The 143,739-nt window shown below is 42.1% G+C and overlaps 1 protein-coding gene and 1 non-coding gene across 2 annotated transcripts; one reads left to right on the top strand and one right to left on the bottom strand.

The window, feature by feature from the left end:
• Window positions 1-16,409: 16,409 nt before the first annotated feature.
• On the top strand, window positions 16,410-102,920 carry PPP2R2A (protein phosphatase 2 regulatory subunit Balpha). Its single transcript, XM_004619142.2, has 10 exons — window positions 16,410-16,697; window positions 18,577-18,651; window positions 69,605-69,702; window positions 86,634-86,799; window positions 94,649-94,761; window positions 95,353-95,530; window positions 97,865-98,029; window positions 98,886-99,055; window positions 99,411-99,502; window positions 101,313-102,920. Exons 1-10 carry the CDS (start codon window positions 16,691-16,693, stop codon window positions 101,590-101,592), a joined length of 1,344 nt encoding a protein of 447 aa, XP_004619199.1. The 5' UTR covers window positions 16,410-16,690; the 3' UTR covers window positions 101,593-102,920.
• Window positions 56,322-56,453, bottom strand: LOC129406656 (small nucleolar RNA SNORA68). The gene has a single exon (XR_008631135.1). It is a non-coding gene; the product is annotated as a small nucleolar RNA SNORA68 (small nucleolar RNA).
• Window positions 102,921-143,739: the final 40,819 nt, after the last annotated feature.

A 143,739-nucleotide genomic window follows, 5' to 3' on the forward strand; every position in this document is an offset into this window, starting at 1 on the left:
GCCCCACCAGGCCCTCTCTGTGTGTTTTTATTTTTATTTTATTTTGGTTTATGGGTCATACTTGGTGGTACTCAGGGCTGACTCCTGGCTCTACATTCAGGAATCACTCCTGGCAGGCTGGAAGGACAATATGGGGTGCCAGGAATCAAATCTGGGTTGACCACCTGCAAATCAAATGCCCTACCCTCTCCAGATACAAAGTGATATCTTCCTCTGGTTGACTTACCTGGGCCATGAAGTTGATATTAATAAAGCGGTAAGACTGTAGAAGTGGGTATTAATTAAAAAGAGGGAGGGGTTTGTAGATTGTGCTGGTTATACCTGAACTGAAATCTTAGTTTGAAGGAACTCTGGCAGGCAACATAGGTAGGACATCCAAGCACATCCTTGCATGACCTTCAAAGGAATCACACATTTTTCCCTTCACATCTTGGTGGGACTGTGAACTTTACCAGGTGGGAGTTGATTGTGGAGGTGGGTGCTTCAAATAGCGTTTGCAGAGTGGTGCCTCATCTAATTTCTCTTGCTGAAAACAATTTTGAAGTTTAACTTTTGTTGTAGCTTTGTCTTCCAAATTAAGGAGTTACAAAATTAAAATTGTTATTGCAAAGCTACCACCATACAATGTCAGAGAGGTTTTTGTAGGTCTACTAAGTGTAAGCCAGATTTGACTCATTAAGCTTTCAATTTTCTCTGCAGTTATCTCCAAGTGTTTAGGGAAACTTTCATAACCTGGTTGTTGTTTTGTTGTGGGACTCTTTTTATCTTTTTATTTGATGGGGCCTTTTTTTTTTTTTGAGTGGGTGGGAGTGGGCAAGGAATCTGGTCTTACCTGGCCATATCTTGGTGCCTCATACATGAGTTTACATGTATTAACCCTAAGGAATTTTCACTCCGTTGTTGTTTGATTTAGTTTTCATTGTTGTTGAAGTTGTTTAGTTTCGTTCATGTGTGTATGTTGGGAGAAGGCCCACACTGGGCAGTGTTCTGGCTTACTCCCAACTTTGTATTCAGGGATCAAACCAAGTGGGGGGGGCCACATGTAAGGTACGTGCCTTAACCTTTATATTATCTTTTCACCAAATGACTTTTCTTTGCTTAGTTTTTTGTTTGGGGGCCAGTCCTGGTATGGTGCAGGGGGAACCTGTGATATGGGCACTAATCCCCCATGGTTCCTCCATGTGAAGTCATGTGCTCCAGTCCTTAGAGCTATTTGTCTATCAACTCCTTTGATTGTTTTTAAAAGATATGTGTATGGAGGACCTGTCTTCAATAGCTGCTCTGGATCAAAACATTTTGCCAAGATAAACAGCTGGAAAAGATCTTCATGGTGGGGTGATGGAGCGTCCATTTAGAGTTAAAAGCTGGCTCTGAGCTCCCAGCTACTAGGTGACCTCAAACAATATTCTAGCATTGAATAGCAAATCCTGTAATCTTCTAGAATCTTAGTGTTCTTGTTTATCTCCTTTTTTTTTCCCTTTGGGTCACACCCAGTGATGTTCAGGGGTTACTCCTGGCTCGACACTCAGGAATTACTCCTAGCAGTGCTCGGGGGACCATATGGGATGCCGGGGATTGAACTCGGGTCAGCTGCATGCAAGGCAAATGCTTTTCCCACTCTACCCTCTTGTTTATCTTATAAACGACTTTGACATAGCATACAAGTCATACACTAGCTAAATATCATTTAGATGCAGAATATTGCTGTTGATTTATTATTATTATTATTATTATTATTATTATTATTATTTTGCTTTTTGGGTCACACCTGGCAATGCACAAGAGTTACCTCCTGGCTTTGCACTCAGGAGTTACTCCTGGCAGTGCTCAGGGGACCATATGGGATGCTGAGAACTGAACCCGGGTCGGCCACGTGCAAAGCAAACGCCCTACCCACTGTGCTATTGCTCCAGCCCCAATATTGCTGTTGATTTTGTTGTAATCAGTTATAATGGGAAATTTAAATCACAGGGGCAGGGAGATGGGTCAAGGCACATGATTTATGTCCAGAGCCCTGAATTCGATCCTTGACCACCAGTGCTGCAGGGAAAGGCTCCAGGTCCCAGTCCTAAGCACCATGATGTAAAGCAGTGAAATAAAATTTGAAATCTGAAATCCTGCAAATACTAAAGTCAGGGAGAGTAACTTTTTCAAACATTTGGAAGTTAGGTACTAGGCAGTAAATAAAAGATTATGCAGTACATTTGATTCCTAAAACTTATCCACCCTATAGGGCTGGAGTGACAGTATAGTGGGTAGGGCGTTTGCGTTGCTCGTGGCTGACCCGGGTTTGATTCCCGCATCCCATATGGTCCCCTGAGCACTGTCAGAGATAACCCCCTGTGTATCGCTGGGTGTGACCCAAAAAGAAAAAAAAATAAAAACAAAAAACCAACCTTATCCATTCTACAAACGGAAGCTCTGTACCCTTTGACTAATATCTCTCCATTTCCTCTTCCCCATCGTCACCTGGAACCTCCATTTTAATCTCTTCTTCCATGACCTCAGCTTTCTCAGAGCTAAATATATGTGAAATGATGTAGTGTTTTCTTTCTCCCTAGAGTTCATTTCCCTTAGCACAATGTCCCAGGGGCTCATTCACTTCACTGCAAACGGTGAGATCTCCTCCCCTTTCCACCCCCAGTTTTCCCCTTCCTTTTTCCCTTTTTGTTGCTGACATGAACAGAGGTCGCATATGTAGTTGAAAAATATATGTGGCTGCAAAACCCAAAACCTTTGGATATATCTATATCTATAAATATCAGATGTCATAGACTTAGGCGTGGAGATTTGGAGACTGCTTCCAATAGGGTTTCACTCCTCAAATTGTTCACTTAGTATATGTACTCTTTTGCCTTTTATAAAAATAACTAAATTAATTAGATGTATGCCAAAAACATGGTCTGGAGCGATAGCACAGCGGATAGGGCGTTTGCCTTGCACGCGGCCGACCCAGGTTTGATTCCTCCGTCCCTTTTGGAGAGCCCAGTAAAAGCTACCAAGAGTATCCCGCCCACACGGCAGAGCCTGGCAAGCCACCCATGGCGTATTCGATATGCCAAACACAGTAACAACAAGTCTCACAATGGAAACGTTACTGGTGCCCGCTTGAGCAAATCGATGAACAACGGGAAAACAGTGCTACAGTGCTATGCCAAAAACAAAAGAGAGCCAGCGATCGCACACTTTGCTGAGGCAGGAGGAGTCCCAAAAGGCAGTGCTGCCTGGATAGCACTGGACCTGCAGGGCGGTGCCAGGAGCCAAACTTGTGGCCTCATGCCCTCAAAGCAGGGCTGTACCACTGAGCTATCTCTCTCTGTGCCTCCCTGAAACTCCCCCACCCCTCACACACTTTTTGTTTTCAGGTGCCAGGACTGAGCGCAGAGTCTTACACATACAAAGCTCTACGCTACATCCCAAGCTGCTGAATCCTCCTTTTTTGAGGCTAAATCAATACTCTTGTGCGTACCACATCTCCTTTATCCTTTTATTCATGGACAGACACTAAGGTGGTTTTCATGTCTTGGCTATTGTGAATAAGGATGCAATGTCAACAGGAGCTTTCATTTCCTTGAAGTATAAATAAAAGATGAGATTGCTGGATTATGATTAGTTGGAGTCTTGAAATATCTATTTTTGAGGAGGGGGGATGAGGGAGGCACACCTGGCTGTGCTTCTGCCTTAATCCTGACTCCAAACTCACCATCACTCCTGGTGGTGCTCAGGGGTACCATATGCCATGTCAGGAATTGAATAGGGGTCAGCCCGTTCCTAGGCAAGCTCCTTAACCCCTGAATTAAGCTCCTTAACTTAAAAAAAAAAAAAACCCTTGGTCAGACATGTGAGCCATATGAAACATCTTTAAGTGGGGGGGGGGGGCAAAGAGATAGTCAGCGAATTCAGGCTCTTGCCTTCCACATGGCTGACCCCAGAGCTACGTACAGTCCCCTGAGCATTACTTGGTGTGATCCCTGAGGGAAAAGCCAGGAATAGGTTCTGAGCACTGCCATTTGTAGCCCACTCCATCTCCCTAACAAACAAATAAATGAAACTCTTGCTTGTGAAGTCCCCTTTTGTTTCGGTGGGGAGAAGGTCTACACTCAGCGGGGCTCAGGAACACCATTCAGTGCTGGGGAAAAAACTGGGGCCTCCACATGTTTTGTATATGCTTCAGTCTTTTGCGTTATCTCCCAGACCCAATCGTCAATGTTTTGCTAATAAGTTAATGTGCCATATATATATATGCATATATATATACACATACACTTTTGAGCATGTATATGATCGGTAGTAAATTATGATTGCAGGGAAATTTTGATGTGGCAACTTAAATATTATAAGATATTTGAAATCCTCTTTTATAAAACATTTTGCTGGGGTCAGCAGTATAGTACAGCGGGTAAGGTACTTGCCTTGCACGTAGCTTACCTGGACTAGATCTCCCGCACCCCAGGTGGGTCTCCAAGCCCACCAGGAGTGATTTCTGAGTGCCTGAGTGCAGAGTCAGAAGTAAGTCCTGAGCACCCCTGGGTGAATGTGACCCAAAACCCAAAAATTAATAAATAAAACATTTTGCGGAGCTGTGGCATGGGACTCAATGGTAGAGAAGGACCTGGGACCAAAAAGTAAATACCATCTTGCTATCACATTAAGAACATGTAGTTATGTCATTAACTTATATTTTACTTATTTTGTGGCGCTAGGGGTTCGATTCCCCCATCCCTCTCAGAGAGTCTGGCAAGCTACTAAGAATATCCCTCCTGCGCAGCAGAGCCTGGCAAGCTACCCGTGGCATATTCGATATGCCAAACACAGTAACAAGAAGTCTCACAATGGAGACGTCATTGGTGCCCGCTCGAGCAAATTGATGAACAATGGGATGACAGTGCTACAGTGCAGTGTTACAGGGATTGAACCCAGAGACTCACACTTGCAAGACAAGTACTCTACCATTAAGCCACGTCCCTAGGTACCTAAGACTAAGCTTCTCTTCACCTCTCTGTGTCTGTGCTCAGGGCTTGGTCCTGGTGGTGCCCAGGGAAACATATGTGGTGCTGAGCCATATGCGATCAAGCCAGGGACTGTGCAAGCTAGGCAAATGCTTCCAGTCCTGTTCCATCTCTTTGACCCAGTTGTTGTCTTGTAGTTTTGGGGCCACACCCAGCTGTGCTCACAGTTGCAGGCCAAGTACCTAACCTAGGACCTTCTGCCACCTAGTTTATGTTTTTGGGGGGAGGGGTGGGGGCTCATTGGGAGCCTATCCAGCTATACCCAGGGCTTACTCTTGACTTTGTGTTTAGGGATAACTCCTGGCAGGACTCACTTCTCTCAGGGCTCGGAGACTGCAGGTGGTGCCTGGGAATGAACCTAGGTCAGATTATGTAAAGCAAGTACCCTACCTGCTGTACTCTCTCTCCAGTTCCTACTGGCACTGGCACTGTCATCCCATTGTTAATTGATTTGCTTGAGCGGGCACCAGTAACGTCTCCATTGTGAGACTTGTTGTTATTGTTTTTGGCATATTGAATACACCACGGGGAGCTTGCCAGGCTCTGCCGTGAGGGAGGGATACTCTTGGTAGCTTGCTGGGCTCTCCAAGAGGGACGGAGGAATCGAACCCAGGTCGGCTGTGTGCAAGGCAAATGCCCTATCTGCTGTGACCTGTTTCTACTACCAAATTTTAATCTCAAATTTTACTAAAGTAATTTCCTATAAAGAATTTTTATACATATCTACTTAGAATTTTCTGTACAATTTGATCATAATTTCTTTATTAATAACTTGTAATTCAATAATCATTGTATCACTGTCAACCCGTTGCTTATTGATTTGCTCAAGCGGGCGCCAGTAATGTCTCCATTTGTCCTTGTGAATTTCAGGTCAGGGGAATGAGGTCCATTATTGTTACTGTTTTTGGCATATCAAATACACCATGGGTAGCTTGCCAGGCTCTGCTGTGCGAGATTCTGTATCGCTCTCTTCCAGGAGTTTTGTTTTATAGTAACTGGATCTTGGCTGTTGATGAAATTAATTCAATAATATATAATACAATTTTAACTAATAGAGAATTAGATAAAAATTTATTCAAATATTTATCAAGTTCCTACTGTGTTTCTGATACTGTACTGATATGAAAAATGAATCAGTGGGAAACAGATTATGAAACTATATTAATATGTATGCATGGAAATGGGCCCAGATTATAATATATGATTATCCAGTTCAAAGAATTCTTGGCTACATTAGTAGAAATGGGGTTTGTAGAAGAAACCAGATAATAGTTTATTCAGGTGTGTAAGCTCTTACATTTAGTTCTGGATATTACTACTTGAGGGGCTTGTATAACAACTATAGTCTGTGTTGAAGACATTGAATTGATACATAGATCAAAGCGCGATGAAGGACAGCTGCTGGGGCTGTACCCTCAATAGTACCAAGGGTAGGGAGCTCGCCTTGCATGCAGCCTACCTGGGTTTGATCCCCGGCACCCCATATGGTCCCCCTGGGCCTTCCGGGAATAAATCCTGGTGGTACTCTGGGTACCATATGCCAAAAAACTACAGCATGATAGTACAGTGAGTGGGTAGGGCACTTGCTGGCATGCAGCTGATCAAGGTTCAGTCCTTGGCATCCCATTTGGTCCGCTGAGCCTTCCAGGAGTCATTCCTGAGTGCAGAGCCAGGAGCGAGCCATATAAAACATCTTTAAGGGTGGGTCAGCCCTGAGCACGGCCTGGTGTGGCCCCAAACAAAAACCAACCAAACAAAAGAAGGATGGATTTCATGGGTGTGAGGTGGATTGGTGGGTGGGTGGGGAGGAAGGCAGGACCTGGCAGGGAGTAGAGAAGTAGTACAGGGAGCAGTAAAGCCACTTAACATGCCTTGCAGGAGGCCAACCCTGTTTCAACTCCCAACACTACATATGGTGAATCTGCCAGTAATGATCTTTGAGCTGGGAATAAACCCTAGGCATTGCTGTGTACGGCCAGCCTTTTCCACAAAAACTAAGAAAGCTTTCAGGGCTGGAGAGAGAATACAGGAGTTAAGGAGCTTGACCTAGATGTGGGGTTCCCTGGTTTGCTCCCTAATATCTCAGATGGACTCCTGAGCACCGCCAGGAGTCATCCATCAGTACAGAGCTAGGAGGAAGTCTTGAACCCCCTGAGGTGTGATCTAATACCTCCCTCCCAGATAGATTTCAGAGAATGTTTAGTTTCTTAATATTGGCATGCTCTCTCCCCTTTCCCTGTGTTGTCACGGTCAGTGTTTGTCGTGGGCATAGTCCACGCTGCGGGTCGCCCCATCCTTTGGGATGCTCAGGGACCACAGACCATAGTGCTGCCAGTGTCCTGCCCAGTGTGTGGGGCGGTGTCAGGATGGAATTCTCAGTCTCACACCTGGGAGGGAAGTATACTACCACTGAGTGCTCCCAGCACCCACGAAATTTGCAGTTTATACTAAAGAGATATTAAGATTATGTATTCATGGACTATACAGCCCTGCAAAACAAAAGATTTTTTGCTTGCAATTTATAAATACAAGGTAATGGTGTATTCATTTTTTCTTCTTCTTTTTTTTTTTTCATCCAGTTTTTGGGCCATACCTGGCATTGCTCAGAGATTACTCTTTGCTCTGCACTCAGGAATTACTCCTGGCACTCCTCAGGGGGCCATATGGGATGTCAGGAATTAAGCCTGGATTGGCTGTGTGCAAGGCAAGTGCCCTAGCCACTGTACTCTCTCACTGGTCCCAATCTTTCCTTATCTATCTATCTATCTATCTATCTATCTATCTATCTATCTATCTATTTTGCTTTTTGGGTCACACCAGGCAATGCACAGGACTTACTCCTGACTCTGCACTCAGGAATTACCCTTCGAGGTGCTCAGGGGACCATATGGGATGCTGGGAATCGAACCTGGTTTGGCCGCGTGCAAGGCAAATGCCCTACCCACTGTGCTATTGCTCCAGCCCCTTTCCTTCATCTTTAAATAGGCACATTGCTAAAAGTCCCAAACAATTTTTTTCTGTTTTATGGCCAAACCATGCATTAAATCACATCTATGCATACAGTTATAATGGACTGCTTTAATGTGGAAAATATTATCATTTAATACCAGCATTCTAATGAACTTTTAAAATTAGACTTTTCTCCACTTAATGTTTGCTAGCTATAGAATATTTGGAGAAACACCCAAGTGAGGGAGCAAAACCTTCACAGTGAAACTTCATTGTGTCCCTGTGGGGCGCCTTCTGTGAACACCTTGGGGCATTTCCTTCCTGTCTTTTTTAGCTCTACATTCTTTGTGTTTGCTGTACATATTTGTAATCTCATTGTATCTGCTGAATGAATGCTGCAGTGTTCAAAACGCAGACGGTTGTATCCTGTTCCTGAGCACAAGCAAGGTCTTCTAGCTTCTGATAAAAACTTGACTCCATAAGAATCCTGGTAGATTCAGTATAGATTCTTTTCACACCTCTGTGGCTTGTGTTGGCTAAATTATTACGGAGTTCCAGAGCTTGATCTTAGGGGTACGAATTTTTGCTCGAGTGTAGGCTTTGCTGAGTTTTGCGAAACTGCCTTCTGGACCAAATTTGTGATATGAAGAAAATATGCAAAAATTCCTATTATCTGCTTGCAATTTTTCATGTAACGCCCTTCAGCCTGATCATATCTCAAAACAGTGTTGCAGTAGGTTTGCCAAAAACTTACATGGCATCATTTTCTAGTCAGCAGCTTCCTCTTCTACCCTTGAGTTCTTTGTCTTTCTTTTTTTCGGTTCTTTTTTTTTTTTTTTTTTTTGGCCACACCTAGAGATCCTCAAAGGCCACAGCCGGCTCTGGCTCAGGTGTCACTCCTAGCAAAGCTCAGGGAACCCATCAGTGCTGGCCTTCAGTCTAGGTGTCCTGCACACTGTCCATGCACTCAGCCCGTTTTATTTATTTATTTTTCTTTTTGGGTAACTTCCAGCAATGCTCAGGGGTTACTCCTGGCTCTGTACTCAGGAATTACTCCTGGTGGTGCTTTGCTTGGGGGGCCATATAGGATGTTGGGGATTGAATCCGGGTCTGCCCTGTGCAAGGCAAACGCCCTGCCCACTGTACTATCGCTTGGGCCCCACACTCAGCCCTTTGAGCCATTTGCCTGGCCCCGAGTTCATGTTCTTTCTCAAATTCCTGCTCTTCGAGAAATGTCCAGTGAAGCTTCTTCTTCTTTTTTTTTTTTTTTTTTTTGCTTTTTTGGTTCACACCCAGCGTTGCTGAGGGGTTACTCCTGACTCTGCATTCAGGAATTACTCCTGGCAGTGCTCGGGGGACCATATGGGATGCTGGGAATCGAACCCGGGTTGGTCTCATGCAAGGCAAACGCCCTAACCACTGTGCTATCACGCCAGCCCCCCAGTGAAGCTTCTTATTCCCCATGGAGAGTGTGTATTCAAAGAAAAAGAACTCAAAGAAAAAGAACTTTCAGATGATTCTTCTCTTCGTTTAGTGTATCTAGTTATTGATTTGGCAGAGCCTGGCAAGCTACCCGTGACGTATTTGATATGCCAAGAACAGTAACAATAAGAACAATGTGCTCTCCGTGTTCCCAGAGTGAGCAGATGCCATTGGGCTACACTAGCATGTGACAAGGATGAATGAAGACGATACTGGTGCCCGCTCAAGCAATCGATGAACACTGGGATGACAGTGACAGTTATTGATTTGTGTATTATGGGTTTTTTTAACCACAGATTTATTTTTTATTCTCCTCCTTCTGTTTCCTCTGCTGGTGTTATTATGGTCACTGGGAGCCTTCCGCATGCTTGCTTGTGGGACGACTCTGTCTGGGGAGCATGTGACTGGGGATAGAACAGGGACTGCCTGCATGCAAGGCGACCCCTTCTCCCCTGTCTCACCAGCCTGGGGCTACCCTCTTTGTTATGGTGCATGTGTGCATACTAACAGAGGTCAAGCTCTTGAGTTGTGGCTTTCACAATTTTATTATTTATGGTGCTCTCGAAGGGTTGCACCCTTTGGTCTCGGCATTCACCTACGCTTGGCTGTGGTGTAGCTGTGGTATTGTGAAAATTGGGATGAGAGAAAACAAAGCTGCCAAGAATTTTGCTGGGTGCATGCAGGAAGCACCAGGGATTGAACTCATGACCTCATGCTAGCAAGGTAGACACTCTAGTCATTGAGCCATCTCCAGGCCTGTCATTTAATGCACTTCCAAAACCAGACTCCAGGGGCCAGAGTAGATAGTACAGCTGATAGGCGTTTGCCTCGCATGTGGCCTACGCTCGTTAGATCCCAGGGCATTCCCTGTGGTTTCTGAGCACTGCCAGGAGTAATCCCTGAGTAATTCCAGGTGTGGCTCCAAACAAACAAACAAAACCTCACAAATCAAAAGCAGTCTTAGGGTTTAAGAGGTAGTATAGTGGGTGCTCACCTTGCATTCAACAGGCAATAGGCCAAGCCCTGACTCCCCACCAGGAGTAACCCTTGAACAGAGTCAGAAGTAACCCCTGAGCACAGCTGGGTATCAGTGTCATTGTCACTGTCACTGTCATCCCATTGCTCATTGATTTACTCGAGTGGGCACCAGTAACGTCTCCACTGTAAGACTTGTTGTTACTGTTTTTGGCATATTGAATACACCATGGGTAGCTTACCAGGCTTTGCCATGTGGGCGAGATACTTTCAGTAGCTTGCCGGGCTCTCCGAGAGGGGCGGAGGAATTGAATCCAGGTTGGCCCCGTGCAAGGCAAATGCCCTACCAGCCGTGCTATCGCTCCAGCCCACAGCTGGGTATAGGCCAAACAAACAAGCAAACAAACAAATAATAAAATAAAAAGCAGTTTGGGGGCCAGAGATCTAGTACAGCAGGCAGGGTGCTCTGCATTCAGGTGACCTGGGTCTATTCCCAGCACCCCCTGCCCCAAGCCTCACCAGCAATAATCCCTGAGTCAGAGAACCAGGAGCAAACTCTGAGCACAGCCAGGTGTGGTCCCCAAACAAAATAAACAACAAAAGTAAATCTCCTTTCCCTTCCCCCAAATAGCAATTTTGGTTCGAGAAAAATAGCCCGGTAGGCCAGAGTGCATACTTTGTATGCAGGAGATCCAGTTTTAATGCCTGGCATCATAGGGTTCCTCAAGCATAGCCAGGAGTAATCCCCGAGCACTGAGCTGTGAATAGACTCTGAGTATTGATATAGCCTCCCAACCGAAATAAATAAAAGAGGGACCAGAGAGGTAGCAGAGGAGTTAAGATTCTTGCCTTGCACGTGACTGACTCCCGTTCAACTCTCTGGCATCATGTATGCTCCATTAAGCCTGACCAGAAGTGACTCCTGAGCTCTACTATATGGCCCCATTCTCTGCACACACACACACACACACACCTCCACCCACAAAAAAGGTGGGGCAGAAGATAGTACAGAGGCTAAGGCACTTATCTTGCCTGCAGCTGACCAAGCTTTAACCTGACAGAATATATGGTCCCCCAGCACTGTAAGGTGTGATCCCTGACACAGCCAGGATTAAGCCCTGAGCACCATCGGGTGTGGCCCCAAACCCCAAATAAAGTATTAAAAAAAAATTTTTTTTTTTAAAAAAGAAAGAAAAAATAAGAGAAGGAAAGAAATGAAAAAGCAATCTTGCAAAAGCCCATGGATGAGTCCACTGGCTCCATGCTGCTGGTGAGATTATAGGTTGTGTCATTTAGTGCCTATTGGCTCAGATTAGAGGCACAGTAATTCCAGGATTTATAGACTCTTCAGGATCTCTCCAGGAAAATCCAGGTGGAGTTTTCTTCCAGACATGCCTAAACTGAGCTAAATTTGGCAAGGAACTATCACTTTGTACATTTGGGGAGGGTGGTGGGGTTTGTTTGTTTTTGGACCACACCCAGTGCTGTTTAGGACTTACTCCTGGTTTTGAACTCCGGAATCACAGCCGGAGGAAATCAGGGGACCTTTATGAGTGTCAAGGATTGAACCCGGGTCACCTGCATTCAAGGCAAGTGTCCTGCCCGCTGTACTAGCTCTCTGGTTCTCATTTTGAATATCTTTTATATGGTCAGGTGTTTAAATTCTAGCTAAGAGATCACATAAATTGCTTATATGACAATGTGGGTGAGGAAATAGTGTTTTGAGGACTCTTGGGTAAAATGTATTCAGAGACAAAAAGACCAGTTAGAAGTAGTAGGGGTAAATTTATACATAAGCAACTTACATACAGATTTGACCAAGTATTACATCATACATGTAAATCAGAACAACTAAAAATAATTTGGAAAACACCCTTTATCCAGTATTTTGAGGGAAAATGAAAACATTTATAATATGACGAATTTCAAAAAGGCAACATTCCAGTGGTTTTCTGCTCAAGACAGAGAGATTGATTCATTCATCCATTAATCCAATGAATTATGTATCTGGTCATATTGTGATGAGTAAGACATACTACCTACACTCAAAGTACACAGCCTAATAATAATCACTGCATATTTAGATAATTTTAAAAAGTTATTTTGGTCTTTGCATCACACCGGCGGCAGCCAGGGGCAACTCCTAGTTCCGGATTTGAGGATAGCTTCCGGCAGTAATCAGGGACCCACGGTGCCAGGGCCTGAATCTGAGCCTCCCCCACACAAAGTGTGTGGTCCAGGCCTTTGAAGTATCTTCCGGGCCACTATTTAGATCATTTTAATTAAATTGAATTCAGAAAGAGAAGAAATGCACTGGATTTTATGAGAATATTTAGAAAAGATAGCCATGCCAGTTTTTCTTCTTTCTTTTACTGCGGCCCCCCAGTGACTGAGTCCAGGGATTACACACATGCAGAGTGAGAGTTCTGCTGTCAGGCCATACCTGTGGCCACCAAACCCAACCCAACCCAACCCAACCCAGCTTAATGTGGTCAGAGAATGGGAGAAACAGAGAATGGGAGTTCTTCTAGAGCTGGCTACATTTTTTAAAAATTAGTTTTATTTAGAAAATATGAGCAAAGAGAGAGAGAGAGAATCCCATAAAATACAGAAGAGAAATTCTGTACCACAAGCTGGCATGTAGGCAAATCTACCACAATGGAGTGTGACTGATTTGGTTTTTTTTAATTATTTTTTTATAGTTTTGGTTCTGGGCCACGCCTGGCTTTGGGCTAGTGTGCATTCTGGTTTCTCTGCAAGAGCCAGTCAGAAGGGAGGTAGTTTGTAGGTCATTGAAAGGAAGAAGGAACAAGGCAAGTGTCAGATCACACTTCTGGTTTCAGGATGTTCTGATCCTTGATTATTAGACCCATCGCAGTTTATCTCCTAAGTATGGAGTGCCCTGAAGAATTACACAATGTACTTACAGGAGTGCCTAGCGCAGACTGCTATGTCAATGTTTGCGATATTGTCCAAGTTTCCAGGTAATTTACATGGACGTCTAAGAAACCATTCACTTAAGATCAAACCATTAAGTGAAGGTAAACATCTTGCATATGAGAAAATCTGAACCATAAATAGATTGCCCCATCCTTCACCCGCCCTTGCTCTGAGTTCTGGTTAAGAGAGAGAGTCCTCACTAGAGAGAGTAGGATTGAATTACCAAACAAGGCAGAAAGAGTGAAAAGGAAAATGAACAGTAAAGGCATATCCCGAGGACTACAGTTGATCCATGATGAGGGTTAAAGGGTGGTGAATTTTACTTGTGTTTTGTTCATTCTGTATTTATTTGTGTATGCTTCTGGCTCACGGCTCAGGATTTGGTGCTGGGGGGTTCTCAGGAAACCCTGTGGGGTTACTTGGATAAAACCTAGGGTTCCAGCTTGCCAAGCAAGTATTTACTCTCTCCAACATTTTTTTTTTCCTTTCCCTTCTCCTACTTCTTCTATGTTGGTTTTGGGTGACACCCATCAGTGCTCAGGGGGCTCTAGGGGCCAGGTGGTGCTGAATCAGGGACAACCACATGCTGGGCATATGTACCCCTGGACTAGGAAGTAACCTCTGTACTGTCTCTTGGGACCCTGATTTGTTCATTTTTAGTTTTTATTTATTTATTTATTTATTATTACTTTTTGCTTTTTTTTGGGTCACACTCAGCGATGCACAGGGGTTACTCCTGGCTCTGCACTCAGGAATTACTCCTGGTCGTGCTCAGGGAACCATATGGGATGCTGGGAATTGAATCCGGGTCGGCCGCGTGCAAGGCAAACGCCCTACCCTCTGTGCTATTGCTCCAGCCCCTTAGTTTTTATTTTTTTGGGTCATGCATGGTGGTGTTTAGGGCTTACTCCTAGATCTGTGCATAGGGATCACTTCTGGAGTTGCTCAAGAGACTTAATGGGGTGCCAGAGATTGAACTCTGGTTGGCTACCATGCAGGTAGCCAAACATCCTGACCGCTGTACTATTTCTCCTGCCCAGGTTTGTTCTTGTTTATTTTTTTTTTTCCTCTTTTTGGGTTATTCCTGGCGAGGCACAGGGTTACTCCTGGCTCTGCACTCAGGAATTACTCCTGGCGGTGCTCAGGGGACCATATGGGATGCTGAGAATTGAACCTGGGTCAGCCACATGCAAGGCAAATGCCCTACCCGCTGTGCTATTGCTCCAACCATGGTTTGTTCATTTTTTAAAGTGAGAAAAGTTATTAGAACAATCAAGGAAATATAATCCAATGTTGCACGGTTCCTGTGGAGGGATTTTGAAACTTGTTTCATATGATCTGTTCTGAAGATCAAAAAAAAGAGAGGCCCTGAATGCAGCTTAGCGATAAAGCACATGCCTTGCACTATCCTACTCCCCTTTCCAGAAGGAGAAAAAAAAATGAAAAATAATTGAAAAATGAATGATATAAACTGCCAGGGAGATAGCCCAAAGGCATGCTGGAGTCTGGGATTAGATCCTTAGCACCCTATGGTCCTCAGAGCACTGAACTGGGAGTAGCCTGTGAGAACTGCAGAGTGTGGATTAAAGCATCAAAATTAAACTGCTGGTGGCAGAGAGCTTGCCATGTAAGTGTGGGTTCCATAGGACCAGTAAATCATAAACTTCTTGGTCTACACCTCTGATGTTTTGCTGTTTTTTTTTTCCCCACATGGAAAATGTAGCTATCATTGCACTATTGTTTGTGGAGACTGAAATTTGCAAAGTACACTAGTACTGCATCAGTACAGCTTTCAATGAAAGGTTCAACTCTATGTTGATGTTGACCATCCTTTCCTGCTTTCTTTTTTTCTTGGCGGGGAGGTGACACGAAGCGGTCAGGACTTACTCCTGACTTTGCATTCAGGGATCACTCCTGGCAGGCATGGTGAGAATTGAACCTGGGTCAGCCACATGCAAGGCAAATGCCCTACCCGCTGTGCTATTGCTCCAACCATGGGGGATACCAGGGATCAAATTCAGCTCAGCCCCCCACAAGAAAGGTGGCCTCCTACTTTTTCCTGATACCTCAACCCTAATGAAAATGCTTTCAAGGCTCAAGGAGATAGCTAAAAGGCAGGCACACTTGCTTTGCATGCAGAAGGCCCTATTTCATCCCTGGCATGGTCCCCTAGCATCACTCGGAGCGACCCTGGAGCAAGGTACTTGGGAGAGGCCCTGAGTACCATTGAATGTAGCCCCAAAGCAAAAAATGCTTTCAATACACATCCAGTAAAAACAACTAGCATTTATTCGTACTCATTTTATACACTCTTAAAAGGTAGGATTGTTAACCTTATTTCACGAGTGGGAGTCAGCACCTGGTAGTCTGGCTTCAGAGTCCTGCTTTTAACTCGTTTTTACAACTTTCTGCTGGACAGACCTGGGTCACTTTTCCGTCCAGATTCTGGTACTAGCCAAAACTCATTCACCTTTCTCTTGAGAAACGCTTTCAGCTGCTCTGTCGCCAACTACTCTCACCTCTGTGACCAAGCAAAAGGTGATTTATTTCACCCAGATGGAAGGAGCCCAGTTCTTTCTTTCAGATCGGCGAACTTTCACCTTGGCCAAACAAGTGAGGCTGCACCAGAGTCTCTCTATATTACTGGCTGCTGGGGGAACCCAGTCTTTCGAGGAGCGAGCAGCAGAGTGGGGTCTAAAATCACAGGACCCCCCCACGAATTCCTGCGAGCGAGCACGTTCGCGGGATAGCTGATACCCTGCTGGAAGCAAACGATTGGTGTGAGAGCCCTGGACGTGGAGAGTCGTGCCACGGGATCCGGGGGCGGGGGCCCGGCTGAGCAAGCCCGCAGGAGACCAGAAGGAACAGCAGGCGTGCCAACGAACCGCGCAGGCGCAGCCGGCGGGACGCAGAGGGCGGGGCGGTGCAGGAAGGGGCGGGGCCCGAAGCCGGCCCGGCCGCTCCTCGCCCCTCCCCCTCTGCGCTCCGGCCCGGCCTTCGCCCCGCCCCTCCGGCCCAGCCCGGCGGCTCCGCCCCTGGGTGACGTCACTGGCCAGGCCAGCCGGCGCCATTTTGAAAGTGGAGTCGCCTGCCCCTGCCGTCGCCGTCGCTGCCGGAGAAAAGAGCCGGAGCGGGGAAGCCCCAGAGTGAAATCTACCATCCTGCCGGCTGGTCTGCTCGCCCCTCCTTCCTTCTCCCCGCGCCCCCGCCCCCTCCCCCCGTGGTGCCATCCGCCGCCATCCGCCCTCTCTACCCCCCCATCCCCAGGTGAGGGGGGTGAGTTCAGGAAGCAGAGACCCCGAGGAAGGCAGCAGGGTCACCATTTGCAGCGCAACATGGCAGGTAAGGGAGAAATCCGCCTCGCCGCCTGACAAGGCATCGCTTCCTCCCTCCCTCCCTCCATCACCCCCTAGCGACCGCCTGTCGGTCTCGTGGAGCCGCGGGGCGCCCCCCCGGGGTTTCTGGGAATTGGTCAAGTGGGGTGGGGTGGGGGCGGGGAGGGTCCTGGGGGGGCGCGGGGGCGCGGGGAGAGCGGACTGGCTTTCCAGAGGAGGGCCCGGACCTTGGCACGGGTGGGGGTGGGGTGTGTGCCGGCGTGGGTGGGGCGGGGTGGGGGCGAGTGCAGATTTGTCTCCAGCCTTGGGCCCACTGTAACCTCCGCGCCCCCACCCTCCCGGCCTTTTTTTTTTTTTTGATCTCTTTATTTAATTCCTTTTTTTTCCCCCTTCTTGCTGCAACCTTTTTTTTTGGCGGGGGGGGGGGATGTTTTAATGCATATTCTGCATGGAGAAGGAAGAGAGTGCTTTCCAAGTTAAAATAATATTTTAAGTTAAAATACAATGGGCACGTCTGTGTATTCCTTCCCTCCCCCCCACCCCCGCGCCCGCGATGGGTACATAGAATTTGAAGACTAGAAGCCAACATTTTTTTTTTTTTTTAATTCGGAACCATCCCTCTTTGGCTCCCAGCGGTGCAAGGCCTTACAATACAGCAAGTTGCATGAAAAATGTGATTTAAACTTTGCGTTTCGCATGTTCGCTTAGTGCAGATGTCCTTTTCCCAAAAGGGTTTCATAGAGTTAGTTAAAATAGTTGTGGAGTTCAGAGATATAAATAGCCAAGGGGAGCAGGCAGGACTTAGGTAAGAGCTGGTGGGGGAAGAGGATGCACCGGGAAATCCAGGTTGTATCTTTGAGCGAGAAGTGGGGATGGAGAGCGAAAGCTGTTTAGTGGCTGTCGGGATTATTTTGGTACGTTTTGCGTGTGCTGGTGGTCTTATTCCCCTTCACCCAAGAGTTCTAGATCCAAATTCAGACTCTTTATCTACAGATCCAGAGCATTTGCTCCTCCGTGTCTGGAAGACGAGAAGCAATGCTCAGAGAGGGAACCAGTTTTCTGTGCTTTTACCCCCCAGTGCTTAGGCTCAGCCCTTGGAAGTTAAGATGCTGGATTGACTTAGTACTGTTTGCTGTCAACAAGTTGCTCTTTGGCACTGTCGGATGAATAATTGAAATGGTTTTGTACATGCTAGGTCAAATTAGCAAAACTTTTTGCCCAAGTCCTTTGGTTTCTGTGGGATCAGGTGAAGGGGGAAGGCAGAACTAGCCTCATTTGACAGCCTGCGTGAGCTTTCCTTTTGATTTCTTTCTCTCTGCCTGGAGCCAGTGATTTAATGGCATTTCTTAACGAAATGCAAAGAAGTGGACAAGAAATGGATGGTGTTAGCGATAGGATTTATATGAATCATCACCCCTTGCGCAGGCAGTAATACTTCTGAAGTTTGCTCTCCATTCTGTGGTTTATGGTGGTTTCACTTACAGGCTTTCTGTACACTTAAAGCACAACTCCTTAATTTTGCTATTTTCTTTTCTGTAGGTCTTGAAGGTAGGGCTTTACTCTAATGTAAGGCTTTCAATATAAGGCTTTACTGTATTTGAGGGAAAGGGAAAAATGGAAGAAAAGTTTCTAGACACAAGTACAATGTTGATGACAGTGCATGCCCTCAAGATTTCAATATCTTGAATGTCCTTTTCTCTTCATTAGAAAAAAATGCAATACTCTATGGGGGACTACCTTTTCCAAATTGCTGCTCTGGGGTGGTGGTTGTATGTGTGGGCAGTACTAGGCTATTAGTACCATGCCAACCATGGATACCATCTCGCTGTTTACGAGAGTCAACATGAATAGAACTCAGTTTTAATTGGTATGTTTTCTTTTTCCAGGAGCTGGAGGAGGGAATGATATTCAGTGGTGTTTTTCTCAGGTGAAAGGAGCAGTAGATGATGATGTAGCAGAAGGTAAGAAAGCATGTAATGTAAAATTTGAATATAAGATTTTTTTCAAATTCTTGATTTATGAAGGATTTGCTTGCAGCTGAATTACTGTTTGAACATCGTGTGGTGGTGTCTAAGCAGTGGAAGAACAGTTTTTTAAAAGATCATCTTTCTGGAAAATAGTCTTAAAACTTTTTTATTATTTGTACTTGTTTTACTATTTTTCCTTGAGTTGAAAGAACATTGGATGATGAGAAAAGTGCATCTATGTAAAACCATTAGAAGAAAAATCTAAGATCTATGCGATAGTTTCCTTGCTATGTGAGTTCCATGTACGAATGTGTTTTCAGGTGTGTACAGTTTTTATATGAATTGGAATAGGTGCAGGTAATGTATATCTCAGAGTGTTCTTTACAGCAGCTTTTTACTTCTGAGAGAAAATTTTTGGTGCTGCTTTTTTTTTTTGACTCGTTCACTTTTAGAATATTGTGTTGATTGACAATTTCTTTGAAGAAATGGCTTAGATAATGCAGTTTGTCAAACACTAATTAAGTGGCAAAGAAAATAATATGCTATGGCTATGTGAGTTGTCTTCTGGGTAGATTGTTTTGTTGTTAAAAATTAGATTTGATCAGTTGTCTTAATTTACTATTCTAAGATACATTAATATAGTTCAGAGTTAAACATTTGGACATTTTAAGGGTTTGCACTTTTGAACTTAGGTGTGTGTTATTTCCTATGGAGTAGTGCTATTTCACTGTTCAGAAATATTAAAGTTTATTACTATTTTGTGACGGGTTACAGTAGGAATTTTCCAACAAAAGATTAAAACAGATACTTTGTATTTAACAGCTTTGTCTAGTGAAAACCTACAAAAGTCTTTCTCTAGCTTGAATTGTCTTCACAGTAGGATTTTTGTTTCAGACTTTCTAGAGCAGTGTTTTGAGAGTTTTCCAGGTGATAGTAGGATGATGGCCTTGTAGAGCAAGTCAAATAGAGTATTTGGATTTGTTGTGTCAGACAAGTCCTTCTTAGTCAAATATCTAATCAGAATTTGGTGACACCAATGGAGTAACTGGCATCCATTATATTTGTTACTCTTTTTGTTTGTTTTTGGGCCACACCCAGTGGTGCTCAGGGCTTACTCCTGGCTCTGCTCTATGGTCACTCCTAGTAGGACTTATGGGACCATACAGGATGCTGGGGATTCAACCTGGGTCGGCTCCATACAAGGCAAGCATCCTACCTCCTGTATTATGGCGCTGGCCCTATATTTGAGTCTTTAATATTAATGTTTTTTCTGAGATTACAGAAGTTCAGAGACTTACTGTTGGTCATACATTGCAAATCAAGGTGTCTTGGTGACTCTTATGGTGTTTGACTTACAGAAATAAGCCGTGAATTCTAGGGAGGAGTTATGTGTTACTCATTTTGTAACTCCATTACCTGTTGAATAGTAGGCACTCAAGTATTGGATCACTGGTTCTGTGCTGTTGTGTAATACTTCACTAAATTATGAAAGTGCTGTATACTAGAAAAACATTCCTCGCTTGAATTCCACTTGCTCTCTTTGTTTTTTTTTGTGTTTTTTTTTTTTTTTTTTGCTTTTTTTTGGGGGTCACACTCTGCGATGCACAGGGGTTACTCCTGGCTTTGCACTCAGGAATTAACTCCTGGCGGTGCTCAGGGGACCATATGGGATGCTTGGAATTGAACCCGGGAAGTCTCTAACTTCTTTTGTTGTGGTTGCTTTGTGGCCACATGTGGTGGCTTCTATGCTCAGGTATCACTCCAGCTCTGGGCAGGTATAGGGGGCATATATGAGGCCCAACATGGAATATGGGTTAGTTGTGTGCAAGACACGTGCCTTACCCACTGTACTGTCTCACTATCTCTCTGGCCCCTCCCCTTACTCTCTTTATCAGAGTTCTCTTGGGTCCTCCTAAGTGCTCATCACTGAGGGAGGTGGGTATCAAGAACATACTGCTCTGGACCGTCTCACATCTTGTTCCGTGCTAGGCAGAGGATCACATGGTATTTACTTAAAAAGACATTGCCTACCAGAATCTAATGGTAGCATATGATACGATGGATCAGTTTTGAGTCTCTTCTGTTAATAATAGCTGCATCTTGCTACTTATCCATGAAATAATATTCTTTTGTGGTCTTTGGAATATTTTAGTATAGAGCATATTTCGAACATCTTAACCTGTGGAGGCCTATCTCTGGTTACTCCTGGCTGGACACTCAGGAATTACTTTTGGTGTATTTGTGCCACCATATGGGATGATGGGGACTGAACCCCAGATTGGCTGCATGTAAGCAAGCCCCCTTCCTGCTGTATTATACTGTCTTGGACCCCACAAATATTTTAATTAACAATGTGACTTGTTCTATCATCTAAACAAATATGTATAAGAAGTTTTCAATTTCCAAAACATCCTGCTTGTTTGGGGCCATACCTGGAGGTGCTCAGGCGTTTAGTCCTGGCTCTGCACTCAGGAATTATTTCTGGTGGGCCTAGGGCATCATACGGGCTCTGGGGATTGAATCTGGGTCAGTTGCATGCAAAGCAAATGCCCTACCCACTGTACTATCACTCTGGCCCCCAAAATACCCTTTTTTATTTTTTAATATGCTGTAATTTGCATATTAGTCTAGCTTTATTTTTTTTGTAAGGAAAGATTTGTATTTCTGAAGTGCCATAAGATTATTAACGCATCTTTTTCCCTTGGACTACAGTCTTGTTACCTCTAGGTCATCTTTTAGCTTAACTTGCCTATTTCTGTTAATTATACATCCCTGTTTCTTCCCCATCAAAGGCTTCACATTGTCTCTCCCCTCCTACGTACAGTCAGCTGTCATAGTACACCATTTTTGCTTCTGTGATGTTGGCTTTACTCTTTCTATATGTTCTTTCACCTTAATTCAGGTCATCAAGGCCTCATTAGGATTGTTTTTTAATCAAATATGTGCTTTTTGTCTTGTCCTAAGTTAAATGCAGTTTGTTTTATTTTTCTTAGAAATCTTCACTGGGTTTCAATATATTCACTGGATTATATGTTGAATCCATCAGTATTAATTCATTCAACTATTAATCAGTATTAGTTTATTTGCCAGTTCATTTGCTAGTATAGATTTTGACAAGTTCTGTACACACTTTTGGTGTTTGTTTTTGCTGTTCCCACTCTGGAATGCTTGATGTTTTCCCAGAGTTTCTATCAATTCAGAATCCTATTCATCCTTCAAGTCTCATCTTTAGTTTAGTTTTTTTTTTTTTACTTCTTTCCCTTTTTGGGAAAATACTTATTTTTAATATATTTCATTATACACTTTTATTGATAGCCTATTTAGTATGCCTAATCTGGCTGTTGCACTGCGAGCTTAGTGCAGGGCATCCCAAATATCCTGCTACGCTTAGAGGAGAGCCTGAAAGACAAAAGTATTTGCTGGATGAGTGAATGCATGTTACTATTACTAGGTTATGAAAGGGGAAAGAGGGCAGATGAACAAATGGTAGAATGAGTGAAATATACTTTCCAGCAATCATGCATTTATTTATTAATTTGGCAGGCTCTGCAACTAGATTAAAAATACACAGCTATCTCATAGAAAAAGAGAGACCCTGGGTTATTGTGTTAGTGGCCAACGTGTCGAGTAATACATCTTGATTTGGATACTCTTTTGGGTTAATGTGTGTTTAGCCACAAGAGGTGACAACTGCATTATTTCCTATATGATACTGATGTTCTCAAAAAGTTAATAAAGAGAAACATTCCAGTATTGCTGGTGCTACTAATGTAAATTGTTTGAGATGCTTGGCATCATATGGACTTTAAAAATGAGTCTTTAGGGACTCAGTGAGAGGAGAGCAGGAAGGGCATTTGCCTTGCATGTGGCTAACCTGGGTATGATCCCTGGCATCCCATATGTTTCCTGAGTGCAGAGTCAAGAGTCACCCTTGAGCATTGCCGGGTGTGAACAAAAAGCAAAAAGCAAAACAAAAAATAAAATTAATCTTTTTTGAACTTAGTCAAGGCTCAGGATTTTTCGTTAAGTAAGAGCATTGCAGAACTTAGAATTTTGCCTTTTGACCAAACATTGTCCTTTGGGCCATGTAGGCTCTTCCAAGACATGTACAGCCTATATTGGGATATTTATTTGTTTATTGGGATTAAAAAAAGTTTTAATATATATGGAGAAATCACTTGTATCACTTGTCATCCTGTTGATCTTTGATTTGCTCGAGCGGGCACCAGTAACGTTTCCATTTGTCTCTCGCGTGCTAGTGTATCCCAGTGAAGAGAGTAACAGCAATGGGCCTCATTTGCCTGACCTTTGGAGAAATCACTTTGCTGGAATAAATGCTAAAGTAACTGGAACTGTGCTAAAAGGGAAGGGGGCCACACATGATAAAGAAGGGCAATAAACCATGTCCTAGAGATCAAAGACTGATCTGGTCTTTTTTTTTTTTTTAATGCTTTCCCAAGCCTATAGAAGCTACCTAAAACTGTTTAAATACTATTTTAAAAATCAGATCCTCTGTTTTAGCTTAGTAATGTAGTGTCATGTAAGTTTCGGGTAGAAATTATTAACAGTCTGCTTCTGTATAATGAATGCTACGTTACATTCACACTAGAAGTCTAATCTTTGTATTCTTGGCTATTCTTCACACAGGTTTCTCCAGAACTCTAAGTGTCTACCTTTCTGTAGCTGCTTGTCTGGGAGAGACATTAAAGCACACGATTCTCTATTCACATATTCTTGCATCATGTAGTTTTTATTTTTAGTCTTGGTAATAGTAATAACATTTTATCATTCTGTCTTTCATTTTTTTCTTTATTGGTAGATTCTCTTGCCACTAAGACTAAGACTGCTGCTATATAGTTTAAATTTTGCTCAGCCCTTGCTGTCATTTTGGGGAAGTTAATCCACACATATCCCCTCCCCTAAATGGAGGATAACTATAAAATCTGGATTATAATGTTTTGATGGTTGAGTTAATAATATAATAATATACACAGAACAGAAACCCAGCATACAGTAAGAGCTTTAGGAGATTTTTATTATTAATTGAATGTATGTATGTGACAAGTAAGGCAGAGCTGAAGGATAAAGAAATTGGGTAAAAATAAAGAAAAAAGTATGAAATAGTTACTATAAAAGCTTGTATAGGGGCTGGAGTACTAGAACAGTGGGTAGGGCATTTGCCTTGCATCCCTGGCTTCCCACATGGTCCCCCTCACTGCCAGGAGTAACCTCTGAGCACCCTGGGTGTGTCCTCAAAAGAGAAAAAAGCTAGTACAATGGTTACATTCAAGCAGTGTGTGAAGGTGGTCTTGGCCTGATGGGTGACTATATAGATGTTTGTAGTAAATGATAACCCTGGGCATACTTGGAATTTTTTTCTGTATTTGTTAGATTTAATTAAAAGTTGTTTATTTTTCGGTCACCCTGGCCATGCTCAGGAGCCACTCTGGGTTTGGTGCGCAGCGATCACTCCTGGCAGTATTCTGGGAACCATGTGCTAGACATCAAACCTGGGCCTATCTCTTCGGCTCTAAATACTTGTTTTGTTCTTTCTTTATTTAAAAAAAAATTTGATACTGGTCTGAGGAGATAGGAATGGAGGTCAGGTTAGATCTTAAGCTTCATGTGATCGCCCAGTACTGCAGGGAGTGACTCCCTCCTCATCCCTCACCCAGTACTGTGCTGAAGGGTTTAAACGGAAAAGATTCGCTAATCCATACCCTAGAGGAAATTCCCCTGACTCTTCTAGCTGTCTTCTCAGGTGCTTCAGTATGTTTGTGTGGATAAATTCTATTTCTATTCAGTTTTAGACATTTAAATTATGTTGTTCACTTTTATCAGTTCCATTATCCTCCCCATTCTGTCCTAATGTCATGTATCATATCACAGGTTCTAGTTAAAGTAGAAGATTATTCTTATATTAAGACCAAGGAAATGCTCATTACTGAACCAATACTACTCTAGAAATTTGCTCATTTCTTTTGTATGCCTTTATATTTCTTGAAGCTCATAATTGCACATATTTAAATTTTCCTAGTTCTTTTCGCATCTTTTAAATTTCTTTTTATTCCCCCACCCTTCTTTTGTCATCATTACCATGACTAGGGATTGTGCCCTTGTCTGGTTGTGTCAGCTCAGGTCCCACCATCTTGTAGTTGTGGTGTTTGCCAGGCTTCACACGTCAGGCTGTGGTGCTCTCACCAGGTTTTGTACTCCTTTGGTTCTGGTGCTTGTCAGGGGTCACAGTCTTGGTTGAGCCACACAAATTATGGTTGTATTGCTGCCAGGGGCTTCTGTGGTACTCACACACTTGCTGTTCAGGGCTTGCACTTTCTGGCTGTCACTTGCACTTTTTCAGTGTGGTGTTCACTGGAGGTTGCATCCCTCTTTGAAAGAACTTAAATACACCTGACTTAGATGTGGTTGGAAATTGCCTGTGGTGATGCGATCACAGGCAGCTGGGCTGCCAATATTGTGCTTGGTGCATGTTGGAGCTTTACGAATTTCAACTTGACTGCTATGTGCTTTCAAGTCACCGCTATTCTTTTTTTTAATTTAATTTTATTTTATTAGTGAATCACCTTGAGATAAAGGTACAGACTTACAGGTTTTCATGCTTACGTTTCACTCATACAATGATCCAGTGCCCATCCCTCCACCAGTGCCCATTTTCCACTGCCAATGGTCCCAGCATCCCTCCCACCACCCCCACCCTGTCCCCTTCACCCCACCCTGCCTCTGTGCATCTGAAAGAGATCTTTATTATGCGAATTTTGAACATTACAATGAAATCATTCTATCTGGCAACACAGAACCCTCTCCCTGGAGTATCCCTGGGAGTGGACCCTGAGCCCTACCCCAGAGAAGCCTTGGTGTGGCTCCCCAGAACTCCTAGTTTTTGTCCTTCACAATACCTTTGTTGCCTTTGCTTTGGTTTATATAACCCCTTTTCTTCTGGTAACGACCAAATGGTCTTACCTGGTTTGTGTTTTCTGTTTAGTCTGTTTCCTCTACATCGTTCTACGTGTAAGTAAAATAATACAGTGCTTGTCTTTTGTTGACTTACGTCACTAAACACGATACTTTTTAAGTTCATCCATGAATGGTAGTCTATTATGTATATATACTACTGCTTCTTTGTCCATCAGTCTGTAGATGAACTTTCGCTTTTGTCGTGGGGTCACACCTGGCAGCGCTCAGGGCTTACTCCAGGCTCTGCTCAGGGCTCACTCCTAGTGGTCTCTGGAGACTGTGCTGATGAGTGGGGATGGGACCTAGGTGGGCTGTGTGCTATCACTCTGGTCCCTGTATGTTTCCTTTTGTCTTATTTTTTCCTTCAGTCACAACTTGTAGGGGTGGAGGTGGGGGTTGGGATGGCCACTCTGGACTCTGCTGGGACACAGTACAGTGCCAGGGTCACACCTGGGGCTCGCTCTTGCAAAGCATGCATTCCAGCCCTTGGAGCGGCTCCTGGCCTTTTATCTCCTTTATTTTGTGTGTAATGTCCTTGTCTTGTTTTGAGATCAGGTTAATACTGGCTTCAGAATCAGGGAAATGACTTTGAAAAATGTGTTTATAGCTCTCTTCTTTCCAATTTTAGGAATGATTTGAGACAGGTAACAATTTGCATGTTTGAGAACATTAAGTAGTGAAACTGTTTTTTGTTCTGAGGAGACTTGATTGATCACTGTTCTCATGATGGGTCCGTTCAGATTTAATGATTCGGTTTTGGATGGTGTTTCTAAGTATTTATCCCCCTCTTCTAGGTTGTTGATTTGTTATATAATTATTTACAGTGTACATTTTTGTTTGGGGGCCACACCTAGCAGTGTTCAGGGCCTTCTGGCTCTGTGCTCAGTGATCAGTCTGGCAGAACTCTTGAGGCCATTTGGGGTTCCAGGGATTGAACCCAGGTCACCTGGGTGCAAGGCAAGCATCCATCTCTCTATCCTATCTCTCTAGCTCCAATTTTCCTGTTGTGGGTGTAATTACTTTTGTGTGTGTGTGTGTTTGTGAACTTAGCTACTTGATATTTTTAGTGAACTAGATTTTTTTTTAGTGAACTAAATTTTAACATGTCCTTATCAGTAAAAAGATTACTATTTATAATGTATATGCATATCTCTATGTATTTAGTTCATTGAATTACAGGGAGAAAGGTAAACTATTTTAAGTCTTAAATATTTGTAAAGAAAATCGAAGGGTTGGAGGTTGATATTTCAATCAATATCCTCTACTTTAATCTCTTCCCTTCTCGGGTGATAATGAAAATTATCATTGATTTATTAGGGTACACAGACGTGCTTTATTTTACGAAGAAAGGAGAAAGCGTGCGTGCGTGCGTGCGTGCGTGCGTGCGTGTGTGTGTGTTTATAATGGCATGCAGTCTCATGCTCTGGCATTGTGTCAGTGGATCTCACACTTGTCTGTAGTGCAGAGAGGTTACACTTACGTGGCACTGTGCCAGGGATTGCAAGGCAGTTGCTGTATCAGAGCCACACCCCTAGTTCCTGGCTATAGCCGTCTTGATGAAGTACTGTGGCTAGTATTTCATACGTGCTTAGCTATGTGCTTGGCTAGGTGCTGGTGTAGGTGCTTTTTTACCATAGTTTCTTAACCTTTTTCCATCCATGGCCTCCTCCTGACCATTTTTCCTTCCTGTGGCTCCCCTGTTCTAATGGACTATGTGCTGTAAGACCCCCATTTACATAATTTTCATTTGAGGCCCTCTTTGAATATCCTGGGGGCTCCTAGGTTTCCATATGGCCCCTGGTTGAGAAACAGCTTTTTATGCATGTCTGATATGTTCGTGAAATTACATATACATAATTTTAATCCTCACAGAATCTCTGTAAAGTGCAGTTTTTCCTTATTACAAATGAGGAAACTATTAGGAAGATTCCTTTATCATCTATTATGATTAGGGGTAGAACAGGGATTTTCCCTTTTTTTCTGGCTCGTTCCCAGAGGTTCTCAGGGCTTACTCCAGACTCTGTGCAGGGATCACTCCTGGTGAGGCCCTGGAAACCACATAGGGTGCAGTAATTCAACCCAGGCAGGCCAAGTGCAAGGCAAGTGTCCTACTAGCTATCTCTGACCCAGAACAGGGATATTTTAGCATAAATCTTTTCGTTTCTCAGATGTAATTTTATGTAAAACTCATCTCCTTTTAGGTCTAGTGAAGATGCTTGAGGTTATTGCAGCATGACTTGTTTATAATACTTTATAAAGTGTCTAATGCTGATCAAGTATTGTTTGAAATCCTATTGGAGATGTACTGAAGTTTTTCCTTTTTTTTTTTTTTTTGAGCCAGACCTGGTGATGCTCAATGTTTGTTCTTGGCTCTGTGCAGGCTTGAGGATCACTCCTGGTGGGGCTCAAAGGATCATATGAGGTGTCAGGGACTGAGCCTTGTTCAACTTTGTGCAAAGCAAGTGCCCTGTCTGCTGTACTATCACTTGAGCGGCCCCTGTAAATTGTTTTTAAGTTGGGAAAGAAAAGTTGTTTGTATGTTTTTTTTTTTTTTTTAAGGCACTGTGATTTACAATACTGTTAATGATAGGGTTTCTTGACTACCAAGTTCCAACACAACACCCTCAACCAGAGTGTCTTATTTTCCTCTCCCATTGTTTATTGTTACCTCCTTCCACCCTTCCCACTTACTTTCCCCCTAACCTCTCCTCTTCTCATAAGCTCAGTTCTGTAGACGAGTTGAGGTCTTTGGTCATTTGTCTTTTTTAGTCATTTGTTATACTCTTGCTATGCTTTTTTGTATCCCACACAAGAGAGAAATTATTCTGTTCATCCAGTATAATTCTTATGCTGGAATGGGTAAAGATGAATGTTAGGGACTGGAGAGATAGTAAAGGGGGTGCATTCTTTCCTTAAACTTGGTGAACTGCAGTTCCAATCCTAGCACTGCTTGTGGTCCTCTTGAGCATAGAGCCAGGAGTAATCTGAGCAGTTTCCTCTTCCCCTAACCCCCAAATGCAGGAGCAGTAAGCCTTTGGGAATCTTCTTTAGTTATATGTAAACTTGTTTTGTGTTTGCTTGCACATATATGGGCATTTTTCTGATCAGAAAAGATTCAGAACCATCATCAGAGCAGTGGGTTTCAAAGTGTGATCTAGCAACCCCTCAGCTCTTGCAAAAGATCTACTAAGTCCTGTTTTCATGATTAATGCCAATTATATAAGGTGACACATTTCCCTTTGTTATTAGGTTGACATTTGCATGGATGGTGCAAAAGCTGTGTGGCTTTATCTGCTGACACATAAACGTGAATTAAGGCTTTGGCACCAGTGATACCTGTAATTCTGGTAATTTTCATTGCCATATACCGGCAGTTTTGATAGTGCCACTTTAACTTTAAGAATGCCCTTGATAAAAAAAGTAAAATTAAAAATTTCATGAAATTTCAACTCTTGGTTACATGTCTATTAAACGTTCTGTGAGACAAAGTAGGAGTCCATATAAAGAGCAGCTGCTGCAGATGGGTCTGGAGGGAAAGCAGGAGTGCAGTTGTGTGCATTTTGAACTGAATTTATTTTGAGATAATTTGCTGCCTTTTTTTTTTTCTTTTTGGGTCACACCCGGCAATGCACAGGGGTTTCTTCCTGGCTCTGCACTCAGGAATCACCCCTGGCAGTGCTATTGCTCCACCCCGCTGCCATTTTTTTTTAATGGTGCTTGGGATTGAACCCCAAGGCCTCACACATGCAAGGCAAGTGCTCGACTGCTGAGTTATATCCCCAGTTCTTGAATTATCTAGTATTTCTGGAACATTTTTTTGGGGGAGAGGGTAGGGGGGCACATCTTGGGGTGCTCATGGCTCTGTGCTCAGGGATCACTCTTGGTGGGATTCAGGGTACTGTATGGGGTGCCAGCCTTGGCGGGCCACATGCAAAACACGTCCCCTACCTGCTGTACCATCTTTCTAGCCTCCTATAACATTTTTACTTAATTACTGACAAATGAAGTTTATTCTGACTTGGATATTTGGCAGAGATTTTCTTGGAGAATGAATCTGTTGTTGTTTCAAAGGCCATATTTGTTACCCATTATAAAATTTGGGCTTCCTGGAGAAAATTATAATTTTGGAAAAATGTATCTGCCATTTTGAGCTCTTATAGTTTACCAGTACTTCAACATTTTTTGATGGATCAGTAGTAATGGTAATTCAGTAGTAATTATGACATTTTTTTGATTCAGTAATAAAATGTGCCAACACTTAAGATGTGTATAACTGAACCATTGATTGCAAGTGCATGTGCTGTTCAGATATTGATACCTTGCAAGTAAAAGTGGTAGATGTGGAGGCAGAGAGATACTACAGTGGGAGGGGCGCTTCCCTTGCATGCAACCAGCTCTGGTTCAATCCCTAGCACCCTGTGTGGCTTCCAGAGCCCAGAGGCCCTTGAATACCACAAGGTTTGACCTCAAAACCAAAACAGAACAAAAATAATGATGGATGGAACATGGAATCTTTTTGTTCGGGGGCTACACGTGATGATCCAGGGTTACTCCCAGGCCTCCTCCATGCACTCAGGTTAAGGTATCCAGCCCAGAGCATACTAGCAACATATCCATTACTTACAGTATGAAAAATCTCTTAAAATAGCCCTCCTCTTTCAAATACCTACTTGAGTGAAGCTGAATATCTTAAGCTGAGGCTGAATTTGTGTAATTTATATTATATCACTGTCATCCTATTGCTCATTGATTTGGTTTTTTGTTTTGTTTTTTGCTTTTTGGGTCACACCCAGCGATGCTCAGGGGTTACTCCTGGCTCTGCACTCAGGAATCACTCCTGGTGGTGCTCAGGGGACCATATGGGATGCTGGGAATCAAACCTGGGCCGGCCGCATGCAAGGCAAACGCCCTACCTGTTGTGCTATTGCTCCAGCCCAATTTATATGAGTTATTTAATAAAATATATTATAATAATTAATATGGGCTGGAGCAGCCGACCCGGGTTCGATTCCTCTGTCCCTCTCAGAGAGCCTGGCAAGCTACCGAGACTATCCCGTCCACATGGCAGAGCCTAGCAAGCTACCTGTGGCGTATTCGATATGCCAAAAACAGTAACAAGTCTTACAATGGAGATGTTACTGGTGCCCGCTCGAGCAAATCGATGAGCAATAGGATGACAGTGATAAAATTATTAATAGTTACTATAATATATTAAGAAGCCAAATGCTATGCTAGGGATCTAGTCTAGGTAGAATCAGGTCAGCAGCATGCGAGCGAGGAGGCATGCATGTCTTATTTACATATAGGTGCAATCTCTGTACTTTTTTCCTACATTTTACTGACAGCATTGTTGTGTGCTGAATTCCAAAGCAATTAAAAGGATCTAGAGCTCCTCTGTTAAACTAAGCATTAAAAAGATATGCCTCAATGTAAAAATCTTTTCCTGGAGTTTTTTTGGGGCATGTAGTAGTTTTTTTAAAATTTACTGTGTGGAATTATCACTATTCATGAATTAATGCTTAAACATGTAAGAAGTATTGAGAGTCCTCAGATTTTAATAGTATAAAGAAATCTCACTACCTGGTGCAATCTGACAACTGTTGCTTTTTAGGTTTCTTTGTACTTGAGTAGTATGTCTGTTAAAGACTGGATATAGTCTAACAAATTTCATTGTAAATGTCATCAAGTGTAATTACACAGAAGTCCGTGGTATAGTCTAGTGGTTTTCAACATCAGATTCAGTTACCCTGTGAGGTGTACTATGTACCTGGACTATATGATATTGCCTATTGGGAAGACCGTCATATGTGAGTCTGTCCTTGACTGAAACATCATTGTGGGATGTATGACTAATGCTTTTGAGAGTTTCATGAACCAGCACTCCCTAATTAGATACCAATCTGTCACAAGGTTTTTTCTCTGGTGATAGGATGGAAGAATGATACTTTCCAGATTTAAAAACATCTTTTTAAAGGAGTGATGGAAGGCTTGGACCACACCCAGAGATGTGCTGGCTCTGCTTGTGGGACTATATGCAGTACCAGGGATTGAAGTGGGGTTGACTGCATGCAAGGCACTTCTTAACCCTGTAGTTTCTCTGGGCCCCAGACATCTGGGTTTTTTGTTGTTTGATTTGGGGCTGTACTTGGCCATGCTCAGGGGTTACTCCTGAGACTGCACTCAGGACTCACTCCTGGCGGTGCTCAGGGATGCCGGTGATTAAGCCCAGGTCTGCAGCATGCAAGCCAGGTGCCTTAATATCACTCCCGTCCCCCAGTCCCCCGGTGTCTGTTTAAGGTTCTCTGGACTGTGGAGATACTCTAAAGGCTTGAGCACATGCCTTGTATGCATGAGACCCGACCCTAATATTGAATCCACCCTCCCCTCCAGTTCCCCTCCTCCTCCCCACTGCATGGCCCTTTGTTGAGCGTCACTGGTTGTGGTCCTATAGGCCATTTACAGCAACCTCCCCCCCCCCCCCCCCAAGGTTAAACACCAGTAACATACTTCAGACCCCAGGAGTGTTTTGTTTTTGGTCTTGTTTTGGTGCCATACTCATGAGGGCTTACTCCTGACTGCTCAGGTGACCAGCTTCAGGAGCGGTGCAGTGGGTCAAACCTGGATTGGCTGCATGCAAGGCAGGTGCCTTGTCTGCTGTATTATCTCTCCAGCTCTCTAAGGTAGTTTTTAGGGCTTTCCCACTCTTCTCTGCTCAGGCGCTACTCCCATTAATATTTACTGTAGGGTTGGTTTTTTGTTTGTTTTGTTTTTCAAGGGTCAAACCTGGCGATGCTCAGGGGTTACTCCTGGCTCTGCACTCAGGAATTACCCCTGGCGGTACACAGGGGACCAAATGGGATGCTGGGGGTCAAACCCAGGTCTGCTGCATGCAAGGCAAGCACCCTCCCCGCTCTGCCATCTCTCGGCCCCTGTTGTAGAATTGTTGAGTTCCTTGGTGCCTCAGTGCTGCCATTTTTGTGTTGATTTCCGGGTCATTAGAAATAGTCTGTGCCTTTAACACTGTTGTTTGGGTTCAGCATACAACAGTTTGATTTATTATTTTTTTTTCTTGTGAGGAAGGCATAAAATTAGTATACTTTGTTTTCCAAATCTTTTAACCACTATAAGGAGGAATGCTATTTTAATGCTATAATTTTTTTCTGTGTCAGGGATCAAACTGAAGACTTTACACATGTGGAAGCATGCTTTGCTCCACTGAAATTTATTCCCAGCCATCGTTCTATTTTAAGATAATTGCATAATTTTTTAATTCTAAGAATGTAGCATATAAAAAAGAATGTCGCATCAGCTGTTTATTACTTTTTTTGGTTTGTTTCTTTTTGGGTCACAACCGATAGTGCTCAGGTCTTCTGGCTCTAGCTCTGGGATCACTCAGTATTTACGGTATTTTTGTGGCTCTTTTTCTATGCCTTTGGAAAATTTCTCAAAGCGTATACAACTATTTATTCCTTCTCCTTTGTTAGTTTTGCTGCTGTGATATCTGGACAGTTTTTGCTTTGCTGGTTGTAGTGCACCGGAACTCTTCAGAGTTGTGGTGCCAGGAATCAATAAAGGATCAATAAACTAGTGTGGCATGCAGTTAGGTATCCCAGCCCCATGCTTGCAAGGCAGACACTTCACCTCTGAGTCGTATACCTGAGCCCAAATTGTGGTTTTTTTTTTTTCCTCATTTTCTTTTTGGGTCACACCTGATGATGCAGAGAAGTTACTCTGGTTCTGCACTCAGTAATCACTCCTGGCAGTGCTCATAGGGTCGTATGGGATGCTGGGGATCAGAACCTGGTCTGCCATGTGCAAGGCAAATGCCCCACTGGCTGTACTGTTGCTCCAACCCATGGTCCCAAAGTTTTTAAAACTTTTCAAAATTTCCTCTGGGTCTGGAGCATTAGTGCAGGGGCTGCCTTGCAAGTGTTTGGTGATGGGTCCATGTCCCCAGTGTCACACATGCAGTGAGCGTGATCGTGACCAATCCACTGTTTGGCTGGCATCCCATCGCCTGCCATCCCTGGCATTCTGTAGCCAGGTATGTATAATTATCAAAGAAAGGAGTGTCATCTGCAGTGAGTACCACCGCTAGAAAGATGTGCAAGTGCCATGACCAGGAACTGTGTCCCGTGGCAAGCTCTGGGATGCCAGGAATCAAACCTAGTTCTGCTGCATGCAAGGCAAGTGCCTTACTCTACTATCTCTCTGCACTCCTTCCCCACAAAAACAAAACAAAACAAAATAAAGCAAAACAAAAAACCTTAAGTCTCACAGGAGCCAGAGAGAGAATGAAGGAGCTTGCCTTGCGCATAGCCATAGCTTGTGTGACCCAAGTAAGAGTATGACCTAAATATGTGGGTGCTGCAGGCATGCCTGTGTGCAAACCCTGCCCCTTGCAACATCAGTACAACAAAGCTGTAAGGGAATTTCCTCCTCCCTTCCCCTCCCCTCCCCTCCCCTCCCCTCCCCTCCCCTCCCCTCCCCTCCCCTCCCCTCCTCTCCTCTCCTCTCTTGTACCTTGTGGGCCACAGGTCATGGAGGCTCTGAATTCAATCCTTAGCACCAAACTGCCCACTGAGCACCTTTTGGTATAGAACTGGTGTAGAACCCCAGGCCCTCCCCAGCAACAACACACACAACTCTCCAAAACTGCTATTTCTTATATGGGGTAAAAATATTAGAGGTCACTGTCACCTTGTTGCTCATCAATTTGCTTGAGCGGGCACCAGTAATGTCTCCATCTTGAGACTTGTTACTGTTTTTGGCATATCAAATACGTCACGGGTAGCTTGCCAGACTTCCCCGCGCGGGCAAGATGCTCTTGGTGGCTTGTTGGGCTCTCCGAGTGGGGCGAATCAACTCGGTTGGCTGCGTGCAAGGCAAATGCCCTACCACTGTGCTATCGCTCCAGCCCAATAGTAGAGGTATATATTGAATTTTAGACCACTTGCTCGTTATTTATTCAGAGGAAATCAAAATAATTCTTCAGTGGTCTCATGAGTAGAGAGACCAAAATACACGAAAGGGTAAATTTAAACCTTTTTCTCTGATCATGAACAAGGTTGGGTCTGTACCGGTTTTGTGAGGGAGGGCTTTGGGCCACATCTGGGAATATTTCAGGGCTTCTTCTAGTTCTGTGCTTGGAGGTTGCTTCTGGTGATTATGGTCTAGGGAACATGTGGTGCTTGGAATCTCACTGTGGCTGGCTGGTTGGCTGTGTACAAGGCAAGCTCCTTGATTTCTGTACTCTCTTTGGCTCCTGTGAAACTAAAATTTTTTGTGTGTTTGTTGGGGGGGGGTGCAGGGAGATTGTACCTCATTGCCTTGCATGTGGTCGATCTGGGTTTGATTCTTGGCACTCCAAAACTTTGATTTTCTTTTTTTAAAAAAATTCTCACATGCTGTGGGTTGTTCAGAATCTCAGTAGTACATTGCATGGCACCAGGGATTCAGCTTGGGACCTGGTTCTTGCCTGAAAGTTTTCTAAGCCACTGAACCATTTTCTGGACCCTTTCTTGTTGGGGATCTCTGATCATAGAACTGTCTGGATTGCATCTCCCAAGCCACACTGTTACTTTCAGAACTTATTTTGGAATTGCAGTGCTGTTTTATGTGAAAGTGGGTATGGAACCTTTTGGATATAACTAACTCTCTCTCCCTGGTGGTGCTTGGCACCATATGGGATGCCGGGGATTAAACCCCAGTCTACGGTGTGTAAGGCCTTACCCACTGTACTATCACTTTGACCCTTCCCTCTTCATTTTTAATTCTAGTATTCCACAAGATCTGGCATAGATGAATTTCTAACATAGCACTGAGGGAATCTTTAATATTGGCTAATAGATTGGAAAGACTAATTTAGGACAAACGGGCTATTGGAGGAACTAATTCTTACTAAATACCTTATCTCAAGGTGCAGAATGCAAAGAATAGAAATACTACCAGTAGAAATTGGTAGTAGAGAAGGAATGAATTTATCTTCCTTCCCTTGCTGTATTAAATGAACTCTCCTTATCTTTTTTTTTTTTTTTTTTAAGTCACAGTTGACAGTGCTTAGGGGTCACTCCTTGGCTCTGCACTCACGTATTACTTCTGGTGGGCTTGGAGACCATGTGGAATGCTGGGGATTGAACCTGGGTTGGCTGCATGCAGGGCAAATGCCCTGCCAGCTGTATTGTTGCTCTGGCCCACTCCTTATATTAAAATTTTTTTTTTCATTTCTTATATTCTTAGGTCTTTTTGGCAACTAATTTCATGTCCTCAAGGTTCACGAAACAGGATTTTCTTCCTCCCCTTTTAAAATGGTGAATAAAGGGTATATTTAGCCAGCAGGACTCGGTTTAGATGATTTCGGTTTTGTTGTCAACGTGGCACCCTAGTCAGTAGCCTGCTGAACACCCACTTGTCTCCATCAGGTCTGATTGGGGAGTTGACCGTGGCTACATCAGTGTCACAGTTTCTTCACAGGCTCTTTAATCTGGTGCTTGCTGACCTTGACATTTGTGATGAACATAAAAGAATGCTTTCAGCCTTCATAACTGACTCATGGGCAGAAGGAACTTGATGGCACAATGGTCAGGCTAGTTTCTCCAGGGTCGCTCCTCTTAGGCTGTTTGTTGGGCAGGGGGAAGGTGGACCAAGTGCGGGGTTTTCTCCCCCCCTGTGACGGTTCAGCACTGCATCTTTGCCCTTCAAATCTTTTGCATTGAGGGGCAGAGGGGAGTTGAGGGATTTGCAGCACTTGCTTTACATGTGGCCAATCCTGTTTCAAATTCCTGGCACCACATACAGTGCCCTGTGCTCCTCCCCACCCCCTTACTCCTACAAGGCAGAAGCCACTCCTGAGCACAGGGCCAGGAGTAGCTCCAGAGCACTGGCGAGGGTGGCTCCCACAACCACACACCCAGCAGCTTTTCATTTGGCTGCAGCTTTGAGAGGGGCAGGGGTTTTCTTCTGCTTTCTGAGCAATCTCAGTGGAAAGGGTTTCCAAAGTCGTTTAAAGGATGAATAGTATTTCATTGCATGTATATACACATTTTCTTCAGTGGCTCTATTTGTCAATGGACTTTGGAGTTGTTTCCTACTCTTAGTTATGGTACTGCTAGTTATTAAATATATATATATATAGTATATTTAACTTGAAGGTGATCTGTGAGAAGAAGCAGTTATTCTTTTTTTGTGGGGTGAGGGGGTGTTGTTTCGTATTTCTGGCCCAGTAATGCTCAGGAGCTACTTGTGGCTCTGTGCTCAGGAGTTAATCTCTCTAGGCCCACAAAATTTTTTTTGGAAGGGTAATTGGAAGTGAAGAGAAAGAACCCTGGGCATAATGTGAAAATGTGAGATATTATATTTTCAGATTTAATAGAAAATTAAATATTAATACAGACAAACTTCTTGGGAGTCCCAGGGGTTGAGTACTTGTTTTGCTACTGTGAGACTGCTGTGATTTTTGTCCTGGGAGCCCAAATGCCACAGTGTAGTTCCATTGATGCTAACTGGCTTCATAACATAGAATTTGATTTTTGATGCAACACAATGAAATGTGCAATTTGTAAAAAGCACTTCAGTACACTGCAGTGCATATGTTGCAGGAGATACTCAGCAAACTTACGCAAGCCCTGAAGTGTGTTGCTTGACTTCATGCTGATCTTGACACAGCAAGAAAGGGGGGGGGAGAAATTAAGAGACAGCAGAACAGATAGGTATGTCCATGGCAATGCTTGTGTTTCAGCCTTTGAGTATTTTCTCTGACTTAATGCTCTTCCAAGGAACACCCCCATCAAACATGGCTGTTATTACTAACTAGCAACTCACCCACCTACAGTGGTCAAACAGTATGAGACAACAGTGAAAGTTTGTCTCATTAAGTCTGCATAGTTTTATGTTCTCAGGGAGTGTGTTCCACATTTTTATGTATAACTCCAGAAATATTCCCCACCCCACCAAAAAAGGGGGTCATACTCATCACTGCTCAGAATTTACTCCTGACTCTTAGGTGTCACTCGTGGCAGTGTTCAGGCTGGTCACTGCTTGTGTGGTACTGGGGATTGAACTATGGTTAGCTATGTGTGAGGTAAGCACTGTAACACCTGTAGTCTCTATCCAGTTCCACATCCTGTTATTTCATATTTGCATTATTTTAATCTGAGTACATTCAACATTTTGTATTCCAAAAAGATCTGCAGGCTCTTCCTGGGGAGGCTCGGATGTCTAAATAGCCGTTTTTTTCTTTGAACTGGACTTATAATTGTATAGTTTCACTTGGGTATTGGTGAAGTAGTACACTGTTGGGATGTGCATCTTGATAGGCAACTAATGGACTCTAGAGCTAGTAAAATTTCCAATGATTAACATATAAGAAGACCAGATCTTTTCAGCAAGTATTTAATTAGGATTCTGATAATTAGATATAATAGAGTAGGCCAGATTCTATAGATGTAAAGTGGCATTTATTCCTAAGTATCCTCCCTCCCAGTAAATACATTACTACCATCGATGAGTCTAAATTCAATTTCTTGGAAATTTTATTAGCATTGTTTAAAATGCTAAAATGTTATGATTTGAATGACTTGATGAGAAACTGCTTTATTATAATACAATACTTTTTGTTCCTTAAAGTCTTAGTCTTTAGGGAAACAAATGTTCTGAATACAAACAGAATGTCAGTGTTTTTGAAAGTTAAGTGCTCAGGAAAGTTAAATAACTGTCTATAGTATAGATGATTTACAAACATTGTTTTATCATCTATAAAGACCTGAAGGTTAGTAGGTATTTTTATTTTATAGTAGAGGAAATCACAGATTAGATAAAGTTGACCAAGTTAGCAAATAGGTTCTGTGGGATTAAATTTTAGTTCATCTGACTTCAAAATAACAATCAAATCATGTTACACTCACTTTAATAGAACATGTTAGTGTTTTGGTATAGATCTTTTATATTAGGCTTCTCTTACAGTTGGCATCTGAAAAGATGACTTGGCTTATAACATAGTTTGGATATTTAGGTGATGGCTTTTATTATAATATAGGTCTGATGGACATTATTGTGAGAAATCTTAGTACTTTATTATTTTTTGGCTTGAGAGTCATACCTGGTGGTGTTCAGGGATCATTCTTGGGCAGTGCATGAGGGACCACATGTGATGTCAGATACCAGCCGACTGTGTATATGCAAGACAAGCCTTTCCTGTTGCAGTGCCTGCTGGCCCTAGAAATCTTACTTCTTTAGGATATGTGTCTGGAAGTGGAATTTCTGGTCAAAGATGTAGTCAGGGCCAGAGTGGCAATACAGTGGGTAGGGCAGCCGATCCAGGTTCAGTCCCTGGCAATCCCACATGGGCCCTTGAGCACCGCCAGGAGTAAATCCTGAGCACCACCCCCCCATCCTTTGCCCCCAATAAAAACATTTTATAGTTTATGGTATATATTACCAATTGCCTTAGAAAGTTGGTGTTGGTTTTCAATGGGAGTGCCCATTCCTGACCTCTTGTCACCATGCCTGCCACATCACCATCATAGACTCTGCCATTTATTTGTTTGAGCTTGTGTAGGTGTGTAGATTGTGCTTTTGCTAATCTCTTTTGACTTTTTGTTTTTTTTACGATACTTGTTTATTGTAGCAGGTTATCTTCAACCTGCTCCTCAAACCCCACCCCACCTCCAGTTATATTATAGTGAAGAGATTTGTATGGAAATACAAAAAAGTAGTAACTTGTATCTAGAGTAAATGTAATCAAGACTTCATGAATCAATGAGTTTTGTTTTTAACAGTCAAAAGAATGCAGAGTAATGAAACAAATATTTGAGATTTGCTGTGTAATAGTTTTCTTGGCTGTTAATGGGGGTAATTAATATTACTTGACCTTGCTATTTAGAGCAGTGTTTTCTTTTGGGGTGAGGGGCACACCTAGAGGTTCTCAGGGCTTATTCCTGGTTCTGCATTCAAGTATCACCCCTGATGGTGCTTAGGGGACCATATGGGATGCTGGGAATCCAACCTGGACCAGTCGCATTCAAGGCAAGCACCCTGCCTGCTGCATTATCTCTCTGGCCCCACAGATGGGTTTTTATAGTTATTTTTGTGTAGGGGTTACCCTAGGGAATGATCTGCCTAGTATTATGGGCCTGATCTGTTCAGTGCTTGGGTTTGCAGGGCCACACCTAGCAGCGTCCCAGTGAGTGTGGTGTGGGTGGTAGGGGGAGGGTATGCAGTGCCAAGCACGTGGCCCTTCTGCATACTATACATGTCTCTATCATTCAGGCTACCTTTCTGGCTCCTCATATTTTCCCTTTTCTTTCTCCCCCCTCCTATCTCCCTAACCCCATGTGGTTTGGAGGCCACAAGAGCAGTGCTTAGGAACTGGGCCTCCTGAAAGCAAATGATTCAGCCCAGATTGTTGAGCTATCTCTGTCTTTAATTTTTATTTTCTGCTGATAAAACTCATATCACCTTTGAAGAGTTTCTCCATCCCAACTTTGCTTCCTGTTTCATATACTCTTTTTCTCTGATAACCTTAGTTTAGTGTCCACTGGTTTGTATGTTTTATTTTTTAATTTTGTGTATGTTATTCTAACACATGGATGAGACCCTTTAATATTTGTATTTTTCTTCATAGTTCACTTTTTATAATCCCCCCAGCTCCTTTCATTTTGCTATAAATGCCAACATGTCACCCATTTTTTGGTGGCTGAATAATATTCTATTCAGTAAATAAATGTGTTATTATCCAGTCACCTGTTGATGACCACTCTGGATGCTTTTGTATTTTAATAATGACTGTAAATAACATTGCAGTGAGTACAGATTTTCTTGTTAATGGTTTTCTATTCACTTAGAACCTCAGAAGTGGGATTGTTGAATCATGGCACTTGATGCGTCTGTCTTTAGTTTCTATCTATAAAAAATTGGGATGACACCCATCAGTGTCGCCCATGTTCCTTATTTGGTTGGTGGCAGCATGTCCACCAGGGTTCACATCAGTGTCATCTTCTGTGTCTTTTTCTTCTTCCTCTGAAGGGCAAGCAAGACCAGGGGTTGAATCCGGGGCTCCTGCAGCAGAGCCTTCTCCTAGGCACTCTGAGCTCTCTCCCTGGCCTGTCCTTATCTTCTTGAGGAAGCTCAGTATCGTTTTCCTTTTTTAAATTCCCAGCGCTCTCACCATTCCCTTCTTTTCCAGTTTGGTGGTGGAGGAGGTGATGGAGGGTTCACATGCTGCAAGATGTGGGATTTAACAGGCACCTGGCTGTGACAGGGCTGAAAATTGCTTGTGTTGTCAGAGTGCACAGACAGCAGAGCTCTCAAGACTGTGCTAGGTGCATTGGGGATTAGAAGCTGAGACCATATGCTTGTAAGAGACATTCTAAGTTACTGTGCTACTCCTCTGCATCCTCCGCTCTGTTCTCCAAAATGGTTGAATCTGATTTACATTCCCACCAACAGTGTGAGGGTTTAAATTTGTTACACCCTCTCCAACACCCTCTCCAGTTAAAAGTTTTTAAAACATTCACTTACTTTAATTTTCAACAGGGTACAGGATTTCAACAAGACTGTTAATGACTTTTATAACTGAATCCATCACTAGGGTCCACGTCCCACTACTAGTGACCCTTGCTATGCATCTTGCTTCCCCCTCCCACCCCCCCACAGCCCCTTGGTAGACTCAGTTCTGTAGATGAATTGAATTGAAAAGAAGTGTTTTGGGGGCTGCAGCAGATGCTGCCAGGGGCTACTCTTAACACCTGAGGGTGACTCCCAGGGTGCCCAGGGGACCATGCAGTGCTGGGATTGAGCCTGGGCCTCCTCCGTGTAGTGTTGCAGGTATGGAGTAGGGGCCAAGGGGGTTGAAGAGGGCTTTTCTCTGGTAACCTACCTTGGTCACCAGGGGAAGTGCAAGGTGGGGTTAGGACTGATAAAGCCTGCTGTCAGCACCTGCGTGGCATGGGCATTAGTGTCCCACCAGCCCCGTGAGGCAGCTTTCAAGCTGCACCTGCTTCAGCTTGTTAGGCACGGTGCAGGAACTGGTTTAACCACCCAAGTTCTTGGGGAGCAAGGAATTGCTCTTTGCTCTTTGAGGGAAAAGGAAGGTCAGGCCTAATTCTACACAGGTTTGCTAGGAACGTTACCTTCCTGTGCATAAAAGAATTATAGGAGGAGACAAAATACTGACATAAAATAGATTTAAAGAAATTTACTTAGGAAAGATACGGGGGTGGGGGGGGATAAAGAAAGTGATAGGTGTTTGAGAGTACACAGATTTCTCCGAGGGGAAAAGTTGAGGGTTACAGTAATGATGTCTTTTAGTTTAGCCTCTATAAAAGCAGTATCTCTTTAAAAGATAGGGATGGAACCCCATGTGGTCTAGTAATACCACTTCTAGACATCTATCCCCCAAAACATTATTTTGAAAGGCTACATGCACATCTATGTTCATGAAGCACTTAGTACAATAGATAAGATATGGATGCAACCAGCTATGGATAAATGGATCAGATTGTGCTGTATGTGCACAAAGGATACTATGCAGCTCTAAGAAAGAATGAAATCCTACAATGTCAGTAAAGGGATGCAATTAGAGGCTAGGCTGAGTGAAGTTACCTAGAAGGAAAGGGATAGATAGAGAATGATGCCTCATGTAGGCTATACAATAAAGCATACTTAGAAGTAACAACACAGGGCTAAAGAAACACAGGGAGGGAACTGATCACTGAAGAGGGGGGCCTTGAAAGGGAGGGGCATTTGGAACCCAGGGAGAAGGAGGTCAGTACACTAGTGATGGGTGTGGCTTTGGAATTATGTACACAGGAAGCTATCGTCAGGCTGGGATGCAGGCTCTATGTCCAGCAGCGAGCTGTTCGCTTCTTTACAAAGTTTGTTTTTAGCTTCTTCGATACTGCCTTGGCATTCTCTGCATACAGAAAGGTTGGTCTGTTGTCATAATTGAAGGGCCTTGGACTCTTGATGGTCCTTTCATCGTCTTCTCACGACCTTTAGATTCTCTTCTAATGAAGAGACCACCATTCTCTCTAAGTAGTGCCTCAGTCATAGGTCATGACTCATTTTCTCCACCTCCAAGGAGACCCATGTTTGCATCTCATGGGGATGCAGGTCTTTATGTCTCCAGACTACTTCTGGGCCAGGTGAATTTTATTATTTCCTCTCAAAACTCACTACCAGGGATGGGCCAGTCTGCAATGTTGTACATGCTTATGCTGGCACCTCATTTAACAGATGCTAAGATTTCTGTTTTTATAATTTTTATTGGTTTATGCTTGTTTTTAATAGCCCAATCAAATTAAGATCCATGAGTTCTTGAATCTTAATTTAATATTGGATGTACAATATTAAATGTACAAAATGGATGTACAAAAATCAGTATGTACAATGTTTTCCCATTTAGTAGGTAGTCTTTTCTTTTGCTGTAGTCTCAGTTTGACATTAATTTTTTTTGCTGGTGAGGTGAATTGATGTTGTTTTAAGTCACCAAATTTATGTTCATTTGTGACGATATAAGTTCATTAGCCATAGAAATATACTAAAAAGACTGTTGATATTATATTCGTAATGTTTATTGTGCCAGGTGGTGAGTACTTCTAATGCTCCAAAAGTGTTTTTTAAAAGTTCCATCACTACAGTCTGCAACTTTCAGTTTAATTATCTGCTTCTGATTTTTGGACCACACTTGGCTGTAGTCTGGGGTTCCTCCTGACTGTACTCAGGGACCAGTCCTGGTAAGCTCAGGGTGCGGGGATCAAGCTGGTTGGCTGTGTGCAAGGCAGGCGCCCTACCCTTGCTACTGGCTCTTCTGCACTATCAGTTTTACTTTTACCTGGAGCTCTCTCCTTCCACTGTTTCAGTTTGACCTGAGAGATTTCTGATTCTTGTTTTTGGTGTGTGTGGGGGGGCTGGGGTACCCCTGGCAGTGCTCAGGGGTTTCTTCAGGCTCTGCACTGGGGAATTGAACCCAGGTTGGCCACTTGGAGGGCAAGCGTCCTACCCGCTGTATTATCGCTACTGCCCCAACCAAGAAACATTCCTGATTTTATTGTATAGCTATTATTTCAAATTCTTGGAATTTCTTGCCTGAGATCATTCTGTTATTCTTTGCTGTCTAGCCTGGGTTTTCTTGTTCTCTTCCAATCACCACCCCGTGAAGGCTCACTTGGCATTGCTCGGCTTAGGGATAACTCTTGGTAGGCTTAGGAACCATGAGGTACGCAGGGTCTAACCCAGGTCGACTATGTGCAAGGCAAGTGTCCTGCCTGCTGTACTATTGCTCCGGGCCCTTGAACAGACACTTGAACTTATCTTTACTCTTGGAGTATATTTGCAGATTTTTGTAGAATTTCTTACAATGTGAAAATAAGCTGATTTCTCCTCCAACTTTCAAATACACTGTTACCTGCTTTTCCTCTTTCAGATACTCTTACTGTCCAAAGTATATTTACTTGCTTATTATAGGCTCAGAAATTAAGTTCATTAAAGTTTCATTAAGCATAAGGGAGTATACTTTGTTTTATTACTTTATTCTCAACTCCTGGGGTAATTCCAGGTATATAACAGTATATGGCACTTAATTGGATTTTTGTAATTATTTGTTGAATCCATAAACTATGTTGTGGATTTTTGTGATTGTTTGTTGAATTGGTAAACTGTGTGAGGCATTTTCTTTTACATGCCATCCCGTTAAAGCATTTTTTGGAGGTGGGGTTCCCACTCCAGTTGGTACCAGGTGGTGCCAGGAACCAAAGTGTGTGCTCCAGCAGGTAAAGCATATGTTCACCCCGTTGAGCTATCTCCCCATCCCTGAACTTCAGTGCATTATTTTACTGTTTTTAAATTTTTACTTATTTTTGGGTTCTGGCTCATAGCCACCTGGTACTGCTGGGACAGCTCATTCTGGCCCTTTGTTTGCAGGTCACTCCTGGCAGTGCTTGTAGCAGTGACAGGTGGTGATGGGCAGGATGACAGTGACGGGACCATGTACTGCAGGGTTATTAAACCTGGGTCTTCTAGATGCAAAGCAAGCTCCATTATTACTGCTGAATTTTCCTCCCTGAGCTCCTGGATTTTTATTGTATGAAAGATACGGTGCAAAATTCAGCCGCTTAAGGTCAGTTTTATTGTGGACAGTTTAAGGTCTTGGTCCCCCTCAATGTCCACGTCTCTCCTTTTACCAGTGCAGGCGATCACTCGTCCTGTGCCTTAGCATGAATTCTGGACCTTCTGTTCTGTTCGCCTGCTTCCGGAGGCCTATACCATTTGTGCCCACTGTCTGCAGTCTCCTGCTGGAGCACGGAACTGTGCTCCCCTGCTGGGCCTTGCTGCTCTGGAATCTGTCGCTGGGCCTCCTAGGGTCGTACCGGTGGCTCCCTGCTCCCCTGGCTTTCCTTGGTCTCAGTCTGTGGTCATGGGTGCGTGTTAGATGCCTGCTGTCTTGCCTCTCTGGCTGTGGGTGAAGGGACAAGAAAAAGTTGCCTAGCTTAGAGACTTCCCTTGTCTCCTACTCATCTGGAGAGATAGTACAGTGGGTAGGGCGCTTGTCTCGGACACCTACCTGGTATAATCCCCAGCACTACACATGGCCCTGCAGAGCTAGAGCCAGCTATAAGCCCCCCCAAACAAACAAACAAAACCAAAACAACAACAACAAAACCCTTTCATTTCATACTGTCTCCTGCCCCCAGCCATCCCATTACCTATTTAGACAGGGAGATTTAAAATGACCAAGATATATGATGCCTTTCCCTTCCATCCCCACTATAACACATAGCCCCTGTGTACTACCGCTCCAGCCCCCACCTTTTTAAAATATGAAAATGGAATACTTTTTCTAGTTTTTACGAGCCAGTAAAACCAGATTCTTAGAAGTTCCCAGAGTTAAACAATCTCTTGTAAAAGACAAAGACACAGTGCTTCCCCAAATCTCGAGGTTTATTCTTCTCTCACCTAGCCTGTCAGCCTTGGAGAGGATTCCAAACAGAACAAAAAGAGGGAGGGCAGAGTCTAAGGATATGCCACGGAGTGTTGGCGTTTGTATTCCGTTGTTCAAAATACGTACACATGGCTTTAGCGAGCCCAAGAAAAAGAGCCTCTGACTTCCTGTTATAATTTTTGTGGGTAAACTTTATTGGAGGCAGGGTGGGGGGAGGCAGAGTAGGAGGGGGCAAGGAATAGTGGGAGCAAAGTGTTTTGTTAAAGAAAATTATTAGTAGTAAGAGGGAAGTAAATGATCACTTGTAGGGCATGGTGTTCAGTTTAGTCTTTGCTGCAGCTAGTAATTCTTACAGTTTCTTAATTGTTGTTGTGTAACATGGTTATAAACATTTAAGGTTTTGGGTTTTTGTTTTGTTTTGTTTTGTTTTGTTTTTGGGTCACACCTGGCAATGCACAGGGGATACTCCTGGCTGTGCACTCAGGAATTACTCCTGGTGGTGCTCGGGACCATATGGGATGCTGGGAATCGAACCCCAGTTGGCAAGGTAAAATGTCCTACCCACTGTGCTATCGCTACAGCCCCTAACATTTAAGTTTTTAATGACAAAATTTATAACATCTTTACCACCACCAAATTGCCCGAGACCCCCTTCCCTTCCTCCAATCACTGTTACTTATATTCTGCCCTCCCTCCCCCATCCCTACTGTTAGTAATCACAGTTCTACAATCAAAAGGCCTGTGGATTCTTTAGGTCACCTTAACTACACTGAACATTAGATATTTTCTCTACAAAGTTAGATTTAAAAGTTACTCTTAATTTTCAAGATTAGAGAACAATGTTGGTTACTCTAGAATGGGCATAAGCTCTAGAAATGGATTAGAAAAGTAACAGTTGCAGAATTCCCTCCTGGTCTTTTGGCCTTGTTTGTGTTTCTGGATAGAAGAGGCCCATGTTTTTGAAGGCATGTATTTCCCTCCCCAGTGTGTGTATTTATTACTAGTTTTATTTGAACAGGGGATATTGTTAGGGGAGTCAGTGATGGTGGGAGAAATATGCCTGAGTAGATGTTAGCTTTCTAAAATGGCTGTGCAAGAAAAGGCTAGTCTGGCATTTTTTTCATTTGTAGGTGAATTTATAGTTTAAGGATTATGCTGAGTATGAAATGAGGCCAGACAGAGTAATATTAGATCTGTACAAATAAAATAAGAAGAGCTGTCCACTGGGTCAAGATCCGCAGGGGTGTGTTTGAGAAAGGCTCTGTGGGCCTTTCAAAGTGATCTGTGGGAGCTGGGCTGACTCTGCAGTCGAGCGCAAAGTCTCTTCCATCTGCGAGACCTGATTCTGCAGCCCTGCAGCTGCTCCAGCCTCCCTCCCCGTCAGTGAAGCCTAGCAGAGAGAATGCCCTTTCTTCCCCCCTTTTGAAGCAGTATATAAAAGTATATCTGGAGCTCCTTTGTGCCTTTCCTCTAGCCTTACTGTTTCTTTCTTTTCCTACAACCACAAGGGTTCTATTCCTGACAGCTAATATGTCCCCTTCGCCCCACCCGGAGTGATCCCTGTGTGCCCAGCCAGAGAGTAAGGTATAGCCAACACCCCCAACCGTCCGAAAAAAAAGAAAGAGGAGGAGAGGAGAGGGGAGGGGAAAAGAAAGAAAGAAAAAAAAAAAAAAACTTGAACAGTCTCAAGTAGTGCAGGGCCAGAGAGAATGAAATTGAAGTCTGTCTGTTTACCTCCTGGGCTACAGAATGAAGGGAGATTGGTTTGATTGCCACAATTTGAAGCACCTTATTAGAAATAAATTCTAGAGCAAAATTGAAGAACAAGGGTTATGTCCAGTCTGTGTTGAGAGGAAGAGTGTGAGATGTCAGAGCGAACACATTAAAATGAAGTCAGAGGGAATGTGGCTTAGTTTGGGGGCCACACCCGGCAGTGCTCAGGGCTCACTCCTGGCAGCCTTGGGGGCCGCTTGTGATGCTAAGGATCAAATTTGGGTTGGCTGCATGCAAGGCAAGTACCCCGCCTGCTGCACTATTGCTCTGGCCTGGAATGTAGCTATTACTGGTATTTACTATGTACAAGGTTGAAACTCGTATTTGTAATTTTCTGTGAATTCTGTGGTGAGACCTATTAACAATATATTGTGAGATAAATATAAAGTATGCATCAAGAAAAATAAATGAGCTTTCTACCTACGAGTGGCTTGTTGGGATTTAAAATTGCACTGCTCCCAGATCAAGTGCCCAGTAAGTAGCAACATATTGCTTAGTGCACCCATGTTCTATAGCATAGATTAGAGCATTGCTGTTACCACAAACTTTATTGCTTCAAGATGTGCTAAAAGACAGTGGTTGTAGAGTCTGGAAAACTGAGGAGAGGATTTTCAAAGCCTAAGAATCCTAAAATGATATAACTGTCCTTCACACAGGCAGCAAAAAATCACAGCATTCTTTAAGGCTTGCCAGTGGTTCAAAGTGTATCAACGAAGTAGTACTTTGCTTGGGGGAAATGACCCTTTCAGCTGAGAAGTTAGCAGTTTAGACACTTGATGTGTCAACTTGAATCTTGTTTGTTTAACCCTTGTTTGTAAAAAAAAGGGAGAATTTTTATTGATGATAGTTATAAAGAGGATGCTCTAATAGCCGTATTTTTTTTTTTTTTTGCACTGTCAGGAGTTGATTTCAACCTTACTTGTTCAGCTCTAGAGCTACTTTTTGTGACAGGTATAAAATAAAACCACAGAAAACATTCTCTTCCCTAGTAACATTAATCTACTAAAATTACCTTTATCAGTTACCTTCCCATTGTGAGTCCAAGCTTTTTCGCCTTACTTTCCTTGACACATTTCACCACTGCCACCTCTTAACAACTCTTGTCTGTCTGCTTTAATGGGAGCTGGGCCTCACCAGCATCTCTGGGGCTTTCTTCCTTTTTGGTTTCTCCTTTTCTGTGCTGAACATGGGAGAGCCTCAGACTCCATCCTTCGACCTGATCTCTTCTATCTTTCTCCCCTACACTGCTGCCAAGTCTGTGTGATTACCTGAAGTGACATTTCTTTGCATGATGAAAATGTACACCAGATGTGTGAAAATAGAAATTTTGGCCTCTTTGTTACCAAGAACCTCCTCTTTCCTGGTTTTATGTATCCTAGCCAATGGCAGTGCCCTTCCTCCACTGAGCTCAGTTCTAAAACCTTGGATTAATTCCTTGACGTCTTTATTACAACTAAGTCATGGCCGCATTATTTTCTGAAAGTGTTCTGAAATTCATTCCTCCTTTCTTTTAAAATTGTTATTCTTTTGTTTTTTTGGGTCGCATCTGGTGATGCTTGGGGATTATCCCTGGCTCTGCACTCGCAACAGTGCTCAGGGAACCATATGGGATGCCAGGGATTGAACTCAGGTCAGCTGTGTACAAGGCAAGTACCCCACCTCTGCACTGTTGCTCCAGCCCCATTTCTTTTTTAAATTGCCTATGCTTGGGTTCATGTAGTTGTATCTTGATTTTTTTTTTTTAGGCTGCTTTAGAGCTACTCTTCCCTCAACTGTTAAACTTTTTTAGCACAAAAGATACTCAGTTAAAAACAAATCCTTCCACTATTATTATCACTGTTAAATGTACCCTATCATGACCACCAGGGCTGTATAAAATCTAGCCAGTGCTAAGTTCTGAGTGTTCTATCTTTACCACCTTATTCTGCATTAGGGTGTTTTTGGAGGGTGGGGGCAGGGAGGTTTAGAGCACAATTTGGGGATGCTTAGGGCTTGCACCTGGCTCTGTTTCAGGGATCACTTTTAGTGGTTCTCAATGGACCATATTCAGTGTTGGGGATTGAATTCGGTCAGACAAGCACCAAACTCACTGTGCTTTATCTGTCCCCTCTCCTTTAGTCTTTGAACTCATAACTACTTAGGTTCTTTTTTAAGAATTTTCTTGGCTGTACTTTATCTCTCCTTTCTTAGTCTTTGAACTCATAACTACTTAAGCCATTTTTAAGAATACTTTTCTTGGGAGTCATAGAAATGGTATGGGATTCACATCTGAGCATAGGGAGCCCCTGAGCAAGGGTCAGGAGTAAGCCCTGACGACAACTGGTTGTGCTCCCCCAATAAACAAATAAGGGTTGAAAAACAAACAAGTAAATAAATAAAACACTTTTCTTTTACAAGTTTGGACATTTTTTTTTTCCAATTTACTTTTTAGAGGTTTAATGAGGTCTTATGTTTTAGAGGTCTCATTGATCATTGTACTTGAACCAATGCACACTGCGAAGTTAGCTTTCTTTTCTCATTGATCTTCATGTTTTAATAGAGCGTTATCTGATACATTTCATGTGTCTCCACATTAGAATATAAGATTCATAACAGCAGGCATTAAAAAAAATAGTATACCAAGCATCTAGAAATAATACCATGACATAGATCTTATGTGAGTCCAAAAGTGAAAAGGGTTGAAAAACAGTTTCTGCCATGTTGTAGATGCTTGGTAAAACATTTGAAGGAGTGGCTGTAGAATGAACAAAAGTGCACAGTTTATTAAGAAATATGACTCAGAATTAGTGTTCCAGTTCAAGTAAGTAGAGAAGACCTTTCATGTTTAATCCTTTTTTTTTTTTAATTTCATTATTGAATCACTGTGAGATAGACCCTTACAAAGCTGTTCACGGTTAGGTTTCAGTCAGTGTTCAAAAACCCATCCGTCTACCAGTGGACATTTCCCAACACCATTGTCCCCAATTTCCCTCCCATCACCTCCCCACCCCAGCCTGCCTCTGTGACAGACACTTTTCTTCTTTCTTTCTTTCTTTCTTTCTTTCTTTCTTTCTTTCTTTCTTTCTTTCTTTCTTTCTTTCTTTCTTTCTTTCTTTCTTTCTTTCTTTCTTTCTTTCTTTCTCTTTCCCTTCTCTCTCTCTAGCATATTTAATGCTTTTTTTAGTAAGAATCATGAAAGAAGTGGAATCTTCGGAAATGTAGTATATGTAAAATAAATTCAGGTCATTTGAACAACATGATTGTGTTTGTTTAGAAATATATGTGGGAGATCGCCCAGTGGGCTGAATGACGTGTATGCAGCATCTAGTGTCAACTCCGGGCACTTCATGGTTCCCTCAAAACACTGCCAGGAGCTCCGCCCAAGCACTGAGCTGGGAGTACCCTCCTCCAAAACCTACAGGGTGGCACACGCAGAACAAAGTATACTGGAGCAGAGGAATTGGAGATCAAAGCAGTTGAAAATAAGGTTTAGGAATTAACTGCATTGACCAGAATTTAACTTACTAGAATTAAGAGGAAAAGGATAATGAAGGGAAGAGATGACCAACTTACTGAACAATTTTATTTCAATATTCAGAATGATCTTCTGCTCTAAATTTATTTTAGGCTACAGTGGTTTATTCCTTCTGGCTAAGATTTTTGGCCAAATCATTCATCACTTGATTTTCTGAACTATTAGTCAGTGTATTGAAACTTTTTGCTTTAAAACTGAAATGTGCTGTTATTTAGATAATATTAAATGGTAATGTAAAGTAAATATCTACTGGTGGTGTTGTTTTAAGTATCATGAGAATCTCAACACTGTTCTCGCTTTCATCTTTAGCTTCCTATACTATAGTTCTCAAGGCTTGTTTTTCATATTTCTTTTAAAAAGTACTTTAAATTCTCCACATGATCTATCCACTGTTTTGAGTTTATGCTTCAGTTTGTTCAGTTGTTAAATGGATTTATTATCGTAGCAAGCTTTTTCAATAGTTATGTGTGTGTATGTATGCACATACATATACACACACTTTTAGGGGACCATACGGTTCGTAGTGCTACAGGGGACCATACTGGATGGCCGAGATTGAACCCTGGTGCCCATGAGCAAGGGTAGCACTGTACGCCAGGCAAGCATACTACTGCTCCAGCGCCCATAGCAACAAACCTTAGAGTTTGTTGTAAGGATTAAATACCTTGGAAATACATTTAAATATAGGTTGCTTATGGATAAGATTATTACTGTATGTACTGACTGATCACTTACTGTTTCTCACCAAGATTTCTGGAGTAAGTACAGAGTGGTCTCCAGGTAGCCCTCTGCTCCCCCTTCCATTTCCTAGCTCTTTCGCTTTAGTCTGTAGTGTATGGTATGTGTTTAAATTACGTTCCTGGTACTTAAAAAAAGTTCCTTTTACTATGGTAGTAAAGTCTGTAAAATCATCTATAATATACTGTAAAGACATCTAGTTTTTAATTAATCTGGTTCTTTGTACCTGGTTTGTAAGTGAGTTTAAGGGGATCCTTGTTACAAAATAAATTTGTATTGGGTATGACTATTAAGACAAATGAATGAAGAAATGCTTCATGGCTGTAATCTAGTTTGTAAAGATTTTAGGAGAGCTTAATAACCAGATGCTTATTCTGGTTATAAAAAAATCTTAAGTTATGATGCAGAAGATTTATTCAATACTACTTGTGTAATTTTAGTGAGTAATTACTTATACTATATTTAGAGAAAGCAAGTGAATTAGAACATTATTTTGAGGGAGGGTTCCCATTGGTCCCATTGACCTTAGGGGATGCTGGGAACTGAACTCAGGTTGGCCGCTTGCAAGGCAAGCACTTGACCTATTGTAATATTTCTCCCGACCCAGGAGATTGGTTTTGAGTACTTAATTATGACTCAGGCAAAAGTTGCTGAACATTAAGCAAGGTGGCAACTTTTGAGTTAGTCTATTCAGAACTCTTAGCATCATAACACACCAAGCTTATTTGTTAAGATCATCACACTTGTAGACCAAATGTATTAGCAACTGTTTATCTTTCTGTTCTTTGTTGCAGGAGGGTATGGTTCCATTCCATTTTATCCAAACATGAGATCAGATTATCCAGGAACAAGTTAAAAAGAAGGGAGACTGGTTCCAGAACACATCTCTGGAAAGTACCCTATGGACCCTGACTCTCATGACAGCATTTCAATGTAGGTTCCCTATTAGCATTGATAGCAGCCAGTGGTCTTTGAGCTTATCACGTAACATATTCCTGTTCACTGAGGCAGGGGGTGAGAAAGGGTATTTTAAAGATCATTAACACCGTGTTAGAAAAATCATGGTAATAGGGAGTGTAAAAAAAATGGCGTTGGCTAAGAGACTCAGAATCCTGTCATTGACAAGTTGCCTTTTTGTTTTTTTCTTTTTGGGTCACACTCGGCGATGTACAGGCATTACTCCTGTCTCATGCACTCAGGAATTACTCCTGGCAGTGCTCGGGGACCATATGGGATGCTGGGAATCGAACCTGGGTCGGCTGCGTGCAAGGGAAATGCCCTACTTGCTGTGCTATTGCTCCAGCCCCCCAAGTTGTCATTTTGTGTGTGGCCTTTTGTGTGTGTGTGTGTGTTTGCAGAGCAACAGCAAAGCAAGCATGTAATGCCTTGTTACTAGTTCGGTCTCTAGCTTTAGACTCTAGGTAACTTATTGAACTGGATGACCCATAAATAAATAAGGTTAAATAAACCAGTTTGTTTACTAGCGTGGGTTGTACTTTAAGGCTCCAGGTATCTTACTGACCTGAATGACCCATAAATAAATAAGGTAAGAGTAAGTACTTGCTTGTCCTTTGTGTAACACAATCCATACCTTTAGCCAACATCTCCTTTCCTATGGCCTGTTATGTGCCCAGTACAAAGCTCATTTCTTTGCATTTATTGTTTGGTTCTTAACTGTTTTTTTACCTCTTAATTTTGATTAAGACACTGATTTACACAGCTGGTCTTTGTAAAGAGTTGCTGCAGGCATACATTGTTCCAGCACCAGTCCCGCCACCAGTGTCCCCTCCCCACCACCAGTGTCCCCTCCCTGCCACCAGTGTGCAGGTTCCCTCCCAACCCCCAGCCTGCCCCCTGGCAGGCAGATGGCAGACTGACTTCATATTACTTGCCCCATCAGAACTGAAAGGAAGGGCAGTTAGAATAATCAGAAAATAAATCAAGAAGTCAATTTGTGATGCTTGGTTGCTATATGATCTTAACCTGTGTAAATAAAATAATGCAGTATTTCCATTTACATAAATTTTTATGACTGGTATCTAAAATATATTTCAGTACATTTTATTTTGTACTTGGATCTTACTGTGGTAGTTAACGTCTTCCCTGTCATAAATAAAGCTTTTTAAATTTTTCTTTTAAAATTTATTATTATTTTTTAACATGGACAAAACCACAGCTGCTGATACAGTTTAAAAGTTTGCCAATATTTTAGTAAGAATGAAGAGAAATAAGAGAATTTAAATGGGAAAATAAGAATGTAAAAGTACAAGTTGATTTATCTTGATAAAGGGAATGTGGGAGTAAGTGTTTGCACTAATAAGTAAAAGATTTAAATAAATATCTGTTAAAATAGTGGTTAGATCTAGACAGTCCATATAAATGAGATGTTAATTCATTGAAAGAGTGAAATTTCTTTGTACGCTCAGAGTAAGCATACCTTTCTTAATAGAGCGCACTCAGAAGCACCTTTAGTGAAGGCCCTAATCAGCATCACATGCTGGAAACTTTGTCTCGTTCTTCAAAGAAGCTCTGTTAATGCTTCTTGCAAAACTGGTTTCAAGGCTGCGAATTCCCCAAGTTGTTGTCTATGACTCTCTATCAGTCTTCAAATCTGAATGGTAATCTAGCTGGATAGAGTGATCTTGGTGAGGTGTTCATTTTGCTGAGTTTTTGTGTGATATGCTTCCACCCTTTTCTGGTTAGTCGAGTCTCATTTTAGAGATCTGCTGTAAATCTTTTAGGCTTTCCTTTGTAAGTAAGTTCCCTTTGTTTTTTATATATATACTTGCTACTTTCAGTATTCTGTGTCTATCTTTGGCATTTATTATTTTGAGTACAGTGTGTCTTGGACTTTTCTTAGTTGTGTCCATTTCCATGGGACCATTTGTCCTCTTGGATCTTGGTGCTTGTATTCCTCAATTTTTTATTTTTCCTTTTTGGACCATATGGTATGCTGGGAATCAACCAGGGTAGGCTGCATGCAAGGTAAATGCCCTACCTGCTGAACTATCTCTCCAGCCCCTCTGGGAAATTCTTATCAATGATTTCTTTACTGTTTCTTCATCTTAGTTGCCTTCTTGTTCTTGAGGGACTCCAGTAATCTTATATTCTTCTTGAACTCATCCCATGCTCTCCTGTGTTCTGTTCATTTCTCTTTTTTTTTTCTTTTGGGTCATAGCTAGCAACGCTCAGGGGTTACTCTTGGCTCTGTGCTCAGGAATTACTCCTGGCGGTGCTTGGGGGACCATATGGGATGCTGGGATCGAACCCGGATCGGCCACGTGCAAGGCAAACACCCTAACCACAGTGCTATCGCTCCAGCCTGTGCTGTTCATTTCTTTTTGCTTTTTGAGTCACACCCAGCGATGCTCAGGGGTTACTCCTGGCTTTGCACTCAGGAATTGCCCCTGGCAGTGCTCGGGGGACCATATGGGATGCTGGGGATCGAACCCGGGTTGGCCGCGTGCAAGGCAAACCCCTGCCCGCTGTGCTGTTGCTCCGGCCCTGTGCTGTTCATTTCTTTACAGAGTATTTTCCACCTTCTGTTGTTTCCTAGCAGTTTCTTCATCTTGAAGCGTTTGCTCTTTTGCTGTTATTGTACTGTACAGAGCTTCTATTAAGGTTTTATTTTTTAATCACAACATGCTCTTTGTTTTCACATTCTTACTACAGTTTTCTCGTTTTGGCTCTTATGCTTTCTTATGCATTGCTGACTACTTGTGCCATCATTCCTTTGAGTTCATTAAACATCTTATTCATGGTGTCTCTAAAGCCATTGTCTGAAGATTTACTCAGCTGGTATGTGTTATGTGCCTTTGGTCATATTATTTTTGCTCAGTGAACATGGTGGGTTTCTACATGTTTTCTCTATTGGTTTTCTGGTGTTCTTCCTTTGCTGGGGCTGAGTCCGTCTTTGCAGCTAGACCCTGTGGAGGATGCTGAGGGATAGGCTGGGGTTGCTCTCCTCACTGCCCGGCTTCACTGAATGACACGAAGTGGAACTGAATAGCTCGCAGTTTGCTAAGTAGGTGTGTGCCTAGCTGAGCACTGCAGGAGCCATGCTGTGAGCCCATGAACATGGCACAGGGTATGGAGGCTGCCTGGACCTGGCTGGAATGGAGGGGCTCTGCCTCCCTTTCCAGAGTAGCCCAGTGATGGCAGCCTCAGCAGCAAGCAGAAGCCCAGGAACTGTGGTGTGGGCCCACTGATGGGGAGCAGGTCTGGTATCTAATTTTCAGACTCTGTTATTGTTTTGTTTTGTTTTGTTTTGGGGCCACACCTGGTGGTGCTCAGGGCTTACTTCTGGTTCTGTGCTTAATTAAGAATTACTCCCAGCAGTGCCCAGGGGACTATACGAGATACCTGGGATCGAACCTGGGTTTTCTGCATGCAAGACAAGTGCCCTACCCACTGTACTGTCACTCCAGCTCTTCATTTTTGTTTTTTTTGACTGTCAAGGAGTCTATTTGGGCTCCTGTGGCTCAGAAGAAGGTGTTGCGCCTCTTGGTGGTGAAGCGGGGCTTGTGCTGCCACCTTAGGACTTGGTGGGAACGTGGTCTTGGAGTCCTGGAACTGCTTGACTGTGGGCCAGCAGCACCTGCTGACCAGGATCTCCTCCTTCATGATCTGGATGAAGTGGGCGCAGTGCTGGGCGTCCATGTCACGGTCTTCGGGGACAGTCAGGGCTGACGGGGCTCCCTTGGCTCTGGAGTGCTCCCCCTGCCACATCATTGGTGTAGAACCTCTGACTACACTTTAGGGGCACGGTTCAATCCCCCAAAGGTGACGAGATCCACTTGCTTGTCAACACCACTGTTCAAGCTGCCGCTGTGTGGAGCAGCAGCTCTTGGGTCTGGATACTCGGCACTTAGCTCTGAAACTATTGGTGAGCTGTGAGTATTGAGCTTGGGAAAACTGAATTTTCAAAAGTCGAAGTTATTGGGGCCAGAGGATAGTATAGTACAGAGCTTGCCTTGCATACGGGCCAGCCAGTGTTCAAGCACCACATGTGGTCTTCTGAGACAGAGAGGAGTAAACCTGGAGTACCACTGGTTGTGAAAATTACCCCCCCCCCAAAAAAAAAAAGTCTTCCTCAGAGTCCTGTAGACAAGCGAAGTGGAGATTATACAGTTTGACCTTTCATTGTGTCTAGGTTCCTAGAGATATGTCTCCCAGGATGTTAAGGTGTGCTGAAATAATCCGCCAATCTTTTTAGCTGAGTGCTTGAGGCAGTTCACTAGGTTTCCTGGGCAGACATGAGCCAACTTCCATATAAACTATAGAAATATATACTCTAATTGCAGTGCCATGTAGCAGGTAGATCACTGGCGCATTGAAAGCAGTGAGTAATCAAAGAGGGAAACATGTCTTCATGCCTACTGTCATTCTTTTCCCACTCATGAACCCCTCCTGGGAAAGGGTGAAGTCAGGAGTCTCAGGACTGGGGGAAAGAGAGGAAGAAATAACTAGGAGCCGGAGGAGCAACAGCTTTCTAAATTGATGACACACATTTAACTGGTTCTTCAAGGTGCTGTAATAAAATACTCTGGAATCTTGAACATAGCACATTTGTGGGTGGAGTATAATGGCCTATCGGGAAAATGAAACTTTGAGCTCCCTCTAGAGGCCAGCTGGTGATAAAAATGTATCCTATATAGGTCTCAAGGGAAGTAAGTGTACTTTAAAAAAGTTTTAACTTCTTCACCCTCTCACCCTCAATTTTTATTGGGGCACCATGGTTTATAGTTCTGATAATGATAATTTCAGACATACATGGTCCACCATCACACTGGTCCACCACCAGTGTCCTGGAGGACCCCTTCACAACCTTTCAGTATAAACCCTTTATCTCAAAGCTAGCGTTTTATGGATGCGTTACCCAGAAAATAATTTTTATGTTTGGAAGTGATTACTTTCGAGGATAAGTTTGGATTATTCATATTCTAACTAGTTTATGTGGGGGTCAACCCTAAACTTTAGTGTTTGCTATCTCCGACTATGTCAGAAATGGGTCATGTGATCAAACAAAACTGTCAGAACAAAATCCCACTTCTTAGTGAGGCTATTAAATGTTGAAAACAGGAATTAATTCCCGTGGTGTTTATACATTGGAAACTTTTGACAGTAGGTCCCCGCTCTTGTTCAGAAGGGCCACACCCAGCGGTGATGGGGGTGTCTGCATCGGGCTTGCTGGCCCACTGTTCTGCACGTGTGGGAGGGGGCCGTGTCGTTCACTCGTGCGCTCTGTCCCAAGCCTCTGGACAGTTCCCGCTCCTGCCTCTAAGGTGGGTTTCAGGGGAGGGGGGGTGTTCTAAAGCTGAGATAGAACAGACTCCTAATTTTGAAAGAAACAAAGCTGTACAGGATACTGTGTCCTTGTGCCACTTTTCCAGTGTGTGAAAAGAATCGTGTGGTAAATTTATAAGTCCAAGTCACAGGCATGTGTTAAAACTTTAGAGAATATGTAGTTTTGTTTGTTTATTTTTAACTGGTTCTTAGGACCTCAGCTGACTAAATGAGAAATCTGTTCCAGGATAAAAATCTTAGTCATGATTGAATATTCCAAAGATGAGAGTTATTTATGGTATCAATAGGTAGAACTCAATGAAAGGTTGAAAGAATTTTTTTTTAACTTAGGATATAACTCTAGAGTTAGAAGTCATGTTTAACGTGATAATATTAAGAATACATAAAAGTCACACTTTTTTTTTCTTTCTTTTTTTTTTTTTTTTCCTTTTTGGGTCACACCTGGCTCTGCACTCAGGAATTACCCCTGGCCGTGCTCAGGGGACCATATGGGATGCTGGGATTTGAACCCGGGTCGGCCGAGTGCAAGGCAAACGCCCTACCCGCTGTGCTATCGCTCCAGCCCCAAAGTCACACTTTTTTTTAGAAAGTTAAAAGAAGCATGGAAGAAACTAATCTAAGAACTAACCTGAATGAATTGTATAATACTTTGGTTTGGGTTTGTAGCCCAAAGTATGAGCCATGTGTTCATACCAACAAAATTAAATAAATTAGTGGGGGAAAGAGGCAGATTTCCTCTATGTTAGAATTGCAAATAACCCATGTAGGTTATCCCAGAAGGGTGGAATTTTAACACCTCTCCTTTCATGGTGGGGGGAGGGGGTGTGGTCTGTGATCCTTAATTCATATTGACCCTTGGTCTCATTTCTAAGAATGGCATTCAGCTGGTGTTTTGCCAATCATCATAATTTGTAGTGTGGTTATGACTGAAACGCCTGATGTCCTAACACTGAAGGAACATATTCTAAATTGTTCCTTCAATTTCTAGCCAGTACTTTCCAAAACTGTCAGTGTCACTCAAAACAAGAGAATTCTGGGGTCCAAGCCAGGGCACAGCAGGGAGGTGACTGCCTTGCATGTGGCTTGCCCCAAATCCCATATGATTCCCTGAGTGCAGAACCAGAAGTGAGTCCTAAGTATCACCAGGCATGGCCCCTAAACCGTCCCCCCGCCCCCAAAATTAAACCACCAAGTTTTAGAAAAGAGAGAAATCTGAGAAACCATTACAGATCCGAAGAAGCTAGAGATACCTGACAGTGTAGGTCCAGGATGGATCCTGAAACAAAGAAATAGGACACTAGAGGGAAACATTGGTGAAATCTTAGTCAAGTGTATAATTAATAAAATATTTCTTTCCTCTTGCAAGGCAGCAGGGAGGGATTGGGCCATTTCCAGCTCTCCTGTGTCCCGGAGGTGCTCCTGAGACCTTGCTGTGCCGGGGGTCAAACCTGACCACCACGCCCCTAATTTCTGTGTCATAGCTCCAGCTGAGAAAATGTTTCAGTGTTGGTAAATGAGTTCTTGGAAATATTTTATAGTAATGGAAAATATATACAATAGGGGAGATACTAGGTGAAAGAGGATGAGTTTTATTTTTTCCCGTCAGCTTCTACTTTCTCCCACACCTGGATATGTTGAGTTCAAGAATCTGAATACAAGCTCTGGGAAAGATAGATCCTCTGGGGAGAGAGGTCTTCGATTCATGTTTCTTCGCAAGTGAGAAATTCCAAGGATATAAAGATTCATTGACTTACCCTTAGATTGTTAATAGGAGAACTGTGATGACGTCTCCTCTGGTCCTCTTACCCTTGTCTGGGAGTCAGTATAGGCCTGCCATTGTAGGGAAGGAGCCAAAACTTAAAAAAAGTCTAAGCAGGTGCATTTGCTGCTCGGGCACGTGCTGCCCACATCTCTCCTCCTGCATTGTGTACTCTCAGCTCTTTCTCTATCCCCTTCCTCATATTTAAATAAAAGCCGTATTCACCTCCCTTCTCCCCACACCCCATAACATTCTAAGCAGGTGGGGCAGGAAAAGGGCAGTTTGTGTTTCTCTCCATCTCGCTACTTCAGCAATAGGGTCCTGCTTTGTCAGGCATAGAACTAAAGTGTAAGGTGGAATTTTGGCAACTGTTTATCTTTTTGCTGATGTTATTGACTGATAGTTTATTACATTTTTATGTTACTAGAATACAAGAAGTGTGAGTCACTGGTAGTACATGCTGATGTCAATATGTTAAGGTCCTTTTCTGGAAGAACCTTACTTCTTAGTTCAGGTTGGCTACTCCTGGTTCTCTGCTTGGAGATTGCTCTTGGGGACCTGGTACTCGGGACCGTGCCGTGTGTCTACCAGGCCAGACCTGCATGCACAGCAAACCCGCCGCCAGCCCAAGAAGCTTTCCAGGTTCTAGTTTGTTCATCTTCTTGTTTCTTTTTGTCTTACTAATTTGTCTTGGCTATGGTTGGTTTTCTCCTTTATACTTTTGGTGATTCTAGAATGGGTAAGTCTCAGTTTACCTTGGTGAATGTTGAATTTTGTTCTAGCAGATAGTGAAGTTCCTTGGGAACAGTTTGAGCCTTTCACAGTCTGCTTTTAAACTTTGTTAGGAAATATTTAGTCTTTAGTGCTGGTTTGCTGCCATTTATGAATGTCTCAGTCAGATTCTTGAACTCTCACCGCTTGGATCCTTTCACAGCACTTCTGGGTAGTAAGTTTGACAAATATAGGACTGACTTTCTCATACTTATTGCATGAAAACCTTTGTTTCATACTATATTTTTTGTCATTCATAGTAGCACTGTACTGTAGCACTGTCGTCCTGTTGTTCATCAGTTTGCTCGAGCGGGGACCAGTAACGTCTCCATTGTGAGACTTATTGTTACTGATTTGGCATATTGAATACACCACGGGGAACTTGCCAGGTTCTGCCGTGCTGGCGGGATCCTCTCGGTAGCTTGCCGGGCTCTCCGAGAGTGACAGAGGAATTAAACTCGAGCTGGCCGCGTACAAGGCAAATGCCATACCCGCTGTGCTATCACTCTAGTCCTACAAGTGTAACATTTAGTAAGAGTTAAGAGAGTTAAGAAAAATTTAAGGAAACAGTAGGTTCTGTGAAACATAACTTCCTGTTCTTCAGGGACTCGGATCATTCTTATTGTTCCTCTTGAACTCAACCCATAGTTAGCAGGTTTGCTGTTCAATTCTTTTAGACTTTTCTACCTTGTGATTTTGTAGAGATTTCCTCCATCTCATTTTGTAGTGTCTTGATCCTTAGCTGCTGTTTGGACCTCCTATTGAGTTGTTGGTTTAATCCCCTCCCCCTGGGGTGGGGGACACACACACCCTGCCCCCATACTGTTCATTTCTGCTCTCCAGTGCTGTGCTGATTCCCTGTGCCATCTTTCCTGTGAGTTCATTAAACATCACAGTGGGGTCACTAAAGTCACGTCTGAGAATTTACTGAGCTGGTTGGTGCTGAATGAATGTCTGTGTTAGTGTTTTCATTATTGAATGTGGTGGGCTTCTGTGAGTCTTCCCCGTTGGGAAGACTGTTCCTGCTGTGCTAAGGGAGAATCTTTGTAATTAGCCCACGCCTGTTCTTTTTGGCACCCTTGGCTGTGCTGAGGACTTCCTCATGGCTCTCTGCTTAGGGATCACTCTCAGTGCCAAGGGCACCGTATGCGGCATTGAGACTTGAACTGGGGCAGCAGGGTACAAGACAAGTGAAGTGCCTTACCTGTTCTACTCTCTATCCAATCCCCATACTTTTTTTTTTCTTTTTGGGTCATACCAGGCAATGCTCAGGGGTTATTCCTGGCTCTGCACTCAGGAATTACTCCTGGCAGTGCCCAGGCGACCATATGGGATGCTGGGAATCGAACCCCTGTCGGCCGTGTGCAAGGCAAACGCTTTACCCGCTGTGCTATCTCTCCAGCCCCAGAATTTCCATACTTTTAAAAGTATTTTGGGCCAGGGGGGCCCGGAGCGATAGCACAGCGGGTAGGGCGTTTGCCTTGCACGCGGCCGACCCGGGTTCGATCCCCGGCATCCCATATGGTCCCCCAAGCACTGCCAGGAGTAATTCCTGAGCGCAAAGCCAGGAGTAACCCCTGAGCATTGCTGGGTGTGACCCAAAAAGCAAAAAAAAAAAAAAAAAAAAAAAGTATTTTGGGCCAAACGTGGCAATGCTCAGGGACCATTCCCAGAAGAGTGCTCAGGGGTTGTATAGAGGATCATGCAGTGCCAGAAATCAAACCCAGGCTGCCTGCATACTTCAGCTCATTGAGTTATCTCTGATCCCTACTGTACATTTGTATTGGGACTTTGAGGTTAACCTTAGTTTATGCTGTTACATTCATGGTTAAATTTTTGTTTATGTTGAAATGTAACGAATAGAAGAGGTCGTGATTGACTGGTAGTTTTGTAAGCAATCAGTATTTGTAAAAGGATCAGATTCAGTATAGCTACTATGATACATTCATTTAACTTGAAGTATAAAAGTTTCATTACATAGCTAGAATACCATACTGGCACTGCTCTTACAGCAAATACTAATAGTCTTTGGACCAGAGTAGTTCCTTTTGAGATGATATTTAGAATGCAGAATCTGTTTTTCCCCTTTCATTAAAAAAAATGAACTAAATTACACTATAACAGTAGATACTATATATGTATGCTATAACAGTATATAAGGCTTCAGGTGTGCCTTATTAAAAACGAGCACGTATGTCGCTGGTTTTGAATGGCCTCCCTCCCATTGTAAACCGTGAAACAGTGGTTACACAGTTGACTTAGTAAAATCATAATGATCTTGTCTTAACATTTATGCTGTCATGTATCCTACAGAACAGGTCTGTCTGAATTTTTAGAGGTTTCTTTTTTAAAAAAAAATCATCATTAAAATACATTTTGAGCAAAGTAACATTGTTGCAATAGTGTTAATGCATTTGGCCTGTAGTTTCTTCACTTTGAGTAAGTGCTTCAAATGTGAAGTGTTTCCTTGTTGCAGCAAGTTTTGCCGGGCTGGGGTCCACACCCGGCAGTGCTCAGGGCTTACTCTTGATTCTGCACTCAGGGAGCACTCCTGGTGGGCTCGAACGACTTGCATGGGACACCTGAAGCCAAGTGCCCTACCTGCTGTACTCTCTCGCCAGCTCTGTTGCTGTGGCATTTTTTTTTTTATGGGTTTCAGCATCAAAGATCTAATTGTTCTTAGGCTTTAAAGCCTAAATCGTATTAAGTTAGTCAGGTTCATTACCTGCTCCTGGTGCTGTTAACTGTCTCAAGTGGAACTGTAGATTAATGTTTCCCTACAGAGTGATACCACCCCCTTGAGGGACACTGGGATGGTTAGTAACCTGACTTACAGTTGGGCAGTGGGTGGCATTTTTGTTTTGTTTTCTTGAAATGGGGATGCTTAATAGTAAATTCGGAAATCTCTGACTAGATGGTTAGAAATATGCAAGCAGTTCCTCATGATTAATTTAATTTTTACTTTTTATTTATTTATTTATTTATTTATTTATTTATTTATTTATTTATTTATTTATTTGCTCTTTGGGTCACATCTGGTGATGCACAGGGGTTACTTCTGGCTATGCACTCAGGAATTAATCCTGGCAGTGCTTGGGAGACCAATGGGATGCTGGGAATTGAACCCGTGTCTACAGAGTGCATGGCAAACGCCCTACCCACTGTACTATTGCTCCAGCCCCTATTTTCACTTCTTAAAGGAGAAAGCATCTTTACATAGCTAATCTTTATTTCTTAGGAATTTTTATTTAGGCGCTGGGGTTTGAAACCCTGGTCTCCTGTGCACTGATATGCACTCAACCCACAGAGCTGTCTGTGTGGCCCAAGAATTCATTTTTGTTTTGCCTTATGTTCTTTCTTTGGATCCTTTTAAACACTTTAATACGTTGTTCAGTTAGTGTTCATTTGATAGGATTACATTTTCACTTTCATCTAAGCCTCCTAAGTGGTAGAGTTTAGAATGTGGATCATGAAGCACTCATGCTGGTTGTGAGTTTGTATAGTTTTATTGGAGGAACAATCAGTAATCTTACTATGATCATTAGCATAGCATAAAGTCTATTGTACATTTACATCACATATTTTCTCAAAGATGGACATTTTGGTGATGGAAAAAGGCAATCAAGATTTTTGTTCAGTGACTGTAGTGGTAGTAGAGCTAGTAAGATGTTTGCATTACATGCAGGGGACCCAGGTTCAGTCCCCTAGCATTATCCCTTGAGCCCTACCAGGAGTAAAACCTGATCACTGCCAAGTGTGGCCCCCAAAACAAAACCAAGATTTTTGTTAATCATTCAATGATTTTTTTATGAAAACTTTCATGCAGGCCTGATTAATTTGAATTCTGGCTGTGACATATAGTAGTGAGATAAGCAAGTACTTAAACTGTTAGTGTTTCCGTTTGCTTTTCTATAAATAATATAAATGTATAGCAGTGGTATTTTAAGAATTAAATGAGAGTCTATGTAAATACTTAACACAGTGTTGAGTACATTGTTGTACAAATCTGCACTGTATACTTTGGCATTAGTTTAATATCTTATATCCATATGAAATTATTTGGCTTCCCCCCCCTTTCTTCCTTTTTCTTGGTGGGAGGCTTGGGGTTTCGTTGGGGGGCTTTTGGCAATGCTCAGGTCTTACTCCTGACTGCTCAGGGATCACTCTTGTTGGGGCCAGTTGGGGTGGTGGGAATTGAACCCAGGTCACCTGTGTACCAGTCATCAAGCTCCTTGCCTGCCGAACTATTTCTCCAGCCCCTGATTTAACTTTAAAAAAAATTTTTTTTTAAAGATGATTTTTTTTTTTGGGGGGGGGGCACCAGCCAGTGATGCTCAGGGCTCTACCACTTGCTTCTGGTGGAGTTTGGATCCCATATGAGGTCCCAGGATTGAACCCAGGTTGGCCACATGCAGGCAAGCACCCTACCTGCTGTACTGTCTTTTTAGCTCCTGACTTACTTTTTTTAGGTAAATAATTTCATTAATAGAGGAGAGAGAAAAGTTGTTATGTTTGAGATAGTACAAACCTCTCTAGAGGAAGTAGAGAGCCTTGGGGTAGAAAAAGAAGAAAAAGAATTCCACACCTGTTGTGGGTTATTCCCGAGTGGAATACACCCTTTAAAAAAAGTTAGTATTTTGGGGCTGGAGTGATAGCACAGCGGGTAGGGCTTTTGCCTTGCACATGGCTGACCCAGGTTCAATTCCTAGCATCCCATATGGTCCCCTGAGCACCGCCAGGGATAATTCCCGAGTGCAGAGCCAGGAGTGACCCCTCTGAATCTCCGAGTGTGACCCAAAAAGAAAAAAAAAAGTAAATATCCAATTATATTAATATACTAGAGCAGTGACTGACAGTATTCTTTAAAAATTAGGCTGTAAACATTTTGGTCTGTTTCAGTTATTCAACCCGCTGTTATCAAGTGAAAGCAGCTGCAGACAATTTATTATAAATAAATTGCAGTAGCTAGGTTTCAGTAAACTAATATTTATGGTTGGGGAGATAAATCAGAGAGTTGAAGCACATATATTTCCTAATTATTGAATGTTTGAAATAAGGTCCTCACTATTTAATGCAGACATAATCATATTTGTATTAATTCAGCTTTTTTTTTCAAGTGACATATTTGGGTCAAAGTACTAAAATGAAGTTGTAGAAATCAATATGTATCCCACATAGGACTCAAAATGCAAGAGCTGAAGTAGAGAATGTCAGCTACTAATAGTGATCTGGTTACTTTTTATGTGGGTTCTTTTGGGCCACTGGATATGCTGAGGGGTTACTTCATCTCTGTGCTGGGAGGTCACCTTCCAGAGGTGCTTGGGAGGTCATGTCTGAATCTAGCCTTAAAAAAGAAAAGAAAAGAGTACCCTGGGCCGGAGCAATAGTACAGTGGGTAGGGCGTTTGCCTTGCATACGGCCAACCCGAGTTCGATCCCCAGCATCCCATATGGTCCCCCCAGCATTGCCAGGAGTAATTCCTGAATGCAAAGCCAGGAGTAACCCCTGAGCATTGCTGGGTGTGACCCCAAAAGCAAAAAAAAGACACCTGATTTTATTAGATATATTAGAGCAATGGTTGGCAATGATTTTCTTCAAAAACTTCCGTTAACTTTCAAAAGAAAGCATGTTCACCTTCAGAAGAAATTAGTTATTGTATCTTTTTACTCATAAGCAGGGATGTTAACAGTTTTTTTAAATGAGGGGTTTGATGAAACAGAGTTCCTTTTATTTAATATACAGTAAGTTTTGTGGGTTTAATTTAAAATATATAAAATTTAAAACTAAGATTAAAATATTACAATAAATTTTCTTCCCTGAAATTTTACTGTTTCTTGCTCTCTTATTTTTGGCTTATTTTTTATTTTGGTGCCACACCTGTTGTGCTCTGGGCTTACTCTTGGCTCTAGATCACTTCTGGCAGACTTCTGCTAGGAGACAAATGCAGGCCCACTGCATGCAAACGCCTGCACCATTTCTCAGGCCCTACAATGCCCTTCCCCTCTCTGAGCCATCTTTCAGCCATCTATAGGTTTGTGGGGTTTTTTGGTTTTTTTTTTTTTTCTTTTTTGGGTCACACCTGGCGATGCACAGTTACTCCTGGCTCTGCACTCAGGAATTACTCCTGGCGGTTCTCAAGGTTCCATATGGGATGCTGGGAATCGAACCAGGGTTGGCTGCCTGCAAGGCAAATGCCCTACCTGCTGTGCTGTTACTCCAGCCCCACAGCCCTCTATAGTTTTTATGATGTGTCCTTATGTTGCACATATTTGCAAATCGATACGCCTGAAATTGCTTTGCTGACTTAATACAGGTAGTAGGGTAGTTAACTAATCTGAAATATGAGGGCCTTCTTTGATTAGCTATATTAGGATGTTCTTTTATAAGATAAATAAACGTTAAAATTATGAAGATCATTTTTAAAAAATGTTTATTTTAAGGGGCCAGAGCAATAGTACAACAAGCTAGGGCATTTACCTCTCTTACAGCCAGCCCAGGGTCAGTACCCAGCACCCCTTATGGTCCAGGAGTAATTCCTAAGTGGAAAGCCAGGAAGAGTAACCACCCCAGCCCCTCCCCGGCATCCTCTCCTCTCCCCTTTACCGCTTTATTTCTTGGGTATTTTTCTCTTCAGAAGAGGACAGGGGTGGGGGTTGGGATGGAGGGGTCCTTGGTTTTGTGGTTGTTTTGTGAGAACAGGACCCAAGTGATATGATAAACTAACCTTGCTTGGAGTTCAGTTTGCTAGAGACAAGTCATGTGGTCATGTGACAGGCCGTGTTTTTGTTTTGTTTGTTCTGGGACTCTGCACTGCATCCTGGGGCTATACGCCCTGAGCCTGTGCAGAGCACACACACCTTCCCTCTGACCTGTCTCACTGGCCCCAGCCCACGATTCTAGAAACCCTTGATAGGTACTTTAAGGAGTTAAGGGTCCTCAACAAATTTTTAGCTGTTTATTTTCACTCAGACAAAGGCGCAAATTGTCTTAGTTCTGTTCTTTTTCGATAAGGTATTAGACATTTTAGACACGCTGTTACGGTAGTTGCAGTTAGAACCACATTTGACTAGTGATTACTGTATTGGCCGTGAATGCAGCTAGTAACATGTATTCTTTGTGACAAGTTCTGAGGAAGGGCAGTATCTCAAACTTTCTGCTGTTGTCTACTCTGTAGTATTGAAAACTATGATAGGAACCCTGTGTTCGTTCATGAACTTGTCTCTCCCATCCCTCAGAATTCCTGTAAAGAAAACTCGCTTCTCTCTGTCTCTCTCTCTCTCTCCATCTCTCTCTCTCTCTCTCTCTCTCTCTCTCTCTCTCTCTCTCTCTCACACACACACACACACACACACACACACACACGAATCATTAGAAGAATATTTTCTAGATGTAGGTTTCAAAATCTTGAATAAAGCAGTATTTGGCCATTATTTGGATATAGCTTGTTATGGGAGCACTGTTTTTAGGTCTGACTTTCCTTTTGCAAATTACAGCATACTTAGAGAACGCCAGTGTTGTGCACTCGGGGGTAAACAAACAGGCTGCTGGAGGATAGAGATACAGAGACTTGGTACCCGGGGATATCTGGACAAATACAGTATCTATTTTTGGCCCACCAGTATGTGCCTGTTTCTACAGTGCAGTGGCAGATATGCCGCAAAACTTGGGTTTAGTTTTAAGCTTGTGGTCCTCGGGCCTCTGTGCCCCGCTTTGTTTGGGGGCTACGGCCAGCACTGGCTGTTCAGGGCTTCCTCCTGGCTCTGCTCTCAGGGACTACTCAGAGCAGGCTCAGGGGCTGCTGGAGATCGAACCTAGGTCAGCTGTGTGCAAGGCAAGCGGCCCACCTGCTGGGCTATTGGTTGGGCTATAAAATAAAATATCTTTAAAGTTTGTAAAAAATAGACATTTGGGGGCTGGAGTGATAGCACAGCGGGTAGGGCTTTGTCTTGCACGCTGCCAGCCCAGGTTTGATTCCCAGCATCCCATATGGTCCCCTGAGCATGGCTGGGGGTGATTCCTGAGTGCATGAGCCAGGAGTAACCCCTGTGCATCACTGGCTGTAACCCAAAAACAAAAAAGCAAAAAAATTAAAAAATAGACATTTTACTGTAATTTTTTTCTTATTCTGTGATTTTTAGAACAAATTTTCATATGAGGTGCTTTTCACATATTATCCTTCCTGATCTTTGATGTGCTTGGAGTTTGTTCTTCTAATGTTTATTATTTTTTATCACAATGCAAGGGGAGTTACAGGATGACTTGTGAATTCTTATGTCTGAGTTTATAGTCATTCAGTATATACATGGTTCTCTACTCCTTTGTTATGTATATGCATAAGAGTGAAACATTAAATTTACTCTTCCTGATAATTTATGCTGGCATACTGTCTGGTCTAATATTAGTAACCCAGAAGCAGGTACAAGCGTTCAAAATTCTGTGCATATTTTGGTGTGCATTTTTGTAATCTTTTAGAAAATGAATAACGTTTAATATATTCTCAACAAGTTTAAAAGATGTAAATGACTTGAATCTGTAGTTTTTCAAACATCAGCTTGCATTAAAAAAATTACTGATGAAATCATACAGTGCTCTACAGATTATTAATACATTGGCCAGTGAAATTTAAACTATTCAGTGTTATATAATATAAAATTACTCATTTTATACCATTGTTTGGTGTCTAGGGCCATGTTTAGTATCTACCCCCACAGCTAAACTGGAAAATCGGCCATATGCAAGAGGCCATGGGCGTGGCTCAAGTGTGGTGTGAGGCCTTTCATTCTGTTTCTGCACCACTTGTCGTCCCCCCCCCCTGTGAATTACTGCAGAGTGATCATGAGACCCCGGTATGACCCCTACAAACACCAATGCATCTAAGAGAGAAAAAGAGCACCATAATTAGTGTTTTTAAATTGTTGATTTTTCTGTTCACAGGCTTAGTGAAATATGAAGCCACTGGTACTTATTGTTACTTTTCCATTTGTTTAAATGGTTGACATGTCATACTGGCTTGTTCTGGAGGGACTTTTTCAGCAGTCCAAAATTTCATGAAATATTCAGATTTATTTTATCGCAATAGCAGATATAGGCTTGGAGTGTTTGGGGGGGAAATTATGCTAAGTTCTAGAACTATAAGTTGGGAAAGAACCTAATATCTTTTTTTTCTTCAATTCTACAGCAGATATAATTTCTACAGTAGAATTTAATCATTCTGGAGAATTACTAGCAACAGGAGATAAAGGTGGGAGAGTTGTCATCTTTCAACAGGAGCAGGAGGTAAGAGTTTGAACATTTAATATCTAAATTTTAGTTCTTTGGAACTGACACTTGTGTTGCTGTATTGCACTGGAAAATCTCATCAGGGAGTGTCTTTTTTGTTTGTTTTTAAGGAAGTATCTGTTCATGAAGCAGAGTAACCAATGTGTAGATCTGGTTCTTCTAATTTTGTGTGTGTTCCTATGTGTTTTTGTGTGTTTTGTTTAATAACACTAAAGGATGGGAAATAGTGAAATGATTTAACTGGATTTGAAGCTTGGTCCTTTCCTCAGTATTAGTAATATAAAGGTTCCTTTGACCTCTCAATGCTTAGTTTGTTTTAGGTAGTTGGGGGAAGGATAGACTAGTTTAAAGAAAAAGTAGCTTGATTACTTTGTAGTTCATACTGTTACTGCAATTTCATATAAAAGTTTTAAGTGACAGTTACATTTATGTGCATGTGATGTTATTTATAAATACTGGTACCTGTTTTAAAATGGTCTTGATTTAAATAGTGCTTCCTTATTGAAGGAAGAAATTTCTCATTGCAGAATCTAATTAAAGTGGGGTTTTGTTTTTATTTTGGATGCAATTTAGGCACACTTCTGATTCTTGTTGGCAACACTTCTCACTTAAAGGTTACGCTAAAGAAAATTTGTCACACTAGATGTTCCCATACTCTCCCCACTTATCAGATCAGAGTTTAAATTGTTTTGATGATCTGTTTTGAAACATTCTGCCTTTACCTGGAATATATTTTTAATAAAATAATAATATGGATAAATTTCAGGGTTTTACAAATAGATGTCAGAATCATAACACAAACTTAGGTTTTAAAGGATTGTGAAATTCCTTAAGTAAGCAAAGAATCTAGTAATAATACTACTACTTTGCACTTCTATAGCGCCTTTGACCTGAGGATCTCAAAGTGCTTTACAAACACTAATGAATTAATCCTCACAGCACCCCAGTGAGGTAGGTAATTTAATTTTAAAAGAAATCATTAAAAGTGTCTGATTAGAAGGTGCACAAACACTAAATATGTGTCCTTTTTATTTTTTGGTTGGAAAAAAATATGAAAATAAGACTCGAGCTTTTCTTGACAAAGAATGTTCTTGTGGGAAGGAATGGGTGCAAAATCAGGTTTCAGTTTTCAAGCAGCTTGACCATAAGAATCTTAAATATTTAGAGTTAAATCTTCCAGATTATTACTATTGCCTCTTTTTTTACAAATGAGGAAATCTAGGCATTAAGTGATGACTCAGTGGCAGAACTAACATAGACCCAAAACACATCACCTTTTCAATATTCTTTGCCTTTTCATATTAGATAAGTAACCAGCATTTAGAATTTAGAGCAATTTGCCCTTGAACATACATTTTTTTTTGCTGAAAGTAAAGATTCATCATGCATGTACTTGAAAATTTTCTGAGGAAAAAAAATCTACATTTTAAAATTTGAGAAATAATTTGTTTGAGGATGAGGTCATTTCATCATCTGTTGGTGGCCGTTTATTAAAGTCCAAAAAAAAAAACCTCACCCATTTAATGGAAATGTTTGCCTTAGTGAGAGTTTGTAAAATGTAGTCAAAGTACTAGTTTGGTATTTTCCCAGAGGTAATATGTTGAATTTGAATTAGAGGTTATCTCAGAGTTAACATAAACTCCACAGTTTATACCCTTTTTTTGTATCAAAAAATAAGTTTTCTCAGGGCTGGAGTGATAGCACAGCGGGTAGGACATTTGCCTTGCACTCGGCCGACCCGGGTTCGAATCCCAGGACCCATATGGTCCCCTGAGCACCGCCAGGGGTGATTCCTGAGTGCATGAGCCAGGAGTGACCCCTGTGCATCGCCAGGTGTGACCCAAAAAGAAAAATAAAATTAAGTTGAATTAAAAAATAAAAAAATAATAAGTTTTCTTGGGCTGGAAAGAAGCTCAGTGACCTGGAGAACATACTTTGCTTGCGGAAGTCCCAGGCTTTGTCTCTGTCACCATAAGGATCTCTGAGCACTGTCAGTTTCGCTCCAAAGAATAAGATTCCCCAAGTTAAAAAAAAATAGTCTCCTCTGATCTCTTGGCATTCTGTTGAAGATTTTGAAGCACTAATTTTAAAATGCAAACTCTCAGGCCTGAGAGATACTAGAGCGGATAAGGTGCTCGCCTTGCTTGTGGTCAGCATGAGTTGGACCGTTGGCACTATGTACAGTACCCCGAGAATTGCCAGGAATAGGCACTGAGCACTGTTGGGTGTGTGCATCGCCCCAACGTTGCCCCATAAATAAATAAATAGTCTTATTTGGAGAAAAAGAAACCTCAGTAAACTGCTCCTTCTTGTGTACCCATCTTTTTTCTTTTTATTTATTTTTTAAATCACTATCAGAACCACTCCTGATGGTGCTTTAATGGTCACAAGTCCATAACCTGGTTGGGGGTCAGGAGGGAGGCGCCGCAGTTCACAGAGTCAGAGAACATAGGGCTTTGCACGTACAAGCAGGTGCTCTACACCAGGCCACAACCGCAGCCTGCACTAACCAGATGGGTACAGAGGTAGAGCCATGGCTGGCGGTTTCCTGGCCTCGCACCTGGCTCTGTGCTCAGGTATGGTTCCTAGCAGTGCCAAGGAACTGGCGGTGACTGCGAGACAGGTGTCTTGACTCGCTGTACTGTTTGGTACCTAGGCGCTATATTTTTTAAAAGGTAGTTTAAATGTCAATAATAATAGTATTTTGGAGTGCCTAAAATTTTTTTAGGTGGAGTTTGGGCCACACCTGACTGCATTCAGGAATTACTCCTGGTAGTGTTCAGGGGGCCATATGGGGTGCCAGGGTTGAACCTGGGCCAACCAAATGGGAGGCAAACACCCTACCCTCTGTATTATCACTAAGGCCACCAGGTTTTTTGTCGTTGTTGTTTGTTTGTTTTGGGTTCACACCCAGTGGTGCTCTGGCCTTCCTCCTAGGTCTGTGCTCAGGGTGGGGCTCAGACTGCCAGGGATTGCATCCAGGTCAGAGGTATATAAGGCAAGCACTTTATTCACTGTACTATCCAGCTTTCCTTGGGGGTGGGGGGGGATAATTTTAGAACACACCCCGTCATGCTTAGGAGCATGGCTCTGTGCTCAGGGATTGCTCGGGATAGTGCTGGGGAACCAAGTGGTGTCGGAGATTGAACCTGGGCCTCCTGTATGTGGCCAACCCTGATAGTACTGGTTGACTCAACTTCTACTTCCCCTTCCTTCTATTCCAAATGCTTAGCCTTGTTACTTAAGTGTGCTTTATCTCATTTAATTTCCATATTTTAAATTCTGTCTTCAGTACAGTCTGGACACTGGATAAATATATCTAACATCTATAGATGTTTATTTCCAATCTTAACACATTGATTTAAGGTTTATGAATTCACATCTGTATTTCTAACTGTAAAACAAGTGTTGAAAAAGTAGAGTAGTTAAAGATGATCTGTTAAGTTTTGGATAAATTAATAACACAACTTGGGGATTTAGAATTTGAGTTTCTGAATTTCATTCCAACTTCTAGCATTTCTAGCTAATTTTACATCTTTCCAATGTAACTTTTTGCTGACTCAGTGAGCGAATCTTTGTTTTTGGCCACACTGGCAGTACTCAGACCTGACTTAGGGCTCTGTGTTCAGGCATCACTCCTGGCAGGGCTCAGGAGCTAAATGGGGTCCTGGGGATTGAACCTGGGTCAGCTGCAGCACCCTACCTACTGTACTATCCAGCTTCCAGTGAGTCTGTGAGGTTGGTGCAGCTCTGCTGGTAAACCACAAAAATATTTGCCATTTTTGTGGCATTAACCTCTCACCAAGTGTCAAGGTTCATTGCTAAACTCCATTCACTTCATTAGCGAATATAGTATATCTGGTGTTCTTATTCCCTTACTTAAGAAAAGCTTATCCAGGAGCCATAGTGAACCTGGTGATTCAAGCTTTGACATCTTTTAGCTCCCACCTACCTTCCTGCCACCCTGCAGAGGTGTCATGGTTCCTTTCTCTCCCCCTCTCTGTACTTCTTGCTCCCTATCTGTCCCCTGTTCCACAATCAGAATAGGGCGTCATTTTCATGGGTCTACATTCAGTTTGAGTACCTTGAACTTTTTTTTTTGCTGTTTTCATAATGTTTTTATAGCCAATACTTTGAATAGTTTTCTGTTAAATCATAATCTTTGGGCTAGTGCGTTAGTACAGTGGGTAGGGCATTTGCCTTTCACATGATCAGCCTGGGTTTGATCCTGGCGTCCCATTAAGGTTCCCTGAGTGCAAAGCCAGGAGTAAAGTCAGCTCCTCAGGCGTGTTCCAGAAACAAACAGAAAGATAGAGCAGGCAGGTAGGGAAATTGAGTCAGTAGGGTAAAGTGATTTCCCTAAGATATCAACTCTCACCCGGCCAGTAAGAGTTGAAAATTTTGATATCGAATACCCAGTGTTTTTTATATCATGTCCTGAAATGGATGGTGCTCTTACTAGTTTATTCTCATCACTTACATTAATGACTTTGGACCACAGAAAAGGTGGAGTATGTCTTTTTTATTTTTAAGTTTTAACAACTCAAAAATACATAATTTATTATGTGTATTATATATGTAACATATACATAGTAATAATATACTGCTATGCATGGTCCAGAAATAAGGTGCTCTGGTAATATTTATAATGTTATTCTTTGGCTGTTTGGGGCATGTCATATTACTATAGCACACTCACCACCACAGTGCCAGCATCTCCACCACTGCCTCTAGGTTCCCTTCTTGTTGTCTTTATCCCCCTCCAAGTCATTTTTCCATGTAAGATTCCAGGCAACTTTTAGAACTGATAGTGATAGTTTAGTTACTAGGGGATTGTATTTTAATGGGTGCTTAAATTAGTAGATCAAAAGTTGCTGAAGTAGCTTTTTACGATTTTGAAGTTTCCTTAATTTCTTCTCTGGGTTTTCTCTAGAATTAAAGTTTTACTTCTCAGTTTTCTAGGACTATGAATTTTTTCCCTCTGATTTGTTTGAAAGAAATTCTGACTTGATCCTCTGACCATAGTTTTTCTTTTCTGGTCAAGGATAGTTTGTCAGACCCTTTATCTACATTTTATTTAATCCTTATAGCAAAATAATGAAGTTATATGCAAACTTACCACCTTTGTATCAAGGCACTACAAATTTATAAGTAAGTTAAAACTTCGTGAAGACAGCTTTTTCGGTATCACGCGGTACAAGCTAATTCAGCATATATTGAGATGAATACCCATAGTGCTGGAGTTTATTTAACAGATTAAAATTTTTTTTTCTCTTCTAAGTAATGAGTGTATGTTTTAATTGAGGAAACTTAATTTCACATTTTGTAATGAAGTGTAAGTACTTGATCCTCAAACTATGAGATCCCTCAGGGGAAAATGGGAGAATTGGACTAAAAATTTGAAGACCTGGCTCTGGTTCACTTAATATTTGTGAATTCATGCACCCACATTTCTTTTTAGTTCTCTGTTGTCTGGGCTTCTCTCCCACCAGCTCTCCAACACTTACCAGTCACAGCTAATCTCTTGCAGGTTCTGTTGCATTAGATGGTTGCACTTTGCACAAGAGGACTGGCCTGCAGACTACCTTTCCCAGTTGCCCAGCAACTCAGTCTGTACTGCTGTGTACTGTTAGACAGTATTCCTTTCGATGGAGCTTCATTTGCTGGCTTCCTCCCTCCACCCTGCAGTGCTCAGAGGTTCCTGCCTCCAGCACCCAGGAATCATTTTGGCAGGCTTGGGGGACCATCTGTGGTGCCTGGACCTTACCCGCTTTGCTGTCACTCTGGCGCCCCAGAAATTCTATTTTTAAAGGGGCATTTTTTTTTCAAACTAGGGAAAAAGAAAAGATGAAAGACTCTTGAACTGTGTTTTAATTTTACTTTACCTTAAAATAATTCAAAGAAAATTATTTGCTGTGTGTGCCCTATGTTTTGATTCGTATAGGCCACTTGCTGTGAAGGGCATCTTTGAAAAGATCATTTACTTTTCTGTTCCTTAGATTGACTTCAGTTTCGTTCCTTTGGTTGCTTGCTTTCAGATTATTTGCCCACAGTTCATTTGTTCTCACTTAAGCTCATTATATTGTAATTTTTTACTCCAAATTGTGATATTTTAATTGTTCCTCAATTTTCCCCACCTACTCCCAATTTTTAGACATATTATTATGTTACTTATTGAAAAGTCATCGACACAGATTTTTTTTTTTTCTTCAGGCACTTTATTAGTCAAAACACTTCTACCCAGATTTCACTGAAGTTTACCTTTTTAGTGTCATTCATCACCCCACCTCTCTTCACAGGGATCGAACCCAGGTCAGCTATGTGCAAGGGAAACTTCTACGTGCTGCACTGTTACTTTAACCCCTATTTTTAGTGTCTGAAAGGATATGAAACTGAGTCTTTTCTTTATTATTTCTTCTGTATTGTGATGGAATTGGAATTTAAAATGACATGATAAGCTCTTTCAAAATAAATACTTAAAGGTTGTTTTGGTTCCCTAATTTTAGCTAGCTTCCTTCCTCCCTCCTTCCCCTCCCCTTCCTTCCCTTTCGTCTTTCTCTTTCTAGGATTACAAAGTTATTCTTGATTGGGTTTCAGGTGTGCAGTGTTCCTTCACTGCACTTCCTTCCACCAGCGCAGTCTCCCTCCCCCCATTTGCCTCCCACCCGCCTGCAGAGAGACTTGGCCAAAAGAGAAACTTTCTGGTAGGTGTCTGCTCTAGTCAACTTTTGAGAGAGTCAGCTTCTAACGTGTTATCAGTAGAAAAAAGATGTTCGACACCATAAAGCCCTTCGGTTCAGTCTCTATTTTCTTTCAACTTTTCTGAAATGAAACAAGTTAGGTTCTGTGAATTCCGGGCCCTTGTGTAATTTAGTTGTATCATGTTATCTTAAATGCCTGGTCTTTTTTACTGGATTACATTTTAGTCTTGTCTAGGAGAAAGAGTATCACTTGAACATTATTCACTTTTCCATTAAATTATCCAAACTGCTGTGTCACTTTAGAGATAGAAAGGATGAATTCTGTTCAACACATGAGAAAATTGAGGTCCAAAGGTTGATATTTTTTGAAACTGCAAAGTAAAAATAGACAAAATTTGTAAAAAGAAACGCTTTTTTCCCCTTATAAAAAGTTCTAACACCAATTAGTATCTCTGATGATTCAGAGCAAAGCCAACACCCTGAAAGTGAGAAGTGAAGTGGGGTCAGAGGGAATAACAAGGGGGGGGAAAGGGGTGGGACAGCGTGTGATGTTATTTCAGCAGCCTGTAAAACCTACACCGACGCATTCTTCCATTTTTCTTTTGTAACCTGTCTTGTTTTCAGAACTACAATGTTCCAGCTGGTTAACAATTTCAGATTTTGTTTTAAAGCGTGGTGTGAATCGTAATTCACAGTAATCCACATTTCCTTTATGTTTTGTTTGACTACTGTAGCCCAGACAATATTGCTCGACCTGATTTGTAAATAATTATGTCCAGTTTAGAACAAATTAGAAATTTCCTTTCCCCCCTCCCCCCATGTATGTCATTGTGACTTTTCCCCTTTATTCTAGAAAGTTTCCACTGCTGATTGCAGTCGTAGTGCTTAACAGATAGGGGCTGATTTTGTTTGGGGCCACACTGTGGTCTCAGGGCCTGTTTCTGACAGCTCGGGAGGGATTCCTCATGGCACTCTATGTGCTGTGGTGGCATATAAGGCCTGTACTTCCTTCTCTGGCCTGTTTTGTTTACATGACTTAACTTTAAGACTTGATTTTAGTAACTATCTGTTGAGGCTTTAAAATATCTATTCTCCTTAACACGAGATGATAAAAAATAAGTACTTTTTGTGTCCCTGTCATCCATTGCTCATCGATTTGCTCGAGTGGGCACCAGTAACATCTCCAATGTGAGACTTGTTACTGCTTTTGGCATATGGAATACGCCACAGGTAGCTTGCCAGGCTCTGCTGTACCGGCGGGATATTCTCAGTAGCTTGCCAGGCTCTTTGAGAGGGGCAGAGGAATCGAACCCAGGTTGGCCGCATGCAAGGCTAATGTCCTTCCCGCTGTGCTGTCGCTGTTTTCTGGAAAATGTTTTATTATGTTCTGTTTAAGAAGCAAACTAAAGATTTCCAACATTTTCACAAGAGTTTAAGGAAGGAAGTTGGTAAAAGCATGTGCAATTACAGTGAAGTTCATATTTAGAATTAGAAGGTGTCAGATTGTTTTTCAGAAGTTGTACTTATTGGTCATTCTTAATATTTTTTGAAATCTTAGTGACTGTGATTTAGATTTTGATAATTCTGTCAATGATGGGGTTCTATACCCCCCACCCCTCACCAGAGTGTCTGTTTCCCTTCACCATCGACTGAGTCCCCCCTCCCCCCCACACACACTGCCTTGGGAAACTGAGTTTCATCATTCTATAGACCAGTGTTTTTTTGTTTGTTTGTTTGTTTTGGTCACACCCAGTGGTGCTGGGTTACTCCTGCCTCTTCACTCAGGAATTACTCCTGGCGGTGTTCAGAGGGTCATATGGGCTGCCGGGGATGGAACCCAGGTCCCTTCTCCACTGTACTATTGCTCTGACCCCTGGACCAGTTCTTAGATTCTGTTGCTTTGTTTTCTTGCCACTCTTTTTCATGTGCCACATATTGAAGGTCATTCTGTATCTATCTGTATGCCTTTTAAAACTTAAGATAGATTACTTCTTAGCTCTTTTGCTTTCATTTTTATACTTAAAATTTGTTTTGCTTGGAAATTACATAGAAAATTTCTGTTGTGCTTTCACTGTTTTTTTGTTTTGTTTGTGGGGGACCACACCCTGTAAGGCTCAGGGGCTACTCCTGGCTGTGCACTCAGGAATTACTCCTGGCCATGCTCAGGGTCCAGATGGGATGCTAGGAATTGAATCCAGGTGGGCCATGAGCAAGGCAGACATCCTACCTGCTGGTTTTAATTTTAAGTTGCTCCCTAAGGCACATACACATTCCTTTCACCACCCACCCTACCCCCCAGCCCCTTTCACTACATGATAACCATTTGAATGTGTCCTCAGAGCTTGTTTCCTGTGCTGTGTGTTGTTTTTTTTTTAATTATGGCAGACCTACATATAACATTGGCATCTACAATCGTGTTTGACTAAACCTTTTTCCCCTGTCTATCATTCTTGTTGACTTTTTAATTTCTATTAGATGACTACTTAGGATTCTATATGAATGGAACAGTGCATTTTTTGTGTGTGTGTGATTGGACTGGAGCAATAGCACAGCGGGTAGGGCATTTGCCTTGTCGTGGCCGACCCAGGTTTGATCCCTCTCAGAGAGCCTGGCAAGCTACCATGGTGTATTTGATACGCCAAAAACAGTAACAACAAGCCTCACAACAGAGGTGTTACTGGTGGCTGCTCGAGCAAATCGATGAACAGCGGGATGACAGTGCTATAGTGCTACGGTGACTGGTTTATTTCACTTGCATTATGTCTTCAAGGATCATCAGTACTTAGTTTAGGACTAAGTATTCTTTTTGTGGTAGTGGGTGTGGGGCAGGGGCTTAGTGCTCCAGGGCTCTTTCTAGTGCTGTGCTGGCTGCTCCCCAGCAGAGCTTCTGACACCATTTGGTGTGCTGCAGCCATGTAAGCTGTTGCCCTAAGCAGGAATTTCATGACTTCGTAGACACAGAAACATCATCTGCTTTCTGTAACCAGTGGTTTCACACCCACAGATGCACAGACCAGCTGTTCGGGACTTGAATGTTCATGAATACGCACTAATGGGCGACTACCACGGTTCCTTGCTTAACTGATCTGTTGGTGCACATAGACATCCCCCACTTGGCTATCGTGAATGATCTCACAGAGATCTTGTTTTACTTCTTACGGATGTATACCCAGAAGTGAGATTGTGGATCATGTGGTAGTTTTGATGCGTACATATTGTTTTAAAGCAGTCGCACCATTTATACATTGTAGTTTTCAAACAATGTACAGAGAAAAATGCACAAAATGGTGGAAATTTTTTCCTCACAGCAGATAAACTAGATTTTAAAAAAATACTGGTTATATTGCATAAACCATTCTTGTTTCCCTTGTAGTTACTAGATTCTTACCGTATGTACCTGGCCTATAGTTTTAGAGCCTTTTATAAATGGAATCATACAGTAAGAGGGCTGCGTGGGCGCACGCTGCACGCTCCCCCAGTGATTTTTTTTTTTTACAAAGGTCAGTAATTTTCTTTTTTATTGAATTATACACAGTTACAAAGTTGTTTTTTATTCACCCATGAATTTTAGAACTCTGCTGATAGGCAGTTCTAGCTCTATGTGGCTTTTTTTTTTTTTTAAGGAAAAACTAGATTAAAGTTCAAGTTCACCTCCTTGGTCACAGTAATATTTCAGTGCTCAGTAAGGGTTTAGTGACTACCATGTTGGACAGCATAGGAATTACAAGACAGTTACTTAGACGCAGTTGTTCTGCAACTAACTACTAAGCATTCACATTTATACTTCTGGTTCAAGTGATCTCAGTGTACATGAGTGGTTTTGGGTACTAGGAGCTCAGAGTTTATTTTATTACACAAGACTAGCCAGTTGAGGGGCCAGAGTGACAGTATGGTGGGTTGGGCCTCAGCACACGCTGACCTGGGTTAGATCCCCAGCATCCCACATGGTCCCCTGAGCTCACCAAAGTGATTCCTGAATATAGAGCTAGAAGTAACCCCTGAGTTTGCCAGGTTTGACCCAAATACATTTTTAAAAAGAAAATGACCAGCCAGCTACTATATAGAAGATATTCATGTTTAGCAAGATCACCAAGCGTGTAAATCATCCAGCCTGTTCTGTGGCCACTCTGTTGTTTTATTCTTTTGGTATATTTGTCAGTCCTTGAGTGAGTATCACATTGGCTTCAGTATTTTAAAGCATGGTCCTGACAGTACTTTTATATATAATTTATGGGTTCTGTTGCGGTTGAGGTTGAAAATGTGGGATTTTGTTTTAAATATATGTGAGGGATTTGCTCACCAAGAGCTCTGAATCCATCACCTTTTTGTTGAATGTTTGCAGCTAAAACATTACTGTGTGTTTCTGCTCCCTACTGTATCCTTGAAGTAGGTTTCAGCCTTACCGTGGGTTGGGAGGGGAAGACATGGTCCATTCCCACTGGTGCTCAGTGCTTACTCCTGACTCTATCTATATTCAGGGATCACTCTTGACAGTCTTGGGGCACCTTATGGGGTGCCAGGGATAGAATCCAGACTGGCCCTGCTATGTAATGTCACTCTGGCCTCAGTTCCAACCTCCTTATATGACATCAACACCTTTTGTTCTTACATTTATTTTTACTATTATTTGCAAAGTCTTTATTGAACGTGCTTATGTGCTAGGGACTCTAAATATGTTTGAGATAAAGCACTTCCAAATTTATTGTAGACTGTTGCATACAAATTGTATGGTTAAGAAAATAGATTTTTGGGCTGGAGCAATAGCACAGCGGGTACGGCGTTTGTCTTGCATGTGGCCAACCCAGGTGCAATTCCCAGCATCCCATATGGTCCCCTGAGCATTGCCTGTGGTAATTCCTGAGTGCAGAGCCAGGAGTAACCCCTGTGCCTTGCTGGGTGTGACCCAAAAAGCAAAAAAAAAGAAAAAAGAAAACGAAAATAGACTTTCTCAGGTCATAAAGGCAAATTAAGAAAAAAGGTGGTGCCTTAGAGATAATAGTACTAGGGTACTTGCCTTACATATGCCAACCTAGGTTTGATCCGTGGCAACTGCACAGTGTCTCATGAGCACCACTTGGTGTGACCCACCCCACCCCCCACCCCAAAAAGAAGATGCAGAAAGCTATGTGAAGTAAAGTAAGCATAAGGTAGTTTAGAATGTACTCTGTGATTGTAGGAGAGTGTCTAAAACAAAAACAAAATCCTTTGGCATGCAGTTTGTATTGTATTAAGGACATGAGGACTGTTTCCCTTTTCTGTTTGCTCATTGTTTATACAGAATGCAAGGCTGATCTGATCATTCTGATGTAAACACTTCAGCAACGTTTAGGAACTCCCTCTGCTGACAGTCCAGCTCTTAAACACTCCTATCTAGGCTATCTTTGTTCTTCATCCTCTCCCTCTCCCCGCCTGGCAATGATCAGGGCTTACTCCAGGTTCCGAGAACCACACGCAGTGCTGGGGTTGAACTGGGCTTGGCTGTGTACAAGGCCCCTACTTAGCCCCTGTCCTGTATCGATGGCCATTCTGTATCAGTGCTTGCTTGCTTGCTTGCTTGCTTGCTTTGGGAACAAACCCCTTCACACTGAGGCTCTATTTCTACTCCTGCTTGGGGGTCGGGGTGGGGCGCTGTTTGATCCTGGGTCTTGAACCAGCATAAGAGCCTCCCTAACCACATGCAAGAGAAGTCCTTTACCTCCTGGACTATCTCTTCAACCTTCTTCTGTTTTATGGCCTTCAGTTTGTTACTGTTGCTGTTATCTCTGCCGTTACTCTTGTTCTTGTTGATTTAGCGGTTTTTTTTTTTAGAAGTTTATTTACTGGAAATGAAAAATTTCTGTGAAAGTAGTGAAGTTGCAAGAGAGACTTGATCCCAATACATGGCATCTTTAATCTTTTAGCTATAACTTTCCTTTAGTGCTACTTTTTTCCTTTTGTAAGTAAGCAGTGCTTCTTGAAACCCTTTGAGACTTCTAATATCTCCATGAATTTGTAGTTGAGTTATATATAAAATAGATCATGTATAGACATGTAGTTGTTGAATTTTTAAGGTATGATGTTCCTGTTTCAGAAATACTTCCTTGGTTTTGTTCTTCAGTCATCACCAAGTGTAATGTGGACCAGAGGGACCCAACCTTGGCTGTTTGTTTGCAAGGGAGAGGGGAGGGTTGGGCCCCACTGAGTGGTCCTTGGGGGTCTCTTCATTCCCCCCACATGACTCTGGGTTTTGCATATCAACTGGTGTGTGCTCATCTCTGATTCTTTTTTTTTTTTTTTCTTTTTGGGTCACACCCAGCAATGCACAGGGGTCACTTCTGGCTCATGCACTCAGGAATCACCCCTGGCGGTGCTCAGGGGACCATATGGGATGCTGGGATTTGAACCCAGGTCGGCCGCATGCAAGGCAAACGCCCTACCCGCTGTGCTATCGCTCCAGCCCCTCATCTCTGATTCTTTAAGTTGTTCATCTGACTAAGTTTCTACTTTTGACTGAGTTTAGCATATAGAGGAATAGCTTAAAATGGCCAGGGAAATGGCTTTAAGGACCTGATTGCATACTTCTCAGTGGTACAGCCCCAGGTGTCATTTCTGGTAGGACCTGGTTCCCCAAAGTACCATGCCAGGACTGGTCCCTGAATACTGCTGGGTGTGCCCAAAAATAAAAAATGAAAATTACATTTGCACATGTATCACTGTATCACTGTCATCCCGTTGCTCATCAGTTTGCTCAAGTGGGCACCAGTAACATCTCCATTGTGAGACTTGTTACTGTTTTTGGCATACTGAATACGCCACAGGTAGCTCGCCAGGCTCTGCCATGCAGGCAGGATACTCTCGTAGCTTGCCGGGTTCTCCGAGAGGGATGGAGGAGTTGAACCCGGGTTGGCCACGTGCAAGGCAGATGCCCTACCTGCTGTGCTATCGCTCCAGTCCAACAAGTGTAACATTTAGTAAGAGTTAAGAGAATTAAGAAAAACTTGGGAAACAGTAAGTTCTGTTAAAAATATCTTCCTGTTCTTCAGGGACTCGGATCATTCTTATTGTTCCTCTTGAACTCAGCCCATAGTTAGCAGGTTTGCTGTTCAATTCTTTCAGACTTTCTACCTTGTGATTTTTCTAGAGATTTCCTCCATCTCATTTTGTAGTGTCTTGATCCTTAGCTGCTGTTTGGACCTCCTATTGAGTTGTTGGTTTAATCCCCTCCCCCTGGGGTGGGGGACACACACACCCTGCCCCCATACTGTTCATTTCTGCTCTCCAGTGCTGTGCTGATTCCCTGTGCCATCTTTCCTGTGAGTTCATTAAACATCACAGTGGGGTCACTAAAGTCACGTCTGAGAATTTACTGAGCTGGTTGGTGCTGAATGATGTCTGTGTTAGTGTTTTCATTATTGAATGTGGTGGGCTTCTGTGAGTCTTCCCCGTTGGGAAGACTGTTCCTGCTGTGCTAAGGGAGAATCTTTGTAATTAGCCCACGCCTGTTCTTTTTGGCACCCTTGGCTGTGCTGAGGACTTCCTCATGGCTCTCTGCTTAGGGATCACTCTCAGTGCCAAGGACACCGTATGCGGCATTGAGACACAAACTGGGGCAGCAGGGTACAAGACAAGTGAAGTGCCTTACCTGTTTTCGGGGAGGGGGGGGGCATACCCAGTGGTGCTCAGGGGATCGCATGGGGTGCTGGGGATTTAATCTGCATCAGTCATGTGCAAGGCAATGCCTTTTCTGCTCTTCATACATGTGTAAGTTCTTAAGAGATTTCCTATGTAACACATAGCATGTAAATATGATAGTCTCATGCTTCAATTAAAAACATGTTTATCATTAAAAATGAACCATTCATTATTGGGCTAAAGCAGTATTACAGTGCATAGGGTGTTTGCCTTGCACACAGCCGTTCCATGTCTGATCTCCAGCATCCCATTTGGTCATTCGTTCTCTCACCCCTCCAGCCCTTAGCCCCCCACACCCAGCATTGCCAGCAGTGACCCCTGAGTGCAGAGCCAGAAGCCTGAGTACTGCTGGGTGTGGCCCAAAACAACAAAAGAACCACTTCTTGGAAACTTCTTGGTATAGTACCATTGTAAGAATAAAATTAATATCACTATAAATCATGGTTGTCAAAATTTATTTAAAAAATAAAAATGGAACTACTAGGGTTTCTTGGAGAGTATGATGACAGCATTTTGAGACTCAATCAGATGGACAATTTATGGAATTTCCAAAGTATTAGTGCATGTATGGATTAATCTAATGGATTAATCCTACATGATGAGTTTGGTCCTGAGTTTTTATTCTTTCTGTACCCCCAGTGGTGATTATGTTCTATGGAATCATCTGCATTCTTTTTATTACTTATTTTCATTTTGTTACCATGCCCGGTGATACTAAGGGCTTGCCTTTCTCACTCTACTTCCTCTCGGACCCAGAGTTTTTCCTTCTTAATACCCACATACCCACTCAAGAATAATTGATGCATGTATCAGAAAATCTAAATAAAGCTGCAACTATGAATCACCAGTCATACACCCCAAGCTTCTGGGGTGGGGAACCAAACGTACTCCTGACGTGTTTATTCCGTAGTTTCTTTTTTAGAGAGATTGATACCATCTTTCATTTAAACATTTTCCTTTTCAACTAGAAAATTTAAACATTTTCCTTTTCAACTTTTAATGTTTTTTGATGGAAAGATTGCAAACCCTATGATTATAAGTTAAAAGATATATTCTGATCATGGTTCTAATTCTCACTTTGTCAGGGTATTAATTAGTGTTAACTCAAGAAGTTCACAATTAGTCTCCTTACCCAAAATCTTCACCTGTTGGCACACACTGGTACCAGGTGACATAAATCACCCGGTGTGCGTTAGACTTGCACTATAAGAAAGCTGATTAGAGGCTAATCGGGAAATGTGAGGATAGCACAGTGGGCAGGTACATCGATGTTTTCATGCAGGAACCCTGGGTTCTTTCCCCAACACCGCATGGTTCCCTCTGCCCTGCTGGGATCAAACCCCAGATACAAAACCCAGTTGAGGGCAAGCGGTTAACTTGATCCTGTGGCGTGACGTTTGCTGTTGCTTAATATGGACATAATGAATAACTAAGTTCCCAATAGTGGTTTTGAAGTGGGAGGTCATGGTCAGGTGTCATGCAGATGCCAGGAAGGGAAAAGGAGGACACCATTGGTAACTGGGCTGGGGAGAACTAAAGGGCCGGATTACGTGGGAACCCCTGTTTGAGTGCCTGTGGCAGCAACCTACCCCTCCCTTCCACCCCCGCACACTGAGCACTGCACCAGGAGTTATTCCCAAGCACCACTAGGTATGGCAAAAAAAAGCAAAAAAAATTGACTGTAAAGTGGGCAGAGAAAGCTATGCTTCTATGGTTATTTCTAACCAGATTTTAAAATTTAATCTTTAGTTTTTAGGTAATTACCATGTCTGCTTGGATTTCAAAAATCAGTATGTGACTGTACTATTGAGGCTATCGTAGGGAATTAATGATCCTTACTGTGCTGTCTGTTGCATTGAATTTTAATCATTAGGCTTTATTTTGTTTCCTCCAGTGGGGTCAGGGCAATCCCAGAGGACCCCAGGGGCCACTCCCACCATCCGTAGCACGCTGGGGCCGATGATGTGGTGGTGCTGTGACGCTGCGCAGCCACCCCGCAGAGCTGTGCCGGTGGGCAGAGCCGGGATCCTGTTTCAGTTTTGTATTTTAGAAAAGTCTCCAGAGAAGGCTGCAGGTGGTCCTTGACTTAGTTCTTTTTCAACTTTATGAAAGCACGGAAGCAGTATTCGTCCCAGGAAACCTTTGCATTTTGACTTTTCCCCTAGATCAGTGTGATGCATCGTTCCTGTGGGGGCAGCGGAGCTCTTAGAGCCACTCTGGGCTCACGAGGGTGTGCAGCTCACGTTCTCTACACTGTGTTTCGCTTTCAGCATGGCGTTCAACACACTATATACTCAGTACATTACTTTTTTTTATTTGAAAAAAAAAGGGGTTGTGTTCGGTGTTTTTAGTCATTGCTGGCTAATTGTACTGTGAGCACATGCGAGGTCGGTAGGCTAACTTACGATTTATCAAGCAGATTAGGAAGATAAAAGCCTATGGGATAGAGATGAGTCAACCAGAATTTTAGGGTTCATTGGACTTGATTTACATATTTTGTTATTATGAAATAGTTCTCAAAACACTGTTCCAAATATTTTTTTGTTTTCATTTTAGAACAAAATCCAGCCTCATAGCAGAGGAGAATATAATGTTTACAGCACCTTTCAGAGCCATGAACCAGAGTTTGACTACTTGAAAAGTTTAGAAATAGAAGAAAAGATCAACAAAATTAGGTGGTTACCCCAGAAAAATGCTGCTCAGTTTTTATTGTCTACCAATGGTAAGTGTAATTTTTTTCTTCTCGTGTGCTCTATGAACATGAAATACTATATACATTTGTATGTCCTTTAGGATATAACCCTATTTCAAAGAGAATACTATTTGAGATAGCTATTTGGAAATATTTCTTCCCAATACATGATATAAACTCTAGTTTTTAATCTTCCTTTGATAATCTTGTAGTTAAAAAACTTCCATTAAAGATTCCCAGGTGTCAGTTTTCTTTTTTATTGTATAGTATACCCTTGTCTTCTATTTCTTTTTTCACTTTGAATTTTTTATTGAATCACTGTGACATGTACAGCTACAAAGTTATTTATTCCTGATTGATTTTGTCATACAGTGTTCCAACCCATCCCTTCACCAGTGCACATTTTCTTCCCCTCCACACGATGTCCCAAGTTTCCCTCATCCATTTTTCTCTCCCTCTCTCTACTCCCCTTCACCCTTTACCTCCTCATGCTGTCTCCCCCTCTTCCCCTCTCCCCTTCCTCTCTTACTCCCTCTTTCCCATTTAGGCACTGTGGTTTCTAATACTGTTACTGAAAGGCTATCATGCATATAGCTTTACCTCCTTTCAGTTCTTGTGCCCGAGTCATTTTCAGCTATCATTGTCATGGTGGTCCCTTCTCTGTCCTGACTGCACTCCTCCTACTTGGTGGCAGGCTTCCTACCATGGGTCAGTCCTCCTGGCCGTATTTCTACTGCCTTTGGGTATTATTCACATACTATGCTTTGTTGTTGTTGTTGTTTGTTTGTTTACATCTCGCAAACAAGTGTAGTCATTCTGTGGCTGTCCCTCTCCCTCTGACTGATTTCACTCAGCATGATATTCTTCGTTTTCATCCATGTATAGGTCAATTTCATGGCTTCATTTTTCGTAACAACTGCGCAGTGTTCTGTTGTGTAGATGTACATAATTTCTTTATCCAGTGCTCTGCTCTCAAGCACTTGTGTTGTTTCCAGATTCTGGCTATTGTGAATAGTGTTGCAGTGAACATAGGATGCAGATGACGTTTCTGCTGTGTGTTTTTGGGCCACTAGGGTATATTCCCAGGAGTGGTTTTGTTGTTCATCTGGAATCTCAATTTCTAGGTTTTTGAGAAATGTCCATACTGTCTTCCGGAAAGACTGGACCAGTTGGCATTCCCGCCAGCAGTGAATGAGAATCCCCTTCTCGCCTCATCCACTCCTGCACTGACTGTTCTTTTTGATGTGTGCCAGTCTCTGATGTGAGATGATAATCTCATTGTTGTTTTGATTTGCATCTCCCTGATAATTGGTGATATGAGCACTTTTTCATGTGTCTTTTGGCCATTTGTATTTCTTCAAGAAGTTTCTGTTCATCTCTTCTACCCATTTTTTGATAGGGTTATATGATTTTTCTTTTTCTTGTTAAGTCAGTTTTCTTTTATCATAGTTTGCAATGAAAATAATGGACTTTATCATAGGATTTTGGTGAGATTCATTTCTGCCACTAATGGTCTTTTGCCTTGGACCACTGTGTAGAATGTCCTGGTAAATCTCGTGTGTATGAATGTGATAGATCTTAGAGTACATACTGAGTGCTTAGTACATGTTAATACTTTAGTCTCCCTTTTGTCACGGTGTGCCTAAATTCTGCAAAGCTTTTCAGAATGTAACTATTCTCTCAAAGATGGTCTCTAATGAAGAATATGTTCCTTTCTTTTTCTTTTTTTAAAATTTTTTTCCTGTTGTTTTTTTTCTTTTTCTTTTTCTTTTTGGGTCACACCCAGTGATGCTCAGGGGTTACTCCTGGCTCTGCACTCAGGAATTACCCCTGGCGGTGCTTGGGGAACCATATGGGATGCCAGGGATTGAGCCCAGGTTGGCCACATGCAAGGCAAACGCCCTACGTGCTGTGCTATAGCTCTGGCCCCAGATAAGTTCCTTTCTATGAGAGCACTTTTTCTACTTGTCCCTCGTCCTAGTAAGGACACATGCTCAGAGTGACTTGGTTGCTTTCTTCTTGACAAGCCTGTGGCTGGAAGGGTGTTTTTGTTTATTTGTTTGTGTTTGGTGGCCACACTCCATGATGCTCAGGGCTTATTCCTGGTTCTGCACTCTGGAATTAGTCCTGGTCATGTTCAGGGGCATATTGGATTCTGGGGATCAAACTCGGATCGCTGCATGCAAGGCAAGCATCCTACCTCCCCTACTATCTCCCTAGCCTTTGAAGGTGGTTTTATTTAGTTTTGAGCCACAACCAGTGGTGCCAGGTTTTATTTCTGAAGGGACTTGGGACCATATGGGGTCCTGAGGATTAAACGTGGGTCTGTCACATACAGTTAGCACCTTACCCATGGAACTATCAGTCCAGGCCCTAGAAGATTTTTTTTAATACAATTTTATTTACTTCAGTTATTATATAAGGGTTAGATTTATAGAATAGCTACCAGAACTTAAGGCCCTTTTATAGCAGTTGATTGGGTCATTCTTTCTACTTCAAATCAGAGAGTATCTACCAGAACTTAAGGCCATTTATAGCAGTTTTAGATTTGGTCATTCTTTCTACTTCAAATTGTTTTTTGTTATGACCCGGTATTTCCTTGAAGGTTTGAGTCTGATGAGAGTCATTGGAGTGTGTAGTGAATACATGAGATACTTCCAAGTTCTGAGTAACCATGAAAGCAACTTAAAAGTAATAGGACTATAGATTAAAAATTTTTTGAGGCTTAAGAGCTGGAGAAAACGTGTTTCTCATTTCTTCACTGTCAATCAAATTTTAGTGCCCCTGCCATACATTTTTTGCCATTTGTAGAATGTAAAGTGACTTTGTAATGTTGTGAAAACCATTGAGTGTGCCCTCTCACGCTGTAGATCAGGCCCAGTGTATTGAGACCCTGGAAATGCAAATGAGTTTGTTCACATCACACCCATTTTTCTGATTATCAAAGTTTTTTTTTTTACAACTAACTACCCATTAAGCTCTGCTGTCGACTTTCTTTTCCTCTAAACCTGTCTTCTGAATTAGAAGAAAAATGAATACAAACAACTATTTAAAGCCTATATGTCATAGTGTCTTAACTGTTATATTTATGACGTGGCTTTTATTCTTAGCACAGTTTTTGCTTACATAGCTAATAATCCCAAGCAGCATTTCAGATAGTGCCTTTTCTTTGCCATCAGTTGCTATACATCATTTTATATACTTAGTACTCCTAGAAGTAAATGTCCTAAGAAAGTGTGATGTTTGATACATATGATGTGTTAGAATATTAGTTTGCTTTTTATAGCTAGACTATTTCATCTATGAAGAAACTTTTTTTTTTCTTTTTGGGTCACACCTGGCGATGCACAGGGATTAACTCCTGCTTCTGCACTCAGGATAACTCCTGCCGGTGCTCAGGGGACCATGTGGGATGCTGGGAATCGAACCCGGTTCAGCCACTTGCAAGGCAAATGCCCTACCCACTGTGCTATCGCTCCAGCCCCCTATGAAAAAACTTTTGAGAGGGTTCATAATGGAGCAGTAGTGCAGCAGGTACGGTACTTCCCTTATGCATGGCTGACCCTGGTTCAGTCCCTGACATCCTACTTGCCAATTGGTCCCTGAGTGCAGAATCAGAACTAAGCCATGAGCACCACCAAGTGTGGCCCACCCATCACAACACACCCCCTCTCCACAAAGTAAAAGGAAGGAAAACTTTCAAATACAGACTGAAACAGTACAATGACACCTAACATCCACGAGGCAGCTTCAGTATCTCTTAGTTTATAGCTCATTGTTCTTCCTAACATCATTTTAAAGCCTGTTTGATTTTAGTTCATTTATGGGTATTACATCTTTAACTTTCAGTTTGTATTCGCGTGTTCCCATCATTTGAAATAAGCAACACAATATACACCTAGATGAGTCTTTGTAAGCAGTAGAGAGAGGGGGAGAGTATTGGGCATCCTGGTGGATGAATATGTCAAAACCATAATAGTGTCTTCCAAAAGGTTTATTATATAAATTTGAAAAATAATGATAATGCAAAGTAAGAGGAGGTTTGGGGTTCAGTTCCACATACTTCTCAGGATACTCTTCCCCACCCCCTTCACTGATGTGATCTGGTACCAGGTGGTAGCCTATAGCACCACTGTGTGGCCTCCACAGCAGTTAAAACTTTTACTTTGAAGAGTCTATAAAAATATTTGTAGGTTTATCCCCCTCCCCGTTTTTTCTGTTTTGGTTTGGGGCCACACGCAGCGGTGCTGGGTTTGCATTCAGGAATTACTCCTGGTGGTGACTGGGGATGGAGCCCATGTGGGTCACGTGCAAGGCAAGCGCCCCGCCTGCTGTACTAGCTCCCCAGACCCAAGGTTTTTCTCTGTTTGTTACTGATTAAAACATAACTTCTTAGGGACTGCAGGTTTTGTTTGTGAGTGATGAAAGTAGTGCTCAGTGTAGAAGAGAAACAGCTACCGGATTTTATAAGCTTTTGTCTGGGTGTGTGGGATAGGAGAAAGGGTGAGAGAAGTAGGACTTAGGCTAAATCTGAAAGTCTTTAAAGAGAGAAAGTAATTATAGTGAAAGCAACACTTGTTAAATCCTTTAATCAATAGCTTTTTCTGTAAGATGCAGCATAATACCCAAATGCGATTAGGTCTGTACTAAGATTAGGTACTAACACTGTGGAAGAATGGTAGAAAACAGTAAACATTCTAGCTTTAACTCACCAGCTTTATCTTCTTATCATCAACTTTTTCATTAACATTAATCCACCAAATGTTTAAGTAATTTCTTTCTTTTTAATCTTTAGGGGGTTTTTTTTCCCCTTTTCCTTTTTCTTGAATTTTCTTTTTATTATTTATTTATTTATTTATTTGTCACTGTGAGTTACAGAATTTTGTGCCTGTGTTACAATTATACAATACTCGAATATCCATCCCTTCACCAGTGCCCATTCTCCTCCACCAATGGCCCCAGGGTCCCTTTCCCCCCTTTAATTTTCTATTCCACATTTCAGAAGCATTAAACCTGTTAATGTTGGGTCCTGAACAATACAAAGTTACGTATTCCACAAATAAATTGTATTTTCATGGCTTTATTGTCAGAAATTTTTTTAGATCTGATACAAAGCTGTATTTCAAAAAGGAAACTTGGTGACATGGATTTCCCCATTGTAGTTCTTTGTGGTGGCAAGAGGAGCACAGGGATTTGGGGACTTGAGTTGTGTCCACAGTGGGGAAATGACAGTGCACAGACCTCTGCTAATCTAGGATTCCCTGCATGGCCAAGTATAGTCACATAGAGTCACTTAATTTTGTGTCAGGTCTGTGAAATTTGATACTATACATCCTCCTGCATGCCCGGAACTTCAGATTGTTACTCTGTCGTTCATCAGAATATGGGGCCAGCGAGGGTGCTTGCCTTGTACCAGCCAACCTGGGAGGGGTTCCATCCCCAGAAGCCAGATGGTTCCCTGCGCCCACCGAGAATGATTCCTGAACTCGGATCCTGGATTAAATCCTGAGCACTGCCAACTATGGCCCCAAATCCAGTCTACCCGCTCCCTACCCCACCAAAGAAAAAGAATAATTATTTATACCCATTTTTAAGTAATGTGTTTTTGGCCAAGTACAAGGCAAGTGCCTACCTGCTATATAATTGCTTGGCTCATTTTAAATGATTTTTATTATAATTGTTATTGTTACTATTATTTTGCGTTTTGGGTCACACCTGGCGATGCACAGGGGTTACTCCTGGCTCTGCACTCAGGAATCACCCCTGGCGGTGCTCAGGGGACTATATGGGATGCTGGGGATAGAACCCGGGTCGGCCGTGTGCAGGGCAAACACCCTATCCACTGTGCTATCGCTCCAGCCCCAAATGGTTTTTATTTTTAATTTATGTTTCAGAATTTTCTTCCTGTAATACCATTCAGACCACCTTTATATTAACTTATTTGAAAGCTTCATAAGTACTTTGTCATTTTAGAAAATCTGGATCTCTGTTAAGAATGATAAATTGAACAGGGCCAATTTCTAGAGCATTAGAAATTCTAAACTACAAATACTAGGTTACAAATACTAAATTTGTAGTACAAGAAGTACTAGGTAACAGATTAGTATTAGTGAGTTTTCTGTTTTTTTATCTCGGCAAAATATATGTGCAGGGGCTGCTTTCTCTCTCAGAGAGGCCAGACTAACAGAAATGTCATGCTCATTGTGACATTTTACATTTTATAATGTACCTTTAATGTTTTTAGTAATTGTGTGATGCTTTTTTGTTTACTGAAGGCTATTTAGAATGTGATGGTTTTATCTGAGCGCCATTTTAGGATTATACAAAATACTGGGGGCCAGTGTTATAGTTCAGTGGGTAGGGCCTTTAACTTGCACATGGCCAGCCCCGCATCCCATCCGGTCCCCCAAGTATGGCTAAGAGTAATTACTGAGTGCAGAGCCAGGAGTGACCATTGAATATCGCTGGGTATGACCCAAAAAGGTCCCCCCTGCCCTCCCCTCCCCAAATAAAAAGCATTGGGAAAAAAATACTGAACAGACATGTTTTCGTCCAGAGTGATGTAAATAAATGATTGACCAAATGTGGGAAAGGTATTTTTGTTTTACAGGAGAATTGCAAATATTAGGTGAGTTCCCTACAGTGGGTAACTTAATTCTCCTTTCAGTAAAAGCCGGACATTGTGGCTCACTCCTGAAGAATGGCAAGGGGGAGATTAGTAATTGTAGCAGTAGCACTTTATCTTAAAATGAACACAGTTGCCCTATAATCAGAGAAAAGTCATCATATCGCATAATCTTTATTCACCTTTGGTATTCCTCTCAAATGTCCATGATCCCAGTCTGATCACTTAATGCCAGTGGCGAGGCAGTCTATCAAATACCTTACCGCTACTTCTCAGAACTCCTGAGTATGTCACACACAGGCAAGGTCAGCTGGGGGCTGGAGGGCTAGTCCTGCTGGGAATGTGCTTGTCTTCTGCATGCCTGACTTCTTCACCACTGGTGCTCCACATGGTCCCCCAAGCAATGCAAGGAATAATTCCAGGGACCCAAAAACTGGGGCGAAAAGAAAATAAGGACGGTATTGTGATAGTCAGATTGGGAGATTTGTAACAAAGGTAAATATTAGAACTGAAAGGGGACATTAGTGAGACACCTGTTGAAATCTGAATAAAGTGTGGAATTTAGTAGTAATTTATAATGTCAGTTTCCTGGTTTTAGCAAATATGATTGCATTACAAGAAACTGGGTAATGGGTATATGAAAACACTGCTATCTTTGCAACTTTTCTCAAACTCTAAACTTTTTTACAAATAAAATTTTAAAACCTACACATTTTGGCTGAAGAACTTGGGAGGTAAATTATCAAGTCTTTTTCAGCCTGTAACTACAGATTCCTAATGCATTCAAGGAAAAGATAAACTTGAACAGAGGTAGCCAAGTTAATGAAATAATTGGATTTTTAATCAGATTTGTTAGAAGGTAGGGGACCAAGTTCAATAGTTACTCCTTACCATTATTGTAAATAATAGGATGTCTCAACTGTGTTGCTTCTTCTTTAAAAATTAAACATTGTGTTTGTGCTTTAAAAATAAAATGCGATAAATTTATTGTGGATGTTAATGATACTTGAAATAATTATAATAAGAATTTTAAAGTTCTGTTAAGAAATTTTGCTTTTAGTAAATAAGCTATTTCATTGTGATCCTTTTATGTGAACTGTAAAATGACATGTTAAAATATCATTAAAATGTTTTTCCCCCACCCTTGGTGTTGGGGATTGAACCCAGATCCTTGTGTATGCAAGGCCAGTTCTATTCTTAAGTCAGCACCCATGACCTGTATGGTTCTTTCAAATGACTTCATTTTCTCTCTAGATAAAACAATAAAATTATGGAAAATCAGTGAAAGGGACAAAAGACCAGAAGGGTATAACTTGAAAGAGGAAGATGGAAGGTATAGAGATCCTACTACAGTTACTACACTACGTGTAAGTACATAGGAAAAATAATTATAATTCTGGTGCATAGCGTTTTGTATTTGTATTACATATTCTAGTACTGTGAGAAACACAATTAGGAATAATTATAATCTTCTCCTCAGAGAGGTCTTCAGTGTGCCTTAAGGCAGAACCAGAACTCTGCAAAGTACTGTTTAAGATGGTGCTACACACCTTTTTTTAGTTTGAATGTTAGCTGTTATAAGGTTAAATTTCACAATTTGAGGGAGAGCAAAGTAGTAAAACAGATTTTTTAGCCATGGCAGAATGGAATGGAATTCCAAGAATGGAATTCTCTGGGTTAATTTCTTTCTTAGCCATTTTAAATTATTACCATCATCAGCTTTGCACATCTTTCAGGCAGTTGATTTAAATTAGGAACAGCTGCAATCTATGACAGGTCATTTGTTCATTTTTCTTCCCATTTCGGCACTTTAAGGGTTAAGCATCTCTTGTCTTTTAAAACCTTTACCTGTATAATATTACACTGTTTGCCTTCAAGAATTGGAGCAGTGAATTCGAACTGCTGTTGTAGACATCGGTCATTTTGTACTAACTGCTTCTTGTGTGTCCTGATTTCAGGTGCCGGTCTTCAGGCCCATGGATCTAATGGTTGAAGCCAGTCCACGAAGAATATTTGCCAATGCTCACACATACCACATCAATTCAATTTCTATTAATAGTGATTATGAAACATATTTATCTGCAGATGATTTGCGGATTAATCTTTGGCACCTAGAAATTACAGACAGAAGTTTTAGTATCCATTTCATTTCTTTGGTATTTATTGGTAAAGAAGTCATGTAATAGGGACTGGAGACATACTGTAGGGGACAAGGCACTTACTTAGCTTGCCTTGTGGGTGGCCAGTCCACATTTGGGCTCCTAAACACAGAGCCAGAGTAAGCCCTGCGCGTTGCAGGTTGTGCCTCAAGAACAAGGGGCATGTTGTGTCTACATTGCATTTATTTTCCTCTCTCCGTAGTGTATTTTATTCCTTTTCTTGATAGTGACTTCTTTTATACAACATTTTCTCTGTGTATTTGTTACTTAACACTGGTTGAAGTTAGTTTGGTAAGGATATAATAAGGTATTGATTTAAAAATTGGATTCTGGGGGGCTGGAGCACTACAGTGGGTAAGGCACTTGTCTTGCACGCACCCAGTGATCCCTTCTGATCTCCTGAACACCGAGCCAGGAGTAACCCTTGAGCATCCCTGGGTGTGGCCCCCAAGCAAAACAAAAATTGGGATCTTGAAATTTTAAAGAATTCCTCTATTAAAATATTTTAGGAACAATAAGACAACAAAACCCCAAGATGGAGTACTCATTTTTTATAATTTAGCTTTGCAGAAAATTTCTTTGTGCTTCAAAAACATAAACCAAAAAAAAAAAATAACCACAAAACCCCAGAGGAAAACTGGGAAAGACAAAAAAGAAATGATTTACAATACTGTTAGCAATAGGGTGGACTTGAACATTTAGCTCATTAACCCATTACGTTTTGTTCTCTATTCTCCCCTTCTCTTTACCATCTTCTTTTCTCCTCCCCTCTCTCCTCCCTCTCTCCCTGTGGCAGAGACTGACCCAAGGCTGTGTGTAGGCTAGGAATGCGTTGTCTCTGAGTACCTTCCCCCAGCCCTTATTTTTCTTTTTGTTCTTTTACTGATTTTTGTTTGCTTCAAAGCATATTTATTATGTAAAATAGTCTAGCCTCATCATATATGGTACAGTTTCTTCCTCCCTACATAAGGATTCTTAAATTCTACTTTTGTGCTTTTTTTTTTTTTTTTTTTTTTTTTGCTTTTTGGGTCGCACCTGGCGATGCACTCAGGAATTACCCCTGGCCGTGCTCAGGGGACCATATGGGATGCTGGGATTTGAACCCGGGTCGGCCGCGTGCAAGGCAAACGCCCTACCCGCTGTGCTATCTCTCCAGCCCCGTGCATGTTTTTTTTTAATATTTAGTTGATTAGATTGTGAATTATGGTACTGTCAATGATAAGATCTTATTTAAATTTTGAATGTAGGGGCCGGAGCGATAGCACAGCGGGTAGGGCGTTTGCCTTGCACGCTGCCGACCTGGGTTTGATCCCCGGCATCCCATATGGTCCCCCAAGCACTGCCAGGAGCAATTCCTGAGTGCAAAGCCAGGAGTAACCCCTGAGCATCGCTGGGTGTGACCCAAAAAGCAAAAAATAAATAAATAAATAAATAAATTTTGAATGTAGCTAAGTTTTCTTAATATTTAAAAACATCAATCTTTTTAATGTCTTCTGATATTTCATACTTTATGTGAAGACATCTGTGCAGTTGCTTAAAATTTGTCAATACTTCTAAGATTTTTAAAAAGCATTTCCAGTTTTAATTCTGCTGGGATTTATACTGATTTAAGGAGTTGACTGTAAATCAAAACATATATACTAGGAGTCAATTTTACTTATTTGCAATACAGATTTTTTTTTTTCATTTTACTGTTTTACTCGAAATTTCAAACAAGCACACTATTTGAAGAATAGTGCAATGGTTTTCCATCTACCTTGCTTTAACAATGAACAATAAGTATATGTAATCAATTAATGTGAACAAACTTATGAGAATGAAATTTTAAAAGGGCAATAAGTACATGATTAATTTTTTTTTTGTTTTTTATTGAATCACTGTGAGATAGACCCTTAGAAAGCTGTTCATGATGAGGTTTCAGTCATAGTGTTCCACACCCATCCCTCCACCAGTGTACGTTTCCCAGCACCAGCGTGCCCAGGTTCCCTCCCGTCACCACCCCTCTCCCCCAGGCACTTTTCTTCTCTCTCTCTGTCTTCCTCCCTCTCCCTCTCTACCCCCCTCGCTTACCCCCACCCCAATTCTTCCCCCCTTGGGCATTATGGTTTGCAGTACAGATACTGAAAGGTTCCATATATCCCTTTACTTACTTTCGACACTCAGTTCCTTTCCAGAGCGATCATTTCCAGCTGTTGTTGTCATACTGATCCCTTCTCTGTCTTAGCTACTGTAGGTGGAATTTTAGATCTGAGAAGTGTGAAATTATGCTTGTTCTTTCTAAGTGGAAATTCCTTAATAAAGTGCTATCTAGATATTGTGGACATTAAGCCTGCCAATATGGAAGAGCTAACAGAAGTGATCACAGCGGCAGAATTCCATCCGAACAGCTGTAACACATTTGTATACAGCAGCAGTAAAGGAACGATTCGGTTATGTGACATGAGGGCCTCCGCCCTCTGTGACAGGCATTCTAAACGTAAGTTGAGCACTTTTTTAAAAAGATAGTAATAACACTTTGTTTGTCTAAAACTAGTTTTAAATATCTTAGCGACAATTACATGCATTTTTAAGTCATGAGCCTGTCTGCCCAGGTCCCTCTGTATTTGGTTAGCCGCCTCCCTCCACATACTAAATGTGATAGAATATTCTGTTGGAAACACAGAAGGGCATAGGGGTGATGGTGATGGCTGTGGTGGTGGTGGTGGTTGTGGTATGTGTATATGTCAGTGGGTGTAATTTTAATAGGCCACTTTTGAACAATGGCCTCTTCATCCATGTATGTAAGTAGAGCGGCTTTTTTCTTTTCCTCCCTCCCTCCTTCCCTCTTTTCTTCCTTCTATTTTGAACTTTTGAGAAAAAAAGTTTTTACTTTTCTTGGCTTCGAAACTTGAAAAGCACCGGATTAAAAAATTAAGGCTGACATCAATATATTTGCCTTCATCTTAATATTTTTTGAAGTCATGAAAATTGGAACATGCCTGTTGGCAAAAATAATTTTAGGTGGGCACTAACTGTTAAATGCTATTATGAATTTGGATACTGAGGATATGTGTTTCTTGTGTCATGTGGGCTGGTCATTAAGATGTGCAAAATCTGAAAACTGATGTACTAAAATATAAGGTTGGCTAAATTTCAATAGGACATTCTGAGGCATCTTCAGCTTGTAACATTGTTATGTTTTGTAGAGAGACGGTTTTTAATTCTTCATTAGCCTCTTACTTTTAGTTTACTCTTAAGTTATGAATGATTCTTAGCATTGGGCAAATGCTTTGCCCTAGCCAGAATACTTTACAAATTATTCTTCCCCCCCCCTTTTTTTTTCTTGTTTTTAGTGTTTGAAGAACCAGAAGATCCCAGTAACAGGTCTTTTTTTTCTGAAATCATCTCCTCTATTTCTGATGTAAAGTTCAGCCATAGTGGTCGATATATGATGACTAGAGACTATTTGTCAGTCAAAATTTGGGACTTAAATATGGAAAACAGGCCTGTGGAAACATATCAGGTATTTTCAATTTTTCCTTTCAATGACCCATGTACCCTATTTACTTTTATATATTTATAGAGGATTTTATACTGTGTTAATTCCACTGTGATGTTAGTTCACTACTTGATTTTTTTCTTCAGAGCTTCACAAATACATTGCTTTTCCTTAAGTTTAGCTTTATATGTACTTATACAGGTGTATTGTCTATTTAGTTTTGCAGTTTAAATTGTTATTTTACTATCAGTCTGATTTAATATTGACAAATCTCCTCTTCCATCCCCCACCCCCCTCCTTTTTTGATGGACTTACTAAGTAATTTTCCTTATTTCAGCCAGTAGGTCTTGAGGTGAAAGCTATGTGTCTGTTTCCCTAGGTACATGAATACCTCAGAAGTAAACTTTGTTCACTGTATGAAAATGACTGCATATTTGACAAATTTGAATGTTGTTGGAATGGATCTGACAGGTAACTGATTTAAATTTGAACCTCATTCAAATGTGAATTTTGCTGAAGGAAAGAAATTTGCAATTTCACTCTGAGAATGTTTGCCACCTTCACCAAAAATAGATTGATATAAATTGTAAATATTAGTGTTATTTAAGAAAACTCAAGTGTTTCCTTGAAATACTGAGTTGTCTTAAGAACATTGTAGACTGGTAAAAAATAAAGATTGTATTTCATTTACAATATACATAAAATATACAAAAATTCCATGTAATCATGATTTTGATATCTTGTAATTTTTCTTTTTCATGAATCAGATAAATGACATTTTTCCACATACCAGTAGCTAGAATGGTAAAATATCAGCTTGGTCTACTTTTTTTAGTTATTTATACAGTAAATAATTCATTTGGAATGGATTGTGAATTTGGCAAAATTATAGAATTGGTCATTAATATTTATTATAACCATATTACCATGATTAATTAGGTTAATCCTTTGTCAAAATACAAGAAAAACAACTAGAGCTATTTTAACTTGTTTTTTGAAGATTGGTATAATCCAGTCTTTGTGGCGGTGTATATTATAAAGTATTTGATTATAATATAAAGTCAGTAATTGTTTGACCCTGGTAATCCTAGGAAGGGTAGGCATAAGCACGTGTTCCCTTTTCATTTGTTTTGGGGCAGTATGGGGACTGAACCTAGGGCTCTCACATGCAAACCGTCATGTTAGCCCTTTGAACTATTTTCCCATTTTGCAAGCTTTTTTTTTTGCTTTTTGGGTCACACCCAGCAATGCTCAGGGGTTACTCCTGGCTTTGCACTCAGAAATTGTTCCTGGCAGTGCTTGGGGGACCATATGGGATGCCGGGGATCGAACCCGGGTCAGCCACATGCAAGGCAAATGCCCTACCCGCTGTGCTATCGCTCCGGCCCCATTGCAAGCATTTCTAAAATTAATTGTTTCAGTCTACGAACTACCTAGTTTTGTTTGTTAGGATACTTAGTAAACATTAAGCAGTGGTAATAAGTAGAACTGACAGGAAAGTCAAACCCAGTTGACCACTATCACTCTGGCCCTTTAAACTTTTTTAAACTGATAATTATTACCTCTCCAGCCCCGTAACTTTATTGTCATTTGGGGGGGCTTGGGAGTCAGTCCAGTGATACATAGGGGTTGTTACTCTTGGATCTGCACTCAGGAATCACTCCTGGTAGTGCTCAGAGGACCACGCCGAGGTCCAAAGCAAGTGCCTTACCTACTGTACTGTCTCCCTATACAGTTTGGGTTTTCATGGGTTTTGATTTTTTTTTTAAATCTCCCTATACTCTTAATTTTGTTAAAAGGACTCATAAGATGTGATTATCTGAACTGAGGTGATGGCTCAAAATTTCTGGCCCCCAGGGTTCAGTTTCCACCTTTATGGTACTTCAAGCACTGCTAAGTATGGCTCCAAAACAAGAGAGTCTTAAACTGAAGCATCGGTTTCTTGTCAAGAACTATAAACAGATGCACTTTCTATGGTTATAGAAACTGTGTCCTACGTTCAGGTTGATTACATTGTCTATAGCCATAGGAATTACTAAGAACTGTGGCTTTGAGGATGCTTTGAGTATTGGTAGTCACGAAAAGGAGTCATTTGTAGAAAACCAAGTTGAACATTTCCATATTTTCAGTCTACTCCAGTGATCAGTCCTCGAGTTGGTCTGAAGCCCCTCCCCTCAGCCCAGATCTGCTGTTCCCATTCCAACATTTCATCACTGAATTCTTCTATTAAGAAATAAACCTGTTCACACATTTTAATTGCACGCTCTGTCTACTTTCACAGTGTTGTCATGACTGGATCGTACAATAATTTCTTCAGAATGTTCGACAGGAACACAAAGCGAGACATAACCCTAGAAGCATCCCGGGAAAACAATAAACCTCGCACGGTTCTGAAGCCACGCAAAGTCTGTGCAAGTGGCAAGCGAAAGAAAGATGAAATAAGTGTTGACAGCCTAGACTTCAACAAGAAAATACTTCACACAGCCTGGCACCCCAAGGAAAATATCATTGCTGTAGCTACTACAAACAATCTGTATATATTTCAAGACAAAGTGAATTAGGGTTGGCATTCCTAGCAGAAGAACCCACTTCCTGCTTAGTTGAGATAGTTGAATCTAGCATTCGTACCTAAAAAAAGAGAGAGGTCCATTGTGGCGCCCCTTTCCAGTGTTTGACAATGTGCCATTCGACAACATATTTTTATAGCTACATGGAGAAAGCTCTGTGGATTCCTCACTGGTGTTCTCCATGTCTGCTAGCCATCTAGGTAAGGGTAGGGCACTTTTAATTTAAATGACTTCCTGCACCATCTTGCCTAATGGACTAGATTGGACTGTATCAACATTGATTTACTCCACTTTTTATGCCTTCCATTGTGATGACGTCAAACACAGTGAAAGCCTTCAGTCATGCTTATGGGATTTAATTGTGTATCCTCATTACTGTATCATTTGTGGGGTACACCCCTTCCCCCTTTTTTAAATTAAATACAGCTCATTCTTACTGTGGCTTGTAGCATTCCTCCTCTTCTGGCCTCCTGGACTCTTCCCTCTTCCATCTCTCTTACCCCTGCCCCCCTCCACCCAGTCATGGTGGTGGTAATATTAAAAAGAACGAACGAAAGCACACAAATGAGTCAGTTTGGGGTCAGTGGTAAAGGGGGTATATGTTGCGAACAAATGTTTTAATAACAGTTGGCTGTAATCACTCCTTGCCGTGTCTGGCACTGAAAATAAGGAAAAAAAAACTACTGCTGAATAAAAGTGACAAAGAATGGAGAATCTGGTTTTCTTTTTCTTTTTAATCTACCTCTTTAAGCCAATATTTTGTGTTATGCTTTTGGGCGCAGTGAAATGAGGTTCCATTGTTTTATTGGTATTTTTGTTACTTTTTTAAAAGTGTTCTTTTACATTAAGACGGAAAAGTATTGGTTCTGTATGAACATGTTTTGAAAATATTATGTTGGTATTACTAAAGATTTCAGGATCTAAATGCTACTAGATTTTTTTTAACTGTAGCTAAGAGGGTGTTAGATACGTTGTATCTACACTTAACTCATCTGTTGACAAAATTGTTGTAAATGGGAGTCAAATTTATAGGACTTCATTTTTAAAGATTTTTTTTTACAGTGCTTAATTTCATTTTGCCTTACTGATACTACTAAGTCGAAGACTTACAAGATCTTTTTTCTTAATAAGTTAAAACTTTTTTGTCATTTAATCATAACATAAAACTAACCTCAAGTTATTTACATATTTAAAACTGACACTGCACTAAATATCTTTTGGGGAGTATTTTAATGCTAACAGATCAATGAAATTGTACTTTTGCCATAGATGTCTTCTATTTTGATTTTCCAAAGCTATTATTAAAGACAACTTTAAAGGTACAGTGTTCGGAAAGTGCTTAATGGACTCACAACAGCTGCCTCAAACATAAACTTAGTGATCTGTACGTGACAACATTCTCTGAAGTGATGAGACTTTATCCAAAGATGAAGATTGTCCCTATTTTTAATAGGTTGAATGTACCTTTGTCAGTTTTAAAGAAGCTTTAATGGAGAAAAAAGGGACTTTATTTTTAAGAGAAGCTGAGTAGGTATTTAAGTCGTCAAGGAATGGTAGTATGTTTTGGTTGAAGAGTAATATGAATTTCAGAGGACTGAGTGGTTTTACATGCCCACTGCTTTTGTTTTATTCTTATCAATGAAAAATGATTAAGCAATTTCCCTCTACACTTGTGTCTTATAAGTTGACATTTTTAGCACACAGGACAAGTTTTATGTAATAAAATTACTGTATCTTTTGGACTCAACAAACTTGAATTTGTATTTAACACATCGATTATATGCCTGATCATTCTTAACATTTATTTGGGGATCTTAAATAGTTTGTGTTATTTATTCTGCACACTTGATTAGTGATACTTGATCTTTGTATCTCTATTGATACTCTGTCTCTGATCTGGAACCTTTCCAGAAGATTTTTTCGGGAAGTTGTTACCCAAAAATTTGGATGTAGATCATAAGATAACACTACCAGATAGCTCTTGGAAATGCATTTTAAAATTTAAAAATAGCTATGATTCTCATCCATGACACTAAGGGTTAGTTTTTATATTTAAGAGAAACATTGCTAAAACTAAAATGCCTTTGTCAAGGAATGCTATTATAAATTATTGTAACAATAATCTCAAGTATCAGTTTTAATTTCTGGTGTAGTAAACTATAAGCCCAGCCACTCATATATATATATACACACACATATATATATGATCATGGTTAATCTTTTTATTAATAAAAGTTATACTTAGAATAAACTTAGTCTTGTCAAGTTGCTTGTATTTCCTATCCACTTGCCACCTATGAACATATGCATATTCCATCCATCGTCAGCCTTTTTTAAAAAATGGCAGGAAGAAGAAATTTCAATTAATTGTCCTTTAGTGGCTGGGCAATAATAACTATCTAAATCTACATAAACACATTCATATAACCACAACTGGGCATTAAGCTGCTTCTCAAAACCCATTAGTTCTGGGGCTGGAGTGATAGTACAGTGGGTATGGCATTTACCTTGCGTGCAGCTGACCTGGGTTCGATCCCCGGCATTCCTTATGGTTGAAAATAAAGTTTGATTTGTTTAAAAAAAAACACTTTTACCACAAATGGCTTGGAGATGGATCTAATATGCTTTCAAAAAAATTGGCTCAGTGGTAGAGTGTATGTTTCACAGTGTATGGTCCTGGGAAAAACAAAAGCATTATTAATACTTAGTTACTTTACGATACTTAGTTTTATTAAAGTCATTAGTACACGGGCTATCAGCACACTACCTGTCAGAAGGCATTACCCATCTTGAGTTTGGCAGACAAAAATAGCACTGTCACACTATTGTCCCCTTGTTCATCGATTTGCTAGAGCAGGCACCAGTAATGTCTTCATTGTGAGACTTTTTGTTACTGTTTTTGGCATATTAAATACACCACAGATAGCTTGCCAGGCTCTGCTGAGAGGGATAGAGGAATCAAACCCAGGTATAACAAAAATAACCTGGTCTAATAAAGCTAGTATTGCCTTTTAAAATATTCCCATTGTGCTTGCTAGTAATAGCTGGAAAGGTGAGCAACAACTTTTTTTGAGAACTTTTCCACTAGGTGGCAATAGCCGAGCTGAAAAGCATTTACAAGGTAATTTTGAGACTGCTTAATCAAGGGGTTCTGTTTCTCTGCTCTTTAAACTCTATTAGAATCTAGATCAGGTACCACACTAAGGTAAAGTCCAAAATGTTTCTCTGCCAAGTAAAACCACTGTTAAAGCTTGGAGGGCTTCAGGGTTCAGTAAAGATGAGGAAGTCCTGGAGACAAACTGTAATGTCAGTGTAGGATTTACCTGAGTGGGAAGAAGCAAAAAAACAGTCATGAGCTGCCTTTTCAATCAGATTACACAGCTGTGCCCCATGCATTGTAGAACGAATTTCATGTGCCTGGTGAGCTTTCTCTCCCTCTACAAGGGTATCGCGTCTTTGCTCCAGTTTAACTGGAACGTTCCTATTGCAATGGGGAGAAGGGAACCTTAAAAATGTGGTAAACTTAAAAAGGAACGTAGAGTACTCCACCAGAAAACCCATCAGGCAGAGGAAGCTATATGCTTTTACTGGGTAAGTAATTTTTATTATAGAAAATAAAATCTTATGTACAGTTTGATGCACGTAACAGACCTTAAACAGTTTCCATATCAGATACTCTCCGTGAGCAAGTGTTCCTTGTCTAATTAGCCTCATTTATACACTATTTATTACCTATTGTCAAATGGATTTGTTTTCATTCCTGCAAGTAGATCTATTGGAATTATGAACTCATCAGTCTTGGTGTAAGGTTTTTAGGATGCATACCTGGGGATAATAATTACTGTGTTAAAGGATATGGGCATTATTAGATTTCGTACAAATGTCAGAGGTACCTTGCAGAAGTTAACATTATTTCACAAGTACATACAGATACCCTGATTGACATATAGGAATAAAACTCCCATGTTTTAGTTTGAAAATGTAAAAGAATACCCAATTTTTCACATTTGTAGTCAAATATCATTTATCATCTGGATTTACAGGACCTTTATCAGACATAAGTTCCATGCTTTCTCCCAGTCTGGGGCTTGCCTTTTCATTCTTTTACCAGCTTTCTGATGAACTTTTTTTCCCCCTGATCTTTCGGTCACACCTGGCAATGCACAGGGGTTGCTCCTGGCTCTGCACTCAGGAATTACTCCTGGCGATGCTCAGGGGACCATATGGGATGCTGAGAATCAAACCCAGGTCGGCCGCGTGCAAGGCAAACTCCCTACCCACTGGGCTATCGCTCCAGCCCCCTGATGAACATTCTTAATTATCAAAGTTCATTTTATCAGCTTTTTCTTTAATGGATTATACTTCTGATGTCAAATTTAAGAAATTACCTAACGGTGATAATATTTTTTTAATTTTAGATTTAAGAATGAGGTGAGTTATTCCTTGATAATCTACAATAAAATTACTTGTCATATTTTTTCTTCATTGAAAATCAGTTTGACTATTGAATTTTTGAACTCGAGCAAATGTCTCAATATGCATGTAAAGTGACAGTGAATGAGTAGTATTTCACATGCATGAGTAGTAATCCTATTTGTTTCAACTCTGTAGATCCACTCAGCATGACATCTTAGTGTTTACCATCCAATCCATGAGTTCAGCATATTGCACCATTTGTTTTTTAACTTTATCAGTTTTTTATTTTTGCATACAAAGCATGCATATACAGTGATTTTGTGTGTGTGTGTGTGCGTGTGTGTGTGTGTGCTGTTATAAATAGTACTTTGAAACACTTAAATTGCCAAAACTCTTACAACAGGTAGGGCGTTTGTCTTGCATATGCTTGGCCCAGGTTCAATTCCCGGCATCCCGTATGGTCTCCTGAACTTGTCAGGAGTAAACCCTAAACATACTGGGTGTGACTCAAAAGCAAAATAAAAAAGAAGGAAAACCCACACCTTCAATTTCCAAATATTGCTAATCTAAGAAAGACTGATTTGGAGGCTGGAGCGATAGCACAGCGGGTAGGGCGTTTGCCTTGCATGCAGCCGACCCGGGTTCAATTCCCAGCATCCCATATAGTCCCTTGATCACCGCCACGAGTAATTCCTGAGTGCAAAACCAGGAGTAACCCCTGTGAATCGCCAGGTGTGGCCCAAAAAGCAAAAAAAAATACCAAAAACGATTTTTGTAAGTTGATCATTTATCTTTACGAAATTTACTTATGTAGGTCTTTGAGTTTTCTACTTTTTCTTGTCTGCAGTTTATAATAGACATTTATTTCTTTAGGTCTTCTTGGCTTTTCTTTTCAGTGCCTTTTTCTTTTATGTTGCACTGATAAGACCTTTTCAGAACGATGGTGAAAGAAGTGGTTAGAAGAGTTGAATTAATGCCTTGTCACCAATATTAAGGGGAAGTCATTTGATTGGTTGGCGGGGTTGGAGCCCCAACTGTACTCAACATAACACTAACTGCTCAGGGGTCACTTTTGCTGGGCTTGGGGGACCAATGGGGTACTGGGTAATGTGCAAGGGAAGTGCCCTAACCACTCCCTTGATCTTTTGCCATCATTTTAGTTGTAGTTTTGTAGGTGACCTTTATTCCTGTTTTTTTTGGGGGGGGGTCACACCTGGCGATGCACAGGGGTTACCTGGCTCTGCACTCAGGAATTACCGCTGGCCGTGCTCAGGGGACCATATGGGATGCTGGGATTTGAACCCGGGTCGGCCGCGTGCAAGGCAAACGCCCTACCCGCTGTGCTATCTCTCCAGCCCCCCCTATTCCTGGTTTTTGAGGTTTTGCAATTGTTGCATCAACACTGTCTAACAGTTGCCTATTATGCAGTTTTCAAATGGTGGATTACATTAATACTCGTTTGAAACAGCAGCCTTGTGTTGCTAAAACGTTGGATTCTGCTGGTATGTTAAATATTTTTGCATCAGGGTTAATGAGGGATATTGATCCATAATTTCTTTAATGTCACTGATCATGTAATATTGATCTCATAAAAATGAATTTTCTTTCCTATAATAATAAAGAATGTGGGCAAAATTAATATACTTCCTTAAATGTTGGATAGAATTTTCCAGCCGTTTGGGCCTTTTAATTGGGATATTTTAAAGATCTGGATTCAAAAATTTTAACGAAACTGTGCAGCTTATGGGAGGTTGTTGGGTTGGGGGTGGAGGGTGATGAGAAGTGATAGGGGATTGAACCTCCCAGAAGCACATGGGATCAGACTGGGGTTGGCTGCATGCAAGGCAATGCCTTCCTCTACTCTCTTTGCCCTTGGCATTGTGTTTTTAAAGAAAATTAACTCATTTCAAGGCTGAAGAAAGAGTACAGTAAAGCTTGCACATGCAGCTGACTGGGGTTCTATTCCCAGCACCACTAAGAGTAAACCCTGAGAACAGCCAGGTGTGTGTGTGTGGCCCAAAAGGCAAATTGTGTGTTGTGTATGTGTGTGTGTGTGTGTGTGTGTGCGAGCGTGCGCACGCACAATCTCTTTCACTGTATAGGCTATTTTAAATAACCATAATAGGGTAGTTTTAATACTCTTAGTATACAAGGTCTCCATTCTCGATCATGACTTGAGTCTCTTTAACAGTTTGATCAAGAAGTTATATTTGTAAATATTCCCAGGCTGATTTTGGGGGGGTTATTTTTAACATATATCTCGGGGTGGGGGGTTTTAGGGAGATGTTGGGGCCAAACCTGGCAGTGCTGACCTGAACAGTAGTACAGTGGAGGGCGCTTTCTTTGCGCAGGGCCAACCCGGGTTCTATCCTTGGCACCCCATAGGGTCCCCCATCCCCCATCAGGAATGATCCCTGAGCACTGAGCCAGGAGTAGAGTGAGCAGGTGTGTTCCAGAAACAAAACAAACATGCCCATACAGTGCTCAGGCTGTGTGTGGAGGTTCTGGGTAGCTGCATATGCAATGGCTGTGGTTGAACTGGCCTTGGCCACAGTATGTGGGCTCCTTAACCCCTGTACCCTCTCCAGCCCCCTAGTTCTTGTTAGTTTTATTTATGATTAGCTCCCTCACCCTAACATGAGAGATTTTCATGTTCACTTACTATATTTAATGCTCATGAATAAATTTATTCTACTTTTTAAATGCTGGCGTGTAAGGTTTCACTGTATTTGAAATTCAGCTACTAACTAGAGCATTTCTCATGCAATTTGACATAATTGCAAATAATTTTATTTATTTTCAGTATTGTATGTTTATTTTATTTTGAATAGGTAACTGCAGAAAATTCCAGAGTAATTTATTCCTAAACGAAAAGCAGATACACTTGCTTTGTTCATGACTCTATCTTGGAAAATGCGGTATTCTTTATCATGTTAAAAAAAAAATAATCTCCCTAATCCCATTTTCATTTTTTTAATTAATTTTTTTATTCATTGTGAAGTACAAAGTTACTCATGACTGGATTTCAGAAATAGAATGTTTCAACACCGATCCTTCACCAGTGTCCACTTCCTCCCGCAGTGCTCACTACCCCCATTTCCCTGCTGCCCCCAGCCTGCCTCTGAGAGTCTCTGTACGTAACGTATGTATGGTGTGACCCTAGTTGGCTGTACCGTTGCTAGCAGAGGTCTCTGCTGACCTGCCAGCCTCTTTCACCGCCATTGTTGCAATGTCCCTGTCCCCTTCCTCCACCCCCAGGTGGCATGCTTCCCACTGAGGACCAGATCTCAGGGTCCTCATTTCTGTTGCCCTTGGGCACTGGTGTTTTCACTTAGTTTTCAAAACATCTCGCCTGTGAAAGATAGCTCTGTGTCTTCTCTTGCCCGTTGATTTCACTCAGTATGATCTTCTCCAGTTCCATCCACGTAGCAGACTCATCCACATAATCAAATGTAATGATACCAAATACTTATGGTTTGTTTGTTTGTTTGTTTGTTTTTGCTTTTTGGGTGACACCCAGCGATGCACAGAGGTTACTCCTGGTTCATGAACTCAGGAATTACTCCTGACAGTGCCCAGAGTAATAGGATGCTGGGAATCAAACCCGGGTCGGCGGCCGCGTGCAAGGCTAACGCCTAACCTGCTATGCTATGACTCCAGCCCCAATACCAAATACTTTTTTTTTTTTTGCTTTTTGGGTCACACCTGTCAATGCACAGGGGTTACTCCTGGCTCTGCATTCAGGAATTACCCCTGGCGGTGCTCAGAGGACCATATGGGATGCTGGGATTTGAACCCGGGTCCGCCGTGTGCAAGGCAAACGCCCTACCCACTGTGCTATCGCTCCAGCCCCCCCACCCAAATACTTCTTAACCATACGTTTTTGTTTTGTTTTGGTAGCAAACCCAGGATCTCAAACTGCTCTACCACTGAGCACAGCATGTTGACTATTGAATTTCCTGTTTTAGCTACAGAAAAGGGGTGGCTAATATTGAAGGGGTGGAGAGTTTGGAGTTTGGGGTTCTAAATCAAAGCAGTCTTTGTCTTTAGTTCTCGTGTAGCTTCCCCAACCCTCCCACACACACCCCACCCCCAAATTAGACTACCTTCATAAAATCAAACGAAATGGTCTAGTTTCTCTCAGTGCTTTAGCATGTTTCATTATACTGGCCCTTGTATCCTTTTTCATTCCAGTGTAGTGGCTAGAGATATAATGTGTTCTGCTCATTGTCTTTCCCAAACGGTCTCATAAATCTGTATCACAGCAAAGTTATAATAGGGAAAAACAACATTATTCACTCTAGATTATCACGTATCCCACTAGCTACTAATGTAGACCTATACAACATAAGGGCTAGAGCGATAGCACAGTGGTAGGGTGTTTGCCTTGCACGCAGCCAGCCCAGGTTCAATTCCTTCGCCCCTCTCGGAAAGCCTGGCAAGCTACTGAGAGTGTCTCGCCCAGACGGCAGAGCCTGGCAAGCTACCTAGGCATATCCTGGTATATGTGGCATATCTGATATGCCAAACACAGTAACCACAAATCTCACAATGGAGACATTACTGGGGCCCACTCGAGCAAATCAATGAGCAACGGGATGACAATGATACAACATAAGTTGTATATAACTAACAGTAAATATTTATTGTTTAAAAGACCTCAAGCCCATAGGGCTGGAGCGATAGCACAGCGGATAGGGCATTTGCCTTGCATGCAGCTGACCCGGGTTGATTCCCAGCATCCCATATGGTTCACTAAGCAGCACCAGGAGTAATTCCTGAATGCAGAGCCAGGAGTAACCCCTTATGCATTGTCAGGTGTGACCCAAAAAGCAAATAAAATTAAAAACCAAAAATATCTTAAAAAGACCTCAAACCCTATCAGGCTGACTATATGAATGATGACCAAGTATGAGCCACCGGGAGTGCAGTGGGAGAAGACCCACCTTGCCCCCCACACTGGGTGTGCTCCCGTTGTACCGCTGTCTGTGATGCTCCGTGCCACAAGGAAAAAGTGTGTGCGGCGAAGTGTGTGTGCGCATTGCCACTAATGTGAGCACCCCAAGAGAACACTGAAACTGAGCACCGTGGCGAGCACCACACCAGACGGGCGTGAGCACTTCAACGGGCTCAAGCACAGCACCAGTTGTGTGACCCGCAATTATCACTCTGTCCCCAAAAAAGAAAGGAAGGGGGCAACTGACAAAATAGGAAATGGGTCTTTGAAGGGGCGTAGAGCTGTGAATCATATTACAAAATGAACTGTAATGTATTTCCCTTTGAGGGACTGACGTAAATAATCCTTGTTTTCTGAATTGGCCAGCGGAGCAATTCAGCAGAAGGCTGCACGGTAATTTGAAGGTTTTTTTTTTTGTTTTGGGGTTCCTCTGTGTGTGTGTGTGTGTGTGTGTGTGTGTGTGTGTGTGAAATGACTTTTTTTTTTACTTTTTAGATTACACCCGGGGACACAGGGGTTACTCCTGACTTTGCACTCAGGGATTACTCCTGGCAGTGCTCAGGGAACCATTTGGGATGCTGGGAATTGAACCTGGGTCAACCTCGTGCAAGGCAAATGCCCTACCCGCTGTACTATCGCTCCAGCCCCCAATATTTATTTTTGACCATCTCTGGGTGCTGGACGCCAGGAGGTGACTGTTCCTGGCTCTGGGCGAGGGCATGTCCGGCACTCAGTGCCATCCTCTCACTGTGGACATGGGCATGAAGATGATGGTGGCTCTGTGAAGGGGAGCTCGGGAGGCAGAGTCAGGAAAAGAGCGTTTCCATCTCTCTGCTCGACCCACCTCCGCCACTAGCACGGGAGACGCCCGGCGTGGGTCAGGACTCGTAAAGTCACCTACAAGCGCGGCTGCTCGGGTCCCGCCGGCCCCGGGAGGAAGCCGTCAAGCTGAGCCTGGAGTCCACTGGTTCTGCAAGGTGTGCACGGGGGACGATCCTCACCCGTTTCTCGGGGAGCCGGGGAGTCTGGCTGGAAGCAGGACTTGCTATCCACGGGAAAGTCAGCCCCCACCTCAGCACAGAAGCTTTCTGGGCCTGTCTCCTTCCGCTCACGGAAAAGAATTTCAGGAGGAGGCTGAACAGTGAAGCAAGATAGTTTGATTGAACTTGATTTCGAAAGACCTGAGGAGAAAGGGAGGAATACATGTTCGAGAGAGAGAGTACGGGCTTCTCCAGGGTGGGACGAGCCATCATTTGAAGTTTGGCTGTTTTTCCCTTTCCAGTCTCATAGGATCTTTGAACATGTTCCTAGTTCGGGCATTGGATGGGATGCCCGTCAGTAGGTCATTCTCCGACCTCTTCTGCCACGCTGCGCTTCCCCCCTTCTGTCACCCTGTGAATGTGTGCCTCCCCTGTTTTAGAGCTAGGGCCCGAGCCAGGCAAACCTACTTGAAACTGTGGATGAAAAGACAGACCCAACACTCTCATTGCTACCAATAAGACGTTCTGCAGAGTATGCCGAGGTGTCGGGAGCACTCTGAAAACATCTCTTCGACCCCGTTAAAGCTCTGAGCCGGTGAAGAAAACTCTCTGTCCTGTCCGTGACATCTGGCTCAGAGGCTGTGATCCATGAGCTCAGACTTCCACCTGGTTTGTTTGTCTTGCTCATCGCTGCGGTCACGCCTTGCCTCCCCGAGACTGAAGATCGGCATCTTCACTCTGTTTCCATTTTATAATGGTAATGAGGGCGATACTGAGGGTTTTACCTAAATTAACATTAATTTTCTCGAAATAATCTGCCTGGAGCGATTCAATTTGTAGGTGGCAGAGGCAAAGAAGACCCAGTGAGTCATCTCGAGGGCTCAGACTCCCCCCCCCTCCCCCCCCCCCGCCAACCCTGAGGATTGGGAAATGATTATGTAAGTTTCCTGCAGCCACCACCCCTGCCTCCCAGAACCTCGGAAAGGGGGCCAACCTGAAGGGGAGAGGCCTCCCTCTCTTGTTTCCTATTCACTTCACTCCCGGCAAAAATCAGCCTAACTTTCCTCTCATTACAAATCCACACCAAACACCCGACTCTGTCACATCTGGAGCAGCTGTAGAACTGCTGCTCCCCAAAACTCGGCTGCATCAGAGGCGGGCAAAAGGCCCGTGCATGTGCGTGTCCGTGTGTGTGTGTGTGTGTGTGTGTGTATGCGCACATCTCCGTGAGTGTGTGCATGTGCCCTTGTGTGTGTCTCTATGGGTGTGTGTGGGGGAGGGTGTGTGCACATGTGTCCGTATCGGTGTGTATCTATTCATGTGTCCATAAGTGTGCATGTCCGTGTAAGTGCACGCATGTGTCCATGTCTTGTGTGTGCATGTGTATGTGTGTGTATGTATGTGTGTGCATGTGTCTGTCTGGTGTGTGTGTGTGTCAGTGTGGGTTGGGCCTCACATGCATTAGATGCCAACCTGCCAGAGCGCCGCTGCTCCCCCAAGGCCTGGCCTCCGGCGTGCAGGAGTCTGCTGGGTCTGCACACTGTGTGGGGAGGTTGGAGCACCGGCAGGTACAGGCAGGTGCCGGAAGGCCCATGGGCCCCGTGGGCCCAGGGAGGTGGCTGGAGATACAGCAGCAGGTCACGGGAAAGACACCAGCGTGTTTCAGCTGACCCGGGGCCCTGGGCGGCGGGTCCTGGGAGAGCAGGTCTGCAGGAGGCGCTGCGTTTCCCAGGCCCGCCTCTCGCCCGGGGTCAGGGAGCAGCTGGCTTCCTCCTGCCCTCCCTCCTCCCCTCCTCTCTGCCCTCCTGCTCTGCTCTCCCTCCCTCTCCTCCTTTCCTTGCTCCTCCTACTCTTTGTCCTCCATCCTCTCCTTCCCCATTATCTCTCCCTCCTCTTCCTTCTTCCCTCCTTCCTCTCACTCCTTTTCCCCCGCCCCCTCCTATAGGTGCAGGCGAGATCAGTGGTCGGCAGGGCAGACCCTCCCTCTGGCCAGAACACACTGAGGACAGGCAGGAGCAGCCTTCGTAGTCTTCAGCACTACTTTAGACTGCCGAGAAAGGGGAGAAAAGCAAATTCATAATTCCACCTCTTGAAATCATGTTCATTCCCATACACAAGCACTGGGATGGCATTCATAGTTTTGTAAATCAATGCACTGAGCACTGATGTACAAATGTCTTCTTTGTAGGGGACTTTTTCTTTTTTTTGCTTTTTGGGTCACACCCAGCAATGCACAGGGGTTACTCCTGGCTCTGAACTCAGGAACTATCTCTGGTGGTGCTCAGGGGACCATATGGGATGCTGGGAATCGAACCTAGGTCAGCCGCATGCAAGGCAAACACCCTACCCGCTGTGCTATCGCTCCAGCCCCTGTAGGGGACTTTTTTGGGACATAGCCAGGGGCTCAAGAACAACTTCCTGCTCTGTGCTTGGGCAGCTCTCCTAACAGTGCTCAGGGAACCATGCGTGGGCCTCCTGCAGGCAGAGCAAGTTCAGCCCACTGAGCTTTCTCCCAGCCCTGCAACTATTTCACTTACATTATGCCTCACAGCTTCCCACTGCTGATACATGATTTCTTTTCTTCCTCCTTTCTTTCTTCTTTTTCTTTTTTCTTTCCTTCCCTTTTCCCAGTGTCTGGGATTGAATTCAGGGCTTCCAATGCAATTGCTGTATGTTGACTCTAATCCCTACTTTTGGAATGACTATTATAAGGGTCACCTTCCACATATTACATTGATATCTAGATTTTCCTCCCTAAGTTTTATGTTGTAAATAATGGTGCATTTACTACCCATAAACAAGCATCTTATTCTGATTATATTTGGTTGTATTTTTATAATAATTTACTGAAAATTAAAATACTAGATCATTAGATTATAGATTTTGATTTGGCCTTTTTGTTTTTGTGCCACACCTAGTGATGCTCAGGGATTGTTCCTGGCTCTGAATTCAGGAATTCTCCTGGTGGTGCTCAGGAGACCATGTGGGCTGCCAGGGACAGAACCTGGACTGACTGTGTGCAAGGCCAGCACCTCATGCACTGTACTATTGCTTCAGTTCCGAATTTGGCCATTTTAATAACTTAAATAGCTTTAGACAAAACTTTTGTTAATAAGATGTGTTTTCTATTTTCTGCTTTTTGGGTCACCCCCGGCGATGCACAGGGGTTACTCCTGGCTCATGCACTCAGGAATTACTCCTGACTGTGCTCGGGGAACCGTATGGGATGCTGGGAATCAAACCTGGGTTGACCGTGTGTAAAGCAAACGCCCTACCCGCTGTGCTATTGCTTCAGCCCCAATAAGATGAATTTAAAAATCTTAATTTTGGTATTAATGTTACAGGTGCCAAAGTAGTTTTCAATTTTTCTGGATCATCATGTCCATTTCATAACTCGTTTTTATTGTTTGGCCCTTATTTTTTGCAGAGCAACAAGATTTCAGAATGAACCGGATGAAGCATCAAAAATTAATGTAGAATTATATCTATGTAATGTAATTCTGATTCAGATTTTTCTTGACAGGATGACAAAACTAATCTGACAGATCATTCCATGTGGCTTAACACCCAGGCAGGCAGCATTTCACAAATCATGTCAAAGGAAACAATACCTTTCCTAGGATTCAAATACAAAGTAATTAAATTGCACAGCTATTTTTCCACTTCTTTGGGGGCCACACCTGGCAATGCTCAGGAGATTGTCCAAGCATGTTGCTTGGTAGTTGTGTTAGGGCGCGGATCGAAATCTCCCTTACCGACAAAGAGTCCAGAGACTGCAAACAGCAAGCAGGGTTTATTGTGAGACTGGCTAGCCAGGGTCCAGCCGCCTACACGGACACGCAGGTCCAGCAGGTTGGGCAAGACCCCGAGCTTCTCCAAAGGAGATCTTATATAGGCCTTCCCCGGCCGTTACAGCAGAGCCCACGCATTTCATAGCCAATAGATTTGTAACATTGCAAACTTTCTTAACCAATCTATTTAAAATGACATCACCCCTTAGCCTATGGTTTTAGAGAACAGTATTCGAGCCAATACTCAGGAATGTCCCGGTTCTGGGGCAGTCCTGGGTCTTGTGACATGGGTCTTATGACATGCATCCGGTTATCTGGTCTGACCACCACTCTTTTTGCGACCCAGGGCGCCTGGTTCCAAATTCCTTGCTCAGGGACAGATAGACAAGTTATTTCACAATGCAGGTTCTTGTAAAGAGAATCTTAAGACAGTTAAATAGATTCCTATGGCCTGTCTGGAATTCCTGGGCCAGTCCTCAAAGTTGCTCCCAGAGGTGTGCAGGAAGACCCTGGCCTTCCAGCATGTAATGCCTGTGTGTACTAGCCCTCAGAGCCATCACCCTCAGTCCTCAGAGTCTGCACTCTGCATAAGAACATTAATTCTTTTTATTTTTTTTGATTTTTTGGGTCATACCCGGCGATGCAGAGGGGTCACTTCTGGCTCATACACTCAGGAATCACCCTGGCGGTGCTCAGGGGACCATATGGGATGCTGGGATTCGAACTCAGGTCGGCCGTGTGCAAGGCAAACGCCCTACCCGCTATGCTATCACTCCAGCCCCAGAACACTAATTCTTAAAACTGAGAACTCTAATCAATAAGAGGTCTTGAAGGAAGTGTGTCTGGTAGTGCTACTGGTGTCAGATAATTCAGTACGTGTCCATGTGGTATCTCTACACATCTAGATAATGAATGAACTGGTCTAACCTGAGCCATTTTTCTTGAGAGTGCCTGGGAAGCAGACAAACCAGATTTCAATCAGAATACATAACACTTCACACTTGGGTTAAGACGCAACCTGAGCATTCAGAACTGCGAGTCTGCTCTTTGGCGTCAAGTCACTGTGCAGAAATATGCATGGTCCATGGCTGGTGGTGGTGTTCTCTGGGTCAACCCCTATGGGAGACAGTATGGAGATGTCTCAGAAAACAAAGAGTAGAGCTGCCTTATTGTGAGTTCACAAAGTAAATCACAGGGACGCTGCTGTTAGGCGTGTGTGCGGTCAGTGGCCCAGAGCTGCCTCCCTGCCTCCCCACCTCCCTACCTTCCCACCTCCCCAGGGCTCCCCAACAGAGAGAGAGATGGGGGCGGGGAGACCACAGTCTGATGGGTGAAAATGGCCTATTTAATGCAGAACTGCTAGCATAGTTATAGAACATCTGAAGGGGGGTTGAGGTAAGGACATAGGTGTGATTGGTCATTTACATAGATAAACATTTGGCAGAAGAAATTCTCTTGGTGAGATCAACTCAAGAAGACACTCTGTCTCCCAGGGACATCTACATTGCTTGTATCTTTTCTTCTAGTTGCATTAATTATCAATATTTGCAGTTGCTTGGATACACATAACAGACAAAGATCCCAATACTTAGTTCTCTGGAGGTTGAGAGCAAGCAAGGTTTTTACCATAAATTCCAGACTAAGTCCTCAGGCCAGTTCAGCTTGTCCTTCCCTATGGGGGTCCTGTCTCTTAGGTTGTAACAGCATCAGGACCATACATTTATTCTAGAATGTCCCGTTTCAATGCCGGGTAGCTTTACCACTCGCCCCGGGTCCATCCCAGTTCCATGGCGGGACCTCCCTTTTGGGGTGTTAGGAACTAGAGCAACTGAAGCCTGAGTCAAGTAATTTTGACAAGTATTATGCCCAGGAGCAGACATATTTCAGAGTCAATCAACTCCCAAATACGAGGAGCATAGCATTAATGGTCTTTCTGTGTTTAACCAAAGAATGTTGCTCTTATAGTAAAATATAAAAAGGCTATAGGGGAAATAGAAAAGCAGGTACAAATACACAGCACTTCAAATACAAAGCAGTACAAATACAAGTTCAGAGTTACCAGAAAGTTTTGACTTACAAGTAATCAAGACCGACTTGGGGCACTGTGACAATGAAAGGTAAAATACAAGGGAAAGGTTAAAGATAAACTGCAACTAAGTTATGGATGCTAGCAAGGGCATGTTAAGCTTCTTAACATGGAGGAAGAAAGGGGGCAATTCACTGATGAAGCCTAAAGCACTTAGGGTCAATATCCAACACAAAGGAAAGGTTGAAGATAGATTTGAACCAAATTAGGGATGTTAGCAAGGCCATGGTGAGCTTCTCTGGGAGCAGGAAAGAGGCAATTCAGCAGTGAAGCCTAAAACACTGAGGGTTGTTGTTCAACACCTTATGACCCAGCAAGTTCACTTCTTGGTATCTACCCCTGGACATTCGAAAGGACTTATGCACACCATTGTTCACTGCAGTACTCAGAACAATAGCTAGGACACGGAATCAACCTAGGTGTCCAAGGACGGATGAGTGAATAACAAAGGTGTGGCATATGTACACATTAGAATACCATGCAGTTGGAAAGAATGATTGGGTCATGCAATGCACAGTAACTTGGATAGAACTGGAGAATATCATGTTCAGTGAAATGAGTCAGGAAGAGGATAAACATCAGATGATCTCACTTCTCTGTGGTGTATGGAATAACAGGACAAGGGAATGCAAGGTATTACCGCTAATCCTAGATTACAAAGCTGAGCAGGACAGGGAAGGAAGGAAATCAAGACAGAAGTCAGAGGAAGACGGCCTGAGCACAGAGCCGAGAGTAAGCTTTAAGCACTACCAAGTATGGCCCGATAACCAAAATAAAATAAAATAAAATATGTAAAAGAAGAGGCAGACGGGAGGTGGCAGAGGTAGAGAGCAGGGGCCTCGGTCACATTGACAATACAATAGAGGGATTGTATAGCCACGTATCTGAACTCAAGAACCAGCCGATCTGAAGGCAGGAGAGCCAAACTACAAAAGCCAAACTTAAAAAAAATGCCTGTCAAGGAAAAAAGGCTGGAGGCGGGAAGGAACCTGGGGACGTGGTGGAGTGAAATTGACAGAGGTGGTGGGTTTGTTACTGGGACACTGTATGCCTGAAACTCAACTATAAAATCTTTGTAAATGATGGTGCTTTAATCAAAACCAAAAAACAGCGTCCCCTAACCACCACCACCACCACCACCACCACCACCACCACCACCACCACCACCACCACCACCACACACACACACAATCGCCAAGAAATGAATAAAAGCTGACTTCCCCAGCTAGGGCACTTCCCTAGCTCTCTGGGGAGGCCAGCACTTTGCTTTTCACTTGTCATAAACCTGCCGCAGTGCTTGAAACTTTGTTGTCTGTCTCCTGTCTGACTTTTTTGCATGAGAATCTCCTCCTGCAGTTTTCTCCATCCAGATCTAGTCTAAGTTGAACAAGAACTTCAAGGATCATTCTCCTTGGGTCTCTGGCAGTCTCAGTAGCTAACTGATGGGGTTGTTGAGGGAATTAAATGAGAAATCGATTACATGAAATGCTGATAAGTTCTGGAACATAGTAAATGTCCAGTTAACTTCAACTGCCACTGTAAATATTTGATACCCTACCTAATTTATTATCTTACTGGTGTTGACTGCAGGTAGGAGGGAAAAGTGGCACATTGAACAATGTCCATAAATCCTGGCATGCAGTTCAGTTTAATTCATAAGTATAAAGCACAAACCTCCCCTCCCCATGTTACATATGTTAACCGTGGACTCATCAGACCTTCCCCCAGAGTTGGACTAATCAATGCTCGGCTTCTAGTTTGCATACCGTGTGTCTCATTATAACAAACATGGAAAAGGACATTTACCAGGACAGTCTGGAGCAATTCAGGTTAGGTTTCTGGGATTTATTTTATGTGTGTTTTGGGGTGTGGGATGAAGGGGAGGGTGTGGGAGGTGCTCTAGGCTTATTCCTGACTCTATGCTCAGGGATCACTCCTGGCAGGCTCAAGGAACTGTATGGGGTGTTCAGAATTAAACCCATGCATGGCAAGTGCTCTACCCACTGTACTATTGCTCCAGCCCCATTTTTTTTTTTGCTTGTTTTGTTGTTATTGGGGGAGAGTCACACCTGGCAATGCACAGGGGTTACTCCTGGCTCTGCACTCAGGAATTACTCCTGGCGGTGCTCAGAGGACCATATGGGATGCTAGGATTCAAACTCAGGTCAGCCACATGCAAGGCAAACGCCCTACCTGCTGTGCTATCGCTCCAGCCCTCCAGCCACAATTTTTAAGTTTTTATAGGGGCTATTCCCAGTGGTGGTCAGGGAACCTAGCAACGCTTTGCCCAGCAATGCAGTGTTACAGTCCTGTGGTCTGAGGGAGGGGATACATCCAGTGATCAGGGTTGGGGTAGGTACGCAGCGTTGAGGGTGAGGACCATGTTACATGCTAGGCATGTGCTCTTCCATTTAAATCCTCACACTGTAACTTCAGGGGCAGGCTAGGTACACATCCACAGGGATGCTGATAGAGCGAGGGACTATTCGTGATGGACTGATAATAGTCAGAGAAGTTTTTAGCCTGGGACACAAGTCCACACACTAAGGCAACCGAGGAAGGAAACTGAGAGATGTATCAGCTGATCTTTATAGAGCCTCGGGAGAGGAAGACTTCTGATTCACAGCTCCGATCAACTCATATCCTCTCCGGAGATCAGGTGCTGTTTCTGGACCCTCCTTTAGCTGCATCCAAGACTGACTTGTTTTCCTGAGAGGAGCTGGTCAGTCATCAGGTACTTCATTCACAACTGTGCCTTTGTTTCCAAGGCTGCCTCCCTGGAGACACACCTTTATCACGTGTCACTGGTGGTGGTCACTGGGGCTATGTCATGAGCTCAGTGCATCAGTAGGAAAGAAACCATATTTGACTATTATGGCAAAGCACAGAATGAACAGACAAAAATGGCTTTTCCTGAGAGGCGTATTTGCATACCTTATTAATGTGCTGCTTAGGGGTCTAAGTTTTAATTAGCCTGAATCTAGATGATAATTAAGGTATTTCCTTTTAGCAAGCCCTCATATTGGGGACCACTGTGAATAAAGTAGGCCACTTGAAAAAATACAAACGTTTAACACAGAGGCTGGAGAGTTAGTCCAGTACATAAGGTGCTTGCCTCGTGGGAAGCCTTCCCAGGTTCTCTCTCCAGCACTTCATCTAGCACCCAAGTTGGCCAGGACTGATCTCTGAAGTGTAGAGCCCTGAGCACCACTGGTGTGGCCCCAAAACAAAACCAAAAATTTTTTGACAGACAAAAACTAGGGCATGTTTGAATAATATGTTTTAATTATAGGAGATAAGGTTCATTTCCTAAATGAGGTCATTGCTTCAAGACTGAGAGGTAGCTAATTTATTTAATGCATAGCAATGATGAAGAAACTGGAAAAAAATCTACAGAGGATTATGTTTTAAATGAAAGGAAAATCTGTGACATCAGGATTATGTTCGGCTGACCCGGGTTTGATTCCCAGCATCCCATATGGTCCCCCGAGCACTGCCAGGAGTGATTCCTGAGTGCAGAGCCAGGAGTCAGCCCTGAGTATCGCCAGATGTGACCCCCCCTCAAAAAAAAAAGTCAAAAAAAAAAAAAAGAATGGATGACAAAGTACCAAACAGAAGTCACAGAGCTGTAGAATACAATAACTGAACTGAAAAAAAAAATCAACAGAGGGATTCAACAGAAGACCAGATGATACAGAGGAATGTACCAATAAGCTAAAAGATAAGGAAGTGGAGTCACCTAATCGAAGCAACAAAAAGACATAGGAATAAAAAGTGTGAAGATATTGCAAGGCAGCTGTGGGAGCAGCACAACCACTGTAGAATACCTACATTATTTGGGACCGAGAGTGGAAGAGACAGGGGAGCAGAGTATTTATTAGAGAAATGTCTAGAAAGCTCCCTGACATGGAAAAAGAAAACAGACACTATAAAAAGCCTAGATATTTCCAAATAATATGAATCTAATGAGACTCTCGTGGATCCATCAAAATTGTCAGAAGCAAGTACAAACACAGTAAAAGCAGCAAGAAAAAAAATAGTCCGGGGAAGAGAACAGCCACAACAACACAATTATGAACTATTTTAAGACAGAAGTCATACCAAGAAATTTTTTTTCTGATCACAATGCTATAAAATTAGAAATCAACCAAAACAGAAAAGAAAATCACAAATATGAAGAGACTGAAAGAACATAGATCTATGAGAAAATCAAATAGAAATTCTAAAATATCTGCAGACAAATGAGAGCAAAGGCAGGAAAACCTACCAGAGGCAGCACAAGTAGCTCTAAGAGTAAAGCTGAGAGCAGTGCAAGGCCTCCACAGAGACTTAGAAAGGATTTAGTCTCGCCCGGGAAATGAATGGGAGGGGGTTCAGAGAGATAGTACAGGGATAAGGAGCTTGCTTTGAGTGAGCACCACCAGCTGTAAGCCCTGAGCACTGCCAGTATACCCCCCACCCCAATACACCACGCTGTAGCACTGTAGCACTTTTCCCCTTGTTCATCGATTTGCTGGAGCGGGCACCAGTAACATCTCCATTATGAGACTTGTTGTTACTGTTTTTGGCCTATCGAATTCGCCACGGGTAGCTTGCCAGGCTCTGCCGAGTGGGCTGGATACTCTCAATAGCTTGCTGGGCTCTCTGAGAGGGGCGGAGGAATTCAACCCCAGTCCGCCGCTGTGATAGCTACCCACTATGGCTCCAGTCCCCTGAGTACTGCCAGTGTGGCGTCCCACCCTCCACCCCCAACACACACACACACACACACACACTTGGGAAAACACCAAACTTCAAGAACGGGCGCCCTGCACATCACCGTCCCCATGCCAGTGACACGCTGATGACTGGAAGGGTTTCAGAGGTGACTCAGCAAGAAGTTCCATGTCAGATGGTAGAAGCCACAAGGTAGGGACAGCACGGAAGTGAATAATGGTAATTTTCACCGCTCAGTAACTACGAGGTGTTCTAGTTATTCATTGGTCTAAAAGAGCAACTTACAGCATGTGGAAAGAGGGGCTGAACCGTAGGACAGCAGGCAGGGTGCTTGGCCTACTTGGTCGTGGCCGACCCGGGTTTGATCCCTGGTGTGCCAGGAGTGATTCCTGAGCAGAGAACCAGGAGTAAGCCCTGAGCATAGACAGCAGTTCTGAGCAATAGAACTTTAGCACTATCAGCTAAGAAACTTCAAAATACATAGCAAATATATCAAGTAGTCAGGGCTGGAGCGATAGCACAGCGGGTAGGGTGTTTGCCTTGCACGCAGCCAACCCGAGTTCGATTCCCAGCATCCCATATGATCCCCTGAGCACCGCCAGGAGTAATTCCTGAGTGCAGAGCCAGGAGTAACCCCTGTGCATCGCCAGGAGTGACCCCAAAAGCAATATATATATATATGTGTATACATATATATGTATATATATGTATATATATATCAATACATATATATATCAATATATATCAAGTAGTCACTGGAGTCCTAGAATTGTCAGAGAGGGCTGGAGCGATAGTACAGTGAGTAGGGTGTTTGCCTCACTCGAGGCCAACCGGGTTCGATCCCTGGCATCCCATATGGTCCCCCAGCACCTCCAGGTGTAATTCCTGAGTGCAAAGCCAAAAGTAACCTCTGTGCATGGCCGGGTGTGACCCAAAAAGCCAAAACAAAAAATCTTGTCATAGAATTTCTCACAGCAATGAAAAGCCACAAGTTACCCAAAATGGGGGCCTGGAGACTCAGAGAACTGGCCTTATGATTGCCAGTTTCTGAAAAAGAAGGGACTTTGGGACAATGGGGGAGGGAAGTAGGCACATGGGTGGAGAATTATGGTGCTGGAATAGTTTATGTAGAAAATCTTACTAATAACCATATGGTTTGTAAACCATAGTGCCCCAAATAAATTATTTTTCTAATTTTATTCTTTTAAGAGAAGGGACTTTGGAAAACCAGTTTCAGTCAGTTCCTGGTGTGTGTTCAGTAAGACCCTGATCTTATTGCACTTTAAAAATAAGGCGTATAAACTATTTATTACTACAGTTGAGGCCACAGAATTTTTTTTTAATTTTAACTTTATTATAACCTTATAAAGTAACTCACAATATTTTATTACATTTTGTATTCGAACACCAATCCCACCACCATTACACCTTCCCACCACCATATTTGGATATTTCCATCCCAAACCCCAACCCCTGCCCCAAAGCAAAATAGTTTATTTTGTATTGTTTGTTATGAATAAACTGCTGAAAATGGTCCAAAAAAACTTTCCTTAGAGGAGAGTGTGTGAGGATTGTTGTGTTTCACCCAGGGGCCATTAAGCCCTTCTATAAGAGATTACTAATATGTTGTTAAATGTTGAGCCTTTAACAACATACTAGTACATATATACATGTATATATATGTACATGTTTATATATATGTAAGTAGTTTCCATTTCCTTCATTCATGCTTTGGTCAGATTGAATCACATCTTGTTATATGGTTACAACAATTAGAAGTACAGTTCAGCACTCTCAAAGTGTGTTCAACACAAGAGATCACTCAATCTTTGTTTTAGAGATCATAAAAATTCATTTTTGCTTTTAAAAAATTTCATTGTATATTTAGGGGAGTCTGGGAAGTTCCCAATGGCATATTCATATGCCAAAACCAGTAACAATGATGGGTCTCATTCCCCTGACCCCGAAAGAGCCTCCAATGTGGCACCACTGGGAAGGACAAGTAAAGAGAGGCTTCTAAAATCTCAGAGCTAGGACGAATGGAGACGTTACTGAGACCGCTTGAGAAAAATCGATGACCAACAGGATGATGATGATGACAATGATGATGATGATGATTATGATGTAAAAATATATTTCCCGCTAAGATTGGTTGCCTTCTACTTTAAACCCCATCAAATGTGGTGTGCTACTCTCGGCGATTGAGTGATGTGAGGTATGAGATGTCCTCATACAAGTTTCACCTGTGGGCAAGGCTCGGTGGAGCGTATGGAGAGCAGTCGTGAGCATTGTATTGAGTTCTGAAAGTTTTCAGCTACTGGGGTTGGGTCCCTTGGGGCGGGGAGGGGTCTCACCTGCCTTCCTTCAGGGCTCGCTGAGTGAAACAGCCTGGCGCAGGGTCCTGTGGCATGGCTACGGCAGTGTTTTATGCTCTCTTCTGAGAGAGGAGGACAATGAGTCTCTGGACTGTGGCCGTTGATGAGATTATCTGGCGCCAGCCAGAGGTGGCTTGGCTGCAGAATTCTTTTAACTTCAAATTTACTTATTTCTTCCCGAGCACACCTGCCCATGATGTCACCTCCTGTCTGTGGTCCTGGTGTGCTGGTCTCTAACACAAAGTCCCCAGACTTTGTGTTCACTGCCCTTGGTGGGCCTGAAGTTTCTTCATTGCTCCAAGTCTTCCCAGAACTTGCTGTCCAGCCCCTTGGCCAGAACCTGCCAGTCCTTTCCATCTTCACCTCCTTCGGTCTGTTCGAGAACCATCTGGGAATCTTGTACAAGTGGGCACATGTGATGACTAGACATTCTGCCTCATCCTCCGTGAGTTCCCCGACCATTCTGGGGAGGCCAATGGCTGGTCTCCTCAACACCATGTGAGCATCACACCGCATCACCTCTTCGGCCACATCCCAGTTTGCAGTGATGGGAAAGGCAATTTTCCTCAGCCCGTAAGTGTTGGGGTAGAGTACTTGCAAAATTGCTGAGACTTCTCTGGGATCACCAGAGACATGGTGGTGTCGTGATAGTCAAGCCTTGGCAGGAGCCCTATTTCACTGTCCTACCCACTAACCTCCAACACATATTAATTCCCCTTAACTGCATAGTTAGAGGCTAATGCTACATGTAAGAGATGTGTGCACATGTAGTCCTCATGCACATGTGCAACTCTAGTACCAACCAATCAGGCTACTCAGACCAACCCTTTGAGCATCTTCTCGCTCTCCTTAAAGAACCTTTATCCCCAAACTCAATGCATCACTAATCCTCAGGAGAACCCACACCCATGTCTCAGGTGTGTGTTATCATTTTAACAAGTTTCCTTACTGCTCTCTACACTGTCCTGTCCTTGAGTTATTTCTCTGCCAAAGAACAGAGGTACTGCCTTGCACTTAAAAGCAGGACCCTGTCTTGCATCCTCTTTTCCCTGTAACATCTGTTGCCGCCTTAGGAACATCAGATTGTAATTTATTCTCCTGACTTAATTCTTTCCTTCAGGAAAACAAAGAGCCTGGGTTCATGCACTGGAGTCAGACTCCTTTCCATCTTTTACCGGACCTAAGAGTGAAATCTCATCCCAGCCCAAGTTCTACAGCTCCCCGAGTCAAGGTGGCAGGGCATAACCAGACAAGCAGATCAAGTGGACCCAGGTGCATTCTGAAGACTGTCTTTCGGGACGGGCAGAGGAACGGCTCATGCTGAGCAGACCCTAGCCAAGTCCTCCCTTATTTTCCCTGAGGGTGAGGGGTGAACAGGTACTCACCAGGGACATCGCCTTATCTTTGTGGCTCTGTGTCTGTTTTCTCTTTGGGGGGGGCGGGGGGAGTCACACCCGGCAATGCTCAGTAGTTACTCCTCCTGGCTCTGCACTCAGAAATTATTGCTGGTGGTGCTCGGGGGACCATATAAGGTGCCAGGGATCAAATCCGGGTTGGCTGCATGCAAGGCAAACACCCTATCTGCTGTACTACTGCTCCGGCCCCTGTGTCTGTTTTCTGATAATATTTGTGATACCTCATATGGTCCTTTGAGCCCTGCTGCCCAAAGTGACACACAAACAAAATGAGCAGCAAATTTACATAGATGTTTTACCAAAGAGGTTATATAATTATGCAACAAGCATATGAAAAGATGCCTGACATTACTGATTATTCGGGAAATGCATATCAAAACAATAATGCATTGCCACTTCACACCTAAGGATGGCTGAGAGAAAAAACAAGTGTTGGAGAGAGTATGGAGAAAAATGCATCGCTGGTGGGAATTTGGTGCAGCATTTTGGAAAGAAGTACAGACTCAAGGAGCTAAATATAGAGCTACCACAATACAACAAACCCACCTGAGACTACAAAAACATCAGCAACAAAGATTAGTCCATTGTAATGTTTACTGCAGCATTACTCACAACAACTAAGATCTGGAAGTAATCAAGTGCCTGTTGATGAGAATTAGATAAAGAATATAGTATACATTCACAACAGACTACTATTCAGTTATAAAAAGTGGCTTTTTTTAAATAAAAAGTGGACAATTTCTGATGTCCGGCAAAATGGAAGGATCTCCTAGGACTGGGCAAAGCAAAGTCAGTCAGAGAAAAGAAGACAAGGATTGAATGGTTTCACACAAAAGGGATGGATAAACAAAACAAAACAGAAATAAACATGCAGATATAGACAAAAAAAAAAGTAAGGTTATCTGATGGGATCAGGGAGGGTAGTGGAGAAAAGGTGTAGGGGTGTGTAAAGGGGGGGTGGGTTTTATTCGCACCTTTTCCCTCAGAAAAATTCAATTGAAAAATAAAACAACTGGCAAGGATCACAACAAGTCTATTTAAAATACAGAGACAGGGGGCTGGAGCAATAGCACAGTGGGTAGGGCGTTTGACTTGCATGCGGCCAACCCAGGTTCAATTCCCAGCATCCCATATGGTCCCCTGAGCACCACCAGGGGTCATTCCTGAGTGCAGAGCCAGGAGTAACCCCTGTGCATCGCTGGGTGTGACAAACACAGAGACAGGGCTCGGGCAGTGGGGGCTGCTGTCCTACTGCAGAGGGTGGGTTGCAGAGGTGGCAGCGAGGCCCTGCTGGGGAGATACCTGTGAAGGTCTCCATCTGCATCTGGAAGCTGTGAATTCTTTTTGGACAATGAATGATATATATCACCGTTCCCAGTTTCTACGTATAGACGATGGAGGACCAAGCCTTTGTTAGGACCCAGTTAGCCGGAGAACTGCCATGACAGGCTTTGTGGCCTTCTGAGTGACTTAGGACTCTTCCAGGGACAAGAAAAGCAGAAAAACCAGATACTTTTGTCAAAGATTACATCCCTGGAATGAGACTAGTTCTCGGAATGTAACTGTCAGGAAGTGGGCTGGTTGTTACGGGCCAAAACAACAACAACAACAATATGTGTTTTCTCGCCGAGTAATGCTTACTTGCTAAAATGAAAGTATAAGAACTTGCTGAAGTTAGTGCTTGGGGTCCTTGTTGAAACTCGCTGCACCGGGTGGATACTTGGACCCCAACTAGCTGGAACAATAAACCTAGCAATGTGATTTGCGTTATCGGTTCTGTTCTCTGTCCTCAGGGGTGGTCGACTCTGGACTCTAACACCTTCAACTGTAGAAGTTCTGGGAAAATATAGGCAAGGAAATTCAAGCCTTGGAAGAATTTAGGTTTTTTTGTTTGTTTGTTTGTTTGTTTGTTTGTTTGGTTGGTTTTTTTTTTTTTTGCTTTGTGGGTCACACCCAGCGATGCTCAGGGGTCACTCCTGGCTCTGTACTCAGGAATTACCCCTGGCCTTGCTCAGGGGACCATATGGGATGCTGGGAATAGAAGCCGGGTTGGCCTTGTGCAAGGCAAACACCCTCCCCCCTGTGCTATCACTCCAGCCCCAAGCCTTGGAAGAATTTAGGGGGAAAAATATCAGACTACAAAAATTGTGGGCTGGAAGATTAATTCTCTAATGCTCAGTTCTCTATCTAAAAGTATACAAGTTCACTTGTATACTTATAGCATCTTCCTAATGGACTTACAGCAAGACTTGCTATGACAACTCCCATCTTTTGCTTTCTCATTGATCATCAAAACAGTGCTTATTTTTATTTATTTTTTCAACAAGAACAGAAAGAAATAATGAAGCACTGCATCATTTTAAATAGCAGAAGAAAAAGATACATGAATAGGTCACGGAAAAGGAAACTTGTAAAAGGGCTAAATTAATTCTTTAAAGATTTGATCCACACTAAAAGAAAGGGCCTGAGTGATACTACAGTAGAGAGTGCCCTTGCCTTGCACGCGACAGACCTGAGTTCGATCCCTGTCACCCCATATGGTCCCTTGAACTCTGCCAGGAGTAATTCCTTAGTGCAGCGTCAGGAATCAGTTCTGGCTGGGTGAAACCCTGCTGGGTGTGGCCCCCAAACCAAAAGATATAAAAATAAAATTAAAAAAATAAACTCCTATACTGGATACAGACAGAACATCCCCATAGTGTGAGCCCAGACCGATGACTTCTTTTCTTTCATTATTTTTTCTTATATGAAAGTGTCTGACATGAGCTTTGATTGCTGAGGCATGCAAGTCAAAGACGCCTCCGTTTCTGACAGCTACTTGAAAACACACACCTGAAAACACACTAGGGAAAAGCCAGGCAGTTTTCCCAAAACTAAAGGCTCCGTTGGTTAAAGTCAACTTGATTTGACCAGTTTGAACTGACTTGTATTTTTTTGTCTCTCGCTCTTTTTTTTTTTTTTTTTTTTGCTTTTTGGGTCACACCCAGTGATGCTCAGGGGTTGCTCCTGGCTCTACACTCAGGAATTACTCCCGGAGATGCTAGGGGGACCATCAGGGATGCTGGGAGTTAAACCCGGGTCGGCCGCGTGCAAGGTGTACTATCACTCCAGCTCCTTCTATTTCTCTTTCCTTTTTCTCCATTTTAAACTCAATTCCTGTCCTTTAAATTCCTACTGTTATATTTTAACTTGAGGGATAACATAACCCACAAAACCCCAGACTTTCCCACCAACCTTGATCCCCAAGAAACCCAAAATTCTGAGTCACTGTGGTTACTCATTCTCCCTGCAGCCTAACTGAGAACCCAGGAGCCTGCCTCCTGCACAGCAAGGCATGTGAGTAAGAAACTTTTCTTCTTTCAAAGCTTCCGCCCAGGCTGGGGTTGGAGCTCAGTGGTAGAGCCCTTGCATGTGTGACACCGCAAGTACAATTCACAGCACCTCAAGAGCTAACTCTCCTCCTGATTATTGCTGAACGTCTTTTGCGATAAAAATAAAATAAAAACAGCTCCAAAGGCCAGCCCCATTGTCATATTGACTTTACTTACCGTTTTGGTGGTGCCAGAGACCAAAGTGAGGGTCTCACACAGGCAAAACAAGTGCTCTACTACTGAGTTACATCCCTGGTCCTACAATATTGCCTTTAAAGGGAAAATGTCTGTGGGAAGTTCACCAGTTCTCAGGTGAGTGAAGACAGGTGCTCAGGTGAACGAAACTACAACATAACAAAGACCATAATAAAGGATAAGTAAGATCATGGCTATTAACATAACTAAGATATATAACTTAGTACGAATGATAAGGAGGTAAGATAATTTACTGGTAAAACCCTAATGCATTTCTCTCTAAAATTGGGAATAAAACAAGGACACCCATTCTCATTACTTTCTTTACTTTTGGTTTTGTTTTGTTTTGGGGCCACACTTGGTGGGACTCAGGGTTTAGTCCTGGCTCTGAGGTCAGGGGTCACTCTTGGTAGGGATCAGAAAATCATAAGAGGTACCAGGAATTGAATCTGAGTAGGCTGTAGGTACTGCAAGACCTAACTATACTGTCTTTCTGTTCACCTCCCATTATCCAATAGAGAATACTCTTATGACTATGTTAAGTCTTAATCAGAGAAATTAGGCAAGAAAAAGAAATAGGAGGCATCTACAATGGAAAAGAAGAATTAAAACTGTCACTTTGCACATGACAAGCATTCACAGACAGGGAGCCATCGAGACTCCATTAGAAAGTTGTGAGAAGAAATAAATCCAGCAAAACTGAAGAATATAAAAATTAATTGGTATCTATATGTTAAACACAAACTAAAATTGATAATTATCCCATTTATAACATACTAAAATAATGTAATTCCTAGAACTAAGTTTAATCAGGAAAGTAAAGTAAGATATATATATACAGCAAAAAGTCAGACATTAGGGCTGGAGCGATAGCACAGTGGGTAGGGTGTTTGCCTTGCACATGGCCGACCCGAGTTCGATTCCCAGCATCCTATATGGTCCCCTGAGCACCTCCAGGGGTAATTCCTGAGTGCAGAGCCAGGAGTGACCCCTGTGCATGATTGGGTGTGACCCAAAAAGCAAAAAAAAAAAAAGTCAGACATTAATGAAAAAAATCAAAGATACAAACAAATGCAAAGATACTCCTTGCTAATCAACTGGAAAAATTAATATTGTTAAATTTCCATATTTCTCAAGTCAATCTAAAGGTAATATAGATTATCTATCACATTTCAATCATATTTTTCAAAGAAATAAAATAAATAACCCTAAAATGGTGTTTAGAAGTATGAAAGATCCCTTGTAGCCAAAGAGCTGAGAAAATAGAACAAAACTGATGGAATCACACTCTTTAATTCAAGCAAAAATTACCGAGCTTTAGTAATCAAGGTAATATGAAGTTTGTATGAAAACAGACACATATAGAGAGGGGCTGGAGTGATAGCACAGCGGGTAGGGCATTTGCCTTGCATGCGGCCGACTCGGGTTCAATTCCCAGCATCTCATATGGTCCCTGGAGCACCGCCAGGAGTAATTCCTGAGTGCAGAGCCAGGAGTAACACCTGAGCATCGCCAGGTGTGACTCAAAAAGCAAAAAAAGAAAGAAAAAGAAAACAGACACATATATCTGGAAGAAAGTAAGAGTCTAGAAATAAGCCAACACATATATGGTAAAATATTTTATGAAAAGGAGGTAAGATAATCATAATGAGGAATATATATACTCTTCAATAAATGATGGTGGGAAAAACTGGACAGTCATATGCAAAGGAACAAAAACTGGGTTACCATTTACATAACAGACTAAGAAATTAATTCAAAATGGATTGGATAATTAAATTCATAAGACCTTAAACATTCCAGAAAAAAAAAGATGAAAATTCCCTGACACTGGCCTTAGCAATGTTATTTCTGGTTTTGAACCTATAAGCAGGGTATTAAAACCAAAGTAAGTAAGTGGATTAGTGGAACCATATCAAACTAACCTTCTGCACCAACAAACGGAAAGATAAAGTACTGAATTTGAGAAGACACCTGCAAGATATATGTCTGATAAAGGGTTAACATTCAAAATACATCAAAAAATTACATAATGCAACTTTTAAAAAGTCAAATAAAGAATAAGAGGAACTGTAATTTTCTCTCAATGTCTAAGACAAAAGTTCTCACAAAAAAATCACTAGTAATTGTTGGAGAGCTGTATTCTTTAAGCAAATATAAAACATCACTGCCACCAGCACTGCCTCCAACTGTATCCAAAGCAACTACCACCTACCACCCTCCTGGATAGTTCTAGTGCTTCTCAGGAGGTGATATATTACTTTGGGAAACACTAATCTAAGATGTTAGATGGCTAACAGGTACATGAAAAGATGTTCAATATCACTAATCATCAGAGATATGTTCACCAAAACCATAATGAAATATCAACTCAGAACTGTCAGAACCACTATCTTCAAAGAAGTAAGAAATAACAATGTTGGTAAGTATGTGGAGAAAAGGGAACCCTGTGCATCATTGGTGGGAATGTAACTTAATACAGCTGCTATGAAAAATGGCATCGAGGTTCTTTAGAGAACTAAAAATAGAATTACTATATGATACAGCAATTCAAATTCTGAACATTTACTCTTCCACCCCAAAATGACTACATAAATTAAAAAAGCATATCTAGTCCTCTCTTCACTGAATCATTATTTATAACTGCCAAGATAAGAAAACAATCTAATTATCAACTGATATAAAACTTTTAGATGTATAAGTTTTAGATAAAGTTATGGTTTATATACACAAACTACACAGTCATCACTTATATGTAAACTATAAATAAAGCAACTAAAATCACAGAGAAGACAGATGGGTGAGGAGGAACTGGTAGAAGGTAAAATGAGTGAAGGAGGGGCTGGAGCGATAACACAGCAGGTAGGGTGTTTGCCTTGCACGAGACCAACCCGGGTTCGATTTCCAGCATCCAATATGCCCCCCCTCCACCAGCACACCAGGAGTAATTCCTGAGTGCAAAGCCAGGAGTAACCCCTGAGCATTGCTGAAAAGCAAAAAAAAAAAAAAAAAAAAAAGAGTGAAGGAGATAAATACGTGGAAATTTCCGGTTATAAAATAGAATCACCTAAGGAGATGTTGTATGCAGCACGGGGACTGTAAGAAATAGTGTTAACAATAGCTGTTATATATTGAATGTTGCTAAGGAAAGATAGGGGCTGGAGCGATAGCACAGCGGGCAGGGCATTCGCCTTGTGCTCGGCTGACCCGGGTTCGATTCCTCTGTCCCTCTTGGAAAGCCCGGCAAGCTACTGACAGCATCCCGCCTGCAGGGAAGAGCATGGTAAGCTTCCCGTGGTGTATTTGATATGCCAAAAACAGTAACAAGAAGTCTCACAATGGAGACGTTACTGGTGCCCGCTTGAGGAAATTGATGAGCAACTGGAGGACGGTCCTACAGTGCTACAGTGCTAAGGAAAGATGGTAAAAAGACTTAATATGATGATGATTTTGCAAAGTTAAAAAAGAAAAGAAGACAAAGACCAGCTGAAAGACCAAACATATTTAAAGAAAATGAAGAGACTGAGAATAAGATGGATACACTGGCAATCCATATCAAACACTTAAGGCAAAAATCATCAACCCCTTAGGATCTCTTTATAAAGGTAGAAACAGAAAGTTCTTCCTAACTCATTCTCTAAAACCAGCATATTGTAATATCCAAATCAAATATATTGTAAAAAAACTAGAAACAAGTATCTCTCATGACTATAGGTACAAAATATTCTCAAAAAAATATTAGCAAATTGAACCCAACTATGTATAAGATGAGCTATATACCATTACCAACTGGGATTTACCTCAGATATGCACACTTGGTTCACATTAGAAAATCAGTTAATGTAAACCTATAATGGCAATAGGCTAAAGAGGAAAAAGCCCACAGAATCATATAAATAGAAGAAGAAAAAACATTTGACAAAATCTAACATCACCCACTCATGAGAAAAATGCTAAGCAGACTAGGAAAGAGGGGGATTTCCTCAACCAGGAGAAACTCTTGAGATCTTCTATTCAATGACTTTATAGCTGTTAAACTGTAGGTACAATCCATTGAAGAAAAAAGTGATAAATGGTTATTACTAAAATAATTTTCTTCTGAGAGACGGCATTAAAAGAATGAATAGACATGTCATATACACTGGGGAAATATTTTCAAAGGCATTTCTAATAAAGTACTATTATACAAAATAAACAAAGAACTTTTAAACTTTTAAACTAAATAAAAAATCATTTAAAAATCATTTAATCCATCGAGGGAGATGGATTAAAGGGCTAGAATGCATACTTTGCTTCTGAGAATTCAAAGTTTGATCCCCAGTACCATATGGTCTGGGATAACTAATGCCACCCTGGGCTGGAGAGAGAGTACAGTAGATAGGGAACTTCTTTTGTATGTGGTCGACCTGGGTTTGCTCCCTGGCACCCTATATGATTCCCCAAGTCCTGCCAAGAGTGCTCCCTGAACAGAGCCAGAAGTAAGCCCCAAGCACAGCTGGGTATGTGCCTCCCCTCCCCCCCAAAAAAACCCTTCCCTCCAAAAACTGGCCAAGAACTTAATAGATACCTCACCAAAGAATACACAGATGGAAAATAAGCATAGGAAAGGGAGTTTCACAGTATATGTCTTCAGGGAAGTTAAAATCAAAACAATTGCAAACTGCTACAGATTTATTAGAATGGTGGAAATATGGAACACTGACATACAATATGCTGATCAACAGATTCTGATCACTGGAGAGAATGCAAAATGGCGAGTTACTTTGTAGACATATTGGCATTTTTTTTGGTCTTATTTTATTTCTTCTTTTTTATTTCTATTTTTTAAAAATTAAGACACTTATTTACAAAGTTGTTCATCATAGAGTTGTTTCAGGCATACAATATCCCAACACCAATCTCACTATCAATGTCTCCTTCCCTCCGCTAGTGTCCCCAGGTTCCCTGCCAACTCAAGCCTTTGTTATATCCCTTGGGAGTCATATAATAAATTTAGTTCATTTGATTTGCTCCAACAGAACTTAAAAGAAATGAAAAATGGGATTACCTGAAAATAAATCAACAAAAATCAATTTTATAGTGATTGATTGTTTTATGATTTTAAATTAAGTAAATAAAAAATTCAAATCATTTGATACAATATAGTACAGTGCCTGTACTCATTTACATAACACAGTTTTCAAGTCTGGCATCTAAGATATATTGCATTAAATTTTGTTTTGTACTTGGATCTTCTTGCAGTAATCATCATATTTTCCCATCATAAATGAAGCTTTTTTCCCCAACCACTTGGCAGGCACATAACACAGTTATTTCATATTACCTGGTTCAAAAAAAACTTAAAAGAATGGCAAACAGAATTATCTTAAAATAAGGCAAACGCCCTTCCCGCTGTGCTATCGCTCCAGCCCCCTTATCTTAAAATAAATCAATAAAAGTCAACTTGTGATGATTGTTGTATGATTTTAACTTTTCTTTAATCTAGTAGAGGGCTGCCATGTGCACTGTTAGTGAATGTCATACTCAATACCACGTGATAGAAAACTTCTCCTATCTTTTAAAGGAGACTTTATAATGCTTCTTGCAAAATTGGTTTCAAGGCTATGAATTCCCCAAGTTGTTGCCTGTCCCTGTAGTTCTGTATAGTTCCTTCAAATGTGAATGATAACCTACCTGGATAGAGTATTCTTGGTGAGGTGTTCATTTCCGTGAGTTTTTGTACTATATCCTTCCATATTCTTTCAGTTCATGGAGCCTCATTTGAATAGATCTACTGTGCCTTTTATGGGCTTGCCTTTGTATGTAAGTTCCTATTTTGATCTTGATGCTTTCAATATTGTCTCTGTCACTGTCACTGTCACTGTCATCCCGTTGTTCATCAGTTTGCTCCAGCGGGCACCAGTAATGTCTCTCATTGTGAGACTTATTGTTACTATTTTGGGCATATCGAGTACACCACGGGTAGCTTGCCAGGCTCTGCCATGCAGGCACAATACTCTCGGTAGCTTGCCGGGTTCTCCGAGAGGAGCGGAGAAATCGAATGCGGGTTGGCCTTGTGCAAGGCCAACACCCTACCACTGTGCTATCGTTCCAGCATCTTTGGATTTTCTCATTTTTGAGTACAGTGTATCTTGGAGTTTTCCTAATTGGGTCTATTTTCACTGGAACCCTTCGGGCCTCCTGGATCTCTGTGGTTGTAATTCTTAGTCTGGGAGGTTCTTATCGTGATTTCTTTAGCATTATCTCTTCGTTTTTGCCTTTCTGTTCTTCAAGAATGCCGATGATTCTTATGCTGTTCTTCTTGAACTCATCCCATAGTTCTTTGGCATGCTGTTTCTTTCTTTCTGGGCTATTTTTCACCTTATGCTGTTTTGTAGAGGTTCCCTCCTTCTCATTTCAGAGCTCCTCAGTCTGGCTCAGCTTCTGTTACTCTGCTGCTACATCTACTGACTTTTTAATACAACCTACCATGTTCTTCACTTCTGTCATTTCCAATTGCAGTAGGTTTTTAAATTTTTTTCTTTTTTTGCTTTTTTAGTCACACCTGGCGATGCACACCTGGCTCATGCACTCAGGAATCACCCCTGGTGGTGCTCAGGGGACCATATGGGATGCTGGGAATTGAACCCGGGTCAGCTGTGTGCGAGGCAAATGCCCTACCCGCTGTGCTGTTGCTCCAGCCCAGTTTTTAAATTTTGACTCTCATACTTTCCTGTGTTTTGCCAACTACCTGTTTTATCATTTCTTGAATCAAACTGAACATCATCATCACAGTGTCACTAAAAACACTGAGAATTTTCTGTCATTTATATCGTTGGTGACACAGTTTTTGCTCGTTGAACTTGGTGGGTTTCTGTGTTTTTGCTATTGGGTTTCTAGTGTTCTTGATGCGGTGTGAGCCTTTGTGGCCCACACCCTGGAAGATGCTGTGGGATCAAGCCAGAGATTGCTCTGTGTCTTCTCTGCCTGTCCTCACAGAATGGCAGGAAGAATAACTGTGAGTAGTGTATAATTGTTGAGTAGATGTGTCACGCAGCCCTTTACGTGGCTGCACATTTCAGGAGCTGTGGCGTGGGCCTTAATTTAATAAGGCACAGGCTGGATGTGAGGCTGCTGGACCCTTCTGAGAGGGACAGACTCTGCCTCCCATTTGTGCTGTGCCCCTTGGTAAGAATCAGCCAAGTGGTGCTGGAGTGATAGCACAGCGGGAAGGGCGTTTGCCTCGCATGCGGCCAACCTGGTTCGATCCCGGCATCCCATGTGGTCCCCCAGCATGGCCAGGGGTAATTCCTGAGTGCAGAGCCAGGGGTAACCCCTGCGAATTGCTGGGTGTGACCCAAAAAGCAAAAAGAAAAAGAAAAGAATCAAAGAATCAGTCGAGTGATACAAGCCCGACCAGGGATGGTGGAGCAGCAAACAGAAGGTCCTACATGTTGGCAATATCTTACAAAATTAAACAAAAGCTTAACATCACATCTCTTGGAATTTACTCAAAATATTTCATGTATAAACTAGTACATCTATTTTAGTTAGGGGAGGGGTGGTTGAACCATTATGGTGTGCTGAGGGGCCACACCTAGATCTCTGCTTGGGGATGACTCCTGGTGGACCTCAGGGGCTTAGGTGGTGCCAAGGATTGAACCAGCATCAGCTACATGCAGGGCAAACACTTTAAGCCCATGGTGTGGTGCACCTAAACAATATTATTCAGCACTAAAAAGAAATGAGCTATTAAGCCCTGAAGAGACATGTAGGAAACTTAAATTGATATGCAGATTGCTAAGGAAAAGAATCTAATGCGAAAAGACTACATAGTATATGATTCCAATTATATCTCTGGAATATCAAGACCATGGAGAAGATAAAAAGATCAGTGATTTCCAGGGAGTGGGTGTTTGGAAGGAAGAATAAATAGAGCACAGATAATTAAGTGTTATAAATACTAGACTCTCTATGGTAACACAGTGACAGATACATGTCATTACACTGTTTGCCTAACCCTTAAAATGCATAGAGGGTACATTTGGCATACTAAATATAATCACTTACAATAAAGGTAATCTATTAACTTTGGATGCTAATAATTCATTAAATATTTATAAAAAAAGTATATGAAACAAATGATTGTGGACAGGAATACTGATAATAGGAAAGATTATGCATATATGAGGGCAGAAGGAAGTTTCGTTTTTTGTGTGAAATGTTGCTGGAAGCCTAACCCTTCCCTAAAAATCAAATATTTAATTTTCCTTATTTCACGGTATCACTGTCATCCCATTGTTTGTCTATTTACTCGAGTGGGCTCCAGTAACATCTCTATTATACTTAGGCCTGAGATTTTAGCAGCTTCTCCTTATTCATCTTTCCCAACTGTTTTTGGCATATCGAATACACTATAGGTAGCTTGCCAGGCTCTGCTGTGCGGGTGGGAATATTTACATTTATAGAGTATATTTATATTTATATATTTATATATATTTATATTAATAGAGTACTTCCTTATTTACATATTCTATAATGCCAGGAATAGAACCTAAATCTTATGTATGTAAGGCATGTGGTTTACTAGTGAGCTACATTCCTAGCTCTAAAATTGCTCTATTTTTAAAAACAACGAAAAATGAATACAGTCTTGAAATTTTGACAATATCACCAAGCTTAACACCCTATACATAATGAGATAATACATAATGAGAAAACCTGAAGATATAATGACCCCAAACTTCTCAAATTTGATTTAAAAAAAAATGACACATTCAAGAAGCTCCATAAGCCTCAACTGACAAAGGCAAAGAAATTTACACTGTGACATATTATATTCAAATTATCAGAGATAGTTTAGATAGCAAACTGAAGTGACCTCTCACAAACAAGAAATCAATAAGACAAAAAGTTGGGTTCTGGAGTCAGAAAGAAAGCTCAAAGTGTGCACACTTTGCACATCACAGACCTAAGTTTGATCCCACAACACACAGCCCCCCAGGTAGCAGAAGGAGTCACTCTGAACAACACAGCGACAGCCACCCTGTAGAACGATCAGGTGTTGACACCCCTCCCAAAATGAAAAATCAATTTAGAAATAGCAGGCAAAAGGACTATAGGCTGATATTTATAGAGTATTAAGGAAAAAATAACTATCAATCCCAAATTCTATAGAACAAAAACTATGCTTCAAAAATAGAGATGAGTGGGGTGGAATGATAACACAAGGTTTATCAAAAGTTAAGGCACTTTTCTTGTATCCCTTCAACCTCAATTTGAATTCCTGGCACCACATCTGGCAACCCCAACCCCGAGTATTTTCAGGGGCTACTCTTGAGCACAGAGCCAGGAATAGCTCCTGAACCCTGTGTACCCCCGCCCACCCCCCACCCCCACCGGAACCCGAGCACAAATGGAGATGAGTGTGGGACCTCAGCTATTACTGCAACTAAAATGAGTGCAAGCACAATAACTGAAATGCCACCCCCTAGCAAGCGTGTGTACAAGATCCATAACTGTGTGTAGTTCTGGTTATGGCAAGCACACAAAAAAAAATGGGGTTGGGACGGGTTGACATCAATATTTTTTAAAAACCATTTTTTTTAAAATGTAGGTGGAATAAAACTATTGGTAGATAAATAAATCTGAGCGAATTCTTCCTTAAAGGATGTGCAGTATAAGACACGCCTGAAGGGCGGGAGAGACAGCGCAGCAGGCTGGGGCTCGCCGTGCATGTAGCTGAGCTGGGTGTGATCGCCAGCCCCACGTGTGGTCCCTCGAGCCCTGCTAGAAGCGATCCCTGAGCACAGAGCCAGGAGAAAGCCCTGAGGACAGCTTAGTGTGGTGCAAGCATCTCCCACCAACTCCCCCCAGAAAAAGGAAAAATAAATGATAGACTTCCTTAAGATTAAATGATAAAAGTAATCTATGGGTAAATACAAACCACAGTTGATATTTTGGTGTTTTGTTTTGGTTTTTGTTTTTCTTTTTTTTGCTTTTTGGGTCACACCTGGCAATGCACAGGGGTTACTCCTGGCTCTGCACTCAGGAATTACTCCTGGCGGTGCTCAGGGGACCATATGGGATGCCGGGGATCGAACCCCAGTCGGCCGCATGCAAAGCAAACACCCTATCTGCTTTGCTATTGCTCCAGCCCCCCCAGAGTTGATATTTTGGTTCATAAGTATTCTTTATATTTCTCACATGACTTAAAACAGTAATAAATAACATAATAACTCTTAAGTTGGGAGCCAGAGAGACAGGGGTGAAGGCACTTGCTTCGAATTTGGCCAACCCCAGTTCGATCCCGAGCACCACATATGGTCCCTGTGAACTGCCAGGAATGACCCGTGAGTAGAGAGCCAAGAGTAGACTCTGAACACCAGCAGATGTGACCCCAACTGCCTCCCCCCCGACCCCCGCAAAAAAACCCTCTAAGTCTAGGTCGGTGTGTATACAATGTATAAATACATCATTGTGTTCAGAATTATATAAAGGTGGACGGAGTTCTATGAGGACACAGTTTTATATGTTACTGAAGCCACAATGGCATAAATTCCAAGTAGGTTGTGATAAACTAAGGATTTTATTTGTTTTTGCCTTAGGGGGGTGACTGCAACACCCAGGGGTGCTCAGGGGCTGCTCCTGCCTTTGTGTCTGGGATCAGGCCTGCAAGTGCTGGGGGTGGGTAATGCTGGGGATCAAACCTGGGCCTCCTACATGCACCTCATGTGCTCCAGTCTCTGAGTCATCTTTCTGGCCAAATCCTAAATTTAGGGCTCAAATTCAATCCCCATGGTAACCAAAGAAAATATTTGAAAAATATACAGAAATGGAAATGAGAACAGAATTAAAACTACAATATAAAAAAATGAATGTAATGAAGAAAAATAGCATTGGAGAAATAGAGGGAGATAAACACATGACATACATAAATAAATAGCAAAGTGGTAGGAGCAAGTCCTTTGTTATCTATAATTATTCAATATATAAATAAATTATTTTGTTCAGTAAATAGGTGATGGGGCCAGAGAGATAGGTAAGGCGCTTGCTTGCCTTGAACACAGAAGACCTGAGTTTGAGCCGTAGCACTGTACATGGTCCCCAAGCACCAACAGGAGTGCACCCCGAGTACAGAGACAGAACTGAGCTGTGAGCACAGTTGGGTGTGTCCCCAAATTCTCTAAAACAAAAGAAATAGGTGGAGATAGGAAGAATGAATGTAAAAGATATTATTGACAACATACTATCTCCAGTTAACTTTAGAGATAGAAATAGGCAGAGCATAAGTATGAAAAACAGTCATTAGACTTAACATATAGAGAATATCATACCCAATGATAGCAGAATACACAGTCTTTTCAATTACACATAGAACATTCTTCGGTACAGGACAGGCAATAGAATACACGGTCCCAATAAAATTAGAAAAGATATGTCAGAACAAAATATCTTCTCTTGGGGCCTGAGAGATAGCATAGAAGTTAATAGCATCTTTGTTTCTGAAATTTATATGGAACAATTAGCCTCTACCCCATATACCCCTATCAATTCTTGGGAAAAAGAAGATAAGAGGCATCACTTTCTCTGATTTCAAACTGTACTACAAAGCAGTAGTAATTAAAACAGTATGTTACTTAAAGACAGACTCTTTGATCAACTGGATAGAATTAAAATCCAGAGACAGATGTTCAGGTATATGGTCAGTTAATCCTTGATAAAGGATCAAAAAAAAAAAAAGAAGAAGAAAAATTAAGTGGAGCAAGGAAAGCCTCTTCAACTGATAGTGTTGGGAAAACTGGTCAGCCACGTAAAAAAAAGAAAAAAAAACAGCAACACTTAGACCTTTTTCTAACACATTCACAAAAGTCAAATCAAAATGAATTAGAGATGTTGATATAAGACCTGGATCAATAACCATAATTCTCCATGTCACTGGGCCTAGAGGCATCTTTAAGGGTGAAACACCACTGGCCAAGCAAGTGGAAGGAAACAAACAAGTGGGACTGCATTAAATTAAGAAGCTTCTGCATCTCAAGGGAAATAAAGGGGGAAAAGAATACAAAGAAGCCCACAGACTGAGAGAAATTATGTCTACCACTCATCTGATAAACAGTTAATATCCAAGATATATTGGTAGAACTTTACAGGGGAAAAAAAATCCAACCCCATGAAAAAATGAGAAGAGAGAAAAACAGAAACTTCCTCAAGGAAGAAATACAAATGGCTCAAAGGCATATGAAAAGATGTTCTATATCACAAGCATCAGGACATACAAATCAAAATAACAATGAGATATCACCTCACACCACAAAAACTGACACGTACAGAAAAGAACAACAACAACCAGTTGGAAAACAATATGCCCCAAGCACCGCCAGGAGTAATTCCTGAGTGCAGAGCCAGGATGAAGCCTGGCTTGGTCACATCGCTGGGTGTGACCTAAAAAAGTAAAAAAAAACAAACAAACAAGCATAAACACCCAATATGGACATTCCTCAAAAAGCTAGAAATTGAGATTCCTTTTGACCCAGCAATTTCTCTCTTAAAAATACACCATCTAATCTCGCAAAACAATGAGGTACTCCTATGTTCATTGCAGCACTATTTACAATGGCCAAACCCTGGAAACAGCCCAAGTGACCAAGAACAGATGACTAGATAAAGAAGCATGGGACATGTACACAATGGAATACTATGCAGCTGTTAAAAAAGATGAAGTCATGATGTTTGCTGATTCATGAATGGATCTGGAGGATATCATGTTGAGTGAAGTGAGTCAGAGGGAGAGAGACAAACATAGAATGATCTCACTCAGGTATAAAGAAACATAGGAAGAAAAAAGTGTTTAAGGACAATAGAAGCAAAGGATAGGAGAACTATTCCCTTTTCAGGAAGCTTGCCACAGTGGAAAGAAGGGAGTTATGACAGGGTAGGGACCCTGGTGCCAATGATAGAGGTAATTGGTCACTTTGGAAGAGAACTGGTTGCTGAAAGGAGGTTAAATGAAACGCATGAAATCCTTTCAGGAACAGTACAGGCAAACCACAGTGCCTAAAAAAAAAAAAAGGAAGAAGTGCTTGCCATAGAGGCACTTTCTCTCTCTCTCTCTCTCTCTCTCCCTCTCTCTCTCCCTCCTTCTCCCTCTCCCTCCTTCTCCCTCTCCCTCCTTCTTTCCCTCTCCCTTTCTTCCTCCCTTTCTCCCTCCCTCTCCCTCTCTCTTTTTCTCTCTCTCCCTCTCCCCCCTCTCTCGGTTGGGGGCCACAAAGCAATATTCTGGGGCTACTCCTGGCTCTGTACTCAGAGGTCAATCCAGACTTCTTGGCAGATCGTGCCAGGTCAGGGGTCAAACTAGGGTTGGTTGTATGCAAGGAAGCATCAGGATTTTTCTTCATGTCACATAAGATCATCTTTTTTGCTTCTCAAAATAGTTTTTCCACACTGTTTCTCTTAGTCAACATGATCAGAATATACAGAGAGAAGATTGGAAACTATGGGAATTATGCTACCATTGCAGATTATGTTATCATTTCCAACTTTTAACACCTTCCTTCCCCACCCCTGAATCTGTTCCCTTGGGAACATGACATTTGTGGAAGGTTGTGTCTAAGGGAATGTACGTGGAAAAGATAGTTTAGAGCTGCATCTGCCCTTCCTGCATTTCTTTCATCCTGGTAAGGGGAAATATTTTGAACAACTCATTGTCTAAGGAAGGTAAGTACAGGGGAGCAGAGCTGAACCAGTTTTCACCTCGGGAAATATGAAAAATATTAACTATTCTTCAGATGCGGAGAGAAAAACATTTCTTGTTTAGGCCAATAAATTTGAGAAGTTTATTATGCAGCATAATTGTGACAA

The sequence above is a fragment of the Sorex araneus genome, chromosome 7 (assembly GCF_027595985.1).
Source record: "Sorex araneus isolate mSorAra2 chromosome 7, mSorAra2.pri, whole genome shotgun sequence".
In the NCBI taxonomy this organism is placed as follows: domain Eukaryota; kingdom Metazoa; phylum Chordata; class Mammalia; order Eulipotyphla; family Soricidae; genus Sorex; species Sorex araneus.

Excerpts from the sequence above, each read along its gene's own strand:
- PPP2R2A (XM_004619142.2), top strand. Across the intron at positions 86,800-94,648 it reads GTTTTTATTGTCTACCAATG|ATAAAACAATAAAATTATGG; the intron begins GTAAGTGTAATT and ends TTTTCTCTCTAG. Across the intron at positions 99,503-101,312 it reads TGTTGGAATGGATCTGACAG|TGTTGTCATGACTGGATCGT; the intron begins GTAACTGATTTA and ends CTACTTTCACAG.